Raw genomic sequence first — 144179 nt, forward strand, 5'->3', positions numbered from 1 at the left:
TGTGGATGGGTTCAAAAAGTTACTTTGTGGCTTAGTTTTATAAAACCATCAAAGGAAAAAATTACTGTAGTCTTTGTTTCTATTCACTGGCTGACTTTTTCACCCAGTTCTTTTCAACCCTAGTGTCTGGTGTAATACTAAAGATAGGAAGCCTCAAATACATATACAATACATATGTTAATTCCAAGTAGATGATCTGTACATATGCCTAGAATTTATAGTGTCATTTATGGTGCAGTCTGTCATGATTCGGGATAAAAATAAGAGCTGTTTTTCACCCTTTTTGAAGTAAATGGGATTTGATCCCCATGCAGTACAATACAATTAAGCACTAACTGTGCCTCTTGGATAAGGTCTGAACCTTTAGACAGCAATTCTCCAACATCATGTCAATAATCATTTTCTATTTGGCTGCGATCAGCTTGACTTTCTTAGATGTACCATATATCTGGTACATCTGGGTGTAAACTGCCTATTTCAAAAGTTATTTCTGTTACATCATTATGTCTTAATTATTCCATAACAAAAGCTAAAAATGTTCTTAGAGTGCAATAATGACTGCTGTGTTTACCTATATTCCTCTGTCTCAAGGTTAGCAGCAGCTGTCACTGCATAATTAATAGGGTTAACAAAAGTAAGTGGCCAAAGACGCGCAGCTTTGCACACTAAGATCAGCAAATTCCTGTAAAGCAAACCTGTCAGCTTAGTGAGAACTCAGTGGCAGTAGTGACAGGCTTTTTTTTTTGCCATGTGCATATGAAATGCATTTTCTAAAAGCACCCTACATGCAGAATAATACAAAGTGACTGGTATTAATTAACACACGCGCATCTTTGAGCCTTATAATCCCTGAGGGGTTCTTTAGTAACCGAGGCATATTTCCATAGCCAACTCCAAAGTAATAACAGTACTCTTGGTGATGTGTATTCATTTATTTCGTCTAAGCAAATAGTTTAGTGCCTACAACAATAGGGGAGTTGATTTAAAAGGTGTCTTGACAACTCATGATTGTTGAATCATGACAGCTATGCTCTCACTGGCTAATATGACTCAGAAAGTGAATGCTGCACAAACATCTTAGTTCAGAGCCAAACAATGGTCCCAGAGCATGAATGTCCCGTATATTGTGATATTTCCCTATGTTCCAAAGTTACAGTTTTGTTATTGAAGTATTGACAAGTAACTTGCAACCAAGAAGACATTTTAATTTTATGGAGTTACTTAACTCATTGTGGAGTACTGGCAGTAAAAAGAAAAGAGGCGCAAGAACAATGGGACTGGACAGTGTTCTTCACCGGGGCACAGAAGGCTGAACCCAGTCCAACATAAACAGTATCAATGCCATCACTTTTTTTGTTGGCGGTAGTAATGGTCGCTTTCCCCTGAGCTATAGCATAGATTGTGCCAGTTCTCTCATGTTTATGCAGGGAATGGCATCCCCCTCATTCCCACACCCACCACAACCCCCTGTTAGTCCTGATGTCTCTGTTTGGTTTGGTACACAGACTGTGCCACAAGACAGAGTTAGTCACAAGCAGTGTTGGAAATGCCGTCCTTTGAGAACAGCCACACAGGGGAATGGGGTGTTTATCGATCACAGTTGCTTACTGTATCCGCTCAAATACTGTGTCACCAAACTGGGGTTGTAGCAAAGATTTGTTTTCATTACTGTTTTGTTTTTTTGTTTTTGGGGGGGGTCAGTTATCCATTCATTTCCTTCTACTTTTCTGATTCAGTTTTGCGGTGGAGGTGGAGCTTCTCCCAGCTGTCACTGGATGACAGGCAGGATACATCCCAGCCTGGTCATCCGTCTGTCACAAGTCTAACACATAAAGACAGACAAGAATTCACACCTATTACAAATTTAAAATCGCCAGCTAAACTACAACAAGAAGAATGCGCTTTAACTGTGGGTGAGAGCCAGAGTACCTTGAGATTGTAAACATAGTGAACATGCAAACTCCACACAGAAATACCCCAGCTGGCTCTTTCTGTGAGACAACAGTTCTAAGTAGTCCACCACCATCATAGTATTTGAACTGCTGCCACCAAATTGACCCCTGGCATAAGAATGCAGCTAAGATTTCTTTTCATTTTCTTTTTCAAAAATGAACCACAATTGCAATAATTCTTGCATTACACCATCAGTTGATACAGTACAACAAAAGTGCACAGCCTTGAGCCTCTGAGGCTGTATTTAATCGTTATGCATATATGCTCATAACTGTTCACCATGTAGAATTCATATATTTTAGCCTTTTAGGTAGAAAACATTTCCAGTTAGCACAAAGCACAGTGCTTCTGAAGCTGATGGGAGGGGGGCATTACTTTAGGACATAAACTTCAAATAATCAAAAGACATACAATGGCAATATTTTACCTAAAAATCAAACTCAAAATGGACCTTGAAAGGGAAAATTCAGATGGTTTAGGAATAATCTAATGTAATGTAATGAATACCAAATAGTTTGTACCAAATTAGGTGCCAATCCATTTGGTAGATCCATGGCTAAAAACCTGAGGCTGTTATGGTAGTAGCAATAATGTGAGCTAGATGAGAATTATTAATCGTAATGCCAGAGCCTGCAGTTTCTGTCTACTAAGCCTATAATTTGCAGAATATTTTCGCATCGCACTTGCAATTTTGCAAATGAGAAAATTCACAGGTTTTATTGGTTCAAGAACTTGTTATATGACAAGAGCACAAAATTAACATATTGCATCATAGGCATAGTTGGAGTAAACTTCAGTGGTGCAGCTAAGCTGTGAGGAAAGCTCAGTTCTATAATTGACAAATTGCAAAATGACAAGCACAAAGCAGCATTATTGTCATCACTGTCAGTTGAGAACCACTATCCGTAAAAAGGACAGAGAGGGTGTAGGAGTTAACTTATATCACTGTCGTGGCAATTGCTGCTGCCTGCAAGGATCATAGATTACCTAATGTCCATTTAAACACATCGCTACACATTTACTGAAGCTCTACCTTGGTATACCTGTTGGATGTGACAAAGAGAGACAGAAAGTGGAATCACTTACATCCATCGGTAAAAGATCTACCTTGTATGTCACTGCTTTGGCTTTCATCCAGACCTTCCATTATGTTGTCACCAGAGCATGCCAAGAAAGGACCAAGCCACCTCATTCAGTTACTGGAGGAATAAACCATTCTAATACCCTACTGAAGCCTTTGTGTTACTTGAAATGCTTGCACCTTGATTACCTTTGTTCAGCATGGCCAAATCCAGAAACACTCTCTTAAAAACCTTTATTTATTTCAATCAAATGATCAGAAAGTAATTTCTCAGGTGCAGGAAGGTTGTGTTACTTTGGTGGTGAGACCTGATAAAGAGACATGAAGTTGTGGCAAAAAGAAAGTCTTTCAGCTCTAAGGTTTTAAATGTTGGGACATATTAAAATGGTCTGGTCCTTAAAAGGTCTTAAAATTAGTGATATACAACCTCAGATTAACATCAACCCATGACTTACCACACAGTGTCATTATTTATTTAACAGAAACTAAGCTGACATACTGAAGCAGCGTGAAACAAAAATAGTGCACCGCTTGATTCAGTAACTTATAGAATCACCTTTAGTAGAAATAACTCCAACTGTTTGCTGTTTCACCAACAAGTTTCACATTGTTGTGCAAGCCCACTTGTATTTATAACATTGCTTTGGTTCATTGATCTTTATTGGCATTTGTTTATCCATACATCTCTTTCTAAATCAGGTTGAGGTCTGGACTTTTACTGGGCCATTGCAGCACCTTCCTTCTTTTCTTTCCCTGCCATTCTATTGCAGATTTGCTGCTGTGCTCGGGATCATTGTGCTGTTGCATGACCCAGTTTCAGCCAAGCTTAGCTGTCACACAGACGGTCTCACATTTGTCTCTATAATACTTTGGTCACTTGGTTATAATCTTTTGCACTGTGAAAGGATGGACTTCAAATGGTTTGGAAATAGCTTTACAATCCTTCCAAGACTGATGGCCATCAACAACTGCTTGCACAACCGAATGCTCCAAACCAGCAAATTGCCAAAACCTCTGCTTTTATAGAGGTGCTCACAGTTGATGATGATTAATCAAACAAGTACATTTGATTAGCAGCACGTGGCTTTTCTTAGTTTTACCACACACTGATTCTGCATTTTGTCTTATTTTTTGTTAAAAAACCAATGAAACAATATTGTATTTAACTCATTTTAAGCCCTGGTAAGGAGTAGATGATTTTTATGTCCTGAAACTTTTTCACCATGGCTGTATGTATGCTATTTAAACATAATGACATTTGATGGCTAAGTTAGTTAGCACCTCACAGTATGAATATGCTGGTGCTTAGTACTGTAACATCACCCACTGATAGCTAGAGCTTACTATTTACACATGTATAATATATACAGCTTTACAATTACACCTAATGTACCTACCAAGAGTGCTCTGGTCCATTCATACAACTTCTAAGTTCACCATAAACCAGACAGTATTATTTTAATCAGTGGTAAGTGAACTTTCATAAGGAATAAATAGATGGAGAGGGATTCTATCCAAGTGTGGTTTATTTAACAAAACAGTGCTTACATGACTCAACTGCAGTATTTAGCCCTAATTTCTCTCTCTCTTTTTTTTTTTTTTTTACAACTCTAGTACAAGTCTATTCACAGGACCCACCTAATAGAAACATACATTTTCAAGTGGGCCTCGATTAATTACAAAATCCTCAAGTGTCTCCAAAAATAAAAATACAGATTGATGACTGAGAGATAAATAGATAAATACACAAAAATCGAATCAAACTCAATCAGCCAATAAATAAATAGAACAATAAATAACATTCAAAACATCTTTGGCCAAACTTGGGCCACCTCATTGTCCCCACAGAGTTACATTGGTGTTGGTAGATGCTTCTGCCAGTCAGAGCGCAGTGCTGACTGAATTTATCTATGGGGCTCAAAAGAACATCACTGGACATGTGGCATGAAATAGCAAGTGAAAGAACAATTATATTGAGGCACTTTAAAGGATGTTGTTGGAAACGGCAACATTTCCGTGTCTATGCGTGATCCCCGAGAGGAAATAAAATGTAAGACAAGAAACAATATTCAGCCGAAAGGAAATTGAATGACTGCTTAGCTCATCTACTTATGTTATCATATGTTCTTTCTTTCTATTTTTTTTTATTTTATTTTTTGAGACAATTTGGGGACTGAGCATGGTGAAGCACCAATGAAATAGAAAACAGTGAGCTGAAAAAAATCCCCAAAACATTAAAAATGGATAACATGGGAAGAAAGTAATGGTGAAACATTTGAGCCAACAAAAAGAATATTGTTACATATTTGCTTTTTGAGTCTGTGAACAACATCAATGTGCGTTCTCTGTGGTTGCTGAGTTCGACTGAGTTTCTGACTGTTCCCCGAAAATCCCTGCCAGTGTCTTAAAGCGGGGCCCCCAGTCAGTGAGGTAATCATAGTCCTCCTCGAGGTCTATTGCGAGGGACTCAATGGAGCTTAGCGACTCAGCTACAGAGCCATCTCCTTCGTAAGCGTATGTCGCTAAGGAGTCGTACGGCGGGGCTGAGTTGTCCGTGTCATGCTCTTTCAGACGCTGGTTGATGAAGTCTCGGATGTCTGCGCTGTCCTGAGAGACAGGCGGTCTGGTACCTCTTTTCATCTCAGGCTTGACATCCCTGCGGTACAGGTTGTCTTTGACAACCTTGGGATTGCGAAGTGTCCCCATGTCAAACGCGTGCGTGTCCTCTTCTCCTCCTCCTTCATCATCGTAGTGAATCACATTATCCCGGATGTCCTCTTTGGATGACATAAGGGTTTCCTTCTTCTTCTGCCGTCTCAATCCCACGTAGAGGACTACAATAACTGGGTGAACAAATCGAAATGTTTCCATGTTAGATTTCCCAAAAAAAAAAATCAGGTTATTGAATCTTTATTTGTGAAAAAAGTAGGAGCCTCTTAGAGGTATAGTTTTAACCATTTACAGCTCAAAATATGTGTTGATCAGAGGTATGAATTTGGATTACGCAACAGTAAATGTCATTTTAAACAGGACCCCTATAGTCAAAAAAAAATGATTTTGGCATGTCTTAATTTTTACTTGGCTCTACATGAGAACGGTTACTGCAGCTGAGATTGGCTGTATGGCAGAGTACCATGCAGAGAAACTGTGGCAACTTAAATATTAAACCCTATACAAAATTTACTCGACTGGATGGACAGAAGGGTATCACCTGAGTCTCCTTCCTTCACTGAGACCAGCTGGTCTTATGCTTAATCCTACTGAAAATATTTAATAGGATCAAGATTTATACACAGTGTGGCCCAGAGTGTTCTTTTTTTGAGTATTGTGTTTTAAAAAATATATTATAAAATGCTATTAACATGCTTACACATGAAACAAAGATGATGAGCATGCTAGCAAAGAGGATTAGTGTAGAAATGTGCTCGGCAAAGTGCAGGTAGTATGACTCTAGATGTTTAATCTCATTCCAACATAAGCCATACGTTTTGCCATGCTGTGCCATACCCACGATCAAAAGCAAGTGGTAATATAGAGCACAGGAGCAACAGTTATAAGGGGTAAAAAAGAAACCCAGGATCCCTGTTATCATTGTCATTTGTTGTCTAGACATCTGACCTGCAAATCAATGCCTTCTTTTGCCTTGGCATCTCAAAGAATAAGATGTACTCACTGCAATACATGCTTAGAAAAAAATAGCACAGAGCTGTAAACATTGTTGGAAGTGAAATTGTACCGCTGACAATATACCCAAAGCAACATTTTATTGTTTTTTCACACAAACCATCAGAGATTGCTCGAGGTGCTGCATATTTTAGACACCATACTACCGCTGTGTTATTTTCAGCACGGTAAATTTCCTACTCTCTCTTCACTCCTGCCAGTGCAATCTGTCTCTCTGTGTCTGTGTCCCCTTCTCAGCCTAGTCATTGAAAACTGCAGTAAAATGTGTTTTTTTTTCTCCTCTGGGCTTTTAATATACAGTTGCATCTAGGAGTAAGAGCAATGGGCAGGAAAAAGTGAAATCATTCAAATGAAATATTCCAATAAATACATTCAGACTGAAAAAAGCCCTGACTAGGTCGCCTCTTTTCAACCTCTCTGTAGCTCACTTTCTCTCTCCTTTCTTTTACTATCAAGTTATTTTTATCTTCTTTTAAGTGGTGTGCCAGCTCCCCCCAGTGGCTCATTTGTAGACTTTCACAACAGACGGTTATTACAGGCTTTGTCATTAGATGCAGCCGATCCACATCGGTTTGGGAGACATAGCAATGCAGATGAACGCCTGGCTTGTTTAATTTCGACTCCTCGTTTTTTTTCCTCACAGGACAACTGGGTCATCCTTACAAATGCTGCACAGAAACTAAGTGGCTCTATGGAAATGTTCTCAGTGGGAGTGCTGATTTTCTCTGCCTCTTCCCTTCTCAGGGACAGCATGACAGTTTGGCATCAGCCTTACTTAGCCTTGGGGGTGGGTCGACTTGGAGCTTTGAAGACATTCTTCTCAAATGAAGTGAACACACCGACACAGCTCTACAGCACAGTGCCACAATGTGCTTTTATGTTCAATCACATATAAAACAGTGGAAGTTGGGCTGATATTTCACATGAATACATTCACGAGGGTAATGAAAAATGATTAATGATTAGGCATAGGTGGAATTTAACAGTGGATTCTTTGTGCACCGTAAATTAGAAGGAGAGAGAGAAAAGTAAATACAGCTAAATTCAAAGGGCATGGACTTCCAGTTTAAAACGAGGTCTTCTTTAACAACCGACCATCCCACGCTTATAATTCAGAAAATGATGCCATAAACCTACATTTACTTCCTCCCAGCTATGCAGATGAGCTCAGGCATTAATAGCAGAGAATTAGGAAGGAGTTTTACAACCATGACCTTGTGGGAAATGTAAAAGCTGTAGCTTCTGAAACAGCCACAGGGCAGCAAGATTGGATTTAGTTTATAGAGCCAAGCGACCCTCCCTCTAGTCTTTAACATCTCATTGAATGACAATATTCACATGGGTTTGATAATTAACTGCAGACACTCCTGGAGAAATGCCAGCCCAACTCTGACGGTCAGCTCAGCATGTTTGGAACCAGGTATTGCCAGAAACAAGGGGAAGTATATCTGGAGCACGTGCATCAATATTCTTTGATGCACATGCGTCTAGTCTCACAGGGTTTTCTAAAACATTACAGTTGTCTTTGGTTAAATTCAGATCAGAATTTGGCTACTAAAATCGCAGGAATTAAAAAATAAATTCTCAACTTTTCAGAGCCTGCACTAAAGGAATAGTTGTAGAGTGGAAATGTCAATAGTTTGATATTTCATAAAATGTCAGCCCCTGCTTTTTTTTTTTTCTCCCCTCAGAAGTTAGAGAAGATCAATATTTCTCCAAGTCCTGGCGTCATTATGAGATCGCCAGGCAAACAGTGAAGACTCCAGACTGTCGCTGAACCCAGCCAAGAAAGAGTCCAACCCAGGAAAATTGGACGCAATGGTTTTTCATACAACTTAAACATATGCACACTGTGTGCCCTTGAGCCTCTACAATGATAGGAAGCCATCAGCCTTTGGACGGAGCAGTTTTGCTGGACTGCCTCCAGCTGTTATGAAAAATGATGTTATATTTCCCAAAATGTCAAACTAGTTCACATTTTAATAGAGTTTATAGTACAAAGTATAAATATAGAGCAGACTAGGACTTATCCTCCTGAAATCCCATGAAATATTTTCCACAAAGAAAATGACTACTAACTATAACTGCCATAAATATAGTCATATTTCACACAGTTTGGAGTTTTCAAAGTTTGAGAATAAAATCCGAATCTCACCGAGCAGGATGATGATACATAGAAGTATAGCAATCAGCGCTCCTGTGCTTAGACCCACAGGAAGAAAGATGGCCTCTGCACTGCAAGTTAACAGTGAACCGTCCGATTCACAGCCGCATACACGGATGGTCAATGTGCCCGTGCTGCTTTTGGGTGGGTAGCCATTATCTTCAATAACCACAGGGAGGAAGTAGATCTCCTGTAAACGTCTTCGAAAGCCGCTCCGCTTTGTCACGATTCCAGCTGTGTTATCTAAAAAAGACAAGAGCTTTTTAAAAATGTCATCAAATACACAAAAGAGCTTCAAACACAGTCATTGATTCTTTGACAACATATGTAGTCTTGGATTTAAGAGATCTTATTTTGTTTATATATTTTTTTAATGGAAAGGCCTGAAGTAGTGCAGCAACTGCTTATTCCTTGATCTGTGCAGGCTTGAAAGTTCTGACCAAAGTAAAAGAAAATATTCCTCCAAGTATAACCTCACATCAGTCAGACAATCCTCTGAGCTGAATTACAACTCTCAACGTCCAAGTTTGAGAGACAAAATTTTGCCATGTCTGATAACTCTTTATGTGTGATATCAAATCCTCTCAATTTGTTTCTCTGAGTGAGACGAGAAACTTCAAAAATTTGCTTCGAGCCTCACCCGAGACAGTATTCCTTGAAACACCACAAAGGGTTTTCTGTCTAACTGCAGAGAGTTTGTAATTATGTATGTATGTTTTATTTATGATGTTATCTTGTTTTACAGGTAGTAGATATTTTTCTATTATAAATAATTTGGGTCCAGGCTGACTGGAAGCATTTGCAGATCTCTGTCAACACAAGTAGGATTTGGGAGAAACCAGGAATGTTAAATATTAACTTTTACGTGTTCGCTGAAGTTGACTTGCTGGCTGCACCAGTTGGGGGGGACACATGGTTTTCACGATACTCTCTCACATCTTCATGTAATGATGTCACATGTGTACAGCTGAGACAAGAACTCAGCTGTACATGTTTTTGTCGAACTAAACTTAAAGCAAAATAGGTTAAATTATGATTTAAAATATTGTTCTGCTAGTTTTGCATGTATTATCAAATACTCTAAGTCTATAATATACAGGCTGACTATACAGTAGCAGTTCAGATAAGTCTCACCATTGACGTGTTTGATTACTACTGAAATGTGATCGCTTTCTTTAAATCATCTGTAACAGTGTTGGTAGCATTTAAATGGAGACGTCTAATGATTTAAAATTTTTTACTATTATTTATGAATGAGTACACTTGGAGAAAAGTTAAGTGCGCATTAGTGAGTGTGCATTAAGAAATGTATTTTCTCAGACAACTGGGAAATTCCTTTTATTTTTTATCTATTTAAATAAATAAATATTGATTTACTTTGTAATGTCAAATCTGATGTATCAGTTGACTTTGTAACCATTTTTTGGAAATTACTTTGGGGCTGAAAACTATTAGAACAAAGACTCCAAGAATGAAACTATGAAAAGAAACCACTGCAAGCCAAGCTGTGCAAAATTGTAAACTTCATTTTGATAGTGGCACCTCTGTGTGCAGCACCTAAAGTTTTGTGGTATGAATATTTTTGGCAACAGGGAGCCTGTCGTGAAATGTTTGTTTTTATGGTTCTGACTTCATAAACCTTTTGCAGCATGGATAAATAAAGAAATAAAAACAAGATTGGATAAAATAATCTGAATAATTCCAGTGGGGTTACTGCTGCTTTGCTGATTACACTCCTAAAAACACACAAAGGGAACAACTTGGGATGACAGCCAAAGGTGTAAGAAATTCAACTTGAATAGAGGTCGACAGTGTATACGAGGGAGAGGGAACATGTCAGGTTAAACCTGCCTGCTTCTGTCTGCTACAGCTAGACTGTCTGACCCCTGTCAAGCCAGGTTTGTTCCAGTGACGAAGCCTAGCACTTTCTCTTGACAGGAGGTCAGGCGTTTTAGCACACCTTGCATGTTGCGCACAAGCACGATTTTGTTTGTGCACTCTCTCCCCCTGTCTCACCCAACCTGTCCGCAGAGCCTGTGGTGTTTGCATTTCCTGTCCCTACCTATCAGATCTCACTTTGTATCTGGAGAGTGTGCTTCTGAGGCTTCTGGCAGTCAGGAAGCTGCAAGACACTGTGTCCAAAAGGTAAAACTGGATCAGAGGTTCGGACCAGTGCTTGTCAAGGATGGTGAATGCATTCGTTTCCCTGGCCTCATCCTGCCATGTCCCACTTTTCATTACCCGTCTTTCTGGTTAGACTTCAAAGGCCTCAACCGGTGCAGACTGCAGAGCTTCACATGTGATATGTGGCCTTATCACAATACAGTGTCTGACTGCATGTGTTTGGGTTATTTTTAGCACTGAGACATGCCACTCAAACCTTTCAATGAAAAGATGATCTGAAGTCTCTGTGCTTTTGGGTTTTGTTTGGAGACAGGTTATTTGCAGGCAGCGACTGAAGAGTAATATGTCACTTCAATGTACAACCCAAGGTGATTTCTATGTCACTATCCCAGTATATTTCAGTATCATTATTACTTTCACTGTCACTTTAAAGTGTTTCAAGTGCAATTTCAATTTATCTCTGAAAAAGGTCATCTGCTTTCTAAGATTATTACCTGTTTGTCAGTATTTCATAAACTGTTCAAGCAGGAGACATGTTTCAAACTGTATTCATTGGTCAGGTATGTCAAAACAGAGAATACGTACTTCCAAAGTCTCGGATGGTAAAATTCCTGTTTTTCAGATCTTCTTTTGGTGATCTGAAGGAGAACTGTTGTCCAGCGCTTGGTAAGTCCTGGTCTTTTGCACTGAAAGATTGTATCACCTGCAAAAAAAAAAAAAAAAAAAAAAAAAAAAGAATGCCACAGGTTGACAATAAAACTATTCAAATCAACTTTTTTTCCTTTGCCATTTATGTGTATTAAACGTTGGGGGTTTTTTGAGAGGCTTGCTCTTCTCCTGCCTGTTGGTTAGTGGAAGACTGGCAAACCACACACGCAGAAAATTGACTGAATTTGCACAGTTTGGAGGTGAAAATTATCCATCATTGAACAACGTCTAGTCGTTTTAAACTGCCTGTGTGTCAGACCTGCCACTGAATTGTTTTGCCAGACGTTTTTAGCACTTGATTGAAAAGTTGTTGAAATTGCTAGATCACCTCATCACATGAAGTGATGGATTAACTTCATTCAAAACTGCTGGAGCTTGTGCAATGGTCATGGAAAGAGGCCAGCTATTTTAAACTGCATTTCTTTTATAGTGCATCTGCTTTAGGCATAGACAAATGCAGGAAAAAGACACAGTTTGATCAGTCCAACACCGACTGTTACGTACTACTGCACCTCAGCAAACTGGATCACTTACATGTGAAATAGAGTTTACTAATAGAACACCATGACAGCCACTATCCCCTCTGCACTTTCCTGTTAGACATAGACTGCTGATTCAGCCACCTCTGTACCAGGCAGCTGACTGCTTTCTACTTTCTTTTGTTCCCCAAACATTTCAGAGATATGTCTGGAAATGGCTATGCTGTGCAATCAAGCTGCTCTTCACTTACTGGATTTAACCTGCGGGAGACCCAGTGCCCTGGTGCTGGCTCCCCCACCTGCAGGAGCCACGACTCAGCCCCACTGCCCTGCTACATCATCCTGGCTGTGTTGTGTCTGAGGTTTTCCCTTCTCTGTATTTAAATGAAATTCCCTCCAGGGGAGTAAACTTGACACTAGGTGTGATGAGCACTCTGTTGAGGTCCTCGCTGCAGATGTACAGTTTGCACTATTGAACCCCTGCAACCAAATTAGCTTTTTAATGAATAAATGAAGCTACAAACAATCTTTTTTCAATAAATATAGGCAATTTTGTCTAATGGCCATCAAAAGACTGGGAAATCGTGTTTTACAGTGTATTCCAAAGGAAAATGACTTAAACTATATCACATAAAACCTTCAACTTTGAATGCTGTAGGTGTACTGTGATTGGTCCAGAAATACGGGCAGGTTGTCTAATGAATTGCAAGAAGAGAACGCAAATGCAAACTCCAAAACAGACTACATAACAAAAGACAGGGCTTTTATTGTGGCTGATTCAAAGTCCACCAGAAAAATGTAAAACTGAATCCAAAGTAGGCAGAGAACACAGTGTAAGTTTAAACAGACACTGCAAGAAAGAGTGAAGGGAAGCCATGAAAGTCATGGTCATGGAAGTGAAGACAGCTGGGGCAATCGACACAGGTGTAGACAATCAAGAAAATGAGACGGGGGAGGAAGTAAAACTAAGCACAGCCACAGCCAAAGTAAAACAAGACCTAAATCCACAGATAACTGCTACACTGAACTAAAGCAACATTAAGGAAAATGAGCACAAATAGAAGACAACAAAAACATTAACTGCATGAATACAATATGAATGAAAACCTAAAAATGCTGATGTGCAAAAAGTTCAATTATGCAAGAGCGAAAAACAAAAGCAAACTCAGAATACAGACTCAACAAAACCATATACATATAAACGCACACTTCTGGCTCCCTACTCTCTGCAGAGAGGTCAGGTGGAAAACCAGGGAAAATCTAAGCCTATATGCAACAGAGGAAATATAAAAAATCTTCACAAGTAGCTCCACTTGACCTGCTGCTGGGCATCCAACACAAAGCACAGTAATGTGGTACATGTAGAGAGAAAATTAAGAAGTTGAAACAGGATTACAAGAAAATATCAAACGTAAAAGGTGACTTTGCATTACCAACCATTGGCCAGGTATTACATCATTCCAGATTTCACTATTAGAGATGCAAGAGCAAATAGGGGAGGGGGGGAAGAAAGGCTAGGAAGGTATGTCGTTCCCAGGAGACCTCCCTTGTGGATACTTATCCCCAAGTAAAGGATGAAAGAGGTTACGGTCTTTTAGCATCAATTGAATTTTAAAATGAATAAAACCTTAGTAAAATAGCCTGTATTAAATGTTGGCAAGTACACCTCCATCAGCTTTGGCTACACAAAATCTCGCTCTTACTCAAAATGTGTTTTAGTGCACCATTATCCCTCTTCTTTACCTCTCAAGGACAACACTATCTACTAGAGTAAATCCATGTCATGCAGTATTAACTGACAATTAGCTTCACTGCTGAAACATCAGTACCACGTATCACCAATTTAAAACAGCATTTATTATATTTTTCACAAACAGAAAATTAATTATAATCTGTCAAGTGCAAATCCACCTTACCTTGCTCTCAAAAATGCTTCCCCTCTCCTCTTGATCACAAGTGGAGCTGTTGCTGCAGTAACCGCTTATTACTCTATTATATATATTTTAATGGTTTTAAGTGTATCCTGCTTCTGCACTTTTGCACACAGCGACATGAGGGTGTCAACTAAATGCTGTAAATGCAAATGTAATTGTTCCAGCGAATCAGTGTGATTCATTAGGTCACTGTTTTAATATAGCATTATCAAAAACAAAGCAAATATAACAGAAGGAACACACTGTAGCACCAGCTGCGCTAATATGTAGGAAGTCATTTGTTTTATATTCCCTTTATGGTTGCTTTTCTCATTTCACACTTGACCAGTTGACTCTGAGTACAGCAAATTATGGGATGTGGAAACGACCTGCTGTCTAACTTTGCCACAACCCTGATCTTCTTTATATGCAAAACTCAGTTGAAGGTTTCAGGCCACTCTCCTCCCTGCTTTTTCCACACACTTACATAAAAACAATCAGTTACTTTTCCTGCTTGCTTGGTTTCATCCAAGTTACCAATCATTTTGAATTGGATGTTGTGCAGCAGCATGAGACACTCTGAAACAAGCTGTTTTTACATGTTTTTAGCCGTGTGAGTGCAGACAAGGGGAACATATGACGGATTTTACAAGAGAGGTTCTGCGGTTCTTTTTTTTTTAAATCTTCCAGCTGTGCTGTGCAAAACACCTGGAAGGATCATGCTGTGGAAGAAAAAGCATGTTCCGGATTTAAGGAAAAAGAAGCTCCAGAGAAATAGAAGTGCCAATTCAGGGTCACTGGAGCCTTTCCCAGCTGTCATAGGGCAAGAGGCGAGGTACGCCCTGGACAGGTCGCCAATCTATTACAGGGCTAACAGAGAGACGAGGATAACCATTCGGAACTATGTTCGAATTAAAATCACAAATTAACCTAACATGCATGTGTTTGGACTGTGTCGGGAAGTTAGAGTACGCAGAGGGAACCCATTCAAACATAGCGAGAACATGCAAAGTCCACACAGAAAGGCTCCGAGGTGGATTCAAACTCAGTGAAGCAGTAATACTATACACCACGATACCATGCCACCCACGGAGATGTGATGTTGTGTTTTATATACAGGACACTTCTTGCATGATGTGACCAGTTCACCTGAATATATGAATGCCTTGATATTACTTTAACTTGTTTACTTTCTTTACCTCCCTAATACATTTGCACATGTATAACAGGTCTATATAGAAAAATAATAAATAAATAAAAATCTTAATCTTAATCTTGTTAAATAAAGGAATTACAAAAGAAAGAAAACCCCAAAACAACAGACCGAGCAAAATAAAAAGCTGATTCTATCGGTTCATCTGAAGCAGAATCAAAGCAGTCATATAATTGAACATAATGACCTCCTAATCCTTAAAGCTAGGGGCACAACCTCAGGAAAGAGAAACTATGCTCAGGGCACCAGATAGCCACTCATATCTGCACATTTATACACTCTCCTTAAACCTCCCATAAGCCACCCGCAAGTCCACGGCTGCTAGCCTGAAAACCTTTAAAGGACGCATTGTACACCTCATTATTTAGAATGTGGATCGAAATATTCCGATGTGTGTCTCTTAATGAATCATTTGATCACTCACAACTGGCCCAATGGATTATTAGACTTCACTGATCTTTAGTTACTGATCTGATCTTTGCCTAGGATTCATTCAGTGTATGAATGAACTATGAATATATATATATCTTTTTAGATTGAAAAAAAAAGTTTGCTGCCCGCACAAGGCCTTGCACATCATTGAACATGCTATGTGTATCTGTACTACTGTGCTCACATTATGCTGTGAAGTGTAAATTGCATATTTGTCAAGAACCGCCTTCCAATTAGGTGTGATTAGATGAATTACATGCTCACAGGTACATGCTTTAAACTCTAAAGACAAAAACTTTAAGACAAACTTTTTCCATGAGGAGATAAATGATAAAACATCCTTCCACTATAAAATATTGTTCATCATCCTGCACAGTGAAGCCATGAGCAAAACACGCTTTTGAGTGGAGGTTAACTTCAAATGAGAAACCATTCACGTTAAATTTAGGAGAAAAATAACAATTTTGTGTTTTAAATCAGTCTGGCAAGCAAGAAACATGACAAATTCACATGCCAAGGAAGACACTGATGTCTTCAAATGAAGGGCATGGGCGTTTTGATTGCAACAGACCTGACGACCAGCAAAACATCCTTAATGTGATGAGGTGTCTACGGTGATTTGATAGACTGCCAAAGACGCTGTTCCCTCACAACGCTAACTGCATATAGATGCTAGTTAATGGGCTAATTTACAGGCACAGGTGGTTTACAATCCACACAGGCAAATTCTCCACTGCATCACAAATATATTATCTGAAATGTGCTCGAGGTTGCTGATATGCAAAGCGCCGCTTTGCTTTATGAACTGAATCCAACTCCATGACTCAGTCAGTTCGAGATTTTGATTCATACTCTGTACTACTCTGTAAGTGTTCTCGGAAAAATCCCCTGAAATAAAAGCTTTTATTCAAGTGACCTTGAGTAAGATGCAGTAGCTGGTTAGATATCAATGTGAGAGCGAAATGTGTAGCATTCCAAGAAGCAAAAACTTCCTCTAAAAAGCCTGAAATTATTTCTGCCAAAGTTGAAACAGAGACACTTTGTCACTATTCATAAAGAAGTATCCTTCATATTCAATTTGACATGTTTAGATAATTGTCAGTAAATGCTGTAAAACCATACCCCCCTCTATGGGGGAACACATATTCCAACAAGATGTTATCTCACTATAAATTAACACAATTTAATGAGTTCTGCCTAATTCCTTCAGCACCTGTCAGACAAAAGCAGCAGCTGTAAACATACCTGTCCTGCTTTAGCATTTTCACACACAAAGGTCTCATAAGGACTGGCGAGCTCAGGGGGGAACTCGTTGATGTCCAGCACTTGGACAGTGATGGCTACTCGACTGGTCAGAACTGGACTGTCTGCAGAGAGAAGCAAAAAATAATTATATGAATACAGAAACAGAGACATTTTGGGTGTTTTGTTCACAGCACTGACATCATGTGGATAAATTAAGTACTACCATCTTACGACAAGCCAGAGCTTGAAGGTTTATCACTGTTGCAGTAGCATGGTCAAGTGGTTAAAGAGGCTTTCATGCTTGAGTCTCCTTGAACAGATGTTATAGCTGCTTAGCCACTGCAAGTGTTCAAATTCTGGAAATGTATGTGTGTGGAACACAGTGATGCATAAATGCTGTTTTATGATGCTTTTGACTGACGCTGAGAAGGAAAATAAAATAAATACATCCACTAAATTCATCCCATGTGTTGCTTCTAAAGCAAACCTCATATTATTGTATACGGCCCTTTCGAGAGGACATTTTTATTACAAGCCTTTTTTAAAGGTTCTGTTATAGGTTTGAACCATAAGATGTGCATCCCATTCTAATTAGTGTGTGAAAGGCCCTTCGAGTGGGAATAGCTTGAATCCACAGTTGTTTGTTAGAGTGTTTCCTCACAGAGGGGATACAATGGGGAAATGTTCTCTTTGTGTGAGAGCCCAGTTAAGGTAAACTTTATGGATTTGATGTGGGAATAGGCTTTGGTGCACATTGGGAGGCTTAGCGTGTTCTCGTTTGTGTGAGTGCCAGTGCATAGGTTGGTAGGTTTGTGCGTTGCTGGGTGGTTGAGAAAAAAAAATGCAACGGCGGGGGGATTGGAGAAGCAGCCACGGCTCAGTTAGCAACCTGTCTCTGACCTTGATGGAAAAAACAATCTTCCCACCAAGGTAAAAATGACACTGATCATGGGATTTGCTGCACTGACTGAACTACTAACACTGATGCTCAGTTGGCAAAAAGGCACCATCGCTCGCTTGTGATCGAGAACTCTATAAAAGTGGGGACAACTTAAAATATTTCCATATCAATAAATTCTATATTTCTATATAGTCTCAGTGGTTTGAGCTAGTTAAGTTTACAATTTTCCCTCTCATCTAATTTTAAAAACTCATCTCCATAACTGTTGTTATTATGAGTGATATATCATTCAGCCCACTAGATGGAGCAATGGTACAGTGGTTATATTTGAATCTGACTTCCAGCAGCAATTTAGCCCAAACATATGCTCTATTTATTTACTGAGTCCCGTATAGTTGTACAATGCTTGAGTGATTTGCCCTGAAGATACCAGTTTATACTGTTTTTCTAATGCACATTTTGTGTTTTTATTTCTCATTTTAATTAAAAAAATACTTTATTATTGCAAGCAATCAACCACGGATCTATAAAATGCACTGCAGAACACTAATAAAAAGAAATCATTCAGAGTATCTGTCTGCTAAAAGTGTAACTGCAGATAACATAAGTAACAAAAAAACAAACTGTGTTGACTGTCATTTTTATAAAAAAAAAAAAAAAAAGAAGAAAGATAGTAAGTGTGCTTCCTAATTGCCCCATGCCATGGTTATTACAGCATTGAATATATCGCTCCCTTGCCTTAAAATTACCAATGAGTTTAAATGCCAAAACACAACCAGTTAATCTAGCCCTGGCTCTTATTTAGCACGCCTTCTGTTCAGCCCAGTGTCTCAGGGGAACAGCACGCACTGCTCTCATTTTGCTGCATGACTGCAGTGTCTACAGACAACCAGATGGATCGCCAAGGTCTCCGAACTAAAGAGTCTCCAGCTCAGGTGTTGTGACCAGGTGTTTATCGCCGACGAACGAAAGCATAAATGCCATCCAGCAACTCTGTCGATACTGCTGGATGCTTTCCACCAAGTGTAACGGGAATAAAAGGTGTGGGCGGATAAATGTTAAAAAGCATTAGCGGCAAGAACACTCGGTAGATACCGAGGCAGGTCAAATACAGAGGTCTGCAATAATTTACTGTTTATTGAAAACTGCTGTGCAATACTAAATAGGGCTGCTACAGACTGTAGATAAGTTAGAACAATTATTTTTTTTTCTCTGTGTGTGCGTGACCTCTCCTCAACAACTGGATTTTTTTGTATGGGCACTGAAGGCATCTTTGCTTCAGTATTTATTGTTGTTATCCATGGTTTCAAACCTGAATAACAGACAGCAAACAGGCCAACGATGACAATAGTATCCAGAAGAGTGGAGCCATAACAGCCATCCAATACCCAGAACACAAAGTACTGCCAAATCTAACTCAAGGTCAAACACAGATTTGAACTCAAGCTGGGACACAAACTCTGGGGTGCTGGTTTTATCTCTGTTCTTGCTGCACCAGTCCAACTATTATTTTTAAACACTGGCTCTGGAAGTCTTGTTTATTTCTTTTTTTGTTATTGTCAGTGAGTAACATTGTCTGTAGATGAACATTGGTCCTCTGAGAGGGGTGGGCAGAGGTCTGGATCAGAGCCCGACTTGTAGCGAGGTGATAAGAAAGGAGTGAGGCACAGGTGGGTGAGGATAAAATGAGCAGAACTACTCCCTGATTCCTGCATCTAGTATGACACACTGAACATGTAACTGCCTATTAAAACTTCCATCTCGCTTCTCTTCCTCTTCATCTGTGCTGTTTCCTCTCAGTCTACCTCATCCTGCAATTTCTTGGCACTTATGCACAAAAGCCACACAAAGAAAGGCGCACACACATTGAAAACAAAATTAGCATGTCACTTCCATGACCTTGAGGGGAAGTGACTAATATCAGTTTCCAAGGCGACAATGACTCAAGTTTTAACAGCCCATATTTCACAGTCTGTCCTAATGAATATACAGCATGTGTAATTTTGATTGAGCACCAGCCTGCCTCTGGGATAATGACTTTGACGGTTCTTAGCAGATTTGATGACTTGATGACGATGGATTTGCTTATTTATCCAGATTTTGCTCCACTTCCTTCATAAAAACATAATTAGCTTGATGACATGTCTTAAAGCCACAGCTCCACATTAGTTCCATCCTTTTCCGAGCTTGGCTCACAACATGCTGCGATGCCGCTGCGTCGGCGGACTGTTAAACTGTGGAAGGTTCACGTTTTATTGCGGCGGAAGTAAAAGTTGACTCTGGCAAGACAAGCTCTCTTCCATTGCCAGTGTCATCAAACGTGCTAAAAGAGGCAGTTAAAAATGAAAACAGAGTTAAGGCAAGTATGCTAGAGGAGACAATGTCCTGAAGACACATCCCTCTGGGAGAGCTATCATAGTTTATAGATACCTATAAACCTTTCCAGCAAAATGGGATTGAGTATTGACTTGAGTAAAAGTGCATTAAATCCTTCACGCAGATTAAGGTGGGGGAAGGACAATGACACCTGCGTGAATCATAACTGATCTCATTGTCATACTTACTGAGTTTTGTCGCTACGATGGAGATATTGTGTTGGGCGATGTTTTCTCTGTCAAGAAGTTCGTTTGTGGAAATCGTTCCCTCCACTGGATCAATGTCAAAGTAGCTGTCCAAGTCGGTCTTCCAGTCAATGGAATACCTGAAAGAAAACGTTAGTTTAAAGACATCCATTTTCAGCACAAACCAGCAAATTAAACCACAGCGATTTTCCTTCTAGCTTCATGTATATGAGTTAGGTGTAATGTAATGTTGGCGTAGCCTTCATTACTCATTCTGAATGGTCATTTCCAGGAAATGTGCTGAGGATTGCATATACATTCCAATCTAGTAATGGGGCACACGTACTTTGGCCATGCTGAGCTAACGGTTTTCTTGGGAACATAAATGAATTTTGGGCACAGTTGAAACCGTATCAATCTCTCATGCTCAATGAACAACAAAGGCATAAAGTGTTGGTTCGATGTCTGAGAACAGAAGGCATGATGTCCTCTCTGTGAAATGCATCTTTGGTCTCACTGAGTTGCTCTGAATGCAAACTATGAAACACAAAAGAGATCTGAGAGCAGACCGCATGGCAGTGACAGCGCCATTCATCACTCCATGCTATTTGATCTTAAAAGGCTATTTTTCATTAATAATTTTGTGATCGTCAATGGCGTTCCAGCAGGAATAAATAGGTTGTCTTTTTTCATTCTCATTCACAATTAGGTCAGTTGAGATGTAATGGGAATCTGGTGCCTTACTCATGGTCATTTCCACAGGGCTGATGGTTAATTTTTCACTCCCATGAAAAATTAACCATCCGCATTCACTACATACAGAAAAGGCTGTCTTTGCCACTATTCTGGTAAAAAACATTTTCGTTCCATGCCAAACTATTTGATCTTAAAAAGCTATTTCTCATGAATATTTATAATGCTTGTTTTCCACACTACAGAGCCTCAAACTGGACTTGACTCAGTCATTAAGAGAAACAGGCCTGGCTTACATTTACACCCTCAAGTCTTTTACTGTAATCAGGTTGATAACAACACCACTTGAGTAATATTTTCTATGAGCTTGGGTTCCATTAAATTTTCAGTTTAGTTTTGGGTCAGTCGACATTTTCTCTTTAACTCTGCATTGCATGCGGCCTTGAAGTGAACATGATCGTGTCAAAATAGTTTAGTGTGAGTCTCTTTGATAAATATTACAGCTAAACTCCCATCAAAAGTTCAAAAAATCAATAGGTGTAATTTTTCCTCAGGGCAAAACATTTTATTTTTATGTTTTTTGTGGGGAGAGGGTATCATTGTTGTCAACCTGCTAGTCAAGCACATGTTTTGCTTTCACCGTGGCCCATGCAGTTGGTATTACAAGATATCGCATGTTCATTAACAAACAGCACTGGTATTCAGTTCAACGACACAATATGTATCAACACATCAGTCACAGTTTCTAAAAGTGCATTACAAAGATGAAAAAAAACATTCATTCTGTATTCATGTGGGACAAAAAGCATGTAAAATAGTTTTACTTGTAACTGTCCTAATCTCTGAGTTATCTTTCAATAGAATAGAGCTCATCAACAGCTAGGAATAAGAAATCACAGATATAAAGAGTCTATTTAAGATCAACTCAGTGCAGACAGCTGTAGATATGAAAATTAATTATAGCGTTATCTCCTTCTTTGAATTGCGATGATGTTAATTCACTTCAGTGCACATTGCACACAGTGCACAAGGTGATTTAAGGGAAAAAAGGAAGGCATGTTTCAGTTTATTTTCTACAGTCATTGGTTTTTAGAGTTTATGGTTTTACTGTGGTAGCATTTTAAAGTCCATGACCAATGTGGCTCTTCAAAGTCTTGTGATCTGTGTTACTGCCTTTTTTAGGCAGAGGGCTTTCCATCTTTAAGTTTTGAAAACTAACACAAGCTGTAGGAAGCTCTATAGAATCAGCCAACAATGCACTATTCATGATGCCCTTTTTGTCCCTGCAGCTAGAGATAGCTTGACACTATACTGCTAAATAGTGTTATTGGTCGAGTCTAAATGTCTAAAAGCATTATTCCCTATGCATGATGGGTCACTGGGTCCGTTGTTTTGAAGTGAAGAATGCATGGCTTTCTAAAGGCACACAAATGAACAATGTCAGCTGTGGTATTGATGAATATTTAAAGTGCTGGAGACAAAGTGGAGATCCACAGAATAGAGGGCATTAGTTTTTTGTTGTACAAATCTTTGCTTCTTCTCTTCTTTTGTTTTCCCTGGGATGAAATATTCATAATAAAACAACTACTGTCCATGCAACATGTTTTTTTTCCCCATCTTTTGCGTAACACTCTGGTAATTCATCTCTGAAATCCATTACTATAAAGCAATCCACCTGAATAAGAGCAGCTAATATGTTTTAAAAAGCGAAAGGGTTCTCATACATTTTTAAGAATGCACTCTTTTGTCTTTGCAAAGGACAGTCTATTGTTATCCACCACTGAGGTTTAATGGTAGAAAATGGGGCAGCATGAGTAAGTGTGCGTTCTATGTATGTGTGTGCGTGCAGTGGCGGGTGCATATCGAGGCAGAGAGATTGAGAAAGAAAAGGAACGTCTTGCCTTGATTATAAATCAGAAGATGAGTGAGGCATGTCAGATCTATAAAACTGAGCAGTAATGTTAAAATGTCTCACCTGATAATTACCCAGGAGAGAGCAGCAGCGCCTTATAAAGGACCCTTCAGCTTTCATAAACTAGGTGGTTGATTTCAGCGTTCAACAAAAAACTATTAAAGAGGGAATTAAAACCTGAGTAATTAATTCTAATAATATAAATTAGCAAAGGGAATGAATTTCAATTTGTTTTTAGTACCCTTGTAAGGTTACATGGATATATTATGCTATGGTTTACACTTTTCTTTCATCTAACACATTCTTAGATCGGTTACTTCTGAGCAGTATTTAATGCAAACATGTCGTCTGCATTGTCCAAACAGGAGGTCTTTTTTTATATCTAAGCCAATTTGAACCACTTAGAGTTACTGTATAACCAAGATAGTACGTGGGACAAAATATAGGTAAAAAAAAAAAAGTTTCTTTTACAGGTTGATTCATCAAATTATGTTATGACAGCTAGACAAAGGACCTCTTTTAAATATTTAATTTATCTACAATCTCTGTCCTCAGTTCCAGCGTGTTACCCCACAAAACCAAATTAATACCATTACATAGTTACATATTTATATATACTATTACATAGTTACATTTTATATTTTATTTTCTATCAATTGAACGACAGTCACCTCAAGGTGTTGTATACTGTGAGGTAAAGACCCTACGTCAGTACATATCCAAAGCAGACTTACTACAAGCTACAACACTGTGAAGTGATGATACTGTATGCATTTACGTAGAATCCACAGCCATGTATGTGAACCTTGTTTTATTGAAAACGTGTTTTGTTCAAAATGTATTGAAAATACTTTATCAGCAATACTAAACTGATACAACAAAAGGGATTAGATCTGAGAAGGTAAAACGTAATTCACTGTACAATCTGGGTTTTGATTGCATGATTGCATGATACAGTAAGTATTTCCTTCACTGTTAAAAAAATGATGCATGCAATCTTAAATGTTTATGTAGAAGTCTATGGGAAAACAACCCGCACCCGACAAAAATAAAGCAAAAGAAAAAATACAAACAAAACTAAACAAGGTATGAAATCTGTTTTGTAAAATCAATTTTGTAAATTATGCAGATTTTTAAGGTCCACTCTTTGTCACCTGCAGTTTTAAAAGTGATTGGTGAAAATGTTCATCCTGTTCCTTCTTAACTGGACTTAAACAGTATGAAAGGTGTCCAGTAACAAGTCCAGTGTCTTAGTTGTTGCTAGAACTGCAATCTTCTGGACAGAGACCTCTGATGTTGTGCTTAGAATCTGGTGGAGTCTCTCTCCCAGTTTGGCGGTTACAGCTTCTGATGTAGCTATTACCACTGGGATCACTTTGGACTTTACCTTTCACATGTGTTCCTACTGTCTGCTCTATCAACCACAAGCTGATGCTTTGGCAGTCTGGTGGGTTTTCCAATGCTCTTCTGAGCATTGGAAAACGGTCATGGTCACGTGTTGACTTATATACCTAATCGGCTTGGTTGCTATAATGCCTGATAGGAGTTTGTGTTCTGTGGAGAGGCAGGTAATTGGCTGTTACCTGCCTTTAGGGGATCCTTCATGATCAGGATTGTTCTGCCTTGTCTGGATGAATACCTGCTATTAGCAGCCCCTTATTTGTGTTGCCAGGCAATCATGGATAGCCAAATCCTCTTGAGAACAAAGGGCAAAAATATCTTCCAATTTAACTTTTTTCGTGATTTGTATGTCGACTACAGGGGCCATAAATGAACAGGCTGGATCTCAGGAGGAGATAGCTTTTTCATAGGCTGGGCTTGTGCCGGGTCCCGGTACTGTCCAGTTCTTCATTCCAGAAATTGGATGTCTGTCTTTGTGAAGTTGACTGGTTCTTGCTCTGGGAGGTGGCTGAGGTGTGCTCTTAGGTCCAATAGCCACTTGGAGTTTGTGTTGTGTGACAACTCTTTTTCCCACATATTCTTCAAAATTGTTCCGTTTCAGCTCCGGATCATTTTCAGTTGGTTTGATACCTTGTGTTTGGCATAACATAACAACAGGTATCTCTAATGTTCAGCTTGAGAGGCAGGGTTCAATACATTCAGTTTAGTTTAATGAGTCATTATAAACTATTAAAAACTAAAGTCACTCATTTTTGTTTTTAAAGTACACAGAATATTTAAATATACTTAATGACACCTCTTACAAAGTCCAAATAGTCTGCTTATGTTGTATAACATTACCGGCAAGTGTAGACCTGCTAACAGATCATCCTAGCAGGATTTTACATGGCAGTGTCAAATGTTCTACATAGACTGATTGGGCTTTAGACTGATGAGTAAACCTGACAAAACTCTCAAGATTAAAGCTATGATGACACTGATGAATGAAGACTGGAAACACCGTTGAATAGAGATCTAAAACCTTCAATCACCGGCTGCAGAATGACAGTACTTCCCTATTTAACACTTTTATTCTCAAGAGAATACCAAGGGCAATTTGGCTCAATAGCCTGAGCTCTTGAAGATGGATGCACATTTAGATCCTACCATACTTTAGTCAAGTATTTAGTACAAATTATAGTCTGAATAATGTCAACCAATGTGTTTCTTTTAATGACAGGAATTTCTGAATCATGGGAAACACTGTAATGTAGCTGTGTTGTCAAGGTTCTACATAAAATCATCATGATGATGCTATTAATTCAAGCAAATTTAGTATAATTAAGTTGGCACAAAATGCATAGCATCTTGACAAGTCTGTTAATCTTAGTAATTAAGAAAAGAAGTAAGTGTTGTTCATTCAGCATCATATTCGGTCAGTGGCATATCTGATTACATGAAAAATTGATTTTCAAGTGCAGTTTGTCTCTGAACATTCCTACAAAACAAAAGAGAAATATTTCAAATTATATACAGTGCTGTGCAACATTCTTCAGGCACATTTTTTTATTATTTTGTTCTTATATTTTAAAAGTGTCTGGACTTCTTTAAAATTTCTTGAAGATGTTTCACCTCTCAACCTCTCATCCGAGAACCTTCTTCAGTTCTAAGAGCAATTGGTGGAGAATCCCAGATTTTTAAGTCCTGTTGGGAGTGCACCTAAGAGGATCCTGGACCCCCTATTGTTCCTCTTCCTAATCACACAAGCAAAGGTGTGAAAACAGGTGTGGGTCACAATCAGCCAACGTTTTGGGTGAACCTGTTGTGAGACCTTGCCCCACCCTATCATGTGACTTACTGAGAACAAATGACTAAGTATAAAGTATAAAAACACACCTAATTCATGTTTTCACACAACTTAACATAGAAACCATTTTATATCGTATCTTTTGGTACCTTGTTACAACAGTTGTCACAAAAACACAGTTTGTTCTCCTTTCTTTAGTTGACTCTACAGAAAATTCCAAAATTCCAGTTTGGGGCTGTATTTTACCCAGTGGTGGTGGGCATGTGGTTAAAATTGATAGAATTATGAATGCAGAAGAGTCCAGCCAGATTTTAGTGGATCATGCAATACCATCTGGAAAGCATCTAACTGGCAACAGCGTCATTTTTTCAGCACGGTAGTGATCCCATACATGTTATTAATGCAACAAAAGTGTATCCTGCTCGAAAAATGTGCCTCTTCAAAGTCCAGACCTCATCATGGCAGACAACATCCAGAGAATTGTATTGTATGCCCTTTAACAAGACTGGAGAACTATGCCTGAAAACTGCTTACAGAAATTACAAGAAACCTTGCTTAAGAGAGTTCAGGGTGTACTGGAGTTACTTATACTATCTGGTTACACCAAATATTAACCTTTTGAATTATACTCTCATGTTTTAATAACTCAGTGCACATATTTCCCATTTTTCTGCAGAATATAAAGAAATGAGAGGTTACTCAAGACTTTTGTGTAGTACTGTGGAGATATGTTTTTGATTTAAATACAACCACTTCCTGGGGCATTAAAAACAAAGGTTTTCCAGACAATTTCCACTGTGTGCAAAATATTTGTGGCAGTTTAACTTGAAAGAAACCTGAGACTGGCTTACCCTTTGATAAATCAGATCACTTTTCCCACCACTGAGATATAACTAAACTGATAAAACTGAACTGTGATTAAACACCATGTGCAGAAATATATGTCTACAGGATCTACTTTTTAATCCTGAAGAGTTTAACTTTACCTGACTGGGCTGCTGCTGGCATCCAAATCCTGTGCAGTCACTGCTCCGATGATGGTCCCCGCAGGTGTGTCCTCATACACATCCATCACATAGGAGGGCTTATTGAACACCGGAGGCTCATCCACATCCAAAACGTTAATCTTCACTGTTGCTGTGTCTTTGAAGGCCCCAGAGCTCTGAAATCTTGGATCCAGGTGAGCGTTGGAAGCATCTACCTTGAAGGTATATGCCTTCTTTGTTTCATAGTCCAGAGGCTGAGTGAGGGGGAAAAAAGAAGTAATTTTTACCTCCAACTTGTTTGCAAGTCATAATTGTGTCATGTGTTCGCACTTCTGATCTAATGCACTTTTGGTGTAGTGTTCATCATGTACGTGCTAAGAGCTCTTGAGGAAAATGCTGCAACTCGATATCAGCATCGCTGTTGACAGCGGTTTCCTCTCACTTCATTTTTGTTATATTATCATTTTCAAGCATGAGAAACTGCTATCAAATGTCAACATCAGTCTTCACATTCAATAAAAAAACAGCATTACGTGTTATTTCCTGTATTTATTCAGTTGGGCAAAACGCATTCAAGCGGCATTGTTCACACCTGCCTGCAAAGAAAAGCTGAAAAAAAAGTAAATGCATGTGAAAAAAGCAACAACTGATATGATATGAAGGATGATGATTGTGTGTATGCTTGTTGTTTACATGACAGGTCAATTGGCAGTTAATAGTACAGTAGCACCAAGTTCATGAGACACATATTGCAGGTCCTGACCAGGTCAACGTTTCCCCCCCTCAGGGTGATAAAGTCAAGCAGCACTTATTTGGTTCAGCAGGACTTCACCCCACATACAAGAGTTCTCAAACAATAGCTTCAGAGTTCATATGTTCTTCCTACTTGAGCGTCTGACATATCAGCTCAGGGTCAATTAGTGAAAAGCGAGGGGTGGAATGAGCGGCCTCGGCATGTCTGCGAATGAGGTGTACACATCCGACAGCAATGACACCCGTGTTCGTGCTTCTGCCTGTCTCCTGCCCTCTCATGTGTGACCAACCGTACTTGGCGAGCTTGCAGTCGGTCACGCTCTACTGGCCGGGAGTCACATGAGAGACATTCCTTTCTGTGTATTTCAAATTGACTAACATGTAACCACTATGGCAGCAATGCTATCTCCCTGCCTCAGGTCTTTGGCTTCTCTGGCCTGCTGTTTCAGAAGACACCAAGTGAAAACAGCTGGTAATAGGGCTGCAAAATGTTCTTATGTGAAGAGACAGAGGCTGTGAGGGAGTAGGTACGCTGGAGGATGCCTAAAATTGAGGGGGTTTTTTTTGCCATGCAAAATGAATATGACTAAATCATCTGTCCAAATTAAATGCACATGAATTAGCGATGTAATTAGAGTCCAACCACTAGAAATAATCAGAGGCTGTGCAGTCATGATTTCACAGTGATAACAGATGCTTCTCAAGCCCTCTGTCTCTCTTCCATCTCCATGGCTTCACAGTCTTGCACTTACAGCAGGTGTCCATAAAAAGAAAAAAAAAAAGAAAAAAGAAAGCGAGAGCACTATGTGAAGGCAAGCCAATCTGAAAGCAATCATTGACCATCAACCACCATGATTGGTTTGATTACAGTGCGCCAGATGCAACTGGCTAGGCACAGCTATAAGATTCTTTAACAGGAAATACACTCTGTCCCTTTCAATCACTCTCAAGAGGTGACAACATCAAGGGAAGACCAAGCTCCCTGAAGCAACAGTCTGGTGTAAAAACTGAATTAATTGTGGGTGTCAGTCAAATTCTGATCGCCGCAATCAAGCGAGAAGAGTTTCCCCAAAGTTACACCGACACCTGCAAAGTAGTCTAAAATGTACAACAGTCAGTGTTTACTGAGCTTCCTGCTGTGAATTCCTGGAAACCAGCATCAAAAGGAAATCTCTGTGCTTTTGTTTCTTAAAAAGTATGTTTGAGAGAACTGAAATAACTGCACCAATAAGATATTTAAAACAGCTCTCATTACCTGGATTTATTTGATTCAAACCCCGCATAAACAAAGCAAAATGAATAACATACTAATAATAGGCCCTCTGGCATAGTACATCATACTGTGCCTGGACCGGCATCTGTAGACAGCCATGCATAGTTCAACAGTAATACTTGCACAGGTGGAGAAGGAGGAGGGAAGGCGGTGATGGGGTTGTGGACAGCAGGAGGTGTACGCCCGGCCTCATTAGCCAGAATCTCACTGGGGATAGGGAGAAGCTCTGCTTTCCATCTCAACATGCTGCATCACCACAATTAGGATACAGGCCCAAAATCTCACCCTTTATAACTGTCTAATTTTCTTGTAATCCGCAGCTAGCTGAGGACAGTCTTGTGGGATGCGATGAGGAAATGCTCCTTTCACACACCGACTTTGCCACAGTTTTGACACAAATCTCCTAGCAAGCGCAGCTGGTGTTTTGGAGCTCCAGCTGACAAATGACTTTGCATAAATAATGCCTGAAAACAGTTGAGCATGAGCAATGCTATTTAATTGCATGTGGATTCAGGCATTTTAAATGTGACTGTTTTAATAAGGCACTCTTAAACTGCAGCAATGCTTAGCCAATTTTGTCAGACTCAAAAAGTTACCTTGCTATATCTTAAAACTGCTGGTTCGCTTATTCGTTATTACTACATATTTGTCACATATGAGTTATGATTCACATATTCTTGTTTCTTTTTTTCTCAACTTCTTTGCTTCTGAAGTTATACTCTCTGCATTTGCATATTTGCAAATGTTTTAACATTTCTCACAAGCCACTAACTACAAGGTGCTCTCAAATCTGTGCATTCACATTCCCCCTCCCATTCACAACAGCTTTGTTTGACAAAAATTCCTACTTATTAAGATGTCCCAGGTTTTTTGCCAACAAACTAATATGATGCATTTCTTTGAAAGATGTGTGTCTTTTCGTAATTATGAAACACTCACCTTTGTTAGCTGAAACAGCCAATGTGGCAACTAGAAAGTGTTTTAAATGTCATAAAAATATTCCTGCCCTGAATCATTTTATGCAACATTTATCACATTTATAACATTTCGCTCATTATGAAACTTAATTAAGTTCATTTGACATGTTTATTCAGTGTGTAACAATTCAACAGAGTGGAATCCAAACCTTTTAATACCCTCCCCATCATATTGTTTTAGGCTTACCAAACACTGCCAATAATATTTGATTGCACAAAGACCCCCCCAGGATATTTTCTTCTACAGTATCAAAATAAAGAGCAGAGCTCTCAAATTCTACACTAGCATTTAAAAACTAAAAACACACAACGAACACCCCGGCATAATAAAGCACGTATTAGTGCTTTATTATGGCTTTATTATTTTTTCTTTTTATGGAGTACTACGGCAGAGGATCGAAAGGTTTTGATATCGAGTCTCCTATTAAATGAAAAGAGATGACAACACAGGGGCAAAGTGCAGTTCATTTACTTCACAAATGGAAGCGGGAGATTAGACAATTCATGGACAAACCATCGAGCAAATTCCACAGTGCAAACAGTAATGTTCAGAGCTTCACGGCCTTTTAAATATGTCTGAGACACATGATGGTCCAAGTATGTCTGGGATAGCTGTGGTTAAATTGGAATAAAATGGGACCAGGAGGGGGTAATGAGAAACTCTGAGTTAATGAGAAGATGTACTAATGTGTCAACGCTTGACTTGGGGAGAATCAAATCAGACCTGCAGGCCATAGGGGAAATTTCCCAAGAAGGAAAAAAAAACAGCCATTCATTCTGTGCCTGCATGTATCATTTTAGATTTTTTTCTTCCTCTCCTTCGAAGATGACCTACTTATGAAGCCAGCTCTGTATTGCTAAGTATTACCCACATCCACACACATCCACAGTTGCATACCATTCAATTACATGTTTAAAGTGTCTCATTATTGCTTCAGTTGTTATGCACCTTTTTATGGGTGACTGCAGACGCAACAAGGAAGCGTATCAACGGCGGAATTTGTAAGGAGGACAAACCAAGTTCCTCTCATGTCAGTGCTGCTGCTCTTCAACATCACAACAGAACATACTTGAAATTCTAGACATGGCGCAGCGCCCTTTGATATGTAAATGTGCACCTTCATTGCACTGGCAGTGATACTGAATGAAGGAACTTTATTTATTTTTTCCTTGCCAATTGAACCTGTTATGTTCCAAGGGAATTTGTTAATTCAGAGCTCGGGACTAATCACAGCATCATAGTCTCACAGGTACAGTATTATCCTTCACACACGTTAAAAAGTCCTTACATCGACAGATTCCCATGTGTGAATACAGAACAATGGATGAGCTCGTTGACGATTTATACTGAGATATTATAAGGGCAAGTCCAAAAAAAAAAGTAATTTACGTCTCACTTGGCACTCATTTCTGTTTCTACTCGCGCCTTCGCAGCTTTCTCTCTTAACAGCATAAAGTGTTAGTTGCAGCTGTTGTTGTTTTTTTGTTTTGTCTTGTTTTTTTTACCTTGGTGGTTATTTTAGGGATGTGAGAGGCAGGATGATATGCATATTTAATAAGTTCACCGTTTGTTTGTGCATTCACTTCAGTATACTGTAACAATAGCAGAGTTCAATACTCTTCTTCAACTTCAGCTATGCTCACCTACTAACGGGGGGGATAGTTTTCTGCCAATAGCCGGGACTGTATCTAGTCTTTCCCACTGATGAATCATTATCACAGCACAGCAAGCCATTAGGGGGCAGATTTTATTTGTTTGTGCTGAATGCCTGTGTTACCTGAAGAGGGCCGAAGATTAAATGGGTGAAAAATCCAACAGTGTTGGTTAATCTGTGATGTGCGGAGCAGCTTTAAATCCGTTTAACCACAGTATTATATATTTACAATTCTGCTTATGAATCACCAACCCCTCCAACCCCCTCGAGAGCAAATCAAAGTTAAGCCAAACATGCCCAGAATATTACACATTTCTAATAGCAGCCACGTGAGCCAACATATTTCTCTGAATAGCAAAAGTGCGTGTTGTCTGGATGCTTATTTCTTGTGAGATCAATACCTTCCGAGCCTACATGACAGCCAGTCCAATAAGCTAAACACATTATTTGTTGGATACAAAGTCGCTTCAGATTCCACTGAGATTGTGAAATGAGCAGTTATGAGGCATGGTTTGTCGCCGGTTTAGTAGGGTTGTCTAAAATGAATGACACCTTCATGAAGTCACCGCAGTCATTGACTGACAGTTCGGCGAAATTCGGCCATGCAGACGAATACTTAAGCCCTGGGGCCACAATTGTGCTATCAGCAGTCAACTGACCACAGAGCACAAAGAGCTTATCATCAGTAGAGAAAAGCTTACATGCCCCAGAGAGCCATTTCATGTCCCTGTGAATACCAGGGGGTCCTAACACTGCGGAGAAGAGCTGCTCACTTTATTGTGCTGCCATCAGTCACATCGGTTTGTGTCCTTGGCTGCCTCGAAGCATCTCCATCCCCCCAGTGTTCACAACAGTGGAGTGCCATGTGAGAGCCTTGCCAGCAGCTCTGTCCACACTGCAGTTGAGTAGAGTGACTGTGAAAGACTCGCGCTGCCACTCTTAATAGGACAGGGTTAGCCATGAGATGAGCCCCGAGACACTAGTTTAATCTATAACACCCACGCCTCCCCAGGCCACCGGAGAGAGAAGGCACTTCATCGACTCCTAGCACCACCTCAGCCACCTCTTTGTCACTCTCTCTCCTCTTTTTCTCTTGTTGTACGTATTTGCTCACAGACGGCACATGCAAACACAGACATGCACACACATTGCTCCCTGCTTGGCGTCTCGGCAAGGTGTTATTCATGTGTTGGACACCTGAATCTCCCGCTGTGCTGACATATTGTTTCCTGCTTCCCCCCATCTCTGGACTCCTTTTACACCAGGCCTAAAATAACTCATTTCACCTCCTACTGGAACATTCGGCACGTTAATCAATAGATGAGTTTCAACTCTTGTCTTTGAGCAGGACTAGGTAGTATCATGCCACTCCATGGTCTCTGTTTTTTGGGGGATTCTTTTTGGCGTGTGTGTTTGTTTGTTTTTGTTTTTTTATTTATTTGTTTGTTTGTTGGGGGGGGTACTGTTATTATCCCATACAAATATATAGATTATGAGCATTTTATATTTCAGATGGTTTTACAATACAAGGGCAGGTTATTTCAAGACTGAATGTGCCTTTGTCTAATCAGTCTTCTTTGTTCTTTTGCATTCAACCAATATTCTTCACAGTTTTTGGGTCCTTCTAGCAGCTTGTTCATTGTGTTCGCCGTTTGACCTTTTTTTTAAGCTAGTATCTCAGCGAGATTGAAAGGCGCTAACAGCGTTCATGCTCTGAAATGATTACTGTTCAAACAGCACAGTAATGACATGTCTGATGAAGAAATTAGACTGCAGTCACTTTATGGCTTCAGTAAAATTAAGTCCTTAATTGATGGCAGGAAGGCTGAAAAAAAGGCTTCTTCTCTCAGTACAGTCAATTGACTATGGGGAAGTCTAAATATGGACATTTTGAGCAAAGGCAAACCAAGCAATCAGTCAAATTTGTTTTGCTCCCTATTGGTGGCACACTCTTTTCTTAAATGCCATGCAACACTATAACATTAATCACTTGAACATGCTGTTCTTTGGGAGCAGAAAAAAAATGTCACCTTATGCAAGCTGGATGACTCATTGGCTGACTTTGACTGCTGCTTTATTAACTCAAAATCTTGAAATACATTCTTTCTATTTACATTTAAATACATTAAATAATCCAGCTTGTCTTGTACCATACCATACCATACACCATACCATACTTCTACCATAGCGTCTATAAGCAAGAGTGATGGAGTCTTGAATCTTACAGACTTCTCTTATGAAGCATTATGTCAGTTAAAACTTTTCAGATATGGTCTGAAATTTGCTTGTGACAGCATCATTTGCAAAGCAAAAATTTGTCAGCCCCAGAAAAGTGCTCTTTGATTTGGTAAGTTTGGACGCCAGTGAACTTACTTTCATGTTCAAGAAACCAGTCTGAGATCATTTGAGCTTACTTATAATGTGGCCATAAAGGGACAGACACAGTCAACAACAACAACCAGGGAGGCTGTGGTGTAGTGTTTAAATCATGCTGAATTGGTACTAAATGGTTCAAAGTGTGCAAACATTGCATCAACACCACCAGCAGCCTGTTGATGGCAATATGGATCCCTATTTTCATGTTTTTTGCACCAAATTCTGACCCTACATTTGACTGTCAGAGAAGACATTTTTTCAGTCCTCCGTACCATCCAGTTTTGGTGAGTTGTGGCAAATTGAAGGCTCAGTTTCCTGTAATTAGCTGACATGAGTTGTACCTGGTGTAGGCTTCAGCTGTTCCATTCAATCTGCTTTGTGTTTTAAAGATGCTGTTCTGCAAATCTTGGTTGTAACAAGTGGTTATTTGATTATTAGCTCCAGGCAGTTTGTCCAGTCTCCACTGACCTCTGGAATTAGAAAATGATTATTACCCTGAGAACTCCCACCCACTGAATGCTTTCAGATTCTCTGTAAAATGCCTGTCTGATACCAAAAACCACGGCATATTCCCCTTTATTCCCTATCCCTATATCCCTGTTTCTCAGTTTGAACCTCAGCAGGTCATATTGATGATGTCTAGATGGCTAAATTTACTGAATTGTGGCGATGTGGTTGGTAACACAGTGGCTGGTGAGTATATGCTAAGTTTGAAACCTTCAAGCCATTTTTTTCTTTGTCAGATGTTTCAGCACCAAGGACAGAGTGAGAAATGACATGACACCATTGTAACAAAATATCCAACAGCAGCTCAAAAACACTGTAATATCCAAAGAACCATATCATATTTGTCTTATCTAATGATGTGTTAAATTTATTTATTTTATTTTGTCTGAACTGCCAGGCACTGGAGATGAAACATAGCCATTTGGCTAACTCTGGCATATTTACATTGATATGTTCATTAATATAGACTGCCCCTTTTAAATAAAAATATTTCAATTCAAATTTATTTAAAAAAGGAGATTTGCCAGTAGGATGCCCAGATACATGTAGGTTTAAGGCAAGATGGACTGGCATGGAAATGCTGTTATCATCTGAGGTTACAGGAATGCTGGCTGAGCTGTCCAGATTTTCCCTAGCATATTGCATACATATGTTCTAGATATATTATTTTACCAACCCCAGTTGTTTATAAATACTCATGGTTAAGCTATAGATACAGCAGCTTGCAACTGAAGTCGTCTGTACTTCTCTACAGTGGTTTATGGACCACTGTCACTCTCTGTGGTAATGGATTTGGAAGTGGTGCCAGAGGTTTGCAGCAAATGCTCCTTATTCAATGCACTGTGGCCGCTGGGGGCATTCAGTATTTACAGGGAGGAGATAGTCCTGTATTAAAATAGATTCCCTGAATGTGAGCCAGCAAATATTAAGCCACACAAGCTGTCATTAAACAATGCTGTTCCTTTAGGCCTCGCACATTTCAATTACACATATCTGAAATCTTTTTTTTCCTCCCAGGAGAAGGCAAATAAACAGGCAAATGGACAAACAGCATTCAATCTAACTGAAAACTATTCTAGCGTCGTAACCCAAGGTTATCATGCAAAATCTCTCAATGTGTGGGTGTGCGAGTCTTCTCCATATACCTATAGTGGTATTTGAACAAACTGTGTGCCACTGCATGCTTTTCCATGTACAGTATGTCCCTCTGTATGCACACATTTGTCAGTACGTCTCCTTGGGAATTCATTGGTGGATTTACCTATTGTCTCCCATAATCTTATGCTTTGCAGATGGGATGTACAAATTCCCCCTATGCCTCTGTGCCTCTTTTTACCTCTCTCCCTGTATTGGTAGACTGGGAAACAGATGATCATCCTTTGAACCCAACACTCAGCCTGATCCTCTTATCATAGCCAACCTTCCTGAGTCTTTAATTTGAGGTCTGCCAAAGTCTGCTCTGTGCACAATGTGGCTCTTGTCTCTACCCCACTGTTTTTAATGTGTGTGAGAGGGAGGGAAGTAAAAAAAAAAAAAAAGACAAGAAAGACAGAGAGGGAGGGGAAAAGGTAGGGTGAGGGGTGATCTGTGCACATTTGCACACCTGTCTCTAGGGATAGTCTATCAACCTGAAAAAAGACAAGTCCGTAGGCAGGTCAGTATTCTGGGGAACACAGTGAACAACTCTTAAAGGCTTCATCTCTGGCTACCTGCTTCCCACACCTTTCCAAGGCAATGCTCATTCTTCCTCTTTTCTCTTTCTCACTCCTGCTAATATCGTAATCCCAGATGGGAAGGAGCACGTGTTGTTTGGCAAATTACCCTGTGGGGGGTCTGGTCAGTTAGAGGGGCTCAGAATGCCTCCCTTCAATGCTGGCTTTGTACAGAACCATGCTACTGTAGGGGATACATCACAATGCTGCATTGTTGTTATGGCAGCATATCAAACATGGGAAGTAAAACAATAGCAGGAAAGATGCATCCCTGCCATCCATCGAGGCTATGCCTGATGTAAACAAATAACTGTCTTCATTTACATTATAATTGCCTCCTGTTTCATTCTGTTTTTCCATTACTGTCAATGAGAAGGTCACGATATAATGATCTACAGCTATGACTATATCCACTATTCGCTTTCAGTGTACAGACGCGTGCCTATGATCTACACACACTGGTTTGCACATGTTCATGCACACATGTATAGAGCATACTGAGGGAGCTCTTACACTAAGCAGTGAATCAATTACTCACTCAGCTGCATATTTTTGGAGGATCAAAGGATCACACACCTTTGTGTAGTCGTGTGCTGGGGCATGTACTAAAAATGTACCAGTTAACGAATACCTCAGTCTGATAGATCAGAAAAACAAATGCAGATTAGCATTCCCCCAAAGAAAATTTTAGACACTTACATCAGAAAAAGCCTGAAAGGCACAAAATACAGATAGAATTGGCTGCACCTTTTTTTCAAATACTTCTGCAATCAGATGAAATAAATGCTCCGTCCCTGAATAAAATGAGAGACAAAAACGGATCTGTTGTAACTCCTTGGCAGTGATTTTTTTTTAGTGAAGAAAGCAAGTTTTAATGTGAAACCCACTTCTTCAACTAGTAGAAGTGATTTTTCATGTGAAGCTGTAACGCTGTGAAGGAAGACTCTTTTTATACACAATTACACACAACCAAAAATAATTACGAGATAAGAAAAATTAAATGACATCAAATTAAATTAAAATTAAATGTTGCTGCTAAATAAGTATTTAAAAAGAAACAAAAAAACAGAAAAAAGTTGTGGCTTATCGATTACATATGTTCCAACACATTTAAATGTTTTCTATAAAAGCATGCTAAGCATAATCTTTAGTCACTGACATTTATATTGTCTTCTTTTCCACAATGCTGACATTTTCTGGCTTTTTCATCATGCAAATGTAGCTTTCCTTTGCACTTTTTTTGCCCTTTTCTCTTGAATCTCAGTACCACTGATAGAAAATGCCATTTAAACTCACCACAGGGGTCTGCTGCATCCTGCTAAAGTGAAATGCGCAAAAGAATACGAAGGTATCAGTGTAACAATAGACTTGTGTGAGCAAGTCAGCTGCTAAGTGATTGAGAGCTGATATTTCTGCATGTTTCTTTGTCCATGCGTTAGAGAGAAAGCGAGAATGCATGAAAAACTTTATATGAGTGCATCTGTGTAGTTTATTGTGTGGGTAATTTTAACTTTTACACCTTCACATTATTTGTTCTCTATTTTTACATGACACTTTCTGAGATAGTGAGCCAAACATTTGCCAGCTGTTCCAGTGATACTGGCATGATGGCAGAATTGTGGAAGCGTGAGCATTTCTGTTATTGTGTTATGGCTCCAAATGGCAATGAAAGGTATGAGTTTGTGCACTGCTGAAAACAACATATTGCACAGTATTAGTTAGGCCTGTAATGCTTGATGCTTTCATAAAACAAAACAGAGTGGAGAGGCAAACAAATCAACATCAGGAAGCCCGTGTTTCTGTGTGCATAGGCACTTTGACTTTGATTTTGATTAATATGGCCTGATGAAGGCAAAAAATCAATCCAGTGGTAATTAAAGTTATATAAAATTCTATTAATGCACTTTTTTGTGATGCATGCCATCATTGTAAAAGCTGTACCTTTTAAGAGATGGCCGGTGAAACCTTAATGAGACCGCAATGTGACTCTTCTCTGCCCATGCAGCACTCACCCACCCACTGCAATTGACTTGAATGCTTTCAATGTCCAAAGAGAAATATCATCCTTTTGCTGTGGGTGTAAGAGCGACATTATGTCTATTTATGTGTGTTTAAACACAAAGATTTTTCAAGTTGTTAACCAGATTTACCACAAAGAAAGGGTCACAACAGAGCAGAGCATGGCATGGCATAAATGATTTTAATGAGGATATTCTGACTTGAAGAAATTTAGAGGTTTGCTTTTTTGTGTCACAGCTCTTTGTCTAAATCTAAAATTGGATTTTTCTCTCTACAGATGACACAGAATGGCTGAAAAAGCAAAGAATCAAGGTGCTGGAATGACCAAGACAAAGTCCACAACTCAGCCTGATTGAAACACTTTGCTGGGACCTTGCTTTTGGTTCCTTGCTGGAACCAAAATTCCTCCACAAAGATGTGACGAGACTGATAAAGTCCTAGAAAAAAATGATTACTTCAAGATATTGCCGCTAAAGGTGGTTCTACAAGCTGTTGAATCATGGGGTGTACTCAGGCGTTAAAGTGGACCAGCACAATCCGGTACAGCGTTCCTACACCTTGAATTAATGAACATTTAAATCTGATAGACAGGTTAATGCATATTATTGCTGAATGAGTTCATTTTTGTGTCCTGCAGCCTGTGTCCTGTAGCTGGCTGTTGCTTTCAGTAATGGCACGAAGACACTTAGTCAGCAATAAGAAAATAATGAAAAGACCTGGTCACACTCTTTTTTTTTTCTTCTCATCTTTGTGATGTATTTAAGGTGCAGATGTAAATACACTCGATCACTATACAGCATCTAGCTAACACCACAGAAGTGGAATGAAAGTAAATGAGGTAAATTGTTTTAAGTAATTTCAAATGTAACTTTTCAACCTGTTTAAAAATGACAAAAAAAAAAAAAACACAAAAATGTTTCTGCACAGTTCTGCTTATTTTTTTCAAAGAGTTTTAAAATCAGACACTGGACAATTGATGTATACTAATTTTGTGTTATTCAAATCCAAAACGTAGCAATGGATATTGGAGTAGCAGCACAGGTCACATTTTTTGGTGGTCTTGAGCAATACTTCTGATGGTCTTTCAAAGTTTCCCTTTGGACATTGGCTGCTTCTTCATTTGCTTTCAGTACGTCTACCTGACTGTTTACAGAGGAATGTTTATTTTGGTTTCTTAAGCCACTTACCACTTATATTCAAGTATAAAAGAGGCACCTCATTGGATAAACCAGTGTTGTCTCTATGCATAACAAGCAACTTTGTAAAGACTTAAATTAAATGATACCAAATTCGTAGCTTGCTGCCTGTTACAAAAACAAATAATTTGTTCTCATTTTTTTTTAAAAACTTGGATTTATGATGCATTCTGTCATAGTTTTGCATTTCAGCCAGTGGTGTTATGGATCTAGGAAAAATGAATGAAACTACAAACGTAGGTTTTAATTTACCATGTAATGCAATGTGGAAAGCATCTGGTTGGCAACACCTTGATTTTTCAGCATGGCAATGATTCTAAATACACTGCCAATTCAGTCGAACTATACCTGGACAGAAAAACCCACAATGGTAAGCTTTTGGTCATGGATTGGCCAACACAGAGCCCGTATCTCAACATTAATGTAGCAATGTGAGATCATCATGACCAACATCCAAAGAAAAGCTTTGAATGTCCTTCAAAAACTTGGAGTAGTATTCCTGACTAGTTACTAGTCCATGACAAGAAAACTTCAGGTTCAGACTGTCTTAAAAAGCATAAAGCAAAATTACATAATTTCCTTCATTAGGGATTAAGAAAGTATTCTGATTCTGATTCAAAGCTGGTCATGGGAAATACTGACTTTCATACCACAGAGTATCAGGGCCACATTAAGAAAAAAATATATACATTATTAATCATTTTGAGAATAAAGTCAAAATTCTATTTCAGGAAAAAAGTTGAAATGTGAAGATTCCTGTTGTGGTTTTAAGAAAAAAACCCCACAGCTGTTATGCTCTATACAAAATGCCCTCTGTAGTGAAATCAATTACACTTACTGTTACAAGGAAATTATCCCTCTTTTAGCACATAAATACTATGTGGTGATAATTATAAGGACGTTGAAAAAACGGTGCAGAAATCTGCATTTGCTCAGAACGAAAAAAGCACACAAACTCTGAGTTGGCCAGATTTGTACGAAGCAAAATGGCTGACAATGGACAAATGCAAGGAAACAATGGTTACACTCTTCTGCAATAAAGAGAATGTATGTTGTATCAAACAACACGATAGTGCCAAGGCATTTTGCATTTTTTCTTAATGTGGCCCTAACACTCCTTTGTACTTTCAAGCTAATCAGACTTGTACAAACTCTGTTTTCCTCTAACATAGTGTGTCTCCATGTATGCACATTTCAATAAATCACTGAACTTATTCCCCATTTCCATTCCCCGTAGGTGGCTGAAGACTTTTGCACAGCACTGTCTATACATATTTAAATGTAATAATGGATTGCATAATCAGTCTTAATATAGCTTCATTTTTAGCAGATTAGAAGTGATTGCGCTGGCTGGACCATTCTATTTCTCTCTCTAATTTTAGTCTGTGGCTGTAATGGCCTTTTTTCACCTCTTGCATTTACAGGCCCCCCTCGAAAATGTGATGACAGATCTCAGTGGGTTTATCCTAGGAGTAATACATTTCACTAATATCACTGTGTGCCACTTACCATTTTGTGAAGTGTTATCATGGCCACTCTAATGCTGTGTGTGGTGAAAGAAGTTGGTATTAAATGAGATACTTTTGCTCTGTGGTTCAAAACAGCCAGCAACCAAGACCTCGTGCTGTGGGTCACAATGCTCTCGATGTCTTAATCCATTTAGCAGAAAGAACATATGGCATACTAAATGAGCCTTGACGTGCTGAGTGAATGCTTTATATAGCACAGGCGCTCAGAGAGAGTTAGGCCATGTCTCCGTGCTGTGCTTTAAGGCATGGACAGCAAGGACTCAAGCAGAGAGCAACATCTCACAACTGAGAGATCACAGGTGTGGCCCTTGCATCTGCCTAGTCCAGCATTATACAACATAACAAAAAGAGGGACTACCTGAACACTTTCACTTATTTGAATATTGTTGCTATGGCCTAAAAATGCTACAAAAAACCTTTTGCAGTGCTCAAAACTCATAATCACACTACTAAACATATTATCCATGTGGACATCCTGGGTGTAAAGATAACAAAAAACAATGCGTGATGGCAGTAACTAACAGAGATGGGCAGTAACGCGTTATTTGTAACGCGTTACTGTAATCTGATTACTTTTTTCAAGTAACGAGTAAAGTAAGGGATTACTATTGCAAAAACGGTAATTAGATTACCGTTACTTTCCCGTAGGAACGCTGCGTTACTGCGTTACTAAAACCGTGATTTTTTTGCGAGAATGTCTCATGACAGTGACGTAAGCGAGTGCGCCGTTAGTGACAACAGCTGTGTGCAGATCAACAGTGGATAATATATCGAGTGCAGAGAGAGTATGAGCGTGCAGCGTTTAACATGTGGAAGTACTGACCTTACTTTGAGTTTGATTCCATAAAAAGTGACAAAAACATTAGTGTCCGTTGTGCGTGGGAAGAAAACTTCTTTTTACAGCAAAAAAAAACCCTAAACAAGCACCAAGTGCACAACGACATAATGGGAAATTCACTCGTGGATTCTTCCACTGACCGCTGCGGCACACCTGCACCAGGGTAAACCTCTGCCTCCCCACTCCTGCTTTACAGGTGAAAATAGAGCAAAAGGACCGCTAGTCTTTGACTTTATTTATTTTCTGCTGTGTTTTACTTGCATCTATTTGAAAGACTGAGTGTAAACACAAAAAATATTTTATTTTATGTGCTGGAATGTGCAGAAAATAGGTTTAAATGTTAAACTAATTTATTCAAGTCAGAGAATGGTGCATATAATTTAATTTTTGCTTGATGCATAAAGTTAAAAGATTAAAACTGATAAAACAAGTTAAAAAAAGATACTTTTCCATTTGATTACATTTTGTATGATGGATTATGCAGAAAAAGTAGAATTGGGCTGAAAGATCGATCGCTTTATCACCTATTCAGGTTGTAAATTGTGTTTTTTAAAAGTAACTAAGTAACTAAGTAATTAATTACTTTTGAAAATAAGTAATCAGTAAAGTAACGGGATTACTTTTTGGGGGAAGTAATCAGTAATTAGTTACTGATTACTTTTTTCAAGTAACTTGACCAACACTGGTAACTAAATATGCTCAGGTTACTGCAACAGCCTGACCCGTAGAGATTGACACAGTCCGGTCTTTTCCCATTTCTGATAACTCAACGCTTCCAGCAAATGCGTGTGTTAATGTCATTAATAAAACACGCAACCATTATTTGAAACAATTAGCAATTCTGAGAAGCTACCTTTCTGAGAATGATGATCCCCTCCTGGTTGTGTTCATTGGTAGAGATATCAAACATGGCGCCTCCATCGCCCGGCACAATTGTGTACTCCACTTCTGCATTTTTTCCGATGTCCAGGTCATGGGCTTTGATTCTCCCAACAGCAGAGCCCACTGTAGACGATTCAGGAACTCTCAAGTGAAAGAAACCTGCCAACAACAACAACACAAAAATATGTTTATATAAATCAGACAGCACTCATTTGTTATCATCTGTTGTCATCAAATGGAAATATAGAGCTCCTTACATCCTCTGTGCTTTTAGTATTCTCTCACCGAGCCAAGGATGTCTTATCCACCCACAGGCAAAGCAACTGATATTCTCTGTGTCTGAAGTCAGGCCTGTAGCTATAGGCATGATATTATTCAATTTTGACGTGTTTGGACATCAAGGCTGCTCGGCTCCTTGAAATTGGTTGGCTCAACCTGTAAGACCAACATACACAAGAGTCCAGGGGCTTTGATACTACCAACAGCAGACATTTCTGCCGAGGATTTGGGAAGAAATCCATAAGCAAACAAACAGCAGGTTGATTGATTATCACTTACACCAGGTGGTGGATAGAAATGCATCTTTTTTTTTTTTCATTCTAAATTTCCCTACTCTGGCTGAGAAGGATATCAGTTTGAACTATCAGTTTCTGCTGCTGCCAGAGAAATGAAAACTTTACTGTTGCATTAAAAATCGAGTGCCTACACCTAGTGACTTCAAGGAGGTGGTGTGGGCGATTAGTAGCACACTGAAAGTGGACCTGGAACGTCTAAGGGTAATTACACCACTGATTTTGTCCTTGCAATCTATATAAGTTTAAGAAATCTCAGAATGATGCAATGTCAGAAGGCACTGCAATATTATTCATGATGACTGGATTAGCGAGCGCTTCTAATCAGAGTCCAGCGGCTGAACCTGACCGCTGCACCAGCTTCACTGCTTTGCCATTTTAATAAGCAAATTCCAATCAGACTGAATCAATACTTTAAAAAAAAAAAAGCAGCAAAGACCAGTTACACGTTTTTTATTTGCTCAGCCTTTATTTGACAAATAAAATCTTGCTTGAACTTGAGGATTAGAAAGGATCAATAAAGAGAACAAAATGTGCAGAAGAAATTGTGTGATTGTGCTTCTGATAACACTGGATTCCTACTTTGTTTCTCAAAAATAAATATGCTAAAACAAAACCACCAACTGTCCAATACCACAAGAAAATAATAGCGTACTATCTTAGGACTCATTTGTTATTCCTCAATTTTACTATGGATCATAGCTTTTTCCTTCATATTGATCCAAGGATTGAGAGAGGAAAGCTGCAGCATATGTGTGAATCCAGGAGCTGCGATTAAATATAATCAATAAATAATCAAATACTCTCAAGAACATCCTGTCATTTCAAAGTCTTTTCAGGTTCGTGTCCTTTCAAGGATAGAACAAGAACGTTTTGTAAACCCCAGAGTGAAAAAAAAATCAAGTTATAAATTATTAGATGGTAACAAACAGCTGTTATGTGGCACTGTCATTGGGTTAACAAGCTTCTAGGATTTAATTCAGCTAAACCAGATGCAGGTACTATACACCGCTATTAGTAATGGCATCTGCTGGCTTTCCATCACAGAGGTTTAGGGGATTGACAGTTCCCAAACACATAATCTATAATAACAAGCAACGGAAAGACAGATGTGTGGTGGGTTCATACGGCAATATATTACTGAATCAAAAAGAAGTTCTTCTACGCATGACCACCGCACATTATTTAAACCTGCAAGCCCCATATAAATGGAAAAAGGAAGAAGACAAAGGCAGGATTTGGGACAGGGCAGAGGAGCCACCATACTTGGCCCAAACCTCTGTGCTGTGACAGCATTATGGAAATATCAGCTTTTCCTTGCAGCCAAAGGAGCTTGACCGTCTGACTGCATCTATTTACATTCAGAGGAGGCCATTCAGTGTCACCTGAAATACCGAAAAAGTCTGCATCAATACAGAGCAGTATTTGTGCTTTCCTGTCATACAGTTGCTGGCTTGGAATAGAAAACATTGTGCAGAGAGTTTAATATTTATGCTCAGTATATGCAGAGAAGCTTTCACAGATCAATGATTTTACAGAATTGTGGATTTTTTTCCCCCCTGCATGGCTTCTTACATGACCTGGTGAACGCTACAATTGAATTAATCTGTTTAGCTGCTTATATAAAATACTGAGTAAAATACTGAGTTTAAATACACTGGCTCAATCCCTGATGCATCAGCGACATGCTCAAATCTGATCCAAATATAGAAGGATGCCCCATGAGCGAAATAAAACCAACCCCAGTTTATTTGCCAGGAGTAGTAGCAGTAGATGCAATCATGCAAAATAAACAGGCCATTGCTTACGACAGTGCATAATGACAAATAATGAAAAGCAATTACAAAGAGTACATATGATGAATACCCCCTGCCCCGTTGTAATTGCACAGTGTTTATTTCATTATCAAAAAAATGTGTGAACCTGTATAAGGTCATCTCCATCATCATTGCTCTACATAACAGCCAAGACGTTGTTTTCTGCAAAGTGCACTCACTTTTAGAGAACCTGGGTGGGTTGTCGTTGACATCACTGAGGGTGATGTTGATGGTGGTGGTCCCAGCCAGTCCCCCCAGCTGGCCCCCCATGTCCTTGGCCTGGATTAATACCTGGTACTGTTCCTTCACCTCTCTGTCCATATTGGGCAAGGCTGTCTTTATAACCCCTGGTGTACAGCAAGATTGATGAGAAATACAGATAATAAAGAAGAGATATAGCAGAGAAGGAAGAGCAGATAGTGAGAGACAGAGATGGAGAGATAGAGAGACAAAGGGAAAAAAAGTGGTGAACATAAAATTCTCAGAAAAAAAACAGTTGATGCCAGATCCACAATTTACTTCAAAAAGCACAATATATTTCCACCTAAGCAGCTGACTCCCGTGTAAGAAGCTGCATATGTGCTCAGACCAAGGCTGAAATAGAGGTCATCTTACAAACTGGAAACACTTGACATTCAATAGGGAGCTCTGGTGAAGCCATATAATGATTCACTTGAGGATCAGAGACCCTGAGATCAGAGAGCGTTTGTACTGCAGATTAATAGCTAGGTCAGTGGGAGGTTGGCAGGCTAAAAAGAGGCAACCAGCATAGGTGGGTCCACACTTTCTCCTTTTCTCCTCACTCAATCTGGTGAGGATGTCCCATTTGATCCGCAAACATCTAACATGTAAGAATCCCAAATCAAAGACTATAGTTATTTTTTTTTAACTTCTGTCATCTTTTTCTTTTGGGAAGAAGGAGAGTGTCTCTCCCTGTGACATGCATGGTGATTTATGTATATTGTTGTCCTCCTGCCTTTGCTCACCTTTTACCTCCCAGTGTTTGTTCCCCTTGTTTATGTGCGTTTGTAGATAGCTGCAGACCCAGCAGGGCAAACATTTGCTTTAACAGTTTGATTTTTTTCCAGCTTCAGTTTGAAATACAGTCACAGTAGGTGCTCTGTAAAGCTCTGGGATGAGCAGCATAATCAGCAACAGATTCCACCACATCTGGCTGTGTGATATGTATGAACCTATTTTCATATGCTTTGAACAGTTCCAGATAGCAAGCCAACAGCGGCCTACTACCAGCAAGTACTGGCAGTATGAAAGTACAGTATTCTTTATTTTTTTATTTAGATTTTTTTTTTTAGATTCAGAGCCATCATCTGCCATGCTCCCCCTGCTGCCACTCCACAACCTTTTTAGTGCAATTTCCTTCACATGAGACCAAAGCGCACATATAAATAAGATGGACATAACCAACACTGTTAATGTCTCACCACCAAATGTCACCAAATTATTTGTCTTTTCGAGATAGATACTGGTTAAAATTACCTACCTCTATCTGCACACAACACTGGCTAGCCAGCATCTATCTGCCTGAGATTCAGTAACAAAGTAATGACATTCACCATATTCAAGGTGAATGTCTGATGTTAGAGTAGTTTGGTTTTAGTGTAGCACATCCTATAATCCAATTTTAAACCTTCAAATAAATAATTCAGATTCTCAGGTCTTATTGCCCCAAGGTTAATTCTGAGGCCTGTTTTTCCCGAGTGTTAAATTGTCACACATGCTCACACGTTTGATAAAAACCAAATTCTCTTGGGACAATGCAAATCACATAAAGCCTGATTTTATTCACAGTGGAAGACAGAAAACATAAATGTTTAAACTGGACATTTTACCGTTTCATTAAAATATTTGTTCATTTTGAATTTGATTGCAGCAACATATCTGAAAAAAATTGGGTCAGGTAGCGTCCTGACTTAGTGCATTTAAAACAAACTTTGGCCCAGAGAAGAAGGTAGTGTTTCCCGATTATCTTCACTTAAGGCTTCTTCTTTGCGTGCTAGAGCTTTAACCTGCATTTTTGGATATCATGGTGAACTGTGTGAACACAGACAGTTATTTCTGGAAGAGCCTATTAAGTGATTTTCATAACACAATCATGACTATTTTAAATGCTATATCTATGCTACAAATGTTCCACAATTTGTAGATGCAGTTTTTTTACAGATTGGTGAACGTCTGCTGATCTTAAATTCTTAGATACTCTGCTTCTCTAAGAAGCTCTTTTATACCCTGTCATGTTACTGACCTGTTGTCAGTTAATACAAACTTAATGCAAAAGGTTCCTCTGGCTGTTTCTTTTTAGTACCACTTAGTTTTTCAGCCAGTTTTTTAGTCATGTTACTGCCATTAAATTCAAAATGAGACAATATTTTTTAATGAAATGATAAAATGTTTCAGTTTAACATTTGATATGCTTTATATGTTCTGTTGTGAATAAAATATAGGTTTCTGAGATTTGCAAAACATTGCATTATTGTTTTGTTTAAATTCTAAATCTGTTCACAGCACACACAAAAAACAAAAACACAAGTACTTTACCTGTTTTGGGATCAACAGAGAAATAGGGTTGCCCGTGGAGGATGCTATACACCACTCTGGCACTGTTTCCATAGGTAGGGTCATCTGCATCTGTGGCTGTTACTTGCGTCACATATGTCCCTGCAGACAGGAGTCAGAAGACATATTGACTCGATCTAATCGCTTTCTTCATTAGACCGAGATCCAAACTCTTTGAACCTCATCAGTTTGCTAAACAATCTCACCTGACACTAATGAATGGTGAATCTCTGCCGAGAAAGCCTCAGCTAATGCGCAACATTCAGAGCCCCTGATGGAGTGCAATGAGCAATGAGGAGGAGTGCAGAGGAGAAATAATGTGCTGGGAAGTTGTTCAATTTTCTTGTTGTGTGTGTTGATTTGTGCATCGCTAAAAAGTAGCTGTTCTTTAACAATAGAGCAGCAGTTTTATGTTTTTGGTTATTTTTTTTCCCCTTAAAACTCTTACGTGATTATTCATTATACAGTGTAACCATTAAGAAAACAAAGGGGCATGGCAAGAATAGTATTAAGATGGCAGTCTTCCAAACTCCTTCAGTAACAGGGACAGAATAATTGTTGGATGTTTTGCTCATCCCTTTTAACTAGCTGGCAGTGAAAACACTATTTCACTAACGCAATCCTGATTAAATGCATTGGAATTAAACAGATTTAATAAAAAGTTTCTAGTGTGAGGAAACAATAAGTGATGCCTTGACAGCATGACTGTTTGACAACTCCACAACTCATTTCTGGGGGTTCTCGTGCAGATGGACCAATTGTTTAGGAGGACTTGCAGACAGGTTGACATTGATGCTTCACTCGCAGTGCACATACGTCCACGTCTCAACCGCATGCCTACGGCTGGATAGCTGTGCACAATCGGATACTTAGTATGATCAAGAGAGGCTGACCACAGGGACTGTATTTACATAGTTGCTTGGAATTCTGCTAAGATTTTAGCTCTCTATAAAGAACTTGATGTATACTAAATAGGCTTTTCAGTCTGAGGAGATGGTAACAATGGAATTAAACATGGTGTGAGGGATTAGTGTTTCAGTCCTCCACATGTGCCTGATTAGACATACCTGAGAAGGACTGCATCATGTTACAACATGGTATACAATAGATGAGATAATACACTTAACACCTTTTCTGTTCATCCAAGGAGAGGAAATCCGCTTCAGTAAGAGCTCAGATGCAGAGAGAGTTTGAGAGGCTTTAAGCACATCATACACCTACGCAGCAGGCACCAACCTAGGTGTAGGACTATAAACAAATCAAATAAATTCTACTCATATTATTATTATTATGGAAATTCAAATGCATAAGTAGGAACACGATGAAAGAAGTGACTTCAAAGGTCACTGCTGGTAACATTTTGCAAAAAGGAAATATATTATATTTATCTAACCTTAAATATTCAATTCGCCTCAGTCAGTATTCAAAAAAATGACGATGATGTGTTTCAGTAGAGTGTAGAGGAAGTCAAATGACACTGAAATGAAATATGAAGTAAAAAAAGAAGAGAATGAATACAGTGAGCATCAGTCAAGAACTCTGGTGCATGGAAAAACAGTATATAAGGCAAGAACGGATTTTAACGAGCTTGAAAGTCAATGGTTGGTATCGCCACGTTTAATCTTCAACACAGCCTGAACTCTCTCAGGCAAACTTTCTTGTCCTTTCTTTAAGTAGTCTTCAGGAATAGTTCTCCAGGCTTCTTGAAGGACATTCAAGCCTGACAAGTGTCTTCAAAGAAACACACACAGCTCTTCTTTGTATGTTGACTGCCTTTTGTTATGTCCTCTGTTAAGTTAAAGTTCAATAATGTTGAGGTCTGAGCTCTGGTAAGCACTGTGTCTTCTATACAGATATGCTTTCACTGCATTTACAATGCTTTTGTAAGCATGGCCATGCTGAAAAAATAAAGCTATTTCCAGTCAGAGACTTTCCAGATGATATTGAATGGTGGATCAAAATCTGATAGTAGTTTGTAACTTAATCAATTTTGACCAGGTCCCCAATACTGCTAGCTGAAGTGCAGCCCCAAACCATGTCAGGGCCTGCAAATGGCTGCAGACACACACTCTTGTACCTGACTCTGTACATATGGATGACAACTGGAACCAAAAATTTCAAATTTAGATTCATCACTCCATTAGACCTATTGACACTACAGCCCATTTTTGTCCACTTCATCAGTGATTTGGCATACCTCAGCCTCCTCATTTACCTCAACAGCATCCATTCCACTGAGACTTTTTCTGAAGAGGCTTTGCAGATGCATCAGCTTAAGGGTCAGATGTATCTCTCAGGTCGTTCATCAGGTCTTTGCTGGATTTTGACCTTCTTAAGGGCATGACTTTCAAATACTGCTCATCTTACGCAGATTGATTTTTTTTAGGTATAACAATTTTGTTCTCCTCTTGTCTAGTTTCTTCAGATTTGTTAAGGACACACTGCACACAATGCCTAGATATGCCTAGTTTTTAGCTCTTTAGAAATCATCTTGTTGGTGCAATTGGGATTTTTCAGAAATTGAACTAATGAAGCTGGAACAAATTATGAGTTTTTGAGACAGGCTGCAAGTAACATATTGGCTAAAGATACAATTTAAAGTTGGTTCTTTGCTACATTTTCATATATATGTAGATACAAAGGTGATTCATCCCTTGGACTAGGTGCTTTGGTCTGGCTCCTTGGGAGTAAAATATAAAGAAATTAGAGGTGACTTTTGCACAGTAAGGTACAGTCGTTTTAGCACATGAACTTTTTCTAAAAACTTCATGGATAAGCTAATAGCTAACAAAGGATTATTACCACGAGGGCAAATAGATTACTTGACTCTATCTGCCATTACAGTGTTTATGCTCAGCATCTTTAAGCTTTTATTTTGCCCTGCTAACAAAGACAACAAGAGAGATGTAGCAGTTAATGAGCCCATTGATCACCCAAGTCTTGCTGCTATAAATATTGATAATGACTTCATTTGGTTTAATGCTAATCCAATGGTTGCAGCTCAGTATAGGCATCCTTGTGGGTTGTTGTTTACACTGGCCGCTGCGGCTGAATTCACACAGTTGAATTCTCAACAAAGACATTTCTGGTAGTAATGTCCCTCTGTATAAATTGGTACCAATTTGGTTTCACCATTACTTTTTAATGGGACCTGGAATAACAGTTCCATCACCCAAACACACAACTAAACCTTTATACGGACTAGATATTATTAAAAAAATATACATATACATATTCTTCAATGTAGAAATAGGATACTCTTACTATTTTTACACAGAATATTATACATTTAGATATTGCCTTCTCCTAAAACAGTAATCAGTCACATATTGGTTAAGCTTATTCACATTGCCATTATCAGTTAAATGGGTAGTCCAATAAATGGGCACGAAGGTCATTTTAGTCATAACACCACAGGGAGTATTACTCAAGCTGTAAAAACAGTTGGAGTATGTGTTCTATGGATCTTGAGGGAGCTCTGCAAAGTCTGAAAAAATTACTATGATGATACCATCAGGGGTGCTTCACCAATCATTTTGCATATGATATCATCAGGGGTGTTTCCGCTTAAGACTTTCCACTTATAGCAGGAAGCTAGTGTTACAAACAGGGTGGGGGATGGGGTTGTTGCAGATGTAATCGCTGATTTAATTCACAAATGAACTGTACTATCCAGTCGCCTGATGGGAAGTGAAGTTTTCGCTAATGCTTTAGAATGAAAGTCACAGTATAAATCATCAGTGCTTGTTTGACTTTCTTTTCTTTGGACCTCAGAAGCCCAAAAACTAGCTATTTGTAAGCAACGCCATTAATCCAGTGTGTGGGTGCTGTTTAAACTTCATATCTGTACACTGTTTCCATGGTCACAACATGTTTTTCTTTTGATAAACTTAAAAGTCTCTTTCTTATTCTACAATAAACAGTTACCATGCAGCCTGTGATTTGGGAGTGTTCACTGGGGTTATGCTGCGTTGTTCCTGTTTTTCCTACCAATTCTCCAAAGAGTGCTGATTTTGGAGCTTTGAGGGTTTTATTGCAGTTCACATCAAGAGGAGCCTTTTTCCCCGTGAATTACCTTGATCTGTTCTCCCTGGGGATAACGTTGAAAGACAAAGCAGTGCAATTCACTCGGGGCACACCAAGAATAAATGGTCCTCTGAAATGTCAAAATCTGTTGGGGGGAGCAGTCTTACCCTGTGGTTGTAAAGATGCGCCCGAAAGAGAACTTTATGTGTTTCCAAAGTGGAAAAAAGAAAGTTTTCAATGCTGAGAATTGCGGTGTGCCGATGATGATACTGATCCAAGTATTTAAAAGTAACTCTGAATGATTACTTACCTACTGGTGACATCTCGGGAACACTGGCTGTATATGGTCCTTCCAGGAACTTGGGCTCATTGTCGTTGATATCTTGGACCTTGATTACAAATTCTGATTCAGGTTCTAGGGGCCTGTTGGTGTTGATGTCAACAGCCTGGGCGCGCAGGGTATAGTAAGGCTTCTCCTCCCTATCAAGACTTCTTAAGGCATGGATGTCCCCCGTTGTTTGGTCAATTGTGAAAATGGAGCCAGCCCCTTCTCCTGAGAGAGTGTACTTCACTGCACTGTCCCCCTTATCGAGGTCAGTGTGTAGCTGCAAGACAAAGCAGAAAAAAAAAGACAGGTTGAGTGCAAACATTGGCACAGATAATGATTCATTGAATGCGCCGGGGAAGGGCTGTCAAGGAAGACTATTTCACAAAGACAGCCAAGGAAACTGACTGCGCATCAAAGAGCAAATTCATTTCTCTGCACAGATCTGCAAAACACTAAGTCATGAGAAAAATAAAATGATTGTGCTTTCAGAACATTTCATAGATTAATGAGGCTAAGTCGCTCATAAATAATGTATTCTCTCAGTGCAATTACGCTGCAGTGATAACTCTTCAACATCGTGGATCAATTCCTAATCATGAATGACGAAAAAATTTTCTCTTATATAAAACAGGAGATGTGAGGGTTTCTTTTTCTGTTTTTTTTCCAAGTAGCAAAGTTCAAACTATAAATCCTTGAAGTAAATACTTGTTTTCAACCTTCACCTTAAAAGTCTTGTAACCAGAGGACTCAGCACAGTTTCACGGTATCACAGCTCCAGCAAGAGTACCTCTTTGTATATAAACCCAGGACAGTGGCAGCTCTCTTTGTACAAGACAAACAAGTTCTGGGCTGGTGTTCGAAAGCCTATTGACACAGTTATGTTTTCCTCACTGCAGCGCTCATTCATACAATTCAAAGCCTTTTAAATATTTAAAGGCTGTAATGCAATGTGATCATCACCATATATGATTATGGATTTTTGCTTGCTAAGGTATGGAATTTCCATAGCCAGCTAACTACTTGTGGCTTGGGGCAAAAAATATTTTTCATTTTTATTCTATCAAAAAAGGGATCTGAATAGAGGTTGCTACATTTCTGGTTGCTTTTAAACCTGTGAACTGATTCCTGTAATCACCTTCTTACAATGGCGCTACCTAACACGTGGATAGATCCACACTCTAACACTCACGTTTCCCTCGATTAAATTAGCCTTTCTTCAGCCTGTAAATATTAACCTTTTTGCACATAGATAATTCCAGTGAATTTCCATGGCAATGCCCGGCATAGAGCCAAGAGTAAATGTGGGATGAGGCCATGAATTCTTTGTAGATTATGGTTCAAAACAACCCAAGACACACAGACATGTGCACAAACACACTAGAAGTAATTTGAGATTCAGAGCAAATTCCCAAGCTCACGCAAGCATAGCCTGGCATTATAATGTTATCACCCGTGGTGCATTATTTATTTCTACAGAAATGAATGAAAATTATAGTTAGTACATGACCCCTATTGGAAGGCAACAAAACCACATAATATTTTCTGCAATGACCAAAAGAAAATGCAAAAAGTATTATTATTGTCTAATATACATAAAGTAATAATGATAAAAGTATGATCCTCAGGCACAAACTAGATATTGTAACAACAAAATGTGTTTGCATTTATCCTTAGTTAGTAATATAAGGTGATTCCAACTTGTGATTGGCATGTACTGTAACATCTTAAAAGTATACAGGGAGTGCAGAATTATTAGGCAAATGAGTATTTTGTCCACTTCATCCTCTTCATGCATGTTGTCTTACTCCAAGCTGTATAGGCTGGAAAGCCTACTACCAATTAAGCATATTAGGTGATGTGCATCTCTGTAATGAGAAGGGGTGTGGTCTAATGACATCAACACCCTATATCAGGTGTGCATAATTATTAGGCAACTTCCTTTCCTTTGGCAAAATGGGTCAAAAGAAGGACTTGACAGGCACAGAAAAGTCAAAAATAGTGAGATATCTTCCAGAGGGATGCAGCAGTCTCAAAATTGCGAAGCTTCTGAAGCGTGATCATCGAACAATCAAGCGTTTCATTCAAAATAGTCAACAGGGTCGCAAGAAGCGTGTGGAAAAACCAAGGCGCAAAATAACTGCCCATGAACTGAGAAAAGTCAAGCGTGCAGCTGCCAAGATGCCACTTGCCACCAGTTTGGCCATATTTCAGAGCTGCAACATCACTGGAGTGCCCAAAAGCACAAGGTGTGCAATACTCAGAGACATGGCCAAGGTAAGAAAGGCTGAAAGACGACCACCACTGAACAAGACACACAAGCTGAAACGTCAAGACTGGGCCAAGAAATATCTCAAGACTGATTTTTCTAAGGTTTTATGGACTGATGAAATGAGAGTGAGTCTTGATGGGCCAGATGGATGGGCCCGTGGCTGGATTGGTAAAGGGCAGAGAGCTCCAGTCCGACTCAGACGCCAGCAAGGTGGAGGTGGAGTACTGGTTTGGGCTGGTATCATCAAAGATGAGCTTGTGGGGCCTTTTCGGGTTGAGGATGGAGTCAAGCTCAACTCCCAGTCCTACTGCCAGTTTCTGGAAGACACCTTCTTCAAGCAGTGGTACAGGAAGAAGTCTGCATCCTTCAAGAAAAACATGATTTTCATGCAGGACAATGCTCCATCACACGCGTCCAAGTACTCCACAGCGTGGCTGGCAAGAAAGGGTATAAAATAAGAAAAACTAATGACATGGCCTCCTTGTTCACCTGATCTGAACCCCATTGAGAACCTGTGGTCCATCATCAAATGTGAGATTTACAAGGAGGGAAAACAGTACACCTCTCTGAACAGTGTCTGGGAGGCTGTGGTTGCTGCTGCACGCAATGTTGATGGTGAACAGATCAAAACACTGACAGAATCCATGGATGGCAGGCTTTTGAGTGTCCTTGCAAAGAAAGGTGGCTATATTGGTCGCTGATTTGTTTTTGTTTTGTTTTTGAATGTCAGAAATGTATATTTGTGAATGTGGAGATGTTATATTGGTTTCACTGGTAAAAATAAATAATTGAAATGGGTATATATTTGTTTTTTGTTGAGTTGCCTAATAATTATGCACAGTAATAGTCACCTGCACACACAGATATCCCCCTAAAATAGCTAAAACTAAAAACAAACTAAAAACTACTTCCAAAAACATTCAGCTTTGATATTAATGAGTTTTTTGGGTTCATTGAGAACATGGTTGTTGTTCAATAATAAAATTATTCCTCAAAAATACAACTTGCCTAATAATTCTGCACTCCCTGTATATCATGATGTAGCAGAATGTGGGCCACAACTAACGTTTTCAAAGTACCTTTTTACTTGGTTTCCTATATGCAGGTGTGCTGTGCTTATATTATACCCTTATGTACTACTGTTAATTTAAAACTACCATCTTATGTCAATTTAACCACTAACTGACATGTGAGTTAAAGCAAAAGATGGTAACGTTTATTGGCTGAAGGCCCTCTTGCTGAGGGACATGTTGGTCTTATAATGAAGAGAAACTAGTGGATCAAGTGTCTCCACATGGAGAGAATTCAGTCATTGAAAGAAAGAGATGTCGTAACGTGCCTGTCATAAAGTATTAAAACTAAATAGAATGAAATGAAAACTTGTTGCAAGCGCTGACAATGAAACAATAGTGTCAGTATTTGCAACTGAAAACTTCTTTCCAATCATGCTTGAATGGTTGAGCAGTTTCATTTATCCCAGAGGGTCTCTTAATTTTAATGATAATTAATTGTGATTTTTCATGTGTCTCAAATTAACATTGTAAAAGGCTTTGGGGTATTTCTTTTATTGCTATCCGCCTACAGGGCAGCACTGTAAGTGTACAGAAAAACTCATTTTTAAAACTTTAACAATGCATCTTAATTTCATTTGAGGATGAGTGCCTGCACTCAACCCAATGGGCAATGACACGGGGTTGCAGGTGGAAACTTCTAGTTTGGAAGATATGTTGATAAGGAAGGAGCCTCGCTTTGGGAACTACAGGGTAACCCTAATCACTTTGCAGGAAGACAGACAAAGCAACCACACAGAATTAAAAAATTAAAAAATAAATTTTGAACTGGCCAGGCAACAGACTGGTGACCTGTCCTGGGTGTGCCCTACCTGGGAAAGCTTCCAGTCCCCAGCGATCTTGAACTGGTTAACAGGATGGTTGGATGGATGGAATGATAGACGGTAACTGGAAGATGTTGTGGATGAAGTCAATAGAACTTAATGTGCAAAATGCCAAGTAATTAGCAGCTTAAAAAGAAAAGCACACTCACACACTTACACACACACCTATGCCATCAGAAACTAGGAATAGTTTTGCTTAATGTTACAATGCTTTGCTGCTAAATGGAGTAACATGAGTTCATTTGGGAGCTTTAAAGAAAAGCATTGTCCACCAAAACATATGAAGGGTGTGGAGGTGAATGTCAGTGGGACATCTCAATATATTCCTCATAGCAACATTCCAGAGGACTGCAAAGACCTGAGGAGTTCTAGGTTTGATGAAAATACAGTATTAAACACCACATTAAAGAAAACACTGTGATTACAAAATATAGCATATGATTCAGTGACTCCATTTGTCATTTTCTCCATTTCTGGGTGCCATTGTGCCTCTGTGCCATTTGTCAATCTCAGGCTGGCTGCAGTTTTACTTTTGCCTGTGTATGTGTATGAGTGCAAGGGCTGGGTGATGCATAATATATAACGACGTATTGACTGCCAGTGTATGTCAATTATTTCACCAGGTTTCTCAAGTCCAAAATTAATTAATTAATTAAAATCATTACTGTTTTTTTGTCTGATTTCTTTCTTCCTTTCTTTTTGCATCTGACCTAAAACATTTAAGAGGAATATTCTTATTTATTATCTATAATCATCTATTTTACTTTTTGCTGTGCTGTTTGGCTATAGGCTGCTGTGCCATTATGCCTGGCTGATGTCCTGCTTATAGCTTCTGTGAGATTTGTTTCATGTACACTTGAATTTTGTTTGTTTCCTGCTAGCATGTGTGCAGGCTTGTGCAGCATGTGCGTCATGGTTTTGGCCCATCTGTTCAGCTTTTTCAGATATCCAATTGACATTTATTTATTGCAGCAGAGAAGCTGATGAAATAGTTTGAGTTGTTATGATTTCATTGATATCATTTTGAGTCATGCCATGTCTCAAAAATGTAAAATGTGAATCAGTAATTATAAAAATCAAGAAAAGACAGAAGGGTTTTGGTTTCAGTGGCTATGAAAAAAGATGGCTTTAATGTGGTTTACTTTTTCTCTATTCGGATTATTGATTTGTAAAACGTAGAATCCATGTGGGAAATTCTGTGATGGCTTTGCTTAAGGATGCAAAGGCAATAGGTGCAGATGCACCTATGCACCTAGATGCAATAGGCTTCCTGATATGTTTTCTGTCTTTATAAAGTATAATTGGGCTGTTTTATTTCCCTTTGTTTATATTCTACTTTGGTTTAAGCCATTGTGCTCTTACTTTGGCCATTGTGCTTGGCTGTGCATTTCATCATTTAGTAAACCTGCCACGATGTTCCTGGCTGCAGTTCTCTGCTTCTTGTCTCCGCTGTTGTAGGATGCATCAGGCTCTTGTAAAATCAGCTGGGCAGAGAGCTTCCTCTCTAATTAAACTGTCTTCATCACAAAATCTGGGCAGCACTTTTTGGAGCAGTAATGATTACAGTTATTTATCATTTTCTGATGCTATATGTAACACAGTACCATGTCTGCGGGTTAAACTACATTCAGATACCCTAGGGCCTAGGGTATAAACACAGTCCTTTGTGGATATTCGCACTCTTATGTGGAGAATTGTATTTTGTTGAGCCAAATGAAAGGCAGCCATTTCTTGTGGATCTTTTGACTGACAGCAGTATGGTTTAAGTGTTGTTGCCCTCAGGTGCTCCCCAGGAATTTGTGCTTCAGAGTTTGCTGGTCTTTAATAAAACACTGTGTATTCTAGTACCTGGTGTTTTAGTTGGACAGTAACAGAGCATCAAGAAGAGTACAAGATGAATAAGGGTTTTGTGTAACTATGGTTCATGCATCTTTCACCTTCTGTCCTGTTTTGCAATCTTGTAAACATTCAAAATCTATTCAAACGGTTTATGAAATCACTTGTACTACAGCGGATTTCCAATTGTGGGAAGATGAAATTAAGTTAACAGTGACCAGCGAGGGCTTGAAATACATATTTCAAAATTGGGGAGGGAATTCTTCACTTAAATGTTTTCCGCAAGAGGGTTTTTGTACACACTGTGAGCTTAACTAAAGATTTTATTGCCCTATCCTTGGTAGAGATTGTGCTTTTCCTTAAACTACATGATTGCTGTAACATCTGCTCTGTTTATATTTGCTTTGGAAGTTTTATATTATTCCATGGCCATGTCTCCATGGCATTCTGCATTCTTTCAGTTTTTCTAAAACTATCACCACATCAGCCCTGTGTATATTAGAAATCGAACAACTCATTTCACCATTATAAGTTCAAACCAAGGGTATAATCTCAGGCAGCTAGTCTGAAACTTGTTTTAGGACTGCTTAGGAACAGGAAGAGGCCATCACCAAACTGCTGGGAGCATGAAATTATCCAAACTGTCTTGTTAAGCTGCAGCATTAACAGTTCCTTTCACTGGAACTAAGGGGTCGAGCCCAACTCCTGCAAAAACAACCCCACACAATAATCTCCCCTTTACCAAAACTATACTTGGCACATTGGAGTCAGACACGCACTATTTTCCTGGCATCGCCAAACCGAGACCACTGACATCAGATTGCCAGTGATATGGTATATCAGAGAACGCTGCTCTAGAGTCAAGTGGCACCATGCTTTACACCACTATACCTGACGCTTTTTGTTAGTGTTGGTGATGCGTGTGACGTACATTTACGACTGTTCCCAATCGCTTCAACTTTATAATAACACCAATTACAGTTGACTGTGAAATATTTAGCAGTGATGAAATTTTAGGACTGGACTTGCTACACATGTGGCTTCCTATTACAATACCACAGTGGAATTCACTGAGCTCCTGAGAGTGATCCATTCTTTCGAAAATGTTTTTAGAAGCACTCTGCATGCCTAAGTCCTTTATATTACCTGTGCCATGAAGGTGACTGGAACACCTGAATGCAATGATCTGACGTACGAGTGAATGCTAGGGCTGGGTATCGTCACTGATTTCTATAACTGATTCGATTCAGATTCACAAGATCCCAATTCGATTCAATTTTGACTCAGACAGTCAGAAATATCATAATTCTGATCATTCATTAGTGTATGGATGATCAGACATATTCAGATTTTTATATCCATGTATAAAAACAAAGTTAGCATCACAGCAGATGCCTTTGTGTTAAAGCAACTGAGGATCAAACACGGAAAACCATGAAGAAGACTTTGCTGGCCTGGCTTTTTATGGCAGATAACCAACTTAAACATGTTCCACAGGAAATCAAAAACAGAAGAAAACCATGAATCAACATATGAACAGTACCTGATGCTGCTGAAGTGAAGCAGGGCAAAGTTACAGATATTTTGTTGGAGACACAGCTAAGCGTTTTGCAATTTGACATAATTTGTTTAAGTTTACATTTCTTTGGTATTGAACAGCAGAAATGAGGCTTTCTTGTTGGAGGTCATTTTTGGGAAAACAAAAGAAAAACAGCTCCCGAAGGCACGGTACACAACGGTAGACTGGCGCATAATCAGCACGAAAGCACAATAAGCAAGAGAATAATGCAGAAAATAGAGATTTTTGATGGTAAACTGGTCTCTAAGTACACTGACAGAGAGCTGTGCAGGAAGTAAAAGCAAAAATAAGAGGGAATTCATAGCAAAGTCTTTCAAACGTGAAGTGTAGTGTTGATCTTCTTTTGCTGCTGGTTCAGTGAGTTTTGTTTGGAGACTGACGAAACCTGCAGCTTCAGAATCTGTGAGATGTCGGCTTTCAGGATTGTGGTGTTACTGAAAAATACATTTATATTTAAAAATCAATTCAGGTTTTAATGAATCGATATGGCATTATTCAAACTAAAATCGATTTGATTTTTTAAACCCACCCCTAGTGAATACCTAGTGAATATCTGTACTTACTAGCGGTGGGCTTATCAATCCAAATATCAATACCAACTCTAGTATTGGTATCGGATCGGTACTAGCACGATTGGATTGATACTTTGCTTTTATCTATTAAGTTCAGTATGTAGCCCACTGAACTGTGCTAATTATTTCTTTGCAAAAAATGAACCTCAAACATGCACTATAAAAAATGTCTGAACGTTTTTGTGCGCTTTAGAGACAGAAATATTTACATCCCAGGTCAACAAAAACCCAGTCTCAGAACACATGAAAAGCTGAACGGTGTGTTTTGTTGTGTTAACTAATTATTGTGGAAAGTAACAATCACAGTGATATAGTGGTGATTAAAACTGTGCAGAATTTGCAAACTGAGAATTTATCTCATAAGTCATGGCACCTACTCTCCCCCAATTAGCTGACTGAATAACTTAAAATAATTTGTACTGATATCGGCAATCCTGGCCCTGTATTTACTTGGCATTGGATCGATACCAAAATTTGTAGTGAGGCACAGCAATGTTTTTGTTGAAATGTCCAGGCAAGTATATACATGTTAAATGACAAGATAACTGTTCAAATAGCATCAATTAACACACGACTTTAGTTCTTTTTAAATTTGATAATTCTTCATAATTAAACAATAAGAACAAGTAGTCTGATGTCCTGTAATAATTATGAAGCTATAATCTGAAATACAATAACACATTAAGTTTTTGTACAAAGTATCGGATCAGTATCGTTGATAGCACCGTGAATGTGACTTGGTATCGGTTCGGAAAGGAAATCCGTGGTATCTCACAAGACTACTTCCTACTCTTTCAAAACAGGTTCATAACTTTTGCTTTAATGCACTTGAGGGGAGTTATTTTATGTCACTGCTGGTCTTCAAACCGATTTGAGCCTAAACAGTAACATGTGATAGGAAATCCTGTTCGTGTATTAATCGCCAGAGGACGTCGCATAAAAAGAGATGTGTGGCAAATTAAGGGGCTAAAAGTGGGTTGGTGTTTTTATTTATTTTTTGCCACAACACTGGAACGACTAGCCCTACTGAAGAGGAGCGAGCATAAAAGGAGTGACCTGTTTTAAGTGTCAGGTAATTTCAAACGCAATGTTTCTGTCAGCTCAACAAACTTCAGCAAAGACAAACTGTTCATGTGGGGTTTGTCGCACATTGTGTTGCTAGCTAAAGCCGCTGTATTTCACAGGGAGAGAAAAGAAAGACCGCTAACTTCACTCAGAGATGGAGAAAGATAAGAAAAACAGGACAGGAGCGGAAGAAGAAATATATTTAAAGGTAAGAACTGCTCTGTGGTATCTGATAAACTGGAAAATTAAAGCTTACATGTAAGTCCTCATGTTTTTAAATCGGTTATTGGGTCTGTACATGTGACATTATGTTTTGATTTTTTTTATAATGTGGAACATGCTATAAATCAAACTAGACTAATTGCAATTTAAAGTTTGCATGAAAATCCCGTGCATAGTGAAGGTTAAACAGGTTAGTTTGCTGTACTGTGATGGATTTAAAGTAAAGAACAGCGTGCGGTGCACAGCGGCTGTGGTTTCATGGTCAGAGTTACAAGTGTAGCAGAGATTCATATGAATTTTAGCAGATGATGCTTAGATTCACTGACTGAATTCCACCGTCATACCAACTTAAACTGTCTAGAAAAAATACAGCATAAACAGTGTACTGGCAGTGAGGATGGAAATCGGCCAAGACAACTCATGAAACATCCGCTGACATCTTGCTGAATTCAGTTGTGTGCATCCACAGAGAGAAGCAGGTCAGCTGATCACAACCTGTACATTAAGAAAATCTACTGGAGCTCTCAGTAGAAATTACTGTGAGATCCTTTTCCCCACGCTGAGCCACTACAGCTAATTTTTTTGGACTTAAGTTTTTCCATTCCCATCTCCTGATATTATTTTATCATTATGTTAATACAGCACAAGGTTCAGTTAGCTTTGCACAAAAATAGATATGTCCCCCAAAGAGCAACTTTTTACTTTCTTACTTTGATTACATTTGAGAGCTTGTACATTTTTACTTTTGAGTAAAGAAATTGAATCAGTACTTGGACTTTTACTGGAGTGGTTTTTAGCACTAGTATCTGCACTTCTTCTTGTACCTCTAAGTATAGAATGTCTGTACTTTTGCCACCTCTGCTGACAGGAAACATACAGGGTCGCACTCAGCACAAACACCTGTGTTCAGTCATCATCGTCTAATACAGGTTCTGAAACAAGCAATGTAAATGTGATAATGAATTTTAAAATAATTGTTTTGATCACACATGAATCGCACATTGTGATTGCAGTTACATAACTTTATCTGCCACAGTTCCAGTGAACAAAACAGGGAGCACTTGAAGTCTGTAGTCAGTAGTGCTGAGCCAACATCTTCACACCACTATCTCTTACGGTGCACTGTTTCAGATTGCTTAAGGTTGTTTAGTTGTTTGCGATAGCTTCCATGCACTCTACTTTGTGATGTGATGGTATTTAATCAATATACTAATGACTCAATAGGCTGCCCTATCATCAGTCAACACAGTACTACTGTGGGCACATTCATATTTTTGTGTACTATTGAGCAAATAATCACATTGTATTTATGAGAGTTTATATTTAATTGTCATTTAACTAAGAAGAGAGTGGGGAAAAACAAGCCTCTTCTGGGTATTGGCATAAAAAGAATATTTTTCACATTTGTAGTTTATTCAATACAAGTACCCAAGAGAGGAACCTGCACATTGATTCAGAGCTGCAGAATTGGAGATGAAAAAGAAATGCAAATGCAAAATGAACAGGCACATTGCCCCATTAATTATAAGTGAAACTTGACTGATATTAATTAAAAATTCCATTGCACTAAGAATGGTAATCAATTATGTAAAGAAAGTCCATTAATAAGAAGGGAGACAAATGCTTTGTTTAAGCTGTAAAACACCCACAAGACAAGAGACATGATCGTATCCATAACCTTTTTAACAATACGGCTTTTTAAAAATAGAGACGGGAAAATTCCTTCCATTGTTGTAGCACTGCTTCCAATTTCTAACACATGAACAAAACAGTTACAGTTTTCAGTAATGCCATTATTTCATTTGCACACATTAAGTAAATTAACTTGTGGAGAATGAGTGAATAAGAGCTGGCTTGTGATGATATCCTTCCTCTCCATTTTTCATGTTAAGCACAATTAGTAAAACTCTCTGCTCAAGGTATCAGGTGACATGGCAGCTATAAAAAGAAACTGCTCGTGTGTGGAGCTGAAATGAGATTCCTGTTGCCATCCAAGCTCACACTGTCACTGCACTTACATTTCATTTGTTTACATTTCATTTTTTCTTTTTTTTTTCTTTAATGTCCTTTAGTGTTCACAGACTGTCAGACAAATGTTTCAGTGATCCCGAAGCAGTTCAGATTTTGTTGGCATAGCTTTTAAAGGGGAAAAAAAAGATTAGGTTTAGGGTTAAACCTTTAATTTCCACAGTATTGAGGAAATGATGAGCAGCCAATGCGCCAGCAATGCTTTGAAAACAAATATGGCTAAGGCAACTACTCATCTATTAATCATCAGGGCAAAATACTAATATTGACTCAGACTACTCAACTACTAGCAGAAATGATGGGAAATGGTAGCTCATCTTACCGGCTGTAAAATAGTCACATATTTGGAATTTGCCTTGCAGTAAATTCTTGACTGTGCAAGAGGTCGGTGATCCCTGTTCCTTTTAGGATTTGCAGTGCATGGTTCCTCATTGGCAATGCAGTAAACCCTGCATATTGATTAATTTGAGTGATTTCAGAGAACGTAACCAACCTCTGTAGAAAATGCTGTAATTGGATTTCTGCAACCAGGATTATGTGGAGCTCCTCTAAGGAATGCATATCACAGCCACAACCCTTTGCTGATAGTGAGCCAACATTGTTCCCTGAATGGTCCAGCAATCCCGCACCACTGAGTGCATTTACAAAACTGTAAACAAGTCTGAAAAGAGTTAGAATGTACTTGCTCTTCTTGTCTTTAAATGCAGTTAAATGTCTCTGTGGATTATTCACATTTCGTGGTATACAAGCGAAACATGCTTCCTGACTGGTATCACAAAGCTCTTCTTTGCATATTTATTATACTTTATATTTATTAAATAAATTGATTCTAATCCATATTTAATTGTGAATTATGCTTTGAGCAAGACCAGGGCATATTCTATATGTCACCTGTCAGAATTTATACTGTGCACTGTTAATGAGAGTAAAACATTCCACTGCTCTTATGCGCCCCTGTTCTATTGCTGTCTTGTATTCATTAGATAAGGTCTGAAACCACCATTCAGTTCAGCCATTCAACCACTGTCCTAGCAACTCAGGAGTATGATGACAGTATGGCAGTCTGTTGGCATTGGGGTATGTTGCAGGTGGCTTGAAGTTTGTGTATTGTCAGGGCACATGATGACTCCTGGTTGCATTGTAAGTTTTTGCAGGTAATTTTGGTGAGCAGCAGCTGATGAAAGGAAAATACTATGCCAAATCCTGCAAGCTTATTATAGCCGATCGATACTGGCCTCCGAGCTATTTCTTTGCTGCTGACAACTCAGAGCTCCCTGTCTGGTTTGTGTCATACCTCAGTCAGGTAATGGGGACGAAAAGCTAACAAAAAAAAAAGATATTCATACAGGAGGCTATACTGGTAGATACGCAATCTCAGAAAACACGTGTGAGGAAGGGAGAGAGCGAAAGCAAGAGGCAATAACACAGTGACAGATATTGTCGTGGGTGTGCGACAGCAGCAGTCAGAACTGAGACAACTGCGTTTACCATTTGTAAATGGGTCAATTGTAAATTGTTTTTGATGTAAATGTTTCCTAGGCCAAGAATCTGAGGAACTCGTGCTAAGATTACTGGTTGTATACTTTTGCAAATAACATTATGCAGTACTGATTTTTTTCTTCTTTTTTTAAAATAAAACATTGATATATATGATTCTGTTGATCCCAGAAAACAGGGTTAAGGCTGCATTCCATTTTCTCATATCACACATGATTAAACGATATATTGATGTGTGATATGACATGCACAATGCGATTTTCTGCCTACAGTGCCAACAATACTGCCCATCAGTGTCATTGTAAACATAGAAAATGTGGACTATGGTATAAAGTGATACTGATTGGGGCATTAGTGCACCATTTGGATATATGGCCTAAGCAATTCAGGGGAAAAAGCCCATTACCCATGAGGACAAAATATGTGAAATATATATTACTTTGGCAGGACAGATGAATGGCATCATTAGCTTTTATTTCAGCTGTTCTTTTCAGAAATCCCTGCAACATTCATCACTAACGTACATTACAATTGTAAATGCTCTCAACCTCTTAATATGTTGTAACGAGCAGCTGACTCACCGACACACTCCATGCATACTCTTCAGGAGAGCAATCCTTTCAAATTATGCAGAATGTGACAGTGAATTAAAAAGGTGGCAAACTTGAATTCAGAGGTGAATTCAGAGACGGGTAGGGAGCATATGTACAAGTTGGACATACTGCATAGAAGTCATGCACTATTCAACAGTATTGTTGAAAGACTCTTCAAATTGTAGCTTTCCTTAGCTGTTGATCACTGGCTACCAGTCTTCATAGCTTCATGCAAAACAGTGTTGAGATTTTTGGAGTTGAAGTTAATTATCCGCTCGCTTGCCTTGTAGTCAATCAAAGTATTTTATCCCAAGTATTTTACAGCAGTGGCTGTCATCATCAAATGATGTAAACAGGTTTGCTGCTTTTATATGGCCGTCTTCAGGTTTTAGCTTTACAGCTTAATTCCATAGCATTTAAAACAAACTGTATTTAACAGTGTGGAACATACTATCGCAGAGTAAGGCTTGTAAATTTCATATGGTCAGCTGATGGAATCGCTCTCTTTGTTGAGTCTGGTGCATAAGTCTTGCTGAAAAGGTTTTTATGTCCTTCTTATGGGTCCTCATTGAAAGATTAAATTGCAGGCTTCACATCAGTAATAAATCTCAGCCAGGTGTGGGGTGGTACTGGGAGGTAGAGCCATCAATAAAAAGAAGGATGGTCATTCCTTGTCAGGCAGGAAACAAACAAGTTGTGGGAGAAACAGCTCTGCCCTTTCTAGAAAAAGAGGCTTATTGACTTATATGTAAATAAGTGACCTTTTGTCTGCAAGTGTGAAAAGCAGGGCATTGGGGCATGTCCTGCATGTCTTTGCATGCACTGCATATATTTTTTCTTTGCTTTGTGCCACCGTGTTGCTGCGTTTTTTTAAATTTTATTTTGTTTTTTAATGAAAGCAATTCCCTGTCTGCTTTTTCTTGCCAAGTGTATAATTTGTTGAGTATCTTTTGAGATTGTCATTGGCAACACATTCAATTGTTGTCATTTTCTCATGACTTGCATAAAGACAAAATAGTGGATTCCCTATCATGTCTATTTTTTTTTCATCTTCAGTACAACTGGTTAATTATCTCTTAGAATGAATACATGGTAAAAAAAAAATATCTTGCATGTGAATCAAGTTTGCAAAAGCATCCACTGTCACAAGCTTTATACTGTCATTTTACAGTGCACTGCTTGATTTTTTTAAAAAAAACAACAAAAATTCAGGCGTACAGTTCAGATGGATTTGATAACATGAAAACATTTCTTATCTGGGGCCAGTACTCAGTTACAATTCTTAGATAATGTTGCACTGAAAAAACTGAAAACAAAGTTTTTAATTTAGTATCAGTGTAATAATCTCTCTTCACCTTCCTCTAACTGTATATAAGCATATTGTCTTGAGCATCCATATGCAATGCAATATAAAGTACTCACAATATGCGTGACTTTATATAAAATTGGAGCATCAAGTTAGAAAAATCCCAGCAGTCTGGTTGGCAAAAATAAGAGATACATTGGGTTTTGATTACATTTTTTTTTTTTTACGTCAGATAATCACTGCTTGGCACACGAAAGGCCTCAGCATTATCTTATTGAGGGTACAGAGGGTTGTTATATTAACCCCCACGAGCCCTCCGGGCTTCGTTGCTAAACTGCAATAATGATGTTGTCAACATGAGTCTTAAAATTTTCTTCACGGATATTCTTGAGTTAAGTGCATGGTTAGGTGTCGTTAGGATTTTATTGATGGTTGCATTGAAAGGGGTGCAGCTTATTGACATTAGCAGTAAATTTATCACTATGCAAATGAACATTTAGCGTTGCATTTATTAGTGATCATGCCTTTCTATTGGTTATAGTTTAGCGATAGAGATTAATCAATTAATTTACTATTTGCTACATTGGGTCAGCACATGAAGTTCCCCTCCAGCTCATGTTTTAATTGCACTGGACTGATACTGAATATACACGAGTTTCGAAACATCGAAACAGCCAACGCATCAGAGTTAAGAAAAAATTTGCAATGTGTGCCAAACATTACAGTAGTTATATCAAGTTGTCAGCAAGAAGATGACGTGGCCACCACAGCTGGTGTTGTAACTGTCCCTCTGTTAGTGACAAGCTCTACCTGCTGGTGCAACTTTCAGTAACTGTCTCTGCAAACGTATTGTTGGTGCAGTGTTTTACTTTAAATTTGAGGGAATGAAACCACATTGATGATGCAGTCTCGTTAGTAGACAATTACACTGTGGAAAACTTAATTTAAATTTAGGTGCCTAACCATTCAGTGAATGAAAAGTGCTGTGAAAATACTAATAGAACAGCAAAGAAACAATGCTGTACAAACAAACGCTGACACAATACGTGCTATCGTAATATGTGCTATCGTTATAAACAGCAGAGAAAGATGGTGAAAATATATTTGTTTTACTTTTATGTTTATTGTTTATGGCATTAAAGCTTGTTTCTTCACATTGCTGAGAACAACCTCACCATAAAAGTGAACAATGAGCATGACATGTTAATGTGGTTTAAAACCTTTATAATATCCTTGGCAGACTATGTTTCCTTTATTTACACTACAAATCAAATCTGGTATTAACATGCCCTTTTTTTTACTTTTTCAAATGTAAATGTGATTCACTGTAAGTGCATCTTTAATAGAAAAAAGTCCATAAAGCATTGTGATTGTATGTAGAAAAGTAAAAAAAAAATGCAAGAACTCAGAGCATTTGTTAATACAAGCAGTTGGGACTAGTAGTAGTAGTGCTAAAGACCTTGCTGAATCCTGTGACCTTACTTACACCTCTGGGAGAAATCGGGGTAATTAAGTAAGTAGTGGAGGTGAACCTGCAGTTGTGACTGTAGCGTTTCTAACATTCCTCTCACGTTTAGTGTCTCATACCTTAAGTTCCCGAGTATGTAGCTGTTAGTGTTGGAGTGTATAAAATCCTATCTAAATATTAAGATATATGACGTGTATAAAAACAGTGTGAATATTATAGCTCGGTAGTTCTTCTTTTTGTCACACACAGTTATACAGTTTGTATTTTTAATTTAGATGGCATATATTAAACGGTATATAAGCCGGAGTGTAGATTCATTTTCTTTATTTTGTACTCATCTGATAATAACAGAACAAGTGAAAATGCAGACATGGCATATCTTTCTGCTTGTGGTGCAGAAGAAAAGAAATGTTGCTTTGCTTGCACTCATTAATCCAAAATAGATCAGGCAGCATTTGATGTTTTTTTTTTTTTTCTTTTTTCATGTGTTTTTCTTCTGCCCTTTACAGACAACCTAGTCTCACAAATCTACATAAGTCTGTCACCCAGAACCTTGTTATTTATTTTTAGTATTATATCATGTTTAAAAGACCTTCAGTTACTCTAGCTAAACCTTATGTAAGCCACTAAGACAGGATTAAATCAAGCAAACTAAAGCTGGACCAGTGAATCATCTTTTTATATCAGTTATATCAGGTAACTGTATCCATCCATCTTCTTCTGCTTATCCGAGTCGCGGGGGGGTGGAGCCCATCCCAGCTACCACAGATCGCCAGTCTGTCACAGCTAACACATGGAGGAAGACACTTACAGTCACATACACACCCATGGCATATTTAGAACCACCTAAAACCAATAACTGGACTACGGGCAGAAGCCAGAGTACCCAGAGAGAACCTTGCAAACATCTGAACTCCACACAGAAAGGGCCCGGCCAGATGTCAGGACCTTCTTGCTGTAAAGTAACGATACTAATCACCATGCACATGCTGCCCCAGGTAGAAGTACAGAAATGCCCAATTAGGTTTGTTGCATCATTATTAAATGGATTTGCAACTAGGAAAAATAAATACATTTACCAATATAATAGAAGAAGCAGGATATTCTGAGATACACAAAATGATTTGGTTATTTATGTCTGTCAGATGCTTTGAAACATGAGTTATTTTAGTGGGAATAGTCAAGCAGTAAAACCAGGTGGAATTGCATGTTATCCAGTTATGTTTGTGCCGATTGCATTGGCGCTGATATTGGTTTGGTGAAGTCTAAAACTGAGGTGAGCGTGTTCTGACAATTTGACGTACAGCAAGGCAGATGTAAGCACAACTAAATGTTATCCCGCTGTGCTTTAACATCTTCCTTCTCCACAAACAGCTGGTGTGTTTAGGCGAAGGCACTAGTTAATAGGCAAACTTACTGATCCATAACACCAGTACTGGCAATGTCCCCATTCCTCGTCTGATACGTGTCTGCGTTCTGTGCTGTCAGAACAACTGGCAGAAATACACCTTGTTTGTAATGTGACTCGTGTTTTGTTTTGTTTTTTTATTTATTGGCCAGCACTAATTAGTAGTGATTTGGCTGTCAAAATTACAGTTGGCAGTGATGCATTTAATGCTCTCGAAATAGATTTTGATTATTGCTAATAGGGTCAGGATTTATTAGTGTTTGTCATTCGTCTCACACATGCATGGATGCAAGTCGTTCTCCTCCTGCTGTCAGAAGTACCTTTTTCTGAGCTTCCTCTGTGAGCGCTGTTCCTACAGTCAGATCGTGCCATTTAAACTTAAAAAGAAAAGATTAATTGTCTGCATTAATCATCTCCTTGATAAATTGGGGTGCGGCATGTAAAATTCTGAAATCTGCCTTGCTATGTACAGAGAAGAGCTTCAGGCTTCATGGTGCATACAAGTGGACCTTATAATCTCAGAAATGAATACTCCCCCCCCCCCCCCCCCCCCTTATTAGTCCATTGTTGATAAATCTCTTATGACAGCATTTTTAACAATCACCTACTAAAGTATAGTGATCGCTGTATTCAGAATTCAGTTCAGTTCCTGGTTCCTTTTCATGTTCCATTCTCCTTTTTGCTTTCCCCACATTTCCCATATATCTCTGCAGCAGCGATCGAATAAAGGCAAAACAACAAAAATAATAATAAAAACACAAAAAGTAATGAATAATAACAGCACTGTGTATGTTATATACCTAAATAAATGCTGGGTAACATACACACAAACCATGTCTCATTAAAATACCCTTTTTGAGCTATAGGTGTGCATTTGGATAAACTAGTCACATGTACACTACTTGTGCTTTCTATATTACTTAGCATATGTTAAAAAAAATACCCCAAACTGCTTCAGCTGCTTCACTAAACTTTTTCCTCTTGGGTTCTGTTGCCTCTCTTTAGAGGCTGTTGTCAGATAATTACTACTTGAATTGGTCCAGAAGGACACTTCTGCCACAGAGGATAAAACAAAAGTGTCTTGAGCTCCAATTCACTGCAGGTCACTGGCTGGAAATCATGAGTACACTCTAAAGTGAAAACATTACCACATTAGATATTGATGTAATATAGAACACGCATTCATTGCAGACTTATGGTCAATTATAGTCCATTAATGTGCCCTGTAAACAAAGCTGCTTCCTAAGGTCCTTGAACCCTTTCACCTACATCTTTATCTCTTAGTATGCTCTCTGTTTGAACATTTCTCACATTACCGTTCAATATGATATCACAGAAGTGTGTGTAAATGGTAACCCACTCCAGCGTTCCCCGTGCCATTTAACAGTGTACAATAAAAAGGTTAAGATTCAAAGGAAATCCTCTCCCTTAAGATTTTCCCGACAAAGGTCCGAGGATCTCCAAATGCTTTTCATATGTTGAAGAATCAGTCAATTATTTTGAAGAAGAGCAGCCGCCCAGGATTAAGTGATTTAGGAGTGCAGTAGACAGCTGCTTCCCTGTCCCTGCTTTAGCCTCAGAGACTTCCACAAACAGCGTGGCTTGTCAGGGCTGATTGCAGTGGCACTGAGGGAGATAAGTCAGTCTTACTATTATCCCATGTAAGCTTGGAGTGCCAAATTACAACTTTAGCCTTAAACCCCCACAGAGTTTGCTTACGAATGTCTTAAGCCAGAACAGTGAATAAGAAATCCTGTGCTAAAAAGCGGGGACGGCCAAGGTTTGAGGTGACACAAAAAGATGTGAGTTTGATGGGATGTATGTGTATATATCTCCGTCTGGTTTCGGATCAGGCTGTTGGGTCTCTGCTGTCTTTTTATTGCTGTCAGCATCTTCCGTGGCTCATAACTATGATGTTCTGACAGCTTTATAAGGACTGTAATTTAAATTTATTTCTACCACACCATCAAACCTTTCACCACTTCAATGTCATGTGTGGCTGGTCTAACGTAGAAATCTTGTGGCACAGCTCCATTATTAGGTCTGGATTTTTTTCTTGCGTGATGCTGGTCACATCATAAAACACTAAGAAATAGGAGCAGATTTACAAGCCTTAGGAGCATTATTAGATTAAAGAGGTAAAGTTCTTGGGGATGAATGAAAATAGGCAACTTCCAGTATTTGCTGTTACTTGCATAAGTACATGGTATTAAAATAGTCAATAATTAATTACAACATCAAGGAATAAAATATTTCCCATCTAAAATACTGGTAGTTTTAGGGTAGTTTTATAGTTACTCTAAACTTGAGGGGTTTTTTTTCTGTTCCCTTCCTCCCATTTTATCTTCCTCATGTTCTATCGCTCCCTCCATTTATTCCCAATTCAATTTCTCCTAGGCTCCTTACTATGTGATTTATGACTTCTGCTGCACCATAAATAACAGTGAAAAAAAAAAAAAGTTTTTTACCTTGCCCACGTACTGCGGATCTGACCCCATGTACTCCTCCAGTACAAAGAACTGGTTCCACACCCAGCCCCTTTTGACCCGCTGAAATCCAGCTGCCCCATTCCTCATTGGGCCCACCAAGCTCCTGGTGTGCTCCCTTCCCGTCCTGCTCCGTCCCAGTGGTGGTAAAGGTGGACGTAAATAAGAGACCGAACCCTCGTCGACAAGAATCCACAGGAACAGCAGCAGGCAGTTCCTTGTTAGCATTGGCGATCTGTGCGGTTCAGGTCCCCAAGTTAAAGTCCAGTGACGAGAACTGAGCCACAGTGAAACAATCTGCGATGGCGTGTATGGAAAATGGGTGAGTTGTGAAACTCTGCAGCTCTCCCGGGTCTGTCAGGATCCCTCTTAGAGAGTTGTGGAGCTCATCACCTGAAGGAAAGAAAACAAATGTTTAGTCAAAAAGATGTCCTTATCCTCCACACCTGCACCAAACTGTAATAATACAGTTAAATTCTGATTAGAGACAGTCCAAGAATGTCTTACAGCACTTGTGATTATCACAGGTTGATATGAAGTGCTGTTATCCTGCTATTCATAAATGTCAGTGAATCGATAGTACAGCGTAGCCTTTATTCTTCCCCCAACCTCCATGCTTTACTTTTTAACTGCACAGTGATAAATGAGACTACTTTGATTCTCAAGCATAAAAATAATTGTTGTAATTATTTGCCTGGTGATAGATTACCTCTACACCAGACGGTTCTTATTGATGCATGCACTAATTATCTAGACTACTCATCTCTTTAGTGAAAACTAAGACTTTATTATTGCTGTCAAACCACTGTGTGCTACTGTGCTGTGGACCTGTCACTGCCATGATTTCCCACAGAAGTTCAAAGTTATGTATTATTTAGTGACGCTTTAATGAGAGGTTGCTGATTAGCTTTATGTTTTGCCTCACAAACCTTGTCTTAGTATGAAACCCACTGAAACTTGAAAGTTGAACTCTTTACTGAAAAAAACCCTGACAAACGTTGCACGCAGCCATCTGAAAATAAAACGTGATACATTGGCAGTTCATATATCAAATTGACATGTGTATTGTGTAAAATGTCAACATGCTCTCAGTGATTTCTTTAGGATACGTTGCTTTCTTTCAGACATCGCTCTTATGTGGAGTGCATTTTGACAACTACTGGCCACAGGAGATTGAACCTGTTGCTGTAGCGTGTCATTTGACGGACATGTATTCTACAAAAGTGGCACCTCATGCAGAAGATATTCATTATATATATTACCACTCAAAGACATATAATGTTAGATTTCATTAGAACTTACAGTATATCCAAGAGGTTTTGTTTGCATAAAACTCATTAGAAGTTCATTTGATCTGATTTTGCATCAATGAGTGAAGGAAGAATGTAAAAACGGTTAAAACAATAATGGTTGTGTTGTGGTCTTACTTGTGCTATAGCTCCAGATGTAAAGTATGAACAAACCTAAACTGCTTGGTAAACGTAAGGAATTAAGTTGCTTAAATATTTATGTTCATAAATTATGTTAATGAAAATGCACCTAATTTTGCCTGCCTTTCTTAGAGAAGTCTTAGACTTTTTTTCAGTACAGTAAACATCTTGAAGTATTACAAATTGTTTTGACCTGTACATCGGTGCATTGGAGAATTATGTTACATGTATGTGAAATCAAGTACCTTGCTGATCACACGCCCTCTCTCTCTCCCAAAAGTAAGTTACCACGTCCCACAGTGTTGAGAGCATAATCTGGTGACTTTAACAGGGCAAACTGGTGCGTAACGAGACTTAATGCTGATACATGGACACTTGTATTGATTAAACAGAGGAAACTAGAAATAAAAGCCTGCCTCTAATTCAAGCCAGCTTCAAATGAAACCTTTCTTGTTGTAGTTCAGGTAAATAATGGCCCTGCAGTATTTGCAGAAATATGGCTTGCAGATTTTAGATAATATTGAAACAACTCCACAGTGCATTTTTAATAGTTTTTCTGACCGCTCAGCCCCTGTGGTATACTTTAGAGTGTTGATCTAACACACATATCCACCAGTCTTAAATAAACAAATGAGAATGGAACACAAAAACATGACCGTTTGTGTGTGTCTAGAGATTATAGAGAGAAACAGGATTGCAAAAGTACATAATTTAGAAACCCCATTTTTGTCTGCGTATAGACAGACACAAAAATATACAGTTTCAAACTAATTTACTTGCAATTATGGATGTCAGGTGAGTCTTTTTTTAAATTATTATTAATAAAAGGACTGAAATGGTATTGTAATTGAACAATCACTCATTAGACCATTGCACAGAATAGAATGAAATATTACACAAGGAGCCTAATTTGTTAAGCTCATTCATTATTGAGCAAATGACTGTTGTACCGAGTGTTGCTGTTCACACCTTGTTTACAATCTTGACTACCATATCAACACTCACGCATTCAACTCTGGCCTTGTTACAAGACACTTAATTGTGCTGAAAACAAGAGAAGGCAACCACAAATGGTTGGAATGAAGAATGGAGCTAATGGTTTCCACACCTGGTTTATTATTCCTCTTTCCCTCCTAATGCACTTATAAGCTGTACAGTAATGGAAGACAGCGTGCCTCTAATTTCATAACTGGAGCCCTCATTGACATCATTGTCTTTGATTAATTATACTGACTTGGAACATCGGCTTCAGAAGAAGATTACTTCAACAAGGTTATGCGGTGCAACTGGATCCATTTATTCTCTCTGTCACGACAGTATCTTAAAAGTCAAAACTGATCTGCAAAGTTCTCTGTGCAAAATTGGCAGGAACTGTCTTGACATGGGTCAGACATGCCTCTCCCGCAGGTCACTCCTCATTTAGCATCGACATAATGGAAAATGACTGTTCCCATAATTCCTGGAAAATCACGATCCTCTGCCACTGTACGGTCCTGGGAGGGCTCGATGCATATTTTATGAGATAAGTTAATTAGCATATGTCTGGCTTCGGTTGTGAGCCTTGACCCAGGTGTCTACTTCAGATAACACAACGCAGTAGGCTGACAGTGTTCTCGCACATCACCTTCAATAATCAAACAACATATGGCTGGCCGATCTGCTGGTGCAGATTACCACCCACAAGAAACTCCCACGGAAAGTTATTAGTCGTCAAGGCTGCTATAAACATGACAAACGAATAAGTAGGCATTGACTTTTGGAAAAGAGGGGAGAAATGAGTCATCTGGATCAAGTTGTTGTTTTGCAAACACATTAATGTCTTGGTAGACAAGTGGGCAGAGATATTTGTTTTCGTCCTTCTTTAAAAACTGCAGCTTCTTGCAGTGGCGACCAGCAGAGAATTTGTACTTGGAATAATAAGGTTAGGGATTTAGCTACGTTTGATATACAAAGGAATTGATCTTGATTTCATATTTTAAATAGAGTGCTACCTGTGTACGATACACACAGGTAGCACACAAGGCCACCTTATGAAAGAGGAAGGCTTAACCAGTAACACAATTGCTACAAAGCATTTGCACAAAGCACATCTTTTCTTACACTCTACATTGTTATTTTCTCTATTAATATCTTTTTTTGTCAGGCACAGTATTCTCCGTGTGACTCTGCAAATAACAAGTAATACTACAATATTATACTTTTACGTTTTTATAATTTAGTACTGCATGCTGTTATTTTCCTCAGACGTACCTGTGTGAGAGGTTTTACCATCCTGTCCAACCCTAACAGCAGCATTTAGATTTCCCGAATGTACAACTACCGAATGAGATTTCACTAACTTTGTGTAAATGTTGATGATCATCTACATGAGGTTATCGACTTATACAGAGATGAATAAATATTCCACTGATTGTAGAGCAACAGCATGCACATTTCACTGTAGACAGAAGCATCAAGTAGTGCAGCCTAAGCAGAACAATGCAAGAATGTAATACACAATTTATTGTCTTATGGCTTCTTTTTTCGTAAATCTTCATAAAGACTTTTGCATTTAAAAGAGTGATTTTGAGTTTATGGATAGGAGGTCACAGACTGTGATGGACACATGTTCTGCCAGTCCAGGAATGACCTGGGTCCTTATCCCTAGTGCTACAATTTATACTTTACAAATAGAATTCTGTGCATAGGAGTAATGAATCATTCTTGGCAACAGGGGTGCAAGGGCATCTCAGAAAGCTTATCGAACTCTGGTCTCAACATATTCTAGACTGGCTTCCTGTAGCTCTGCAAAGCTCCGAGGCTTTCACTAAAGATTTCTCTTGTGGGGACTCAAGCAAACTAAAACAAGTAAACATTTTTCCCCTCTTTAATTGTTGTGTTATGGGTAACTTTCTAAACAGAACTGAAAATCCTTTTGTATATACTGGACATTGGACCATATTTAGATTTTATGTTGAATGCCATGTCTGGTCTTCCTTTTAGACCAGACATGGCTGTTCTAATAATCTCAAGAGTTATATTCAAGTAATTTGCAGTCAGTTTGTTTTGCTTATTCATATATTGTTTGAGAATGTTATACTGACATTTTTTTATGAACCTGATTCACATTCCTTAGTTCTTTTAATTCCTCAGTGCGTACCAAGAATAACCTTTTTAAATGCTGTTTCATGAGAGATAATTTGTCCTTTGAATATAGGTGTTCCACACAGTGCTGACTCACTCACTTCTGCATTATTCTTAGGCTTTTCACTCAATTCCCTGAGAGCACCTACATATACCTCTAGATAAGAATTAGTCTCCCTCTGTCTGTGCTTATATTTGACAAACTATCAGCTGGCGATATTAAAAGATATAATGGTATTAGGATCTATATGTGTATCTGTATGTGCATTAAAGCAGCGGTCCCCAACCTTTTTTGCGCCACGGACCGGTTTATGCCCGACAATATTTTCACGGACCGGCCTTTAAGGTGTCGCGGAAAAATACAACAAAATTAAACTAGTACCGCTACTGAAAAATAGAAGAGTTATTCATAACACACGTGAAAAGACCCAGGAAAACCGAGTTAACGATAAAAACGATAACAAAATAACGCTGAAAACCGATAAAAACCCTGAAAACCATACATTTCACACCTGAGCCTCAACTCTTGCGGCCCGGTACCAAACGACTCACGGACCGGTACCGGTCCGAGGCCCAGGGGTTGGGGACCGCTGCATTAAAGAATCTGTAACATACAAGGAGTTTTGTTTCCAAGTTTTAATAGGAAAGGACTTGTCACAGTTCTATCACTACAGTGTTCAAGGCAGAAACCTCATGTCAAGTACAGCTCTGACTGAGGAGGAAATATTTGCACTAAAGCTGAGGACATGTGAGGGGAAAAAAGTGTCAGGGAAATAACTGGAAGAATTTTTTTTTGTAGAGCTAAGGCAGAAGAAGACAGTAATATCATTGAAACCCTTGAGGGAAAGAGTGGGAGGAGAGAGGTGTAGGTGGAAGCAATGTAATGAAAATGGGAGTAACAACACAGCTGGCCAGTCAAGGTAAATTATCGAGGAACACCTCATGCGTAGGTTATAGCACAACCAAAGTAATGAATAGTGAACAAAAGGGCTCAGTTAGTTACTCAGAGAAATGTACTTATTAACCATGCAGTTGGCTTGTCCTAAAATACAGTCCTTTATTCATGTGTAAAATAACACAGCTAATGTTGGAAATGGAAACATTCTTCACTTTCATTCATTGGAGGGCGTCAGCATGTAAGCTCTATAACACAAATGTACAAGCAGCACGAAATGTTGTTCCCTGAACAATGAAAACATTATTATTATGATGTGATAAGTCACCTTCTTTACTTTAACACGTGTTACTCCTGGAAAAATGTTAAATTTTGTTGTCGATATGAAATACTGTGGGCATAACAGGAATATGATGAATTTTATTTTCCCATAGGTAGCCCGTGGCATTCTGTCTGCAATAAATTCATGTCCACATCCATCAAAGTTTGAGTCCTTCAAAAAGGTTGCGTACATATTTTGCTTCCAATCATAAAACGGATTGAAAAGTTTTCACAAAAGTTTGGCACTTACACTTTAGTCTTGTAGGGAAGTGTTTCTCCAGTTTGCATGCACCCTCAATATGTGACTTATTTGGGTATCAACAACTGGAAAAGCAAAAACTACCTTGCCAACAAATAGATTCAGCAGCAAATAACCCCATTGATTTAAAAGAGGTGATACCACTGTTAAATGCCAGTATGCATTTTTAAACTAAACTGTTAAATTGGACTGTTGAAGAAGAACTCAATCCTTTGAGTTTATTACAACTACAAGACAGTAGCCCAAAACACATTCTTTTAATAGTGACAAATGGCAACAATGCTTGTTGCCAAGACTATTTCTGTGATGAATGTGCTTTGATGTTTGTTAAGGTGCTACATCGACAAAACCAGAAAGTCATCACTACAAAGAGACTTTGCAGGGGTTTTGATAGAAGCTGCTTAGGAAGTATACTTTTACTGCTTTCCTTGCTTCACATATCTAAACATCTCATTGTTTATGTATCACAACAAGGACAGGGAGTTCAACAGCCTAAAATGACACATTTTGTACTGTACCGCATTGTCCACCTTGACTCTTTGTCATTTGCACGCCGGTAGCTAAGTATTGCTTTGTGTGCACCGATTTCTGTCAGTCTTCCCTTTGAAAGGGAAAAATAAAGTTATAGATGCTTCAGGTAATTATTTTAAAATCTTCTTATGTAATTAACTTTGATGTCTTGTCAGATTATTGTAACTTTGCAAGCTGGTGTCTGAGATGCTCTACTCTAAGACTATTGTACAACCAAGAGAGTGAGACGTCTTCTCTCCAGCATTTCAATTTATATCAACTTCAAGAGATGAATTCACCCACTAAAATGTTTAGTCATATCAATAATTTAAGCTCATCACCTTAATAGTTTGGAACAAGGGCCTTCACTATTTGGATGAAGTAGTTTGGGAAGTAAAAGGTGTTCCAACGAAATAAAAGGCTGGTATTTCAGTGTGTCTGATACACAATTAGTAGTAGTATCTGATCAGACGAGGAGTCAGCAGATTGCTACTTTGAAAGGACTTGGAATATTGATCTAGGTGTGCATGGATTTGGCAACATGCAGTGTTTTTATAATGAAAACACTGACAAGTGATTGCCAAAAAACAGAGTTTTATAATAAAGTCAAACAAGACAGGCAGGAAATGCAAGAACAGCTTATTTTGCGCCTTTGATTTGATGTCTGTCACCCCGTCACTTCACTTTGACACAAAGTGTCAGTTCTCACATTGCCTTTGTTAAACAGTTGAATTAGAGACGAAAGACTTCACTTCAGTCACACCTCGATTGTCTGATTTAAAATTTAACGTGTTGGTGTACAAAAAAAAAATAAAAAATCCCAAATACTCACTCAAACTATTTTTGATTACACTTAATATATTTTGACTTAATACATAAATATATATGTATATTTTTACTCAGACTTTTAATACCCAGGTACATCAAAGAATCACAGTAACAAATATATTTCCCCTATATCCTGATAAACCAGTCCTCAGCTATCTTTTATCACTTTTTTGACATCTGAGGTTTTGACAGATACAAATATTCAGAGTCAGGAGACATGCCTGATCTTATTCTGGAGCAGTGAAAGACAAGCAGCTACTAAGATGAAATGAAACATCCCTGTTGCCCCAAGGCAGCCATGGTGCACCAATGGTACACAGGCAACTGTCGTCATTCAGGCAGACAGTTCTCAGGGATGCCAGACAACAACATGTGAATTTGAGCTGCTTGAAAACAGCACTTAATGAGGGATTCCCAACTCTGTCTTGTGGCATTTGGTATCATTTAGCTTTTTACATTTTTTTTTTTTTTTTTTTAACATAACTGGGTATGTTGGAGGATCTATTTAGAGTAAGCAGGTAGAAAGTCACTATCTTGATGTAGAGTAGAAGTCTGCGTTTCAGAAGCATGACTGCAGCAGTGGTCCTCAGAGTTACTCACTTTAAACTGCATGCATTCTGTGACAGTACCTCTGTATGGGCCTCTGTCTCCAAGAAATAATCACAATTCAATGGATGATTGTGTTTATGCCAAAAGAAAATGACTTCCAGAAATATATTTAGGAGCAGATTTTCTTATATTTCTTTTAAGTAGTGAAGCTGTTGATCCCATGAGCATTAAAGTGCAAGACTGGACCAGTACACACACACACACACACACACACACTCTCACTCTCTCTCTCTCTCTCTAACTGAGGAGTAGCTTAAAACAAAATTTGAATCATTAGGATGATTTATGTCTGCCTTGTGGAGTTTGAGACTTGATGGAGCTCTGTAGTGAATACACTTTGTGCAGGACACTGTTGCACTAGTCTAGGTCCAATTTTGTACCTGGGAATAAAAATTCTCCATGAACCTTTGACTCCAGCTCTCTGTGTAACACTTGATGAGCCATCTATGGTAAGCAGTGGTTAAGCTATACATGCAATTGTTTGTGGCTATCTGGTCCTCTTTGTTTCATATTGATCCCAGTTAGCTGCTTGCAATGTAGAAACTACAATTTGTGTTGATTACCTTCCATTGTGGATATTGATGAACCATGAAATTTCAGCAGCAGTGCTCATAATTCAGTAATGGATGTGCACTGGTGAATGCATATTTGGGATATTGTGGTGTCAATTACAAATTAACCATACCAAGTGCACGACAACCAAAAGCTAAAGATTTATGCTAAAATATGTCCAAAGCTGTGGATACCTGATACTTTGGAGATTATTCCAGTCATAAATCTGTCACCTCCTTATCAGTTCAGAGACAGATAGGGGAAAACTGACGATGTGCTTGCTGGGGTGTTTTTGGAATCCTTGATTACGTCGGTTTCCATGGCTTTCCATTGTATTGTCATTTAAGAAAGGTAGACTAGATTACAAACTAAGACATCTTTTCACAAGTTTAGTTTTGTTCATTTAGGAACTCTTCATACCACTGAGTACTCTGTGAGACAGTATAACACCTTGAATATAATCCAGTTATTATGAAAAATAAATTAGCTATGTGTCCTACTGAACGAAGGTTGCCTCTCTGTTAGAAACTGAACTTTTCCCCCCTGAAGATATGGAAGGCTTAGCTGTAGAGACAAAACTGGCCTGAGGCAATAAAAAAAAAAAAAAAAAGCTCCACACTGACTCAGCTCTCCCCAGCGTGAACATGTCTGGATCCCCTGCCAACAAAATCTATGATGCAACAGATATCGCTCAAATGAAAGGTTATGATTAAAAAGGAAAAATGTATAAAACTTCAGACAGGCACCCAGGATCGGAATTCTGTATTTTCTTTCTAAAGTTTAGATGCTATGGATAATCTGTGACATGCTGCACACATATAGAAAAGAAAAACTGGCCCTAAAGGTGGAACAGCTCAAAAGTGATTCCTGGTTCATGCTGTTTTAGTCAAAGCTACTGCTGTTCTCTGATCTGAACTCAATGAATGTACATTAAAATAAAAGGTGTGACTGTGAAGACCTGTCAGGGCTCAGCTTGAGCACAGACCCAGAAGCCAAATTGGCAGTAGAAGGAATCTTGCTTTACCTCCCTACTGTAGTGTACGCAGTAGAAGCTCAGATAGTGCTTCAGCCCCTGCTGCTTCAGTTCAAGCTATGGAAAGAAATGGTCGAATGCCGAATTTTGAACTCTTTTGCTGCCTTACAGTGTGTGCCATTAAATTCTTCTGAAGGCAGCACCAACTATTGACAGACAAGGTTAGAGAAGGCAAGTCAGATGATAACAAGACTGCTAGCACCAGGGAAGTGGCCAAGTACTGGTTCTCTTTAAGGTGAGAGAAGAAAATTAAGTTTTGAGTTGCAGAAAACCATATGTAATCAAAACTCATGAAAAGAAAAAAAACCCATAATTGTCATGAACAACACTGGTAATTTAATGTAAATGTGTTTGCAGAAAGGCAGATTTTAATTTCTGTGCTAGAAAAGTTTACAGTTAATTGAGGATAAAAAAAAAAAAATGTCTAAAACATCATTTTGTGAACTTCAAAAAAAATGGTTTATGCCAGATATAGAATGCTAACTGAAATGCCAAGAAGCAGAGTACATGCGGGTGTCAAATAATGCCAATATTTTCTGTTTCTGCTTCCAGAAACTGCATTGCAGGTGTGCATTGATCTCCTATAGTCTCACTACACACAAGAGTTTCTGTTGAAAGATTAACAGTACAGTCAGCTGGCATTAAAGTATAAAATAAATTCATCCAGCTGTTTGAGTCAACTGTATGAATTTTACCTTTTGAGTCCCAAAGCCCAAAGGACTGGTAGATGCAAGAAATCCACCACCCAAACACATTCTTATCAGCTATAACAGGGGATTGTGTAGTTTTACTAAATTACTAGATTACTCTATTACCTCTATACTAATTGTAATTCCATGCATGAGATACATTTATTACATGAGACAACAATTAACAGTACCAAACTAATGCTGTTCAACATTGCAAGCATTTTGGAAAATAATTGAATTGATAGAGCTTAAGAGAAGATTATTTATTGATTTCTGGTTTCTTTACTTGTATTTATATATTTATTGTGACATTCAATTTTTATACTGTGAAACCATCCGAATTTCAAGAACTACAGCGAAAAGAACATTTTTGGTCAAACTGTCTGGTCCTAGTATCCACTTAAACATTAAACTTCCAGTGAGGCAGTAGGAAGCCCTTCCTAGATTTACCTTACAAATTGGAAATCTTTTAGTGAGGCAGCAAATACAGCACATTAAAGTCAGTCATGGGATAAACTCATTAGTGACACTCAGGAACAACCATTTAGCATTCCAAAGGTGTTACTTTTGGTCTGTTAAGCATTATTTAGTTGTTTGTTGACTTGAATTACCCACCTTGGGACATTTCACTCCTTGTGTAAGCTGAGAGGAGTTTTAAGGGATTATAAGGGATTCTATGTATAGACTTTTTTTTACCCCTCTAGACGGCACCTATCTTATAATTAAATACTGGTTTGGCAACATGTAAAAAGAATGTCTAACCAGTAGAAGTTCTTTTTGCTATGTTCCCTTGTGCCATAATATAATTTTTGTTCATAAAATTGAATTCTGACAGCTGAATTATTTCCAGATGGTTGTTTTTACTTTGGTTTCACACGTCTGATTGGTGGGACAGGCAGAGAACCGTCAAAATATGTATTGTTTCTAATGTATTTAAGTATCCAAATGCAATAATATTTGAAGGCCTATGGGGCACTACGGCTTTAGCACTTAATTCCTCGCTCCTTATCTTTGCTGTTGCTCAACTTTGGCTACTTCAGGATACGCCAACTTAAAGCCCTGATTTAGCCAACTTAGTGATGATTACTGAGTATTGTCTAGCTGAGCCAGAAAAGTTAATTACTGTTGCATTCATCAGATTAGAACATTTGTTTTAATTAAAGCATTTGTTGTCTTTGTCAGTAGGTATGTACGGTGAATGAAGTATGTTGCCTTTTTAGTGACCTTCATCAGCAATTTGCACATCTGAAACTTAAAAACGAAGCAAGCGATGTACTGCAAGTTGGCCTCTTTAATCACAGCTGAACAGCTTTTGCCTATTATAGCTGTTGTCTTCTCCTAATTACCCTGATCTAATAAGTGCATTTGCTTGCTGTGACAGACATGTATCCCAAACTGTTATGACTGTCATTATCCGGCCGCAGCATTTTTCAGCCAACGCACTTCCCATTTTTGCTTAATTAGACATTGCTAAATGTTAACAGATAAAGCTTGGGCGAGCAAGTCAGCCTGCGTTCAGATTTACACCCGAGCAGAGCAGATGGCAATAAATTAGAAATGAGAGAGAGAGAGAGGGAGAGAAAGAAAGAAAGAGAGAGAGAAATGAGTCTAAACAGTTTCTGAAATCCCGTTTGATGGTAGCAGAGAACGAACCAGCCTTTGCTCGCTTTTGCGGTATTTTTGTGTTTCTGTAGATTCTAATCAACAGTTTTGGAGCTGATATTATGAGCAGTTCCGCCTCTTCCCTCCCTCCCTCCCTCCCCCTGTTTATTTTGTTTTTCATGATATTGTGGTTATGTACTTAAAAGCATAGCTATTATGGAGGCCTGCTTTAATGTTGCATCTTATATTCAACAGTCAGATCAAAAGCATTTTACCTATTAAGTGTCTTCACATCAACCGCAGCTTCTCTCTTATGCTCATCATGTTGATGCAGGGGATGGATCATATTTCTCACACAGTGAGAAAAGCGTGTGAGGTTGAAGTGGGGGGGAAAAGTCCATACTAAGTCAAACTTTTAAGTACTTACAAATGTATGAATTGCAAGCTTGTGCATATTGTCACATGCTGAATCTTTAATCTGACTCTCCACCTCTGCAGTCAACTGAATGCTAATGGCGTCTGACACTTCACTGAAACATCTGCTGTGCAACAAGTAAGTCTTGGACAGAAATTAAAAAGTCCCAACTTCTGTTTGTCACACGCAGTTAATAATTCAGGCGGCCTGGAGTAACAGTTGGCCTGTTGCCATCCTGGGCTGCAAAATAAACTTCTCTCAACTTGAGAAGTAAGTACAAAATAAGTTCCGTGAATAAATTTCCTCCAACTTGTGTTCAATTGTGTTTCCTGCCTTTTGTTTACATTTTCCCTTCCACAGTAATGACTACAGTCATCGGGGGAATTCTCACCCAAAGAATGCCTTATTATTTGATTATTTGAGACAGCTCTAAAAAGTGCGTGTGTGTGTGTGCTCGGCGATGCTTAATTAAGTGGCTCTGATGCTGCAGAGCCGTCACTTTTGCAATTGGAGGACGGGGGAGAACTGAAAACAAATTAAGCCCTTTTGGTATGCACTATTGACAAACAATGTGGTGCTCATGAATATGAAAATCAGCACTTGTGTGGTGTGTGGCAAATTCATCTCATGACTGAATTTCTCATGTCTTTAAGTTTTATTTTATAATTATAAAGTTATTTATGCAATGTTTGGAGATTATGCACGTTGAAGAAATAATGACTTGTCTTCAGCTTTTACTGCTTTGCATTACCATTAGTCCATTTTATAAAGTACACATGGCAAAAGTAAGCATAAAGTTCACATAATCTTTAGCGCACTTGATAAACAATGGTAGTGACACATGATTTGGCTCATCTCCATTAAACCACTGCCATCTTTTCCTTATGGTAGTAAGTTTGGCTTGGCTTTTATTGTTTAACCCCGATGAATTAATTATGAGGATTACATTGTACATCTTTTCATACAGATTACCACAAGTATTTAACTTTACAATTTTATTCAAAATACAACCACATTAGTCTCTCTTTCAGAACAAGATTCATCACTGTGGTTTTTTTATATTACCATAGTAATCTAAATGCAAATTTTAACTGCCCCTTTTTCCACCAGAATGATGCTTCTGGCACAGCATGTGCACTAGAATTGAGATGTGGTTTTTCCCTTCCCATTCTACCTTTGTTACACATAAATTTTACTTTCAGCGAATAGAGACTGCTTATCAGGTTGACATATTGTAAAAGATGTCACTAATTGAACCAAAATAAAGCTTTTTGGTTAGATGCTGACACATTTTTGCCTGTACTTTCAGGAAAAGCTTTAAAAGTAGCAAGGAAATGTGCAAGGATGCCTAAATAGCGGAATATGATACTGAACTAAATGATGACATGGAGCAGTCAGTAGGTGAGGAATGGATGGCGGTTGTCTTTGGTGATGCAGATAATTTTGAATCTAATCAAATTATAATTTGGGGACTTTACTTTTACATAAAACATGCATTTCTTAGCGGATATGCTGAATTTATCATTTGGATTTAGATGGAAGCTTTTCAGAGGTTTGCCTACTTTGATTGCACATGGAATGAGGAAACAGACACACACACACAAACACGCAGTGTGGTGGCACAGACATCCCGGATACACTGATATGGATTGGTGGCAGTGAAAATCTTCATCATTCCTGCCTTCCTTCTTGTGCCATCATCAATTTTCCCTGCATGGATATGGTCCTGAGTGACATCTGGGAAGTTGCTTTCCCCTATCTCCCCTCTTCTGCAGCACTGTAAATACTTCCACAGCGTAGGAGCTGGACGTGCCTGTCCTTCTGTAACTTTAAACCCACATGTTTGAGGTCTGATACCAATAATCTACCTCTGCACGCTGCTGCTTTGGCATTGCCACTCAATTGTACTCTACTGACGTAGTCAGGGATACTCATGGCCTTTTCCTATCATTTTTGTTTCATTAGAAGCTGTGGAATATCAGAGTCCATATCATTCATTTCTTCACTCAATTTCTGTTTGAGTTTATCTAAAATGAAACACATCTGCCTCTCACAATTCGAAATTACAAAATTAATCTGCAAGAAGAAAATGTCCAGTCCCTTCTATTTATTTTTCTTTCTCATATCATTCTAGCAGGATTTTTCCTGCATACCAAAAGAAAAGTTTGTTTGTTCAGAAAAGAAATAGAACATTTTGGCCTGATGTTTGGGGGAAAAAAAGAGCTGTACTTATTTAGGACGAACCTGGAAGAAAAACATAAAAACTAAATAGGTTTAGACTCTGTGGGTAATGAAATCCCACAGTCTTCTACTCCCCTGTTGCAGATTTAAAGGCTTAGGATGTTTAAATGAGACAGGGAATTTTATTCTCTTGACAATCTTTCCTGTTAACAAGCAGAGTTTCAGAAAACTGAGTTCAGTGGAAGCCTTTTTGGTTTTGTTGTGAAATTCTAAACAATTTTAATCTCCTCAAAGCTGTCAAAAATGGGGAATTTCCAATACAACAGGAAAATTTCCTGAAACAAACCCCACAAAAATAAAAATGAGAATCAAAGAACTGAGTACTGCTGACACTGTGGGTGCCATCGGTGCTTGTTGAAGTGCCTGTTAAGAGGCTGGTGAGTGCAAGAAGGCTCTCCAGATGAGGTTAATTATACACTTTTATAGTGTTTGCTGAAAAATTGTATTGTCTGTGTATTAATGTTCTAATGTAAAGGGGACTTAATGTTTCAGTTAAAATGTTGTTATTTTCCACTAATTCACAACAGCTTAGAAAGAGGCAAAACGATCAACGGTCAGACAAATGCACAGGAACAAAAACCTGTGCAAAAAATACTGCTAGGTAATTAATGTACGCCCACTCCTACACCGATGGAAGTGGAATCATTTTTTTTAATAAAAAATGCTAAATTGTAGAAAATTATTGTGTTTTTTGTGCATTTTTGCATCTGACACTGTGTGAATTCATTTCTTATTTATTCTTCCAGTAATTTTGTGACACAGACTAGTGTACTTTATTCTTGAATGGGCACAATGATATGATTATAGAAATTCCAAATCTTAATCGTCTGGTATTAATGCTTTGCTGTAATGTGTGTGTTCGAACAAAGGGATGAAGTACTGACGGCATCTTAGAGCGCTTATCTGCCTCTACTATTCAAGAGAACAAGCTTGTATCAGAGGCTGGCGTTTTGTTTTAAATTTGGGGTGGGTGTGGGGGGCACTGTTTCCTCAAAAGGGATTACTCAAATTTATTTCAGTATGCTTTCATCAACTGCAGTCATAGTGTCACAGCTTTGCTGGTCTGAGTTGAGGTTAAATAAAACACAGCATGAGCCACCAAACGGTAAATGAGGGGAGGGGGTGGGGCAAAACAGGAAATTACTTAAAACAACCATAACGCATTAGTCCTTAAGCTTGGCTACTGCTAAAACGCCAAGTTTTCTGACATGCAATCTGAATGCAGTATAAGTAATTTAACACATTATGTAACTTTGACTTTTAACTGAACACAGATGTTGCGTTATACTTTTATTGAGACTTTGGCAGGTTTAAATTATGCAGAAATAGCTCGTCTATTCTGTTTTTGTATTGTTTTTTTAACCCACATGTCAACTCAGCTTTTAAACTGACTGCTAGTTTTTATTTGAGGAGATACATTCTTGTTTTTCTTGTTTTTCCTATCCTTCAGCATTCTGTCATGCTGATTCCCCCCCCCCCACCCCCCCCCACCCCCCCCACCCCAATCCCAGTATCATGATGGATAGAAGCAGAGCCACACAGCTTGTAATGTTCTGGGTAGATCTAAAACCAGATGAACAGTCCGCAAGATTGCTAAATACAGCATACAGTACAGCATTAGCACTGAATGCATAGTTAATAATTGATTTTGAACATTTTATAATGATCATCAAATACCTGCACTCACTTCTTTCATGCAGTCAACTCTATATGAAACTTGGGTTATGTGACCTCCCAAAACAACATGTAGAAACACTGAATGAAACAATAGCTCTTAAAAGTTAGCAATTAGAGTATAATGAGAAAATGCTATCGCAGAGAGGTTGTTTTCTAAATTATTTATGCGCTCAAATGGATTCAGTAGTTTACAGCTAATAGATAAACACCGGCATGAGGTCACATATATGACTGTTATTACTACCACAGAAATACCACAGAAATTTTGCAGAACTCTATAGAAAACCCAGTTGAATATGTAAGTAGAAAACTTTTTTTTATTATTTTTTTTATTTGCATGCCCCATCTAATGAATTTGAAATACCAGCATGTATTATCAAATAAACAATAATTATTTAAGATATGACCTTTGTGACAACAAGGAGTAATGAAAATGATGTCCCAACTAAAAGAGCACAGGAAAGAGCACGCACAAAGTGAACAGTCTCTTCACATTTGGACAGATTTAAATATGTGGCCAAACCGCAGGTATTTCTATTGTTGGCCTACATGTGTTGAAACAAGTGATAACGAAGATGTAGTGTGACTGCAGGGAGTCCGCTACTGTTCTGGCACACTGAGCAGCACATTAACATTTAGATTTATTATGCAGAACCGTTGTATACATAGGTTCAATGTGTCTCTTAATCAGCCTTTGTGAGAGAAGGACTAAACTATTGATTGGTGTTTCATGGATCGAACACTTTATTTTCGACATTTTATTTTGGGACTATCAGGACAACCTCCAAGATAAGGAAAAGAGAAGTGATCCTGACCGCATATCCCCATTTAAATGTTCTGAGGTGGTTGCTGTCATTTGAGATCAATGTGGATGCACACCTATTCTTCTTGAGTCATTTAGTTGGACCTGTGATCACAAGACAGAGGTGGAGGATATTGCATGTAGTTTTAAAGTTAAATGGTTCGTACTAAACCTGGTATTTCCTGCCCTGTCTGACCCTAATTACTTGGAAGCATTGCCTAAAACATAAAAAGAAAAAGGTTCTTTAAAGCAGGGGCATGTACACCACATCTGTTCCTTGCTCGGGAAAGGTCTGGCATTATGAGCATTAATGAACTGTTAAATTAAAATCATCATCAAAGGCCAATTTCACATGGCGAGCAGGCCGTTTTTATGTAGCTCACCCCTAGTGACCGGTGAACATTGAATTTCTGAACCCAACCTTGACAGTAAATGCTGCCTCGAGCTTGTTATTTATATTATTTATGTTAGCTTAGTAAATTATATTTTTACTCTTGGAGCAATAGTTTCTGTTGTGTGAGCGACTGGACTTGTGCACAGTCAGACTGCTGCATCATTAAAAAAACCATATCAGGAGTCTGATTTGTTGTCCTTTCTTCATGAGCAGTGCCTGTTGTGTATCTGCTGATGTAATTGACACTTTCTTTGTTGTCTTTCTCTTCCTGACACATAGAAGAGTAGCCTGCATCACTGCAACAGACTCCCCATACTACACAGTTGGTGATGTTAACTTATGTCGGTTTGTTTGGGGCTCCTGGGCAACTTTTATTGAAAAATCCTGGTTTAACCCTTTAAAGCCGGTCGGAGTGGGCACGCTCTGTTTTGCGTAACTATTTTTAAATCCCGGTAGATCTGCAACCACGTGAGCTAGCACAATAATTTTTTTTGCATATGAAACCGGAGGAGTTGTACTTACATCTTGTGCCATCAGCTTGCCCTAGGTCACGGTTTCCTTCCACATATAGCTTTGCAAAAACTGCATAAAAAGCACTTGCAGCAACCAAAACATAATATTCCAGAAACATGCTTTGCCGATCTGATCAGCTGTTCGTAACACTTCCTGCGTCCATCAGCGTGAACTATCGCATGTCCGCCATGACCTGGCCGAAACCGGAAGTGACGTCATTTTGCGGAAATGTAGTTTTTTACCATCAGGACCTCATGAGCCTATACTGGTGTTTTTAAAAGTTATGTTTGACTTTATGACTTTCTGTGTCGTTTCTGGGATGCTTAGGACTCAAATTGCACTGCTGGAAATAGTTTATTTTGATGCACATGCTGTTTTTTTTGCAAATTTGCAATATAATATTTATTTTCGTTTTTCCTGCAGTATATAAAAATTGGTGTATTTCAAAAATAAAACTATGAAAAGACTTAAAATAAATTTCCTGTGGTGGGAAACTATTTTGTGCAACTTTTTTGTATTTACAGTTTTGAGGGATAAGCCTCTTAAATTTCTCTAACTAGAAATATATGTTAAAAAAACAAAAACGATTTTCAATTTTTTTGTAGTTTATTGCACTTTTTTGCAATTTATGTAATTACTATGCACTTAATGCAGACATATCATTAAAATTTGGGCTATAATGGTTGTAGTGATGTATAGCAACTTGAAATGCTCCCAAAAATGGCACTACAGCATGTAAAAACATAATATAAGCTCTGGCGGACTTGGTTCTATGGTAGGTCTTAAAGGGTTAAGTGTTGTGAAACAATAACATTTTCAGAACTGTAAGACAAGTGGAAGAAGAGAGAAGCTGGTTTAATTTGCATGCAAAAGACAAAGTGTAGTTACTCGCGTTTGCCCAGCAAAACTGATTTAAATAAGCTTCATCCTTTTCTGAATCATTAATCGATGAAAAGCATGATTAAAACATGCTGTTCTTAAATGTAAGGTGACACATCTAACTTAGATTAATTAGATAGCTTATATAATCTATGTAGCTCATATAGATGTAAGCCCTTTAAGAGAAACATTTAAAATAGAAAAGTAGAATATCAGAAGAATGGAATGGAAGAATATCATATCAGTAACACAGCCAGGTTTATTTCTCCTTTATTGGAGTTATGTCCTTGAAATGAAACCTTGACAAAAAAAAAACAAAACTCTGCACCTAATTTCATTAACCGTTAGGTTTTGCCAAGTCAGTGAACCTAAAATGATGCAGTTGAACTTTCTGGTCTCCACTATCTGTCACGGGGGGGCAGGTGTGGGAGTGAATCAACCTTAGACCAGGTTACTATTCTGTGGCCTCCAGTCAACCTCCACTCCTCCACAGCTTGCTCTATTTTATCCTCGGTTTTAATGGCTCTTTTATTTTCTCTTGCGTGGTGCACATTTTCTGCTCAACCATGCTGCAAAATAAAACTAGAAAGGGAGAGACAAAAGCAAATATTTTTGTCATGGTGTTCTGGGTTATTAGATACAGAATCACATTAAGCTGAGTCTCATTATCAGGGTAAAGATAAACACAAAGAACATTTGGGTTGGAAGTCGCTGATGTATAGTTATGATCATGTCATTGGTTTATGCTAATGGGCTTCTGTGTTTTTCATGTGTGTCCATGTAGCCAAACGGTCATGCTGGTATATATGTATATTAAAGTGTGCGAGTCTGTAACTGAGTGCAGAGTATCTCACTGTTAATGCAAGAAGACACAGAAGAACTGAGCAGTAAACATTTCTTTAGGCTTTTCATTGACTTGCAAGTGTTAGAAACCCAGTAGACCAATCACATCATCCCAAACTAATGGTCCATTATGCACATTTCACACGCTTGAAATTTGGTGTAATAATTATCTAATTAATTAATGAAGATCAAAGAAATGCAAGTAAAAGAGAATGAGTTTAGGGTTTTGCCTTAGGCGGCCCCTCGGTGACCACACTATGTGATATAAATGATACGCCTCACGGAATCTCATCTTCCTCCCCTTTAGCAATTTGCACTGCAAGCTATTGATGTTTGCAGCATTGCAGGGTGATATTACTATGCCGGCAAAAAGGTCCACTTTAACCTGTAATACCTTTTTGTGCAAATAGAAGAGGGAACAGTTTTGTGAGTCAGTGACTTTGAGGTGGCTGTTTGGTGGGATTATCTTTTTGAAACTGTTGTGATCTCATTTATTTGGCATTTCCCCTGCCTGCTGTCATCTGCCACTGATTACTGAGAAACAATACGAGACACAAAGCTGTCAAAGAGCATTAGGACAGGCAAGGATGATATGCTTTCAGTTAAAACAGAGGTTGTTTTTTGGGTTTTTTTGTATACACAGCACACTTCCAGCTCAGCGTAACTTCACGGCATATAAGCCTGCGCTTGTCTGAAATTGAAAACAGATTTTATAAGTAAGTAAAGAAAAGCTGCTACATGCGTCTTTATTTGACTGATAATCTGTTCCTTTGAGAGTTTTTCTCAGTTTTTTTTCCTCACAGTTTGACTTCCATGTCGCTCCCCTATCCTGAAATTCCTTTTCAAGCTGTCAAGTTCTCATCTCAAAGCACAGATAATGTAATGGACCCTCAGCTGAGCCTCACTATTATAATAGAGTGGCCTGACCTCACAGGCATTCAGAAAGCTACTTAAGCCCCAGTGTTTTTCAGCACTTAATTAAAGTGACACGAGCCTCATTCCAACAGTGTGCAATCAAAGCATTCTTGAAGGTATGACAGTCTTTATTTCATTGAAGTGGACTGCTCATGCTCTTCAGTTTCAATGCAGATGAATGAAGTTTCAAAGGCAGCAGTAGTGTGTCTTGTATGAAATGGTAGAATTACACAGGGACTAAACAAAAATGTAAACTTCAGAGTCAATCTGAGTGCACGCTATTAAAAATGAATTGGCACTGGGATTCCGTTTGTAGTGTTTATTGATTAATATTTAAGAATTCTGAATGCTGTCAAAGAGGCCCCATCAGCATTTGTAATCAACCATCACAGTTCAACATTATTAGCCTCAAGCAGTGCTGGCATAATCACTCAGCCAGGTAATATTAAAAGGTGGGCTCTTTCAGGGCCTCAAGTGACATAACTGCCTTAATCAAACAGTTATCACGCAAGAGGCCAGAGGGAGAGGGAATAATGAGAAAGCAATATCCTAGATTAAGAATTAGTCTTTTCTCTAATGGCCCTGTCTCACTGGGTCAATGGTGCATAATGGTATGGCATACAAAACTGGAGAAGAAGATCTGAGGTTGCTGCACTTGAGTTTCATGACTCACACTGATGGGAAGAGAACGGGAACATTTTCCCCCGCAACAAACCGAGTCGAAATAAATAAATAAAGAGTACAGGACTCTTGCTTTTCCTGCTCATCTATGTTTGTTGTTAAATTTGGACGTTAAGGCTAATTGCCAGCAGTTACTCCTCTATTTAAAAGCAGCAATATTGACTGTTTAATTGCTGCAAAAAGTGTATTTATTGACTTCAGAAAAAGAAATATCTCTGTGCTGGTTTATTTTATAAAGGACTCTTTCAGTATTTAAAATGGTATAATATCTTTTGTCTGTTAAGCAACAGCGCTGGACATAAAATTCCCTTTGGGAGGAACTTTCTCACTTGCTTTCCTTCTATTGTACTTTATTCTTTGCAAGCTGTATTGAAATATTGAAAAGATGGAGTCTAATGCTGACAATAGCTATAAAAGGTTTATGAATAACTTCACATACCACATTTCATCTCCTCTACATTATTCTGTTCCAGTTAGCAAGTAAACTTTGGGAAGAAAAGGTGTTGGCATGTGCTGAAACTGGAGCAGGTTAATATGAATTCCTTTAAAAAGAGAAAAAAAAACCCTTTGCCAGAAAATACAAATTATTCATCCATCATCCATTGAACTGAAGTGAATATAAAACTATTCTATACATAGGTGTTTCAAAGCCATCTCTTACTGTAGGCTGTATACCAGGTATGATGTTATGCAACAGGAAGAAGATATTTTTGCTCTTTGCTGGCTGTCGGCTGCAATACACTCAACCTCTACTTCTTCGTCTGTAAAGCTAAATACAAATATATAGATAAGCTGCAATGTTTACATGTTTATAATCTATTATTTTAATCACACGTAGCCGATTTCACTGCTTCAGCATAAACAAGAAGTATTTTCTTATTTGGTTATAAATGACTAGAAATTGCATGCATAAAATTCTAAAAACAACAGTATAAGCGGGAGGAAAATTAATCTTCATGTGGATTTTTTTTTCTTTGTAGAGGAGAAAATTAAGTGTTGATGAGCAGCTACTGTGAGGCATCGTCTGTATAATCTGACAGCGCTATGCGGCTCCTTTTTTTTTTTTTTTTCCCCAGCTGCTTCAACCATCAAATCATTATTTTCCCAGAGTAACTGTTAATTATGTAATCCCTGTTCGTGTGATAAGATAAGAGATCAGCCATGTGTTTCTTGAATGAGTCACATGTACCAGTTATTTGCCTTTTTTATTTATTTCTTTCACAGTTATCGTGCATAACGTGTAGAGACATAATCATTACCCGTCACCCAAAAACATCTGCAAAATGTTTTAATTATGTTTCTTTGAGGTGGAAAGTAAATGGCTCTCTGTAGAGTGAAATAAATGGATTAAATTTTTGTACGCAATGTTGCAACACCAGTTTATACTCGGATTACATGGGATTTTATTGTTTTTTTTCTTTGACTAAATCCAAGTTTACAGCACATTTTGTTATCTTAACCACGGTCGCAAACCTTGTCGTATTAGCTTTAAGTCAAAACACGGTGCACCATGCAGTCCCGAGTACTTGTACTGTGTGTACTTTGACTCTTATTCAATGATGCAATCAAAGTGCCACATGACAAAGTGCATTAGTAGTCACATAAAATTAATGAAAATAAGTGCACTGGTCTACAAGTGGGGTCCACATGTCGGGTTAATGTGCAATACTCCAAAAACAACAGAGACTGCCACTATTGTTGCACGATACAAAAACATTTTGCGGAATAATTCTCACCCTAACTCTTAAAATCACACAGTCTAAAACAGATCATCTCTGCCAGTAAGAAATAGTTCTCTTGAGTCATGACACTAACATAAGCTGTTGTATTTTTTTGTTTTTTCTTGGATGCAAGCACACACGAGTGTTGCCAGTCACTTGAATATTGGCAGCAGTCGTTAATGACACTGACAGAGAACCAAAAATTTAGTTAAATCTTCAATGTCACATTTCTAGTTGAATTATAACATATTTCAGTTGATTTAATTCTTTAATTAAAGATGTTACTCAAGTCTTCAGATGTTCGTTTAGATACAGTCAATATCCTTAACTGCTTTTCCAACTTTGTGAGCCTGGAGTGTATACACTGTCCCAGCTGACTAATGGCAAAAGGTGTGCTGTACCTCAGAGTCCATCACAGGGCTAACACAGAGAGACAGACAATGACCAGTTAACCTGACAAACATGTCTTTGGGCTGAGTAAGGAAAGTGGATCACCCAGAGGAGACCCGTGCAGGCAGAAGGCGCACAGGGAGAAGGCCCCAGGTTAAAACCTAGGTCCTTTTTTACTGTGAGGCTGCAGTGCTAATGGATAGCGCTATATAAAGAAAATATAGCCTTGCCGGGTGCTTTGTTGTCCTAGTTGGCCCAGTTACTTGTGCAATGCATGTGGTTTTGATAAAGAATACAAATTGTATTTAAAAATGTATGAAGGGACTTTTTTTTTTATTTAAAAAGGAAAGCCACACCGTGTGTGTAGCTTAGATTTCCCTTTCATAAATTATATTTTGTAAACATTGTGGACCTTTTGTTACTGCGGGTTATTTGATCAAACATGTAACCAATTTTAAGTTATTAAAACATAGCCAGAGTGATTTATAGCTCTATATAACAAAGATGATAGATCTGTCAGTCTAGTGAATTGTGCAGACTACCAGAAATGGGGTTCACAGAGGCTTTGCTTAGAGAAGGGTGACTGAGCACATTCTTGTTTATCTTCTACACAATGAAGTCTTGCTCATCAGGAAAACTCAGTAGGCTAGGCCACAGCTGTCAAAGACACAGGCACCAAGCCTTTGGGGTTTTGTTTTGAATTTTGCTTTGTGTGACTCATTGTTCTGCTCTGCAGAAGTAAAGTACAGCAGAACCTGTGGAAGTTTAGGGCACTTCCACTTTGAGGGTAGTTAGAATTGAAAAAGCCACCCATGCTATTTAAACAACGACCACTGATAACCTGCTTTAATAGCACTTTCCTATAGATTCAGGTAATTACTTGTGTCCGTAAGTTTTATTTACATCGGACAGAGCAGTAAACCACAAAATAATGTCCTTACAGTTAGGGCTGCCACAAACGATTATTTTGATAGTCGACTAATCAGATCATGCATCCATTGGACGTAAAACGTACAGCTTACTGCACAAGCATGCATCTGCTCTTATATAACTATCATTAGCTTACAGCTTTAAGTGTTTAAGGTGTGTGCTAACTAAAAATAAAGACAAGATGGTAGTTTATTAAATTTTAATGAAATTTGCAGATTGTTTCGGTGAAGTCCTTGCTATCTAAAATATAACGGGACACCGGAGTATATTCTCGAGCATCTCACACTTCTGATAATCAGTTGTCAGCTTGACGTTTATTCAGCTGTGTAAAAACTATAACTTTAATCTCAGCCAAACCGATTTACTCAGGAACAAATAAAATACAAAAAAAAAAGCCAAACAATAACATTTTTAAGTTATCTAAGTGACTTATATATGTTTAACCTGAGTAGCGAAAGACGGCGGTGGGTTTCAAAACGATTTGCCGGGAGTCCGGTGTTCTCACGGCTCTAGTGAGCCTTGCCCCCGGCTAGCTATCGAGCTAGTGGGTAACAGACGTCTCCGAAAACGTCGGAGTGCTTTTGAAAATATGTGGTGTCTTGATAAACTGAGCAGATATTTGAGGTTTACACAGTTACATTCTCGTCTGAAAATATGTTAAACGTTTATTTTGTGACCCAGAAAGAATAATAAGAGTAATATTAAAACTAACTAGCTCCCGCCATTGTTGGAAACTGAGCTGGGCTGCGCTATGAATTCTGGGACAGAGCTTCTTCTTCTTCGGGATTTAACGGCAGCTGGCATCCTTGTACATGCAGTGCTGCCATCTTCTGTTTCAGTCTGTTATTACACTCTTAAATCCTACTACTTATTCCTGCGTCTTTTGTGATCTTACAAAGCTTCAAACGATGCGTCGACTATTAAATCAGTCGTCGACGATTTTGATAGTCGACGTAATCGTGACTAGTCAACTAATCGTGGCAGCCCTACTTACAGTGTAAGTAGATTTTGCACGTAAACTGCAAGATAGTGTGTTTATTCAGCATTAAGCACCCCTGTGATATTGTAGCCAAGATGTTTTGCATGGGCCTGACACTAGTTTTGACCAGCCAGATCAAGGCAACCTGTCTCGAACTGTCTGTTGCACTGACAATTGTATTTGACTGTTAAAATCCACACTCAGTATTCAGATCCTCTCATTTTCAGATACAGTTCTCTTTTCTTTGAAGCACACAAGAAGCATATTTCCATCCCCGGTTGAAAGGCCGCCTTTGTGTAATAGGTAATGTTTCAGTAGTGCTTTTTATTTATTTTCTTTTTTTTTTTCTAGTGTACTCAACACACTTTCAGAAAAAATACATCCCGTAAACACAAAGAAACTGTCTTGTTCCTCTGCTCATTTCACCGTGTTCAATGGGTTATTTCCAGATGAGACATTGTGACGTAAACCTGTCAAATTCTTTTGGCATAATATATTGATTGTAGAGAGGGACTTTCCATGCTAATCTCAAGTAGTCCAATCAGCACTTTTGATGTAGGTCACCTCAGTGTCACACTGCTTTTAACTTCCAAGTTTAGCATGAAATTACTTTGAAAGCTTTTCAACTTTAACAATGACTCACGCTTCTTGTTAACATTTTTAAGTACTGAGTACAACTATTACAATCTTTTTTTGATTTGAATTGTTGTGCTCCTTTTTGGACCTTAACCGTAACATAGGGCTGCTCGATTATGGCAAAAATGCTAATCACGATTATTTTCACTGAAATTGAGATCTCGATTATTTGACGATATTTATTTAACAATAACAATGTATTGAATAATGACTTTAAAGATTGTCAAAAAATAATATAAAATAGTGTGCAAATACTGATAAAAGTGCAAATGTTTGCAATATAAAAAATAAATGAAAAATGTAAACATCTATGTTTAGTGAACTTTGCAGTGTTGCTCTGTGGTGCAGCTACGACACCGTAGCAAAGTTTACACACTATGTCTACTTGATCCACGTCTGATTCCGCGAACCCATAATGTTTCCTCACCACTGAAGTTTTTTTTACCTCTCTTTTCAACCAACTGCAGTCACTCTCCTCTCCAAATAACTTCTGCTTAGCTTTCCGAGCTTCCCTCGGGTCCTCTTAATTGTTGTGACACGGGTTGCAGAGAGGTGCGCTCGATTTGCCACACGGAGTAGCGCGAGAGTAAAGCACGAGGGAGGGGCTAATAATCGGCTCAGTCATTTTTAATGATCGTTGAAAGCCCAGATCGTATTAATCGAGATTAAAATTCGATTAATTGAGCAGCCCTACCGTAACATTATTAGAAATCTTTCAAGGAATAAAAAGAAAGCATAGTTAGTTACACAGAGATAATCTTTGAATTGGTAACTAACTTGACAAACTGTTGGTTTTAATAGCTGGTGATTTGTGCCTGTCCGTGGAGTGACATTAACAGTTTATAAACACCGGGACATATCAGGGCACGCTCTTTTAAAAACAAAAATTCTTTGTCACGTCTTTGAAACCCGTGGCCTCTATTTACAGGTAAACACAATACATTAACCCTCGTGAATCTTCATCCCTCACATCCTCTCCCCGCATACACTGTGTCCTATTCATCACAGGTGCTTGCACACACCAAAGAAAAGTACCATCATGCTGACCTTGAGGAAGTCTCGCTCATAAGAAGACTAACCCAGGCCAAGATCTAGGGTCTGTCAGGATGATTTCTTATTCTATTTAATGGAAGAAGTGCAACGCTTTATCACTCCCCAAGTTCATGGTTTATATAAGACATAAGAGGCAAACCTGTTTGAAATGGCAAGCTGTTAAGTCAAAAACCCTGTATACAAAAAAGACATGTCCTTAAGAGTCACAGTGATTTAAGTGTGTTGGGAATGAATGGGTAATTTCAGATTGGATTGGCGCTCTTCTCAATAGTAAACTAAAAAGCAGACAACAATGTTTGCCTATCTCAGTGACCTTTTTCACAGAGGCATTTACTGGAAGATAAGCACAAACGAATACAAAAGAAACAGCTTCTTTGTCCTCAAGACGTCATCAAAGACGACACTTCGGAGTCTTAATTCTTTTCCTCCAAAGGTTTTTGATTTGGCTGAAATCTCGTAGTAGGCTAATTTGAACAACAGCTCCTAAATTACAGTGTCGTCAGTTCTTTAATATGAAAGTTTACTAACTTTCTTTTTTCTGCAGCTAATTAATCAAAAATTGCCTAAAATGCATGTTTTTGGTCCCATTCAAAAAGCCAACTTTTGCTAACATCAGCATCTTTATGTGCTGCACAAAACTCTAGAAAGCGTGTCTTTAATTCCAAAACCCACCAGTTTTAATTAATCCATAAAAAACAACAACAAAAACTCTACAAAGTTTCATGTCATGTTTCTGCAGACACTGAGTGCAACCTCCATCAGCAATGGTTGACAGGACTAACAGCCTGACTCTAGGATGTACCAATACTGTGATAACATGAGTGATAATTCAAGTGATTTTTGTGGTTAGCACCCATATCAAACAGCAGCCTGCCACTGTGCTAGCTCAGCCCCTGTTCTACTTCAGTAAGTTATGATGTAATTTTCCTTTCTACCACAATAATGATAAGAGGAGGAGATACCAGCGGGAGCAACTTCCATGGGTAATTTTATCAAATCACCTTGAACACCTACACCAGCCGTTTTATGCACACAGGACTGAAATTACACCTCAGACATTATAAATCATACAACTGTGTTTATATGCCCTTTTTGTTCTTTTAGTTTGTGGCTCACCTGTAGTTTGGAAGATCTTAGAAATATCTATACATATTCTCCAGTGTCAAAGACTTATGAAACTTGAATTTGATACTGTGATAGTATTGCTGGACATGGGAAACGGAGTATAAAACACTTCGGCTTCACCAGCTGCATTACTGAAGTCTACTTTCCGGATGATTAGCTTCTTCAAGTGTTTTAAGCAAAATGTATTTGCTGAGGGTACTTCATGGAAAAGTAGTGTTTGCTGCACTTGGATATTGTCATTAAAGGAGCTAATTTCATTTTAATTAAATACAAAAGACTTATGATTAATAAAGTAGCAATTTTATGTGGCATGTAGTAGAAGAATGAATGAATTAATTGCAAAGTTTTCTTGAAAACTGGAAAAGGAGTCATTGCGGATAATATATACCAGACAACAACACATTCATCTCCTTAAATCAAAATTAAGCTTGTATTTAGCATTAATAAGATTGACCATGTAGCCTCATTATATACTATACTAAGTAATGAGCATTAAAGCGAGACAAATATGTTTTCGAGCTAAATGTGTATGACTGATAAAATGGTGATGCTAATTGAATGAAAAGTGGCAATTAAAAATAACCCAACATACCATCAGGTTTTTATATTGTTTTAAATCAGCCTTTTTACAAGTTGTGACCAAAACTGTAACCAAATGAATAAAATAAATAAAGCAATACATAAATGAATAAATGTTAATGCCCCTAGTTGCCAACTTTGGTGGTAGTCTGTGAAAACCCTGCCATTTTAAAATCTATGCTAATCAAAACTCATCACTCTTGTTATTTTTTTGCTAATGCTCAGCTTAGTAGTGTTTAAATGTGATGCAGTCATTCAGTTTTCCACTGCTTCAGGTGCACCACCAGACTGTATTCTTTCTCTCCATATCCTCTTACAGCCGGGTTCGTAATGGTTGCAGATGGCTAGGAGGTCCCTCGACTTCCTCGGCTCATCTCTTATGCTTTCATTACCTCAGCTTTGAGCACTCCATCTTTGGCGTTATTGAAGCTAAAGCCAATGGCTTGACTTGGCTTGGGATCACGGGCCTTTAAAATACTAATGCCTGCTTCAGGATGTTCTGTAGGGGAAAAGTCCCACACTTTGTAAGAGCCCTCTATGGCGTGTGTGCCTTGCAACTCTGTGTCACGTTTTATTTTTTGTCTGGCCTGGGGATGTCACTGTATTTGTATCTCAGTGCTCATCTTATCATCACCGACGGATTAAGTGACAGATTGCCAACATAGAAACGATTCCCAGTGTTTTCTGACGAGCCGGACTCAAATGAAAATAAACTTGTGATAATTTTATTGACCCCTTAAAGCCAAGGGGTTGCAGTCATCTGCGAGATTTAATCAGTTCACCAGAATAGAGTATTCCATATCTGCCTTCTTCTTTCCTGCAGGACTTCCACAGCCCTGTTCAGCCCCTATAATGAAAGGCCCCCCAGCACCCTCTCTAAAAATCATTACAATCTCCCTCTACCTCTAGGGTCAGTAAACTAATAGTCATTCACCTGTGTGACAGGAAATCTTTCCCACGTCCCCCCCTGGGGCGAGCGAGGTTGTGTTTAAGGTTATAAAGTCGAGTCCAGCCAGAGATGACTGTTTATTGTTTGGACGACTCCTGGTGATTAAATGTTTGTCAGATCGAAAGTATTTCATCACAAATGCAGAGGATGGAGATTACATATATAACCTGCTAATTGCCTGTCTGACCAAGACTGAAAACAATGCAACCCGTTATTCAGTGCTCTTCGAATATGGAGACACAACAAAGAACAACTTTTATAAATGGTGGCGTAAAAGCGTTGGCACAAAAACACCCTCAATCATCCGCTTGTACTTGTGCCTGTGCTTTGCCTCTGGTGATTTTTATAACCCCAACTGTTTCTGCCCACTGTTGGCTGAGAATCTGTGGTGGATTTCTCAAAGGGATGGCACAAATACATTCAAAGACGCAAAGGCCCAGGGGCCTCTTTGGGATATTTAAAGACTTTGCAGTGCAATGTTAAAATCATTTATGAAAGAAAGTTCATAAAGCAATCGAACAAAAGGAGAGACAATGATGTGACCCCACTTTCCTTGAAATATCTTCAAAGGGAATACTTAAAAATCAGAGGCATTTAGGTGAAACTCTTAAAGGATGTGGAAAAGCAGCTTAATAATGTCAATGAAGAAGGAATAAAAAACTGTTGTCATTTTCCTTGATGCTTCCAACTGTGGCCATTCTAAGATAAGCCACAGCAGTGCTCAGATATGAGTAATAATCAATGCTGAAACTCGGCACAGTTGAGTCTCGGAGGACCTGCCTCACCTTTTATCTCACACAGAACACCACACTGAGCTCAATGTTTTGTATTTTCGTAGGGCAAAACAGTTGTGTCCTCTATAAATTGTATCGTCAGGTAACTGCATCCTTCCTACTTCTGTTTTCACCATTGCTTCAGACAACAAGCGTATACCACAGGGAAGGTTATATTCGTTTTCCTTCCAGAAGGAGAAAAGAATATATATTAAAGAAGAAACACCAGCACCAGACAGCTGCAGAAACTGTGAGGTTTTACCTCTGCTGGGTATTATTACCACAGAGAGGAAGAAACGACACGTCTCAAAAACTGACAAACGAGCAGAGACAAATCTATATAAATAATTACTAAGTAGAGTGAAGAGGAGTTGCCCATCATTCAGAGCAGAAGCGTGCGCAATATCTCCTAGAGATTGAGAGTCATCCATCACTGCAAGACTTTAATTTGAGATGTTTAGGACTCTTGCTGATGAGAGCCTGGTCTTAGAGGTCTGCAGGGTTCTTAGTTGAGAGCGGCTTGCGGGAGGGGGTGTGGGTGGATGAGGGCAAGAAATCACTGCCTTACACAAAGCGCATTTATGCAAGTACAATAGGGACTGCAGACAGAACAACCGAATCCACTGTCTGATTAGCATTCAGATGCTTTAATCGATGGAGGCAAGTTTCTGACAGATGGCTTATTACATCTTAGGGTGCTACAGAAATGAACACAGACACTTTAGTTGTCACACACATACACACACACTCGGACACACCTCATTTAGAGTGGAATGATGTCAAAATGAGTCCCTTGAGTGAGGGTGGAGATTGAAGAGCCCAAGGTAAAGAGAGTCTGGGGACTTCAAATAATCTCAAGTATTGATTCTGTTTAAGCCCAAGGCTTTTGATGGACACTTACTTCAAAATGCAGTGATAGGTAGCATATCTGTATGACTGATCACCGTAGTTCTGCTTACGGTAAAGGCTGCAGACTCTCCATAAATAACAGCTCAGCCCTAATCAAACAGAGCAGTGGATCCTAACGTATGATGACAGCTTTGTAGACCTAATGCTGTAATTTACCACAAAGCACTCAGGGTTGCCATTAAATTTACATGGACACAGTGCAGAGAAAGGCATCAGGAGCTGCTTGGCTTTACATTTTCCTGGGCTCATGGTCTCATACGGGCAGCTGACAAATTAAAGGAAAAACCTGAATGACTGACCCTTAGAGTGAGTAGTTAGAGGTATTTTGCTGGTGTGGTTTGGATCCACTTTATCTCTTTAGAGTTAGCAAATCAATACAAAGTTGTTCTGAGTGGTCACCTTTGTTCTGTACTGAAACATGTCTACCCTGATGTGAGCAGTCGGGACTCAGAGCACCAGGATGAAGATGCTCTTATTCACAGAGAATGAAAAGTCAGTGAAAGGTTTGGGTTGTGGCTCTTACGCTACCCTCCTCATAGACACCAGATCTCAGCAGTACTAAACACCTGTGCAATATTTAGACCACTCAGTGCACTTAATGCAGACGATAACAAATGTCGTCATCAAAACTCTAAATTAAAGAATACATGTTCAAAAGTTGCTGTCCCATGCTTCCTTTCGAGTTACAAAGACTTGGTGAATAAAAACAAATCAGAGTGAGGCTTACTAAGTCACTTGATGTCCTTTCATTTGTCACCCATCTATCAGGGCATTTAGGAAACTAATCATATGCATTATTCTGGACATTCCACATTTACATTTACAACAAATAGAACAAAGTGCTAATATCTTTTTTCATAGTGCCTTGAGCTAAATTCATTCTAAATCCCAAGAAGTAATCAAACATAATTGTCAGTTGTTGTGATTAGAAGAGGTAGTTAAAAAACAAGACATGCTCATCATAATTTTGTTGGTCATTGAGACCTGATTAAATCCATGTAAATAGAAGGCAGTGTGGGGATCTGAAATCTGCAAGGGTGCCGCTTATTCCTGTTGCAGACAAATTTCACTTATGTAGGGCAATGCTGAAAATCTAAAACAAAATATGCAAACCTGACATTGTTTTATTCTTAAAAAAAAAGTTGTTCATTTATTTCCTATAGATTGCCTGTCGTTTGGAAAGTGTTTCCTTCCACCTCATGCTGTCTCCAAACTGGCTAAAATAATTGTCCTAATATGCACCTGAGTCAGCAGATATCACTGTCATCACTTAATATACCATAAGTATACTGCATGCCTCTTCATTTATCCCCTCTAATGCAGTTATAATACCTGAGTGGTTGGTGGCTGCATGCCCTGAATGCTCATTTTCTGCACAGTAGCCTCTGTGTACTCAGAGGGTCCAGCTCCTCTTTTTCCTCTGGAAGTGGACTCCTTGGAGCGTAATTTGATTATTCCAAAGCAGGTGTTTTCAGCTGAATGCTGATAAGAAGACTCAGCTCCTCTGACACTAAAGTGAGTTACATTAGACGTGCTTAAAGTAGAGGAAGGCAAGAGACTTTTTTTTTTTTTAAATCTAATCTGTAAGTAAAGATGGGATTGACTTTGAAAAGCTGTGCTTGAATTCAAAAGGTATCGCTTTAGACTGAAATGATGTTACACAGAGAGATTGGGAAGTTTGTGATCTTAATTACTCCTGCTGCAATAAAAATGACGCACATTGCTTCAGAAGTCCGGTAAGTCCATTGTGTCTGTGTCTGTCCACTGCATGATCTCGTCTGAGAAATGCAAATTTGATGCAATTACAAATCACAGTGGAATTGCCGATGTAACGATCAGATGTATATATTTAATGCAAATGTCTCAGCATTGCTGAAGGGTACATTTCCATATTTTGTGGCCTAAGATTTCCCTTCTAGCTCATCCAAATAAGCATCTGTTATGCGAAATGGGGGCAAGGTTGCATCTGCGATCCCATGTTTCTCAGCAAATCAGATTCTGTCAAGCCTATCTGATATCCTCTTAGATTGTTCTCCCTAATCCCTTTCCACACCACAAGAATGGCCTTACCAACTAATAATGTTGCAGATATACACTATTCAAACAAAAAGAATAATCTCAAGCCTGTGATTGAGCCATCAGACCTTGCGTGCTTTTACTCTCAGCTAAAAACGTTGATATTAGTGCTAATTTGAAGCTATTAATTTAAATATTTTACCATAGTTTTATTTTTTAAGAAGGAAAGCATGTTCATGTTTTTTTATTTTGTTTTTGTTTTTTTTTGGGGGGGGGGGGGGGGGGGTTATTTTGAAGTCACAAGGAAAACTTGCCAAAGCCACTTGACACACCATGGTGTGTTAATCAGTGTTGAGCACCCTCCAGTACACAGAGTTGAAAAGCTTCACAGTCTTTTGTATGTAGACGAGCTGAAATAACGGAGACCTACAAACGGGGTTAGCACATACGGAGTGAAGTGTTCCCTGACATGTGTCTAATTGACACTCACTGAATTCTCATTTAATTCTGGGAGACGTGACAGAGAGTGCAAGAGGCAGACAACTAAATGTCTGCCGTCGTCAGACTTAAACGGCATTACAACACTGTCAAGGGCACTGCCGTTCCAAATTTCATCCCACTTAACCAGCTCTTGCAAACAAGAGTCTCAACTGTGTGTCTCAAAGAAACGATGACAGTGACTTAATCGAATAAAGCTCCGTCTATTCTGTGAAGCTCTGTCAACAAGCTGTAAAACGAGTCTCAACTAAACCAAGTAGCTGCAGAGTTGCTGGAAATCAGTTTAAATTAGATGGAGGCGAAAACTAGGATGTGAAATGCATAGAGGCAGAGTGGAAATATCTCAAGGAGAAGATGCACTTACCTTTAGTGGTAACTTTAGAGCGGAGTCGTAGCCAGCTTAATCCAAATTCTCACTGAAACAAACTGTCCTCCCACCTTTATGCAAGAGCAAGCTCTATCCTTCTCCTTTTAATTCCCTCTCTCACCCTGCCTTCCTCCTTGGTGCCTTTCTTTCATTATCCCGCTCTCTGTGTACACTTTGAGCCCACGCTGGATCAGAACAGATGCTTATGAGTGAACGCGCTACGCGAGGCACTGAGACAGCAGCTTTGGAATAGCTGGAGAATTACACAGGAGCTGAAGCAAAGCCGAGTGTGTCCGTACCGTTACAAGGTGACGACTGAGGGAGGGCGAACGAGTCAGTGAGCAGTGAAGTGAGAGAAGAAGCTAGTGTGCGAGTCTGTGTGTGCGTGTGTCGGAGAGTGAGAGAGGAAGTGTGTGGAGGAGTGAGAGAGCGAGGGAAAGAGACAGGGAGAGCGTTTGTGAGCGCTGCTGGCTTCAGTGGCGAGCAACGGTCGTGATTGCATTGGTGCAAGACAGTAGAGCAACACCTCTCTTCAAAACCCTTTACCCTCCCCATCAGGTCCCCTGAGTACCGGGGATCTTCATCATCAAGCAGATTAAACCGACTAGTAAGCACCCCACCCCCAAAATTCCCAATGACACACGCACACACACAGAGGCAATGATGCGTGCTGTGGTCCCTGGGGATATTCTAATCAGAAAGACGGTTGGAGATGCTTCCTTTGTCCAGAGCTCATGTGGATGTTGAGCATTTAAAGTTCAACTGAAATTAGATGACTTATTTGTATTTGCAAACAGAAGTGAGTTAATCATTTCTTTAAAAAGAAGATTCACGTGTTTGGTTTTCTGAAGTTGTTGGGACTGTTGGGCAGTGCTTTGAAGAGTATAGTGTTGGGTGGGGCCATTATCCTGGACTGAGTGGCAGCTGAACCAGCCAGATGGAGGTGTAGTGTAAATAAACTCACAAGCTAAAACTGAAATTTGCCAAATTTGATGATTCATATTAAGAGGTGAAAAGAAAGTCTTCATTATTATTGTTTTTGCACATGAAATCTAGCGTTGTTCATACATAGCAATGATGTAGCCTTCTGCAAATCCATCAAGCTGGTTTTTGCAGTGTATGGAAAAATTTAATTTAATTTTAATTTAATTTAATTTATTTAGGACAGTGCATGTTAATGAACATAAATGTAAAAAAGATTACATGAATGTAAACATACCAGATTATAGCCAAGGGCTAATTTCCATCTGTTGTGCTTAAACATGAGAGGACTAAATGCTAATGCCTCAATAACCTTTTTCCATAGAGTGATGTGTGTCACCTTTGATTCTCCCACCATATCTCGGTCTAACTTTAACCTTTAAAGTTAGACCGAGGCACATGGGCACCGGGAACAATTTCTATTTTTTTAATTTATTCCATATTCGAAAAAAATCCTTTCTTACAGCAGTAAGAAAAATGTAATTATGTAATTACACATAAATACCTTAAAAAGTGGAATGGTATATAAATAAATTAAATACAGTATGAAAAATCAAATGGTAAATCTCTATATAAAACAAGCATGTCAAAATCAGGAAATTGAGTAAAAACTGCAACTATTAGATGGTATTAAGTGGCTTAGTATATCACTGTAAAGTATAGTAGACCTTGTAGTTCAATAAAGTGTTGCAATGAAATAAAAACTACAAAATTAAAGCAATGAGTTGACAGAACTATTGGGCTCTATTAACTAAATTTGTTTTTCTTTTCTTTGCACCACCAGACCCTGATCATATATGACTAGTAAATGTAATGCCATGGCAACATGTTAAGCTTTGTAGAACAAAGCACCATTGTGGAGGTCTCCATTTTCATGTCTGAGCTAGTAGGCTACCCCCAGAGCTTGTACTGGGTAAGCTAATCAGTATAAGTTTATACTATGCATCAGTGTAAATATGTGCCTCTTCAGGGGTAGATTGTGGACGAAGTTGTGAAATATGTCTTTATGTGGATGCCAGCTTTCAAAAAAAATGCAATAGCATACAGTGGTACAGGGAATGCCCGCAGTGAAAATAAGGTGGCATCAGCTGGTTACTGCTAATAGCCATAACCACTCAAAGAGAAAAAGCTAATAAAGAAACCCAACATCTCCCCCTTCTATTCCCAACAGATATCGCCAAAGAAAAAGAATTACATCATCTAAACATCAAAACTTCACAGATGCCTCTGAAGTATAGCAGTTGTCACTGACGGTGACCTAAATTCTCTTATTTTCATGTGTGCATGATTTTAATGCACTTATGCTTGGCTTTCTTGGCCACGCAGAGCGCAGATGTCATCTTGCCTCTCTCAGGCATATTGAAGAGCAACGGCTCACTTTAACCTTTAAAGTTAGACCGAGATATGGTGGGAGAATCAAAGGTGACACACATCACTCTATGGAAAAAGGTTATTGAGGCATTAGCATTTAGTCCTCTCAATATTTCATTTTGAATGTCTTAAAGAGAGACAGGACTCATGGTAAAACTATATTTCCTTTTCTGTCTATTTCATTGCATTTTTTTTTATTACAAACTCTAAAAGTCTGTGCTTTTAATTTCAGAAAAACAAAGATTTTTCAGCATATACAAATACCTTCTGAAAATACAGGATTAAGATCGCCCCCTTTAAGATACCCACGGGTAGAATAAATTCTAAGTCACATTAAAACAAAACATATCTCAACTTAGACACATTGATGGTTTTTCATATAATGTGTCACCTGTCTGTAGTTTAGCCTTATTTTAGAGAAAGTAATTGCCTTCAAGTGCAAAATAGTGCTTTACATCAAGACTCCCCTGTTAACTGTAATTAGTCAGTCATCCTGTTTCAATTTCATTTCATTGTTTTTATACAATAGGTGGCAATATCAAACTAGGCAGAAGAAAGTAAAATAAATAGTAATAATAAATGACAACAAAGTCTTTGTCTTCCTTTTTACCATAGTTTGTATTACTTCCTGAATGGAGACAACAGTCACAGAAAAAAAATGTGTTTTTTAATGTCTTTCTAAAAGGCTAAAGGCTGTGTTTGAATATAGTTATGTAGTATTTTTGCACTCAGCACTCCTGGCTGACAACCCTGCTCCCAGATCAACTCTGTCCAGATGGCATGGCATGGCCCTAGAGAACTCCATTTTTAATCCTCTTGGCACAAGCTTTGCAAAGCAAGAGGCTGAACGGATGCTTGGAGTCAGGCGTCAATCAGGGCATTTCAGACTGCTGTATGGGACACAAAAGTGTCCCACAGAAGCATGCATAAGACAGAGGAAGAGATAAATCCATTGGTGTCATAAAAAAAGTAACTTAATGTGATGATACATTCTTACTGAATAGACGTTCAATGTATGATGTATGATGAATAAGGTTAAGGTTTCAACATTCCATTATGCTGTAGATATACAAGAAAGACGATACAAACACTGATTTAATGTTGTTAAATAGGAATTTTATTTCTATTATTGTGTGTCACATGAGTAGATACATGTTTATGTATATGAGTTAAATATACCTAAAGGGGAAGAAGAGGATAAATAAAGTTCAGAAAAAATATACAAGCGATGTAAAAATTGAAACATTAAAAAGAATTCAATGACCAGTTTAAAGAAAACATCTCTCATAGACGTTAGAACTCCTTTTGACAAGGTTTGGGCTATTTAGACCACAACAATTTAACAGAAAAGCAGTTCGCAGTACTGCTATGGCAATTAAACATTTTTAAAGATTCAAAGAAGATGTGGAAGAAAGCCCCGCCTTGCATTCAACACAAATAAAGATGTAGTTATATTTAAAAAAGGAGATTTTAATAGTGAAATTTGGTTCCTTTGTGAACCAAATGGAAACCAAAACCAGACATGAACTTGTGCCATTCAAATAAAGTTACATTTGTAAAGCTCCTATAAATGGCAAAATGTGCTTAAAAACCGTTTAGTTTGGTGCTCAGGGATTGATAACTTATTATATTGATTTGTTCTTTACAAATATTAAATGATGGTGTAGCTATAGTGGGCATGAGATTTATTCATGAACTTTTCTTTGGCCACCAGGTCTGATGTTTCATATTATAATGTTTTTATTTAAAAGCTCATAGATTAACAATGTGGTGTGTAAACAAAGGCAGGGTGATATTTCAGATATTTTCAGTAATCTTTTTCTTTTAGAAATTTGTCCATATTACTTACAAAATATTTAGATTCATTTGTACTTTATTTTCCTGGAGCATGACTAGGATGGAGAGGGTCACATAGAGAGGGATTTGTTGCAGGACAACAAGGACCCAGGTGTAGTTGTTATTAGAGGCTAAGCTAATGGAAACACCAGTCTGCTTCTTGCCGGATCATGAAGCCGAAGAAGAGGCGAGCCTGTCCTGAGGGAGGTCTAGCCCAGAAGTGGGCATCTGGAGCCTTTGTCTGCCTCCCCCACTCTGACTCACTGTATTTACTAGTAGGAGAGAGACAAGCTTTATCCTCAACACAGCACATGTGTAGATACGGATTTCTGTAGTGCATCAATAATATTGAACCTAAATAACCTGTTTTTTTTTTATTTACCTGTGATAGTGTTCTGTGTAGAAAGAATACTTGATCCAGGCTCCATCTTTGCTCATAGGCTGTGACATTCTCCCTTAGAAAGAAACAATGATTAGTTAGTTTAATATATATTCCAGTGAGAAGCTATTTATGACAATGATGCATTATACCTTATAATAGAGGTTTTATTAAGAAAACATTTCATACCTAGACAGGGCAGTCTTCATTCTAGTGAACCAATTTGAACGCATTTTTTTTTTCATCTCCTTGCCTTTTGGAGTTGCATTTGGTTCTGAGATCCACATTCACAGTGTTAAATCACAGCGGAATAATCTTTCATTAAAGCTCTTCATATAAAGCAGGCTCTTCACAATCAAGACCAGAAGGAAAGTGAGGGGAGTTTTTAAGGAAAACTCAAATACTGAATACTGATCACAGTACAAATTCTACATTGATCTGAATGGAGACCTAATTAAAACAGCCATGTGTTTCAGAAAGTTGCTTGAACAGAGTGAGCCAGAGTCTGACAATGCCCCTGCAATACAGGTTGCCATTAACAACAATCAGTGCAGCCACTAGGAATGAGGCATCTAATCAGTTTCTCAAAGCTCTAATGCCAACTTAATGAAAGAGATTAAAAACGCTTATTTGAGTGAGGCCGGCACGTGTTTCCCTGATGTTTTTCCTCCTCTAGAAGAAGATAAAAGGTAATAATACAAGACAAATTATTATGGACCAGGATTTAATACACTGGAACTGGAACTCGTTTCCTAGAAGAATAGTACGAGTTGTATGGGAGAAAAACCCATAAATTTTGATTTGGAGTCGCATCAGTCTTTGTCTGCAAAACACAGATATTACAGAAATTGCCCTGCAAATAAAACCGGGTCACATTTTACTAGGTGGGAGTGAAAACTGTCTGAAAGTTTGGGTGATTTGACAATTTGATCAGCAATCTTGGCAAGTAATCAGCTCTGGCAGACACAAGCCCACTCCTGTCAGTGCCACAGGCTGCTGCAGAATGAGCCCATATTACTTGTCTGCTGCAAAAGCTGCGGGATATGTTGTCAGGCAAGCGTTTGGCAAAGGTTTGAACTAAGAGTGGGAAGGAAGGAACACATTAAATACTGTGGAGAGATGAGGCGGGCAGTATATAGGCTCCAGCCTGCAGAGGTGGAGGTATATTGAGCGAGTGAACGAGGATGATTTGAAGAGCCGGCAGGGCTGTGGTGCAGAAACTGCCTCAACTCACTGCAGGCTCTGAATTGTGCTCTGCAGCGACAGTATATTACGTTTCCATGCTGTCCACCTGAATGCAGCCCGCAGCCTCATGCTTAAGCCTATTGAGAGCATTTAAGTATTTCTCCCAGACTACATAATTGTACTTCAAGCTTAGTGCTGTGAAAAGAATTCTATGTTGTTTTCGCATTTGAAAAGAAGTGATATACTTAAACATCTCTCAGTAAGCTTGCACTGTGATGTCATGCTTTGCATTTGTAAGTCAGTGCTGTGTAGATGACACAGTTCCTCTGATGCCGTCTGTGTGCCTGGCCTGTTGCAATGGGGAAAAGTACTGAGGTCTGTCCTATTAATGGTCACAAGCCAACTTGGATGTTATGATGAAAACGAGAGACATGTAATCTCTGAGGGAAGAACGGTGCCAGGGAAACAGCTTTCCTGGATTTTAGATCCCTTCATCCCAGCTCTCTCCCACTGCCGTCACAGAGTTATTATTCCCTGAATTCCCACTGTGTGGCCAATCAACAGATGTGTTTAAACTGAATTTGTCATCTCTCCCAACAAGCCCCTTTTCCCCATAACTGGTGATTTTGTATTTTCTAACAAATCACAGCTAATTCACTGTGATTGCCAAAGTATTGTGAATTGCAAATAGGGTACTCATGTATCTGACAGAAATTATTTGACCTGCATCAAAAACATCAGGTGGATGATTTTGCTGTAGGCGATTTAAAACTGGTGTTGTTAGGAGAGAAATTAAAGGTAGCACTTTAAATTAAGTATGACCATTGTTTTCAGTTGTAAGTTTAATATTATAATTATATTCAAATAATTAAAATGCTGTCTGATCTGTACTCCACTGTGCATGGCCCCTCCTGGCTAGGGTTGATTGTAATGATAAAATGTTAGTCATATTTAACACAATGTCGACATTTCTTTTGCTCTTGTTGGTCTATTAAAGAAATGTTTAAAAGTCTGTAAAGCAAATTTGACGTTTAGCCTGTGAGATTGTGAAACCATCTGTAAATACAAACTGAATTAGCATGTTTGTCTAACATGGAGCTAGTTTCAAGAGATAAAGGAAAGGTACAAATATTAGTAACTCTTTTGTTTATGGTTGTTATGGTTTTCCACCAAAATGACTATTTACCTGAAAAGTTTAAAAAGAAAAGGCTCTACTGCTTTATTTTTACCCGAGTTTTGAACTTCAGCAGCTGATTCACAGTGCAGATCAATTGTTATAATACTGTTCCCTGTTGTTTTGTTTAAATAGACTTCTTTTCTAGTAAGCACAAGAGGAACTTTAAAAAGTATAGTCGAGTAAATCAAATGAATTGAAAATATTCTATGTAGTTCAATTTTCTTTGCTGGCACTTAAGTATTTTTTCTTTCTTGAAATTATTGGATCACTTAAAGAAAACATTAATATAGGAAGAGGAGGAGGGAGATACGCTGCAAAGTCTCCCAAATGACCAAAGATGCTACAACTACATGTGCCTTTCCGTCTAATAGGCCATCAGCGTGCCACTTATTTATTCATTACAAAAAAAAGAGTAAATAAAAAAAAAAACAAAAAAACCCATAGAAAATAATGAGCCCCTGCACACGATTCTCGAGCAGCTCAGATATTATGAACATACAAGGTAGCTGTGTGGCAGTTACCATACAGAGCCTAATTTGTCACTGAAGATGATGATTCCAGCAATTCTGTTTCAAAATTGGGTCAATAAATTGCTGTCAGTCTAATTCACTTGGCACTGTGTCATTAAAGCCAGAATGATTCTGTTACAGCTCTGCTGCATCCACCACACTTGGCAAGCGGGGCTTAAATTAATATTTAGTTGGACTGGTTTGGCTGAACACACACAGACACACACACATAGGGCAGATAAAGAGAGCAGGAGCTAGATTATTTTAAAATGATGGTGCAAATACAAGCAAATGACTTCCTTCTCAATCAGGAACTCTTTTCACCATGAATAATAAGGGACCCTAAAATTCTGGGAATAAATACATAAACTTCATAAACTTGTATCACCTGCTGTATTTCATTAGTGCAACTCGTAAACACACCAGATTGTCTGCAGCTAGTTGTTTTAGCGACTGACTCTGCCAGCTGCTGCTGTGATTTATATTGAGCCGCTTCTTGTGACCGTAAAATTGCGTTAAAATTGTCCTAAAATGATTTTTTTCTTTTACAAATTTATCAAATAACACAGAATAGTACGTTCTGCTTTAAAATAGTCAATTGGCCAATTGGATGCTAGAGTTATAGTTTAGAGGTCAGCATTTTATTTATTTATTTATTTTTTTGGTAGATTCAAAGAAAGGATATTTCTTGGTTATATAATTTACATAAGAAAAAATAGTTACAAATGAATTGGGTGCTTGCTATAAATGCCACCACATTTCTTTCTGTAATCTCTACCAGAGGCTCTGCTGGGACTTACTGTTGCCTCTGAATGTGTAAGCTAATAGCAGACTGTCATTTGATATGGACTTTGGATAATTCATGGTTCATAGTGCTTTTTTTCTCTGACGCACATTTGTGCATCATAGCAAGAAGCTTTGGATAGTGGAATCAGGCTGTTTCAGGCAATACAGTGTGTGATCTCCTTATATGCAAGGGCATTTTTAATTTTCTCTTTGTACCAAAGGAAATCAAGTTTTTAGATGTTGCGCAGTTTATGTGTCGTTGGAAGCGGAAATCACAAAACAGTCTTCAATGTCAACAGGCGTGTATAGGACAAATACCGCCATTCTTGCATGAATGCTATTAGAGACTTGGAGATTTTAATCTGCATGCATTTTCTCATTTAGACAAATCCAAAAAACACACATGCACACTACATCTGAAGTAGACAAAATAAATTGGTTCTGCTGTGAATACTTGCAGTCTCTGCTGGGAGCTTATTATGTGGCACTGCACAACAACTTGAGTGGTTAAAGATCGGTTGTCATCTTTACAGTATTTCGACACATACTTCTTTCTGACCTGTCATGAACAGGTCCAGCCTGCCTGGTAAGGGGTCCAGTCATTATTGGACTTAACTTATGGTGAGCACAGCTACATGATCAAATAGCTTCTTTCAACAGGAGCAGGCAAAGAGTAGTTTTGGCAGCCTTAGGCCTCAAGCTGTTCAACCTTACGCTCACTAATTGCTTTCTGTCAGGAAGGCCAGAATCTGTCAGCTCAACAGTGTTCAAAGCTCAGGGAGGAACTCTGCTAATGAACAAATATAAGAAAAGAGAAAGAAGTGAATAACATATGGGGAGGAGAAAAGAAGTGGTGTCAAAAATGAATAGATTTTTTATTAATAAACTTTGGATTGGGGAGCTGCAAAACATTATTTGTAATATTTTCACTCATCAGTTACAGACTAGAAGAAAGTTTTCGGTGCAACTGATCTTTTTTTTTTTTTTTTTTCATGATCCATCAATAGATTTGTTTTCCCATGGTTACAGAAAGAACTATTTTCTTTGAAATGTCAGACAAAAGTGAAAAAGGTTTTATATGGTAGTGCACTTACAAAACAATCTGTTATTCACAGCATTTTCATAAAAACAAATTAGTGCCTGTGAATGACACATTAACTGTATACATTATATTACAATGTAAGTTATTCTTTTTTTTCCCATATATTTTTATTGAAATTTTTTATAGTACAATACAAACAAATGTTGAACACCCTCACATTCACACACCCATCCATACATCAAACCTGCCTACATCACATTCAAATGTAGAAATGAGCATAGTTCTCACAGTAATACAAAAATACAGTGGGTTAGGATAGACAAGATTTTCCCTTCCTTCCCTTCTTCTTTTCCTTCTTTTTCATAAATGTCCTTCACCTCCACTCCCTAAAATATCCATATATGGCTTCCACATATTCACAAAGTCCCATTGTTTGCCCTTGGCAATATATGTTAGTCTTTCCAGGCCTAGAGAGGCTGCAATTTCCTTCTTCCAGAGTCCCATGGAGGGAGCATCCATACTCTTCCAACATAGCGCAATGGCTCTTCTTGCTTGAAGTAGTCCATAGTCCAGTAATTTAGTTTTTTTCCCCGATTGCTTAAATTCCCTTGGATATATTCCAAGTACACAGAGTTTTCCTTTTAAAGGGATTTTTACCTTAAACACTTCGGACAGATAATTGATAACATCTTTCCAAAAGTCCTGGATTTTAGGACACTTCCATAGACAATGAAGAAGAGTTCCTTTTTCAACTAAACATTTAGTACAGATGTCCGGAATATCATTGGACATATGATGAAGCTTGACAGGTGTTATATAGGTTCTTATGAGCCATTTATATTGCAGTAGTTTAAAGCGTGTGTTTATTGTTTGTTTTTGTGCTTTTAAGCAAGCCTGGTTCCAGTCATTTTCATCTATGTCCTCTTGGATCTCCCTTCTCCAAGCATCCAGTTTATCTGCTGCTGAGCCTTTGGAGGAAAGCATCAGTAAATTATAATATATAGAGAGAAAACCTTTCCCTTTTGTATTCTTAATGCATACCTCCTCTATTTTTGTCAATGGTGGAAGTTCAGCAATCCTTTGCAGTTTTGATGACAAATAGTTTTTCAATTGTAAATATTTAAAAAAGTGCTTTGGGGGTATTAATTATTTTAACATAACTGATCAAATGTGAGCAGCATGCCGTCTGCATATAGGTCTTTAATTTTTTGAATGCCTTTATTTTTCCATATTTTAAATCCTCCATCACTTTTACCAGGCGTGAACTTTTCATTTCCCCAAATAGGGGTAAATTGCGAAAGCGATGGAGGATCGCCCACATATTTATGAGCTGCATGCCAAATTATAATTGTATTTTTCAAGAAAGGGTTCCTTGTATTTTTTCTTAATGTCTTAGTGTCTGAAGAATATAGAAAAGTGTGTAAGGGAAGATCTGGAACAGATTTTTGCTCAATGTCAACCCAGGCTGGAGGTGTTGTTGGGCAGAAATAATGGGTGGCTGATGTTAGTTGGGCAGCCATATAATACCATCTGAGTTTGGGGACTTGGAAACCTCCTCTTTCATAGGGCAAGTAAAGCAGTTGTAAGCAGAGCCTCGCCTTCTTATTATTCCAAATAAATTGGTTAAATAATTTGTTTAAACTGTCAAAAAATGAAGTTGGTAGAGGCAACGGAAGTGTTTGGAAGTAATATAAAAATTTGGGTAAAATTGTCATTTTTAGGATATTTATCCGGCCTATCATAGATACAGGCAGGTTTGTCCAACGGTTTAGCATTTCCGTGACCTCTTCTACAAGGGGATCATAATTTATTGAAGTTATGTCCTTGAGGCTTGGGGTGATCCTAATGCCTAAATATTTAAAGCCTGTTGTAGTTGTTTTAAATGGGGTGGCCACCACAGGGCTTCTTCTTTCTTCTTCATTAAGAAACTATGAGAAACTCCAAATGTTTTTATTAATGTTACTAAATTAGGGATACTATCTTTCAGATTAGTCAAAAAAAATATAATATCATCTGCAAATAAAGAAATTAGATGGTCTCTTCCTCCAATTCTTATCCCTGATATTCCTGCATTTGCTCTCACAGCTATGGCCAGAGGTTCTATTGCTAACACAAAGAGAATTGGTGACAGAGGGCAGCCCTGCCTGGTTGATCGCTGTAAATTAAAGGGTTTTGATACGTTATTATTAGTTAAAACTTGTGCTGTTGGATGTGTATACAATAATCGGATCCATTTCAGAAATGTTTCACCTAGTCCATATCTGGGGAGCACTTGTAAGAGATAATTCCATTCTATTCTATCGAAGGCTTTGCACGCATCTAGTGATAGCAGCGCAGTGTCCTCCCTATTGTTTTTCTCATAAAGTACATTGAGGACACGTCTTATATTATGATAGCCTTGTCTCGTTTTAACAAAACCTTGTTGATCGCCTGTTATCAAATTAGGCACATATTTATCTAGTATCCTAGAGAGTGCTTTACACAAAATCTTCGTATCACATCCCATAAGACTAATTCCCCTATAAGAGGAGCATTCAGTTGGAGGCTTATTTGGCTTCAATAAAAGGGTTATTGTAGCTAATCTCAGTGAGTCTGGGAGTATTCCGGACTTATATGACTCCTCATATATTTTAAGAAGTGGCTGCATTAATTTATTTTTAAATGTTTTATAGAATTCCATTGGAAGTCCATCAGGGCCAGGCGTTTTACCGCTATTCCGGTCGTCTATGGCTTCTGACAGGTCTTTTATTGTTAAAGGACTATCAAGGGCTGTTTTATCCTCTTCTGAGAGGGTTTGAAATTTTAACTGATCAAGAAATGCATCTTGTATTTCTGTTTCCTGTATATTCAGATTGGTATAAAGATTGATAAAACTCTCTGAAATTTTCGTTTATTTCTAAAGGGTCTGTTGTTATAATACCCGATTTGGACTTTATGTGGGTGATGGCCTTTTCTGCTTGCATCTTTTTTATCCTCCAGGCCAATAATTTTCCTGCCTTCTCTCCTTGGTCATAAAATAATTGTTTGGTCCACATTAAACTTTTTGCCACTTTCTCTGCTGTTAATTTATCATACCTGGCTCTTAGAATAGTCAGATTGTTTAGTTTAGTGGGATCATTGCTCTGTTAAAATTCTGTTTCATTAGATTTAATTTGCCTTTCTAACGATTTTAATTCTTGTTTATATTGCTTACTCTTGTTGCTACTGTAGCTTATAATTTCCCCTCTTATGTAAGATTTAAATGCTTCCCACCTAATACTAGCTGTGGTTTCATCTTTATTTATTTGAAAATATTGATCAATGCAAGTTTCTATAAATTTGACAAATGATGGGTCCTTTAACAAAAATGTTTGCATCCTCCATCACTTTACACCTTGATCAACTTCACCCAATCTAACTGATAGACATACTGCTGCGTGATCACTAATCACAATACTGTTATACCAACAGTTCTCAACACAAGGTAGTAACTCTGTAGAGATAAGAAAGTAGTCTATCCGCGAATGACTTCGATAAGAACTAGAATAACATGAAAATTCCCTGTTATTTGGATTCCTTGTTCTCCTATGTAAGTTATTCTTATTTACATGTACAATTTACATTAAACAGTATTTTATAAATGTACATATATTAAACACTACATATAATACAACTTCAGTGGTGCTTATATTGCAAGATGTGTGCAGTAGGAAAAAGAGTGGGTAGTAGTGAGTAGTGATGAGATTTCCGGCTCTTTTTAGAGAACCGGTTCTTTCGGCTCGGCTCACTAAAAAGAGCCGGCTCTTTCGGCTCCGAACCAGCTCTTCAGGTTGTTTTGTTGCTTTAATTAATTTATTATTAACAATAATATAAAATTATACACAAAAGGAATTACTAATGTAAAAAAAAAAAAAGTGGTTTTATTTCTATATGCTTATATATAAATATATACAGTGGCCCCTAGAGACAAAACACATACAAACTCCAAAAAGCACGAACTTAACTGAACTTCCAAAACAGAGCTACCTAGATCACTTAAATTACACAATTGAAAGCATATGTGTATTGTTTGTGTATTTATACACAAGCACTCATATATATATATTCAAATAATTTAAAAAAAACTGTTTATTTACCTGTTACTACCACACACCAAATCCGGTCGTTGGTACTTGCTGGCTTGTGTAGCCACTAGGTAACAAAAGCTCAACACTGCGCCCTAGCATTCTGGAGCACTTCTGTTGTGTTTTGTACGTGTTTTGGAGTTTTTACGTGCTTCAGGGTTTGTACATGCTTCAGAGTTCGTATGTGTTTTGGAGTTTGTACGTCTTTTGTCTGTAGGGGCCACCGTAAATATACTTTTATTTATTCACTCCACATAAAATGTAATAAATAAATCATATAATACAAAAACCAACTAGTCACAGTTCAACTTTTAACTATTTAAATTTTCAGCTTTTTCCTTTTAAACAAATTTAAAGTGAAACAACACAAAACACTGCAAACCACAACACAATTAAATATAAATAAAAATATGAAAACTAAAAGAAGATTCATATTCTCTGTCATATGGGCCTGCATGAATAAACTTTCTGAATCCTTTATCATCCGCAACTGAAAATAGTTGTGGATGATTACTATACTAGTGGTGGGCGGATCGATCCAAATATCGATAGTCGGGATCGGTATCGGATCAATACTAGCCTGGTTAGATCGATTCTTTACTTTGAGTTTTGTTTGTTTGCTATGCTGTGCTTTCGGCAAAAACGAAATAGCCAGGTCGCTGGACTTGCTGCTCCTGTGTCAGCGCGGAGAGCAGGCACACTTTGCTCCCCCCCACCCCCCCTCTTATGTTTCGGTGTTGCGCTGACACGTCACGTGACTTAGACACTTTGGGGGTTAAGTTGTTTACATATTAATTATATTTTTACCAATTGTTTTTGTTGTTGAGAATTTTAATTGTAATTTTTGTAATATAGTTTATTAACAGTATTTGTTTTAATTTGTTTACTGGTTTGCGTGCACTTAAGATTAACAGAAAAAAACGGCAGACCCGATGGCATTTTCATGCTTCGCCGCATCATTTATTCTTACAATAATCACACGGTTGCTGTAACAGTAAATTCAACGGCGGCAGCTCTCCCGCTGGCAGCCGTACACATCACCACCACCAAACCTGCAGCGGCATCGCAGAACACGCCCTGCCACATACCCCCATCGCCCGCTTCACCCCACCCCGTGAGCAGGCGAGGGAATCGGCCCGGACCATCGGCGCCCCATGCCCCGGCCCAGCGACGGGGAAGTGTCCACTCTGTCGCCTGCGCCTCTAGCGGAAGCCCGGGAGCTGGCCTGATGGCCACCCATATGGCAAGCAGCGGTGGTGCAGCAGGAGTGGAAGTGAGCCGGGGCTCAGAGGCAGCTGGGCAGACGGCCGGCACGCAGGACCATGCAGCCCGCGTGCCGAAGCGGACAGCATGCTGCCCTCAGGCAGGACCCCCGCGCACCTCGACCTCCATCTCCAGCTTGGCAGGTCCCGCTGGCACGCCAGCCTCCGGCTCACCCCGAGCCCACCCTTACAGTGATCACCCGGTTGCTGTAACAGTAGCCTACATTCAACGGCTGCAGCCCTCCTGCTGCCAGCTGTACACATCAACACCAAAAACAACAACAGCACAAGCAGCGCACAGGTTTATAAGCCGGTGAGGCATGATTGCAGATGCAGTGAAGGTGAGTCCATCTCACCTGCAGCAGCATCGCAGACCACGGCCCGCCACAATAATAAAGCATTTTTTATTTAATTATAAATAAATTATTTCTCCTAATTATGTCCTGGGTTTTAAGTAATTAATAATACAAAAAGAAAAATCACAAAAAACACTTAAGGTCATGAAAATTAATTGCGATTTAGCAATTCAATGAGGCATCTACCTTATTTATTGAAAAGTATCGGTATTGGTATCGTCCAAAATATGCAGTATCGCACACGACTATACTATACCTTTCTAATGTGACGTTGTTGTCCATTTCTCTGTTTTTCCCTCCTGCTCTGTTCCTGTGCTACTGCGAATGTAACTACCGCCCCTCCCCCCTCTTCCCAGCGCTTGGGGGAGGCTTATTTGTTTAAAAACATATTAACAAATTTAAAGAGAGGTTAATGTAGCAATACAAAACTTATTATAATGACTTATGTCATATCTACTGTTGTTCAGGATTCACTCATAACTTTTGAGTATATATTTCATAGCTTATTGTTTTATTTCTACCATCACATCTACAGTATGTAATGTTGAATTTCTAAGGTTTTTTTTTTAACAAGCAGCAAATTGAGTTATGTATACCTTATTTAAGCAAGCAGACAGCAAGAGCAATCAATAATAAATTTAATTATTTACAGAAAAGAGAAATTCAAGGTGAGTTCTAACATTCCTTTTTTTCCCCCTTTAACTGAAAGGTAGTTCTTTAGAATCTGTAGCCATTTGTACCTGAACACATTCTATTTTTTTAACATTAGCTTGTCTGGAGGAATGTACGACTGAACTGGATTGGTGCTGAGATTTGTAATAAGAAAACGGGAAATGCTGTGGTTATACAGGCTGTCCACTTACTCAGATATCTGCCGAGGAAGAAGAATTGCTTTGTGAGTCATTCACCCTTACTGGCCTTCGATCACCTACGCCTTCCATAGTAGCAGGGAACAAATGCACTGTGCCTCTCGCAGCGTATAGCAGAGGAGGGCCTTTGAAAAGAATAAAGGGTCAGTTTGTGCTGCTTTGACGGTTTCCCCCATATTGCACTCTGTCTTACCATCTTGGTCTTCAGCTGGTTTCCACACAGAGATGATAAAAAGGAAACGGTCCTCGAAGAAGAAACATCCCATTCAATTTTAAATAATAAAATAATAAAATCACAAAATCTATTATTTATGCCCCAAATGTCCAGCTTGGGATATCAAATGCACTTTTGAAGTCTGTAAGGGTGTATCTTTTCACCTTGTTTGAAGTTGGTCCCACCAATATGAAAGGAGGTGGGTGTATACAGAGAATATCAAGCCGAGTACGTGTTTACTTATTTATCTGCTTCATGCATTTGCTCTTTTAGGACTCGGTTCACAGGAAGTGCAGGATGGACATCTGAGCCTTTTGGGTAAGGATATTTCATAAACTGCAATAAATGTTGTGCGCCAGCGGTAACTTCTTCCTCTTTGAAGACAATTCAGAACTCCTTTGGGAGTTAAAATATTACTTTTTTCACCCTATTGAAATTGGATTGGCAGCTGGTTTCAAATTTATATTACTAAAGAAACAGTGACCAACGCTCTAAAATATTGTCCACACTCCAATGAGACCAGATTGAGAATTCCTCCAAAGTTGTTCCTCAGTTCCAAACATCCAAAGGCATTTACTGTAGAGATCCTAGTTTTATTGGCTTTCTCCACTGACCTGTGTTTTGATTGACGAGTTGACTCCTAATATTTAAAAGATCAACAAAATTAGTGATGACTCACGTTTATTTTTTTTTTTGCATAATATTGTCTTTAGTTCCAATAGTTGCTAAATATGTGCAAAATGTCCACATTTTCAAATCTTTAATTATACCATCACTTTAGGCATGGTGTATAAATCCTGCAAGTGAAACTTTAACGCATGTAATCGCAGAAAGTTCTCTGATACTAACCCCATATAAATCTGACATGTCTATATTGTAGCTGTGCTTTGATTTTTTTTTTTCCCCAGTAAAAAATAAGTCTAAAGACAAAGAAAGCAAGCAAGGTTTCGAATGTACTGCCAGGACAAATGTAGTGTTTTGTTCTGCTAAATCATTCAGCAATGATACAATTCATGTGTTCAAGGCGCTGCTGGTTTTAGTGAATTTTTTATTATATGCTAGTGTAATTTACTAACCACAGAGGTTGTTCATAGTTCATTAATTACCTGAGGTCCCCACATAATGAAGACCTCAAGAGAGCAGGGCTCAAGGCGTACTCCCATTGATGTATTTTGGTGATATATACACACTTGCATACACTCATAAAGAGATGAATGCAAATATACACGTTAAGAATAAAAAATATGCTGGTTGTGGCCCTTTTCTGTTCACATGTGCTATTTTTAAAAAAGCAAGGATGAGGGGGACAAAAAGTTGCCTGTATGCTCTTTCTGCAACTCAGGTGCTGAAGAGGCGAAACAGATGATGTCCTGCTTTTTTCTGACTTAAACTTTGGTTTTGTTTTCTGGAGATATCTGATAAGCAGACCCATGAATTCTGTTTTGTGTGTTGTCAGAAGAGGGACAGAAGAGTTTCTGTTCATGTATTGTAGAACAACATGTCAGTGTGTAATAACTGGTTCACAGTAAATATTCGAAGTTCCTTACATGGAAAACATGAATCTTACATTTCTGTTAGCTGTCGCAGTTGTGGCCCAACGTCTAGTGTTGTGTGAATCACCATGTGTTGGTTGACCTCGCTTAAACAAACTGATAAAAGCAAATACATTTCTATTAAAAATCACCCCACACAAGGTAAACAAATTCTTAAGATGTTCAGGTTCAACAGAAACTTCCAATTACCCTTTGCAACCCACTACTTGTGTAATAGGGCATTGGTTTTCGCTAAGAAAATGTTCTTTTTTAAACTCCAGATGTCCTGAAACAGTTTGTTAAGAGTTTCTGAAATGAGTATTTTCCTACTCTTTACATTCTTTCAGGTGGTAAATCCCAATTCCAGTGCCTATTACTCATGCTGGAATAGGTATGTGTTCTTCACTGCGGAGGGATTGAATCGACTGCTTTCAGGGTGAATCAGTAATGCGGAAATGAAAGAAAAGCAAAAAGCTGCAAATTAAACTCCTTGCTTCCTCTGGCAGGTTCTTTTCAAGAGGAGCTGACAGGGCTTGACTCGAGAGCTGATCTTACTCAAGGAGGTGATAATTAAATAATGGAGGCCCACGTCTAACAAATTCCACAGTATGGATTTGGGATTTCTCAGCAGTTTCACCTTCCCTACTGTGCCACACAATCAATATTTGATCAAGGTCCTAGTCATGAGAGTCTAAGCATCCCCATTTTCACTTTTAATTCCCTACCCAGTTGCGTACCTCCCTTAAACTGGGATGGCTGCTTTTGCCAATATTTGATTTTTCTAAGTGTGCAGCCACAGTCAGCGTCCTTTGAACTGTATTAATTTCAGACAACAGTAGTTTCTTCTGAGTTTGAATTAGCCAATAGCAATTAAAGTCTGTAAATGCGTTTGAGGAACGCGCTCACACACGTCATGTGAAGGAGAATGTTGAATATGCAAGTTTACAGAGCATATTGCAGCTGTTCAAGTAATAATAGAAAGCTACCTTATTCACAAGACTTCTCCAAACTCTGCACAATTAATTTGACAGAGTTTTACAGCTCATGCAACCCCGCAGGCATTTGTGTCCTCCCTGGATCAGACCATGGATCTTAGCTCCTGTGGATGTGTAAACTACTACACCATCAAGTCGATTGATGTTCAACTGAAATTATATATACAGTCTTAAACAGTGCTGAAGCGCACATTACAAACTTTTTACAAGTATAAGTGAATTCACATTCATGGAATAATAAGTACATTCGCATAACCAAATTTACAGTAGCGCTAATGGATAAAGAAAAATAGATGATCATCTTGTGAACATTTAAGTGACTTAGAGTTATTTTCAGGAGACACAATTGTAATATCTGGGGGGAAAAGTTTCTGCTGTTTCATAAACTGGAACTACTTCACTTGTGTTTTTTCCCTCCCAAGTTTCTCTGCTTTATGGCAGGAAACGTGGGTAGGGGAAATCACAGAGGACTGGTTATATTCCCTTTTCGACAAGCACTTTGATGACACTTTGAATGGGCAATAATTAAAATCTTATTTGCATAATGTTCCCTAAAAACTTTATGGACAGCAAATTTAATTAAACTACCATACTTAAGAACCATGACCTTGAGGCAACCAAGAAAAGGAGATGTTATTCTCCCCTTTCAAAGGTATGCTAATTATACCATTTGAAAACATTTTACACTCTTTCGTCAATTTTTCAGCACACAGCCTATAGTTCTCTAGTGGGCACATAAAATATCAGTATGGTCCTTTAAGTCTGAACTAGTAAGCAGGACAATTAGAAACCTCTCTGCAGTAAATATTAAGCGGATAGTGTGCATTTGACTAGAAATGAGGGATTAACTACTTAAAATGTTCTGCTTGATCCCTTGACTGGACTTCAAAGTGAAGTTATATTGGAAGAAGAGCGTTTGAGAACATGGGCCGTTATCTGCGGCCCTGTCGTGCTGCTGACACTCAGAAGTCAGAGTGTTTCCAAGAAAGTTTGAACCCCGTGGGAACGCGCTCTGATGACGCACAATGAACTAATGGAGCTCATGACTCATCAGAGTATATAATAATGTAATAGTTCTTTCATTTTACTGAATTTACTTCATCCTGTGATGTGTCAAAGTCAAGTAGAGAGTGATGGTTTGCTGGGCTCTTCCTCCCTGAGGTTGGCCAAAAAAGTACTTCTAAAACAAGTTGGTACATTTTTAACTTCTATGTTGGTCAACAAAACATATTCATTTTACAATAATGGGTCTAAAATGTGTGATATGCCTACGTTTTTTATTATTTCATATTTTTAACACTTTGGTTAAGTTTGAGCACCATAACTACCTTTTTAGCTTTATGAAAACGTCATCATCATGGTTTAACGAATGAATATCTTTCAGTAACTTTTGTTTTAGTCTTATAATTGTGTGATGAGAGTGACGCCTGTATGTATTCATGGAGGTATGTCAGGCTATTTTCCTGTCTTTGAATAGCAGTGGCTTTTCAGCTATTCCTCTTTTCCTCTCTGGTCGGCTTACAACTGGGTATATGGAAGAATGCTATTGATGTAGCATAATTGCTGTTGGCGCAGTTTCAGAGGGCGCTGGCTGCCTTACACAGTGCTTATGATTGCTTCTTTCTTGGCCAAATACTCATCACATAGTAGTGATACTTTGGTTCATGTTTCCTCTTTTTTCCCTGATTCTTTTACTGAATCACAAATTATTGCATTGTGACTGTGCCAGTTCTTAATGATAGATGTTTTAAAGTTGTATGGTTTGATTTCTAATAAAACTGGAAAATATGAACTTGTGCCAAATACCTTTGGAAGTTAATACAAAAGACCCGACTACTGAGGAAAGCAGCATCCTTTCAATTAATACTGAGAGCATACAAATTATAATTGCTTTTATAAGCTGAACAGCAACAATTACCTGATTGAATTCCATTATTCTAATTTAATTTTACTTTTCAAGTATTTCACTTGATACGAAATGGTTAAATTCATGTCAGTGATTTATCTGACTGGGTCCTATTTTATATCCAAGCCCCGGCTTTTTTGCCGGTAGCACAGGATTAAATTAGTCTAAAAAAGTTACAAATGTTTTCATGCTTCAGAAACACACTTTCTTAACTATGCTGATAAATAATATGCATAGTTTCCTAAATAGAATCAGCAACACTAGTGAAGCGAACTCTTGTTTGATTCTTTGTGCTGGTCTCCTAAGTTTTGTCCTCTAGGTCTCGGCACTCATTTCAAACAAATCAGCCAATTATTCTCTGGCTGTCGATGTCACCATTGATGTCTGTGTGAAGGTTTCAAATCCAATATTTCTTTCCCATAAGTGTATGACCTTAATGATTTCTCATTCAACTAAGAATTCCCATGCCAGACGTGTTGCTTCTTACAATGTACTGAACTTTGTTGATCCATGCAGTGTACTATCCTTGGGCAAGGTTTACTGTATGATGACCTGACCCTCTTGAGGAGGTGGGCCCAGACTCTGCAGTTCAGTAGAACTTATGTATGTAAGTGCGTTATATATAGCATGCAGTATATGGTGTTATCACTCGAGGGACTGCAATGTTATCTCAATGATGTCTGGCTCAGTGAAAAGCAGCGTGATAAAGAATTAGTGAATCTGTAATTCATGTGAGAGGATACGTTCAACAACTGCTTCAATTAAACCACAAAATGTGTGAAATTGTGAAGCTCATAGTGCTGCACAACAGCACTTATCAAAAGCATTTGTGTAGGTGAAAGAGAGAGAGAGCGACTGAGAGAGATGACATGCTGATATAAACTGAAGCATACTCAGGCACAAATTGTTAAGTGCAGTGTGAGTGCAGGTAGATTTGGGGAGAGGGGGGCAACTCCAGTCAGGCACACTAGAGGGTAACTGTACTTACATGAGTGCACCCTAAAATACTCTGCCTGGGTTACACGAGTTGTGATCAGAAAGTTCAGGAGTGGGTCTATAAAAATCTAAGCCCTTACTCTATTTTAAATTCGACTGATTTCCTATTCAACATTAAGCATCTTCTGCTATTCTAGATTGTTTTCAGCGCTGGTGAAATTTTTACACTCTGTTCCATTTTTCCCCTTTGCACTTCTGCCAGTTAGGGATGGGTACCGGTATCCGGTGCCATGATGGCACCGGTTCTGACATAAACGGTAGTAACTTCTTGTTTGATGGCAGATACTCCCTTCACCCTGGCCAAAAAGGCTAAAATGACCAAAGAAAAAGTGGGAAACAGCTAAACATGAGAGGTTTTTGGAGAAAGTTGGTGTTTTTTTTCCCCCCATTGATTAAGCACTGCTTCCAGCCAAGAGTGATACCATAAATCCCCTATAGCTGCAGAAAAGGCTAACATTGTTATCTTTTTACAAAAAACAGCTAAACATGAGAGGTTTTTGGACAAAGTTTGTGTTCTTCATTCTTTAAGCACGGGTTCGAGCACGGGTTCGAGCACTGTTTAAGCACCGGCACGTTTCAAAAGTACCAGTTTGGTACTGGTATCGGATAAAACCTAAACGATACCCATCCCTAGTGCCAGTCCAGTGGATCCTGGATCTCCTCCAGTGTGAAACATTGATGTTCCAACCTCATCTTGATCGTCGTGATCAGACCACATAGTGGGGAGGCAAATCACCAGGTAGTGAGAAAAGATTGTGTTCCTGTGGCTATAACTATGTTTTCAAGGAGTTCTAAGCTAGCAGGAAATGGCGCTCTTGCATGCACCATACAGTAGTTCAGACAGTTTTTGCTGAATAGTGTCCTTCAAACATGTTTAGGAAGTTTGTGTTGATGGTCTGAACTACAGGGGTGAGTTAAAGTCCATAAGAGAAGCTGAGTCAAGTTTGAAATAGTTGTGAAACTGCAGATCATAGTGCACATTATTACAATGCGTTCAATAGTTGATGTTGTTGATGTTTGAAGATGTTTAAAATCATAAGCCACAGAAATAGAGCCACACTCACTTCAGTTTGGTAAGGTTGTCTTTGAGTGCCTGTTGATGCTAAAGACATTCCTTCTTTGAACAACAAAAACAAGCAACATATTTCATCTCAATCCAAAGGCAACCCCAAGCAATTCAACAAACAATGTGGTGTCATAGGTCATGGGTGTTTGACCAGACTTGAAGTGAGCTGAAAGAAAGCACAGCACCCAGGTAAAACTTAGCTCCATTTGAGGCAAGAGACGTGTTATACCTCTTCAACAAAGACAGTTTAATTCCATTCATACCTGCAGTGTTTGCTCAGGAGCAAGTAGTATTGACTTGGTCCCAGAAGAATGAAAAAGGGTCTCCAAATATTGATACCATCAATTTTCAGAATTGTTGCACTGTGGAAAATATTACTGTTATCCCTGCTGCTAAGTCAGCTGTGGTAAGCATACATCAATGACACATTTTTATTGCAAATATGCTCACCCTGCATGGTAATAAATAGATAAATAAATACATTTTAGATTTTGTTCTTTCCTATTTTGGAAAGGGAAATAAGAAAACAATAAATTGTCTCCAGAATGCTGCTGTTTCAAACCACTTGACTGACTTATGATATATGGCGTTACAGATATATCTCTAGCTTTTTATTATTTTTTTATTTTACTAAGTAAAACTACTAGGATAATGAAATAAAGGCTTTTCTTAATAACAGTTGTTCGTCCCCTTGATGAGCGTGTTGCTTTATTGGGAAAGATTAGATAAACAACATTTATAATAAGAGTACAGTAGATATGAAATGCTCATAAACCCCTGATAAATTTTTAGTTTCTGTGATGTATTTGTGATGAATTTTTCAGAACTTTATTGTTGTTGTATTTTAAATATCTTTGTACAGTTCAGTTTACAAACTAATTTTTAAAATCTTTTAGGGGATACAATTATAATTGAAAAACTCAAACATGAACACCCTTAAACTAAAATTTTGCTGATGCACGTTTTGATTTTATTTAAGTATTTAGTTTTTGTGTAGCAATAAGTGCAAGCTGACACTATTTGACAGTATTCTGTGCACCTCACAGATTGGTATTTGTTAGGTTTTTATAATTTCCTGTGCCTGGGTCAAAGCAGTAATTCAAGCCTCAAAGCATAACGATGCTACCACCAGGCTTAATCATGGGTATGGTGTGCAGTGTTGTCTTTACACCAAACATACGTTTTATAATCATTGCCAAAAATGTTGAATTTTACTCTCATGTGACTGCATCTGCTTTTTGTGAGACTAATGGAGGATTTTCATCATAAGAAGGCGTGCTTCAATGCCTCCCTATTGTCCACATATGATGAATATGGAAGGTTGTGTTCACATATTTATACACAGTACTTGCCAGAAATCAGTCAAGCTCCTTTAGTGTTTCTTGGTGGCCTTGCTGATCAGTTTTCTTTCCATAATTTTTTGAGGGAAATCCAGTTCTTGGTAATGTCAGTTTTGTGCCTTTTTTCCCTTAATCTCTCAGTTTGTTTTTACATTTGACTTGTATATAGGTTATAGTCTGCTTTAAAGGAGAGAAACCTTTCATCAAATATGTTATATTAGTCTCATTTCTTTACATCACAAAAACCTTGCATGATAACTGGAGTGTGTAGAATTTTTATAACCACTATATGGACACCAATTTTCCTATTGTACTGGTTAATGCAAAAGTAAATGCTGTCACTTAACAGCTATTTTCTCACAGCTGACATTTGTGGCAATATTGTTATCCAGTTTCTTGGAAAAGTGGGAACAAAATGCACCTTTCTAGTTGTCTGAGTTTGTTTACAACCACCTGTCTCAGATCCGCTTTCTTACTTCCCTGAAGTGACTGGACGAAAGAGTAAACACTCCGGAATTGAATTAACTTCTCAGAAGTTCACAGAACATGCCGTTTAAATGATATAATATATCTATGCCCTGTGTGTTTTACTGGCTCAATTCAAGCATGACTGCAAATGAATCAAGTGTGGCTGTGAAAAATGAACTCTCTATCAGAGCTTCAGGAAATCTATGGCACATTGAAAGCAGCATTTAATCAACTATCAAATGATAAAATTGCTTTTCAGCTGGTTTTGGAGGGCGATTGATCTCTTTAAAGATTGATCAGCGTTTTTAGGATAGACTCCGAAAGTATTTGACAATAGAGTCAACAAAATTAAAATGAAATGTATAATTTGATAGTAAAATCATGTGTTCTATTCTCAGTGTGCAGCTTTGTTATCCATATGCTAAGTGTAGTGCAGGAGTCTTTGTAATTGGGGACTGTCTTCAAAGAAAACATAAATCTGCCTGCTGTCTTTGCCAAATGTGTTTGACAAATTATAGTGCTGGCTGATGGCAAAGCTAGTAGCTGTTTTCTCAATTGCCTGTGGTAAATTTCATCTGAAATTATAATCACTCCAAGGTACCTCTTGAGTCAGCTTGAGCAACATTCGCTGGATAAAGAACATTACTAAAGTTCCTTCTAGACTTTAAGAAGTTACACAAGTGTATATTTTCAGTGAATGCTGTTATGAAACTCATACTTTCTGTTGGACTGAAATTGCATTTTCATGAAACATCAGCATTATCAAAATATCATTTAGTGTTGATAACCATCCTTAATATTAATAGATGGCATTGAATTTTGAACATTAAAAATTTTTACATTCTTGAGTAAAAGCCAGCAGGGGGGTAACCCCCAGTGAGTATCTTACTAAAATACCTAACCTCCAAGGACATAACTATTCTGAAGGAGGCATTTTTTAAGGTTTTAATTATACTTGCACTAGATGACAATAGTTATGTTACACTTTATTGAGCTCTTGGCAAGGTTTAACTGCCTCAGGTCAAGGACTAGTTCAAATGTACACATCCAAGTGCAAGTCCTTCCTGTTAATATTCATATCTAGGGACCAAATTAGAAAGTGGAACCAAGAAAGAACATAGTATTAATATTAAGGTACTATTAAAAAAAAAAAAAAAATACATTTCTGCTATGATCATCATTTCACTTGTAGTGGTGCAACTAAGAATGGGCCTTTCTCGCGTCTGTTAAAATGGTCCTGTTTCAAAGAAACAGAGACTTGTAACTCAGAACAAAAGCTTTGACTACAAATGCAGAGATAAAGGCGCTGTCTAATGCAGTTCTTTACAGTAGACCTCACTGTTGGAGATCTATTTTCAGTAATTAGAGCCATAAAGGAAGTGAAATCTCATCTCGGTTAGGCAATCAGATTGGGCACATCTAAGGCTGCTTTAGATCTTCTATGCAGCTACTTTAGACAAAGGACTTTGGTAATTAACTCAGGGAGCTCCAATGGCTTTGGCTGATTCACTGGTGCTAGGCTTACACAAGGACAATAGCTGGAATGATAACTCGGCCCCAATTCTTTAGCTATGTTTTACGGCACCTAAAAAAACAGAATTGTGACAGGCTTTTATTACACCCATTGTCTAAGCAGAATTTCATCATGTGCATTTTTAAGACTGTTAAGTCAATAACACGAGTAACCGTAAGAAGTGTGTTATTTGTATTTATTTTAATTGCAGCCCAATTTATGAGATGAGAAAAGTTTTTAATTCAAAGAATAAAATTTTATTTCCCAAAGAATCCATTGTGTATTTTAATAGTGGTTTGACTTGCTCTGGCTTTCCGAGCACAGCTCTTTCTCCTCTTATCCCCTGCAAATATATTACTGCAGCATGTTGAAGTTTTCAGACATTCATAATTGAGTAGTGTATGATGAATAGCACAAGGGTGTTCCATTTCAGGCTTGGAAAACAGTGGAAGGATCTGCAATGAGCCAATACTTTGTCCCAGCTATCAAGCTCCATGTATCTCAATATAGAATACAATTTGCTACAGTTAGTGTGTAGAAATGAATATGAATTTTATAGCAACATGGCTTTCTTATCATTGTAAATGTAAGTTGCATTTTCCTGAAACCTCACTATTATCAAAACATTAATGAATGTTTTATTTTTTTGTGCATTAGAGATACTGAATAATTTATTATTTACAGTCACTGGCTACTTTAATAGGCACACCTGTTCAACTGTTTATGCACACATCTGATTAGCAACTCAACAGATTATAGTAAGTAGATATGGTCAAGATGACCTGCTGAAGTATTTTATGTGACTTTTCTGCTCAAATAATAAAAAAAAGTAGAAATTCTCACTTGGCTAGTCAGTTTAATAGTAGGTAGTTTTACGTGCACTTAAAACTATTTTACATGTGATGGCTTTGCTGTCCACTTCATCAACAGAGCCATCTGTAGAACTGTTCTACTCATGATGAAAACTGGAAGTGTATTCTTGGTTGATGCTGAAATGCTTTCCAAAGTTACTTCTACCTTTAACCAGTTAGCCGTCTTTTAGAACTCATCATAGCAACCTTTTTAAAAACAAGTTTTTTTTAAGGATGACTTTCTGAGCATAGTATGTTATTCTCTTCTCTTCAGTTGGGAGGTTTTTTTTTTCCACTGCAACTCCTTCTGAAGAAAAATCATTTGGACCAGTTTGGCCAATATTCAGTTTACCATTTTTAACCCTCTCAGGCTCAAATTAAGTTTTTGTTGCTAATGCACAAAAGAATACCTGCAGTGGTACTTCTGATTAAAAAAACCTCATAAAATATGTATGTGGGGTAATCAGGTTGTTAGCTTTTAACTGTTGCAAATCTGCAACGCCTGCCTTGAGAGGGTTAAGTAAGACTTGTAAGAATTTGTTTTTAAACAGTGACATGACTTTAAGTTCTGTCAGCATAAATGTCATTTTGGCTTCTACTCTCGCCACAGTACAGAAACTGTGTTATTCAAGATCATAAATGACGTCAAATCCAATACAGATCAGAACAAGGACTCAGTTTTAGTGCTACTTAAATGCAGTCTTCATCCGACCACTCCATTCTTTTAAACAGACTTCACAATTTGTCCTTTTTTAATGATTTTAATATTGCTAATAAAAAGATATTTGTAAAATCTTTCCCTCAAGGTTCAATTTCAGGTCCAACACTTTTTCAATTTCATATTCTACCCCTACGGAATGTCATCAGGAGAGCATTAATTCTTGTAGTTATGGTGATGACACCCAGCTTTACACGGCTATCGTGGACTTATGGTTTAAAATAAGAATCACAGGGAGTTTATGAGTGGCAGAAATCAAAACTGGCTCAACCACAACGACATAGAAGTTTTAATTCTTAGTTACTGAAGCCCAGACAGAGAATCTGTCATGTACAATTATTGGCAATGAATTCTTCCAAAACAGTAAAAAAAATAAAATAAAATCTTTGACCTGGAGCCTAGTTTTGAGCAGTGTATAAAAAGTGTAACTAAGACTGATTTTTATTACCTTAAGAATACTGTCAGGGTATGAGAGTTTCTCTCTCAAGCCAATGCAGAAATATCATTTCACACTGTAATATTCTACTTTCTAGCCTCGCTAGAAACAAGCACAGAGTGACACAGCTGTCTGTTACTATATTTGTGCTTTGTTATCTTATGTATTTATGAATTTATTCATTGTATGTTTTGAAAAAGTGCTATTAGAAATACATTTTGATTGAGTGAGTCTGAATATTACAGAAAATAGTTGAGGTTTGCATATTTCGATAATGTAAATGTATTGGTTCCTTTCTCAAAATGTAAAGTTTGCAACTAAAGGAATTCACAGTACTACTGGTGTCCTGTTAATCTTTCTGAAAGGACTGAAATGTCCAGTTGTTTGGGTGGGTAAACTCTCTACTTGAAAACCACAATGAAGACAATTGCTTTTTACTGAAAAATACAAGATTTATCTGTGGTCATTTTTGTAGAATACTCCACAGAACAGAGGATATTAGCATGACTGGGCAGCAACAACTTGTAATTGTAACCTATATGGTCTAACCTATAATGAAGGAATTTAAACAGCCACTTAACACTGAATGACTTTAAATGGTCATTTAACAGTGAGTGACTTTAAAAAGTCATTTAAGAGTGAATGACATTAAATAGTCATTTAACTTGTCCTTTCTATACTTGAGCCTTCAAAACTCTAAAAAACTCTCACCCATCAGATGTGTTTCCACTTGATTTCCAACCGGAAGTCAAATTGTTACAGTAAGCAATAGCCATGATTTCATCATTAGATTGTATAACTGTCTGAGTCATGTGCCAAGCAAATGAAAATATATATTGCCTCCGGCTGATGTTGGGTTTAGCTTTTCTGGTCCGTTGTTAGACACGTATTCAATGCATCTGGCACCGACATTCGAATCAGATGTCGATAGGTGTCTGCAAAAAAACACTCGAGTGTTCCTACACTTGAGTAGTTTCAGCATTTCTTGAGGTAGGATAATAGGGAGATACTATTTTAGAATTTGCTGCACTGACAGGAGGCACTAGCCCAAAGTAATGTCAAGAATAGAATCACCATTAACTTGTAGTTCACATCATGGCCAATTTGCAATAAATGGACTGGCATTTACATAGTGCTTTTCTAGTCTTACTGACCAATCAGAGGCGTTGAGACAGCAATTTACATTCAGTGATACATTCACTGAGTGCTTTATTCTTAAGAAAACAAAAAAAACCAAAAAACTTTCACGGACAGTTAATAGTTACCCTAACATACATGTCTTTGGACTGTGGGAGATAGCTGGAGTAGCCCGAGGATCATCATAGTATTCCTCAGTGGGTGGAGCAGCTAAGGTAAGTGTATGTTTAAACACACAGAATTGCTGAATTTTGTTTACAGCAGGTAAACTTGCCTCTGAAATGTGTTACAAAAATGTGGATATTTTGTGTGTTTTCAGTGTTGAAGTTGTGTTATCCTTTAGCTATTTTTTTTTAAATTTTATATAAACATCTATATTGCTACAAAGTATCAGTTCCTAAGCTGAAGATTTGGAACGACACAAAGATCCAGGGCATCCACAGAAAGAATGAAGCCAGGATAATTTTTTGTTTAGTAGTATTTGTCTTTTTTTTTTTTTTTTTACCTCACAGAAAGGTCAAGCTAACACTCCGAGACCAAATTTGAAGAAACAAGCCTATACTTTGTTTTTTTTGATCACATGATCGGAATTATATTGATAATTAAACTCTCTATATATAATTGTTATATTTCCAACTCATATTTTTTACCTTTTTACAGGATTTTTTTAAAATGACAACTTTCATCAGAGTAGTTTCTTTAACCAGACATTAAAAGTACTGCATGGCTAACATGTAGCAGAGGCAACATGAGCACATTGTCACTATACTTTACACTCATGCTTTTGAGAGGACCACAAAAGGTGTTGAGAGACCCTCAGATTAACTGTAAGTAAACACAGCATGGCTAACATACCAGCAGTGATGAAGTGTGCCCACCATGATGTACATTTAATGTTTTACCAGATTAATGTCGTGCTATCCTCCCACTGTAATGCAAATTGTGTGGCAAAGATGGTATAGGTGCATGTGCGTAGGTGCAGCTCTGCAAAATCGGTTGATAAGATGACAGAGTAAACAGTCACCAGGGGTTTCTTTCCATCAGGCTGTACTACAGGGTGAAGACAGAATCGTGTCTAACATCGGTTATATACATGGCGAATAATCTAGCTTACCGTTCTCAGTGGGGAAAAAAGTATTTTCCTGTTTCTTAATTCCCCCTTGTTAAAACTGACATGTGGTACTTTTAGGATCTTTACATGCATTAACATAAATAATGATAACAACAATCTGAGGAGACAAATTTTCAGAGAGACATGTTTGTGTGAGGTCAGTTTATGCCAATGGATTTGAAATGCACTGCTGAAAATCCTGGAATGGAACTGATCCTGTGATATTCCATTCTTATCTCCATTAATATGTCATCATTTTTTCCAAGTGCTTTCCAAGTGGAGAAAAAGGTCAGCTCTGCAGCTTTTCATCTAGCTGCCCAAATGACTGACTGTAATTTGGGTTAATGACAGCCAGTCATTGGTCCATTCTGATCAATGAAAAACAAGGAGTTATCATCAATCAACCAATCAATCAGTCTTTATTTATAAAGCACTTTTCATACAGAAATGTAGCACAAAGTGCTTAAGATGGTTAAAAGCAGCCCACCCCACCCCGCCCCGCCCTCCAACTCACTCCCCACACTCTCATTAACATAAACGATCATGGATACATACATACACATCCCCCCCCCCACACACACACACACACTTAAAGAGTAAAATTGGGCTGGGCACACATGAGCCAGGTGAGGAAACACTATCACAGGGAGCCGTCTGCACCGGGAGCCAACCGCAGCCTCCAGGCTGGGCACACAGCAGGAGGGAGGCAAAGAAGCCCCCCAGCCAGGCTGAGAAGACCCACAGAGCCCCAGCAGCCACGATCGATCACAGCCCCGGTGCAGAGAGCGCCCTCCGAGGAAACACTGGAGATATGACCCAATGAGGATATATACAGGATAAAAAGATAAATAAGAATGGGATACAATATAAATATAAATAGAGTAAGAAGATAAAAAATGAATAAGAATAAAATCAATAAATATTAGGTAAAACCTAAATTAATAATATAAATAGAATAACAGGATAGAATAAATAAGCATAAAATAAATAAACGTTAGGTGAAAGCTAAATTAAAAAGGTGGGTCTTGAGCCTGTTCTTAAAAACATGTACGTTCTCTGCGGCCCTGAGCTCCTCCGGCAGGCTGTTCCACAGACGAGGACCATACCACTGAAAAGCTGCCTCTCCGTGAGCATGTGTCCTGACTTTAGGAACAATCAAAAGGCCAGTGCCAGAGGACCTCAGGGTCCGCGAGGGTTCATATGGTAAAAGCAAATGTGAGAGATAAGAAGGCCCGAGACCATTAAGACATTTAAAAACCAATAAAAGAACTTTAAAATCGATCCTGAAACACACGGGGAGCCAATGCAGCGATTCTAAAACAGGTGTAATGTGGGCCCGCCCTCTGGTCTTCGTCAGCACACGAGCTGCAGTTTTGTAAAAGTTGTAAAGGTGAAATATTCTTTTTGGGGAGACCAGAGAGCAGGGCATTACAGTAATCAATGCGACTGGTAATAAAAGCATGCATCAACATCTCCGTGTTGGCCCGAGAGAGAATAGGGCGGACTCTGGCTATATTTTTTAGATGATAAAATCCAATTTTGGTTACATGTTTAATATGTGGGATAAAACCAAGCTCAGAGTCAAAAATAACACCCAGGTTTTTCACTTGTAGCGAAGGACATAGTGAAAATGCCTGTAATTTAGACAAGAGTTTCTCTCTCTGAGCCTCAGGACCGATGATTAAAACTTCAGTCTTGTCCTGGTTAAGCTGTAAAAAGTTTTCTGCCATCCAAGATCTTATATCTAAAATACAGTTAAAAAGGGCAAATACAATGTTGTTGTAATACTGAAAGTATCAGTATAACAATATGCTGTGCAGTATGCCATACTGTCAACGGACTACTATATCACTTTACATAGAAAATAACAACACTTTGATTGGTTGTGTAATATGTGTAGTGTCGTGTATCATTTATGTAGATTTTGTGAATCCCCGATATCCCCCATATCCAAAAAAAAAAAAAATAGCATTATTATATTCACAAGGCAGTTCTTCGTTGGTGTAGAAAATAAAAGAATAAAAGTTTATGGAAAAGTCACTTGGGGTCTTCAGTGATGCTGAAATGCTTTTCTGACCTGAATGCCTGAATTTAGTGGTCTCCCAAAGAGGTTGTCAATAAGACCAGCGGCCTGGCACATGCCCCTGAATTTCTGCACGTGCTTGAGGTTGCTTAATGCTCAAAGTCTGCACTTTGCCCTAACAGTCATTTATTTTAAATGCATATCAGATAGCACAAAAGGGAGAGCTGTGGACTGAAAATAAACCATCAGAAATATGCCATTATGAAGGACTGATATCGATGAGATTTTATTGATACTAGTGCCATTATCAATTCTGATTTCAGCTTTAATTCATTTAGGCTTCACCTATTGATTGATTGTGTAGGAGAGCAAAAGAGGCCAGCACAAGTTTTCATTGTCAGTGAACTGTTTGATTATCTCAGTCTTAACACGTGAGAAACAGGGCACAGGCTACACTCCTAAGACCTTAATTTAAGAATTTTGTGGACCTGTAAGCGGAAAAAAAGACCAGCAATTTTTAAAAAAAAAAATATTGGAATCATTATTTTCAGCTCTCATTCTTTACTCTCATTCCACTGATACTGTAAAATGTAAAAATTTCCAATACATTCCCAATTTTGCACCAATATTATAAGTCACACAATAGTTTTTAATATTGTTGATAAAGGTGTTACTGAGTTCAATATTTGACATGTTGATGTTGATTTGTTATTGGCAAATTATATTCAGGTTTTAGAAATGATTATATAATTGGCTGCTACCAACCTATACCCCATATTCGTAGCTTTCAAGAAGCAGGAGTGAGATCACTTACATACCAAAATATGACACATCTAATCCTCCCTGTCATTCAGTCATTCAACTGAGCCGGGACCTTTTACACCTTTTGACTGTGACCTTTTAAAAAGGAAACCGTGCCAGAATAATCAGGCACCGTGGTAATGGATTAGCAAGTGTCATTTTTCTGTCATATATCGCCAAGAGAAGATTGAATGTATTTGTGCATGAAGCCATTCAAGGTCTGAAAACACTGACACTATGATATCACTGTGTTATCACTAAAATTTGATGCCGAAAATACAATGAAGAAAAAAATGTAGGGTTTGGAATTGTATTAGTCAGTTAGTTAGCATTAATTCAGATGTAGTATCTCAGATATAACTCCTTACCCCTGTAAGATTTAAGCTTTGAGCATTTCTTTATTTGAACATTAAAAAAAAGACAAGAAAAAAAAATGTCTGACTTTAACAACACCATTAAGTAACCTTGCCGTATCTTGTTTTTATTTGTACAATTGTGCCATATCATACAGAACTGTTTATTTTTTATACTCTGATATCGTTTTAAGTCAGACTGACTTGGAGAAGGAAATGAAATCTTCCCTGATCAGTTTTCCTAACCACAGCTTGACAACAGCAGCAGTTCTGCTCATAGCACTGATAACGTAATTGTTCGTCCTCCAGTGGCCACTTGACACTGCCTCCCAATGTGATTTAGTCCCTATAGACTCCCATAGTAAAATGCCCAACTTTCTAGCATGAAAGGGCATATTTACAGCCTGGTACAAATTTGTTCATTTGCCCATCTGGGTTAGACAAAACCATTACTTACCACTTCATATCAGCTTTCTTCAACAAGTACAGGTAGCTGTAGCTACCTGTTGAAGAGCCTCTCCTCATCTATTCAGAGTCTTTGAAACGGACCTGTCCACTCATGCTGGTGCCTTTTGGAGCATTTTAATAGCATTACCTAACTAATAATATGGCTTGCAGTATGGTGTGCACCATACTGCAAGCCATATTATTAGTTACTAGGGTTGGTTAAGCTTTCATCCGTCAGATACACAACAAAGCACTATTTTTGGTAGAGCATGCTAGCGGGCCGTCGTTATTACCGTGTTTTTTGGAAAATACGGCACACTTAAAATCAATCCTTTGATTTTTCTGAAAATCGACAGTGCCCCTTATAATCCCGTGTGCCTTATGTATGAATTCTGGTTGTGTTTAGTTACCTCGAAATGATTTTATGTGCTACACGGTGCTCGAAAATCTGTCAAATGTTTTAGTACGACTTTGCTAAGCTACGAACCCGCACCACTTGATGGATTGTCGGAGCATTACGGCTATCATAGGCAGGAGCCTCGCGGAGTGATACGTACTGTGCTTCAACATAGTATTACGGTATTGTGTGTGTATAACCTCTTTTTTTTTTTTGTGGATATTATACATGGTTATGCTGAGGATATGTCGGTCAATTTCCACTGAAAATGCCTTTCGGTTAAACTGTCAGCAAGGAATTTGCATTTGCACTGTTTAATTTTTATGTAACTTAACATAAAAAAACAGCTGCTTCTTTAAGTGAAAATAAATTGATGTTTTTTTTTTTGGGTTTTTTTTTTGCACTAATAAAGTTGTGGAGTTGTAAAGTATTTTGTCTAGTGTCAATTACATCGTCAGTTATATCGTTATCGCAAGTTTTCTTTTCTTTTTTTTTTTTTTGTTGTCCCGTTTGGATCTTTAGCCATCAGAATTGTTGTCTTAAGGCCATGAAAGATGCCAAGCGGATTTATTTTACCAAGTGGATCATCATGGCCTTGCCATATTGGTCCATTTGATTGACCTTTATTATAATTATGTATTTATTTTATTTTCGGTTGCTACAAACGGGACAGACATGACTGGGGGATAGGACAGGGAGAAAGAATGAAAGAAAGAGAGGGAGAGAAAGAAAACCAAAGGGGAGAAGAGGCGGTGAGAAAGGGGGGAGGAAAGAAAGAAAAACAAACAAAACACCTGGATCACCTGTATGGAGAAAAAAAAAAAACAGAAGAGAAAGCAAACAAAAAAAAAGAGCAACATAATAAATACAGCACCATCACAATAAACTAGCTAGCAGTAGATAACAGCAGATACTAAATATTAAACGCTATTGTGCAGCACGCAAGATAGACAGCACACAATGTGCTTTGAGGCAGCAGCCAAGAAAGGTGTAGTCCGCGTCTGTGAACACCCGTGCGTACACCTGTGTGCATACCTGTGTGGATCAGCATGCTTGTATTCCAAAGGTATCTCCATGTAACGATCTGCTAGGGAGTGTGGGGAGCCATAGCCCCGTCCCCCAGGGCATGAAGCAGGTATGGAGGAGATCCAGGCCCCAGACATCCAGAGGCCCCAGAGTACGAGGACCCAAGGAGGACCACCAAAAAGGGCGGGAACCGTGCCACCCTCCTGGGAAGAGCTGAGTAGAGCCCCAAACGAGAGGTCACCCAGCAGCTACGGAGCAGAGGACAGAGGGGGTTGCAGTGGCGTGCCCGCGGGCTCTGCCAGCAGCCAGCTGTGCCAGAGAGGACCGAGCTTCAGGCCCCGAGGCCAGAGGCCTGAGGGCACCCCACCCCTGAGGGCACCCCACCCCTGGGGTGCCCTCAAGTTTTCAAATGTATATTGTGATAAATATTTTTGGTCATATCGCCCTGCTCTAGTACACACCACACCAAGTTTATGACACAGCACTTATTAGTTGGTATCTGTGTACAGTCAGCCTACACAACCTATATTTGCGGATTGCTAAACATGTTTGGTAGCATTAGCCAATAACATGGCATGCCACCTGCTGAAACAAACAAACCAACAGGTTACGTCATAGTGTCTATGTCAAACATTTGTACTTTAAGTAGTTTTTACATACCAATAAAAGGTTAGCCATTTCAACACAAAGACATCAATCCACTATGGAGGGCTATTTTATGTAATTTTTGTTCCTTGTGCTTGTAAAGTCATTCTACCCATTGTCAGGTCATGGCTTAGTCTTTTGCTTCCAAAGTATAATTTATGATTTATTGGTGTGGGCTCTTAAGATAGGTGCATAAATGAAAGCATTGGCAGATACATCACCACCCAAGGTCACACACATCTAGCATTTCTCAGCTCAGGCGTTTATTATAGAGGGCACTCAGTTGATTAAAATATGATTTAGATGAGGGACATTTAGCTTGGTTCATTATTTCTTTCAACATAATGGGAGGTATTAAAACATTAAAGTCCTATAGGAAGCGAATGCTTTTATTATGAATTGCCGCACATGCAGTGATGACATAAATTTGCTGTGTAAAACTTGAATGTTGAATTGTGAATTGGTTTCCATCAATTACTTGGATCATTTTGGGTCAGTGTTTTAAAGATATGAGAAGTCAAAGTATAGTATGTGCTTGTGGATGTATGTCTCATAAAATGTGATGAAGGTTTCTGCTGAAGTGGAGAGACACTTTCTGTTCAATATAGGCATGCCATCTTAGATTTTCTCCAACATGTATCCTTCTCAAAGTCTCGCAATATCTTTTTTGACATTAAATCAAGAGAAGTCTGTTCCATCGCCAGTCAGCTGCTTGATCCTAGAATGATATTTGCCCCAAGTTTCAAGTTAGTGGAAACTGTAACTAAAGCATGAAGTTTATAATTTGACCTAGTGGTTTGTTCAACATAGACTGCTTAAATGCAGAAGGATTACACGCTGTGAGGCGAGAAAAAGAATTCTTGAGGGGGCTTTGATCGCTAGTTCAATATCCATTACTTTGGCACAGCAGAGACAAGGGGATCCAGCAGTATAAATTAACATCAAAGGCAGATGAGCTAATGGGGAAAGGTCTACTACTAGTAGTATGCCAATATAAAAGTAAAATGACTATCAGTTCCTACCTGCTTTAATTATTCTACAAGAATCGAGAACATGGTTTCAAGCTGATCTTAAAATTCAGCAAATGTAACGTTACTGTTCTTTTGAATCATTTATCTCTGGCATAATTTTAGGCCTATTTACAGGACAAAGAGCACATACTTTGACATTTATGTAAATTTTGTGGGGTTTATGCATACACTTTAATTCCGCTGACTTGGCCATCGTTACTTACAGTCAATTATTATTATTCAATGAAACCTCCACACATCCATATATTTATAATCTTGACTTTCAAACATATATAGAGTATGATATTGCAATGGATGGCATCAGATTTAAAGGGTGTGAATCCAAGATGTAATATTAAGGTGTTCCTATTTGAATATTCACTTTTTTGTTAAAGTTGCTGCTGTCACTTGAACCTGTAACTGCACTATAAGGATGAAAATATAAGACCACTCCTCTTAATCCTAGAATTCAGACATGCCACAAGTCCATTGTATATAGAATAAAGTACCTACCCACACAGTCTGCCTTTACAAACATTTGTGAAAGAACAGACCACTGCAAAGAGCTTGTTGTAACAGGATGCCCAAATATTTTTGTCCATATAGTGAATTTCCTTAAGTTAATCATGTGTGTTTTATTATTATTACATTATTGGAAGATGTTCAGTTTTATCCACAGATGTAAGTATGTAAACCGAGAAAGTGAAAA

General features: G+C 38.4%; 1 protein-coding gene across 1 annotated transcript; it reads right to left on the reverse strand.

Annotated features, from left to right (window-relative positions):
- Positions 1 to 4542: 4542 nt before the first annotated feature.
- On the reverse strand, positions 4543 to 107157 carry LOC146380588 (cadherin-12-like). The gene is made up of 12 exons (XM_084939784.1): positions 106627 to 107157; positions 72476 to 72886; positions 52253 to 52547; positions 47899 to 48018; positions 45522 to 45689; positions 42925 to 43112; positions 27237 to 27490; positions 20462 to 20598; positions 16997 to 17118; positions 11592 to 11709; positions 8874 to 9125; positions 4543 to 5877 (listed from the first exon to the last, which is right to left on the reverse strand). The coding sequence occupies exons 2-12, from the start codon at positions 72719 to 72721 to the stop codon at positions 5366 to 5368; spliced, it is 2412 nt and encodes an 803-aa protein (XP_084795910.1). The 5' UTR covers positions 72722 to 72886; positions 106627 to 107157; the 3' UTR covers positions 4543 to 5365.
- Between the last annotated feature and the right edge of the window lie 37022 nt (positions 107158 to 144179).

This window comes from Perissodus microlepis, chromosome 9, assembly GCF_051167445.1.
Source record: "Perissodus microlepis isolate ML-2025 ecotype Zambia chromosome 9, ASM5116744v1, whole genome shotgun sequence".
In the NCBI taxonomy this organism is placed as follows: Eukaryota; Metazoa; Chordata; class Actinopteri; order Cichliformes; family Cichlidae; genus Perissodus; species Perissodus microlepis.

Coding starts and splice junctions, on each gene's coding strand:
- LOC146380588 (XM_084939784.1), bottom strand. CDS start 72,721: ATGCTAACAAGGAACTGCCTGCTGCTGTTCCTGTGGATTCTTGTCGAC. Junction 43,113..45,521: donor CCCACCCAGGTTCTCTAAAA/GTGAGTGCACTT, acceptor TGTTGTTGGCAG/GTTTCTTTCACTTGAGAGTT. Junction 17,119..20,461: donor CATCGTAGCGACAAAACTCA/GTAAGTATGACA, acceptor TTCTCTCTGCAG/ACAGTCCAGTTCTGACCAGT.